This window comes from Saccostrea cucullata, unplaced genomic scaffold (assembly GCF_032062105.1).
Source record: "Saccostrea cucullata isolate Sc308-1 unplaced genomic scaffold, CSIRO_AGI_Scuc_v1 ctg1837, whole genome shotgun sequence".
Taxonomy (NCBI): Eukaryota; Metazoa; Mollusca; class Bivalvia; order Ostreida; family Ostreidae; genus Saccostrea; species Saccostrea cuccullata.
The window spans coordinates 244730-374419 of NW_026930802.1; the positions used below are offsets into that span (position 1 = coordinate 244730).

The 129690-nt window shown below is 32.8% G+C and overlaps 3 protein-coding genes across 5 annotated transcripts; all 3 read left to right on the top strand.

Moving 5' to 3' along the window:
• Nucleotides 1-9003: 9003 nt before the first annotated feature.
• Nucleotides 9004-96506, top strand: LOC134230150 (uncharacterized). Of its 3 annotated transcripts, none has more exons than XM_062711928.1 (3): nt 9004-9926; nt 10532-10689; nt 95721-96506. In XM_062711928.1, the coding sequence occupies exons 1-3, from the start codon at nt 9595-9597 to the stop codon at nt 96377-96379; spliced, it is 1149 nt and encodes a 382-aa protein (XP_062567912.1). In that variant the 5' UTR covers nt 9004-9594; the 3' UTR covers nt 96380-96506. The 3 variants fall into 3 exon arrangements, with proteins under 3 accessions (XP_062567912.1, XP_062567911.1, XP_062567913.1); XM_062711927.1 differs by lacking the exon at nt 95721-96506 and adding an exon at nt 10970-11673; XM_062711929.1 differs by lacking the exons at nt 9004-9926; nt 10532-10689 and adding exons at nt 94155-94931; nt 95278-95435.
• LOC134230131 (uncharacterized) lies at nt 43706-44845 on the top strand. Its single transcript, XM_062711910.1, has 2 exons — nt 43706-43918; nt 44042-44845. Exons 1-2 carry the CDS (start codon nt 43747-43749, stop codon nt 44575-44577), a joined length of 708 nt encoding a protein of 235 aa, XP_062567894.1. The 5' UTR covers nt 43706-43746; the 3' UTR covers nt 44578-44845.
• A 20084-nt stretch (nt 96507-116590) lies between the features above and the next one.
• Nucleotides 116591-118930, top strand: LOC134230149 (uncharacterized). The gene is made up of 4 exons (XM_062711926.1): nt 116591-116740; nt 116861-117401; nt 117746-117903; nt 118176-118930. The coding sequence occupies exons 1-4, from the start codon at nt 116719-116721 to the stop codon at nt 118838-118840; spliced, it is 1386 nt and encodes a 461-aa protein (XP_062567910.1). The 5' UTR covers nt 116591-116718; the 3' UTR covers nt 118841-118930.
• The last annotated feature ends 10760 nt before the right edge of the window (nt 118931-129690 follow it).

The window sequence follows — 129690 nt, forward strand, 5'->3', positions numbered from 1 at the left end:
AAAATGTGAGATCCTCTAACATTCCATCTGTTCTTGGTTGAATGATAGAAGAACATTTGGTACCTCATTTAAATATTGATCTATGCGTGTAAGGCATAGTAAGAAAAATAACTTTGTCCCGACCTTTCAATATACCCAATCAGGTTATAAAATTTATACTTATGAAATTAAACTTATACTTAGTCTAAGTAATCTTGCAGGTTCACAGAACATTTAAAAAGTGTTTTAATAGCCCTGGTTACCCTTCTCGCCGTGTCACTCTCTATTACAGATGCAACACAATCCTGAATCGAGAAGGAAGTAAAAAGGGCGATATATTATAATGTTTGTCGTTCAGCGTCCCTCTCGAGGATTTTTTCAATCATTCTTGCCGGGGGGATGGAGGTTGTACATTTTCACCTCAGTATGCTCGATACCTGGGGCCATTAAGCAGTGAGGGATTTTTCCGTGCCAACACCTACAGGGACACAACAACCTTTTGGGTTTCATCCGAAGGATCGGTCTCTTCGTCGCATTAGATTTGAACCCAAAACGTAAAGATCATCTCTTTACTCCGCTGACGCTCTTACATGTATCACTGAGCCACCAAAGAGACGCGGTATATATACATGTATTACTATATATACTTTGAGAATAAATACACTGTATGTGTCATAATGAGGCTGTAGAGAAATGACGTGATGTCTTTGAGAAAAAATATCCTTTTTTAACAACCGGCAATATTTCGCCATGATCTTTAAAAGTCAAAGTCAGCAAGCATCGAGCATTCAGTTAAAAAATGTGGAAAGTGGCATAGAAACAGATTTGGTTAGATCTCATATATATAAATTTTCAGAACAAAGGGTATGATAGAACGAGAGGCCCATGGTCCTTTTAGGTCACCTGAGCATCATGCAACAACTTTCAAATGATTGGATTTGGTTCATGTTTAAAATTTTAAGCTAGATGCTATGGCATTTACAATTTTGAAAGAGACACCATTGCTAATCATAACTATACACTTAACAATTGCTAAGTTTGGTTACAAAGATTTAATGTTTTTCACTATATACATGTAATTAATGAATAGAGCCCCACCCTAACACCAAAATTTCCTAACCCTGATGCCATAAAATTCATAATCTTGATAGAGGCACTCTTGCTCATCATAACTATGTACTTAGTTAGTTTATTTAATACCCAGAAGCAGAAAGGAAGATTTTTCAAAGAATTAAATGCATTTTCACTATATAATTAATAGATCCCCACCCTAACACCAGAACCCCTGACCCCGGGGCCATAAAATTCACAATTTTGGTAGAGGCACTCAAGATTGCATATCATAACTATGTACTTGCATTGGTTAGCTATTTAATACCCAGAAGCAGAGAAGAAGATTTTCAAAGAATTAATGCATTTCCACTATATACATGCATATATAATCTATTCAATAGAGCCCCACCCTAACACCAGAACCCCTGACCCTGGGGCCATAAAATTTACAATTTTGGTAGAGGTACTCTTGTTCATCATAACTTTGTACTTAGTTAGTTTATGTAATACCCAGGAGCGGAGAAAAAGATTTTCAAAGAAATAATGCATTTTCACTGTAAAATCTATAGAGCCCTGCCCTAGCACTAGAACCCCTGACCATTGGGCCATGAATTTCACAATTTTGTTAGAGGACTCAATGCTCATTACAATCATGCCAGCGGTTTGACCCGTTTGATGTCCAGGAGTAAAGAAGAAGAATTTAAAAGATTGCACTAATTTTAGTGGTTTTGGCCCCACCCCTCAGGCCCCAGTGGGACAGGGACCACGAAATTCACAATTTTGTTCCCCCTTCACCCATAGATGCGTTATGCCAAAATTGTTTGACATTGGACGAGCCGTTGCAGAGAAGAAGCTGAAAATGTTCAAATGTTACCCCACGACGACAGACGAAAACGGATAGCTATAGGTCACCTGAGTTAATTCTTTTTATTACAGTTTTTTTCCAATAAAGAAAATTATATGACAGAAACAATCAATCTAACCCTTAGCCATTATAAATAATTATAAGATATTGATGAAAGGCCCACAAAATTAAAGAGCAGTCAGCTGTTTTTTGTGTTTTGTGTCTATATATTTGAATGTTCAGCCGAAATATCTAGACGTCATCGGAAATGCGGATACAACAATATATTTTTTAATAAACTTTATGAAATAAATGGATTTTAGACAAAATCATTTTTTTTTATGGCCTGTGTTAGAAAACGTCTTAAACAGACAATCACATGGACTTTTAAACGAATCGTATTGCATAATTATTTGTCTAAAAATGCAAACAAGGTTTCAAGGTTTTCAGCTTTAGAAATACAAAGTTTGTTAAATCCCAGTCCATTGCATGTCATTGATACTTTAAAACTTTGCATTATTCGATCGGGCGGACATACAAATATATCTGATAATCTTAACCGGCGTGGTTGCATGTATACTCAGATCGTGACTTATTTTCTGTTGAGGACTAAATTAAACTGAGGTAGGAGTTTGAATTTAATATCTGCTATATTTACGATTCATAATCATAATAAACTGATAAATATTTCAGAGAATTTTTTTTTTTACGTTTTGTTTTATCAGTTCGTATAATCATATTTTTTCTATTCCAGACCATGGAAATCACTTGCAACTCAGGTAGGTTTTTTTTATCCCCTCGCAACGTAGTATGATGGGATATACTAGTAGTAACTCGTTTATGTGAGGTCGGTTGTGGGTGAGTGAGTAAGCAGTGTACAAAACGACAGTGACACAATTTTCATCGGGATCGATGTTGAATGCTGATTTGATTTATTGATGTTCTATATATTGTGGATGCTCCCCTATATACGATTCCCTTATCTTTTTTTCAACAATTTTTTGAAATATTTTCAAATATGAAGAAAGTACGATATGCTTTTGCAAGTATTTGAACAATAATTACTTGACATAGTAACATTCCGACATGGGAAAAAAGCATTTTTAAGTTACTAGTATTACATGTATATATCAAATTAAAGATACTGGATTGCGTTTCAAAATTCCCTATGCAAAATCAATAAGAACATGCATGTTTCTTTTTTCCTTTGTTTTCAGATTCAGTAACATGCAAGAAGGCATCTGGGATGGCATCGTTCGTAGTTGCTGGCATTTTATGTATTATTCTAAAATGTTTTGAAGCAAAACTTAGAGACTGGTTGGAAAGAGATATAGGGGCTAACCGGAAAGAAAGAGTAACTCCCTGTTTCAGCGTAACAGATCACTCGGCCGTATCAAACGAATACGATGACCATGTTGATATGGTCGAGATTTCTGCAAATACAATCGGTCATACTGCAGGGAATGCATGGTCTCCTTTTGCATCAAATGGAGTTCCCAATCCTATGTGTAGCTCTACCACAACCGTGGTTTACAATGCTGGGTCAGTTGCTATGTCATCTCATGCAATAATACACCACAGCGCAGGTTTTCAATATCAAAATCCACCGCCAAGTGCACTTACGAAGCATAATATCCTAACTGTAGAGAATTTGGATGGGATAGAAAACAGAAGGCAAATCCAGAATATTCAACAAGTGACATCAACCGTATCTACAAGTCAAGAACCTCCTCCCAGAGAAAACCAAGAACAAAAGAAATGCTGTGTTACTACATGTATCTGGAGTATCATTTATTTCTTTCTAATGTTGGCATTCCTATATGACTGGTGTATGGACGTAATTTTATCAGTGGAATATTACAAACAAGGGGAAAATCAAAATACCATTTTAACTCTTGCACCGTGTTTGATCTCCGTATTAATTACAACACCATTTCTCCTCTACATAGCGAAAATACATATTGGCCTGACCTGTTTCTCTACACTTCTTCTTCTTGGTATTTCTCCTTTTGCCAAAGTTTTTATGTAAGTTTCCCTTTTTTAAAAATATTCCTCTCTCTCTCTCTCTCTCTCTCTCTCTCTCTCTCTCTCTGAAAAAAGATTTATTTTATTTTATCCATACACTAATTTTTCAGCTGACTTCGTATGGAATGTCAAACGTTGCAATATTTGATCTTTGCCATTTGTATTGAATACTTTTTAAGGAGAACTCTAATTCTTGGCCAAATTATTTGAGTATAACCTGGTTTGGATCAGTTTACGCTAAATATAAACTGACTAAAACCAGGTTATACTCGAATAATTTGGCCAAGAATTTTAGTCTTTCATTATAATTTAATTCTAAATCAACATGTAGGTGTAAAATTGTGTTGCTTTTTTATGAGTTCATATTTACCACTCAATGATACAACCATGGTAACGTAGTGATGGGAAGCGAGGGGAGGTGATTTGATAATAATATAGCAGTCCTGATGTTTGTTTACAAATGGCGAATACAGATGGACAATTATAGAATTCAGTTGGAATAAGAATTCTACAATTCCATATGAAAAATGATACAAAACTAATGGAAAATAATAGAATACAAATGGTATTAAATATTTCAATAAAAAATTAATACAATACAAAATAAGAATACAATACATATGAAAAAGATAGAATATTTCAAACTTTGACATGTCATATTCTCATTTTAATGCTAAATTAAATGTTTCACAAATCAAACTTTGATTTGTAATGGGAGTTGCTTTTGGTCTCAATATGTTTGAAAAATAGACGCTAAACACACTCCGAGTAGACCACCCTAATCATTTGTGCATGTGTAGTAAAAATCTACTGCGATCCTGCTACACTTGCATAGGGAACGATGTAAAATTCGAAAAAAAGATTCAAGACAGTTAATATGAATGGATCAAAGAAAATATATTTCTTTTGCAGATACGGTTGGATGGTTGTCTGTGGAGAGCAGCCGTGGTATCAGAGATGGTATCTCCATGTTCTTACCTTGCTTCAACTAGCCGAGGTGTGTATTGAAGGAATTCCACAGCTTATATTTGAAGGTGACTTATTCCTGACAGAGAAACAAACTTTCTACAAAGGTAACACAATTTTGTTAAAATTTAAAAGTACATCAATCATAAAAAAAAATTTCAAATGTCTGACATTTAAGTAAAAAATGGAAAAGAAAGTAAAAACAATATATTTAAAAATCACATTCATTTGTATTTATTTAGTCATTTATTTAATTTTGAAATAGGTATAGGAAGAACAGAATTTTGGACAATGATTGTTTCTCTTTTTGCCGTGGCTGTATCTATCACTTCCGTTACAACGACGTTAGATAGAGAGGAGGACGTCAGAGAAATATACGATGAGAAATTAAAGGAAAGAAATTCTACTGAAGACGAAGAACAAAACTGGGAAAAGTACAAAACTGAAAACAATTGTCTTTGGTATTTTTATGCTCTTGTAGTGTTTGTTGGAAAACCGTTTGAATATATTCCACGATGCATAATTTATATAATGTTTGCGGAAGAGTTTGGCCTAAAGGCGCTAGGTTATTTTATTGGAGTGTACTTTCTTATTTACTTTTGCTTTTCGATTTTCTGTTTCAATACGATAATTACAAATGATAAAAGTATTAAAGTATTTGCTCTCATAAGTACTATAGTTGGTGCATTTGCCAACCTTTTCTTTTGCTATGAATGGCTATTTCGATTACGGTGGGCGAAAAAATATTTTTATTTTCGGTATTACATATTATTCTACGCTGTGAATCTAGCTCTTGGGATTTCTAATATGTTGTCCTCGGGAAAAAGAGATTTCCATATAGTTTTTGGTTTTGTAACAGTTTTATGCCAACCCTTGTTATTTTTATTGCGAATGTGGTTAAGAGAAAAAATGAGTGAAAATATCAAATAAACATCAATCTTTATGATTTCCCCCTCGGAATATAAATTGTTTCGTGCATACAAGTTAGTTTGATTTGTTTCATGTCAATCCATCAAACCAACTCAGGTCTGAAAGGCGAGAACACAACACAATAATGAAAATCAATATTTCCTAACATATTTTTTTTAATTAACTATAATTTACTTTAGTAATTAACTATAGTAAGTACTTTGATACTTTTATGGACTATAACACTAGAAAGAAGCTGCTCTTTGAAATTTTAATGTTAAACTTTCTACAGTAACATATTTCCAATGATATACTTTTAAAAAACAAAAAACAGAAGTAATACTATATTTAATATACGAAAAGGGGTTCTTTCAATATCAGAAAATTACTAAGGAATTTAAAAAAAAAATAAATCTTCCTGAAAATCATATTAAAAATTGTTTGATTTACTATAGTAAAGCATAGTTAAATATAGTACTTTTTATGATTGTTGTTAATTGATTCCCATCACTGGAAATACTAATTTCATATACGTTCAAATAAAATATTCAGTACATGGATGCAAAAACAATAAAATGAAAACAAACGAACAAATAAAATCATATTTTCCAGTCATAATATTCACGTTAAACCCCCCTACTTTTTATGTTGATTTTTTGTACAGAATAACCGTTTACATGTAGATATTTTTAACAAAATTGAAGTTAAATGATATGCTGTTTCCTGCTAGTGTTTCTTGTTTTCTCTATGGTCAATGCTGGTACGAATATAACACTATTATTTAGTCATTATAACTGTTGCTTTAGAATGCTGTTGTCGTTGCAAGTATATGTTGTTTCCCTTGCATTGTGCTTTAGTACAGAATTTGAGCCAGAGTAATTAAATCTAATAAACCCGTATCGAATTTTGCGTGTGACTTTCTTTTTTAGCGCTTTTTCAATGCGCCTATGGTTTACATTAAATTTGAATCGATCGATCGAGCGTATTGCCTTCTAAAATCAAAATACTACATTCTTTTTGTATGCAAATCTTTACTTTTTTTAACATGACTTGTAAATCTTATACCTCTCCTCGTCTTTAAGATTAGATTTAATTTGTTTTGCAGAAGTATGTTACGTATTACAATGAAACCATCCTTAAATCATGATGATTTCGTAAAATGGCTCAAGATTTTTTTTATTCAGCTTTTTTACGATCTTCCATGTTCGTATTTTGGGGATATCCAACAAAGAAATTGGTGAAGTCTGACTCCCTATTATTACAAGCAATCGTAGTCTACATATTGCAATGAAAAAGTGGTGTTGTGCGGAATGTTATTTTCTTTTTCAAACCCACGTTTTATTGTAAAAAAAGGCTCAATGAATAATATAAAATCAACACCGACGTAATATCCTTTCAATCCTCACTGCTTGGTTATTTTGTCTCCTAAGGTATGTCACTCGTGAAGTTTGTTAAATCAAGGATTTTTTTAAAGGTTTTTTTTTTTTGATAAATACTCAAAAAGTCTAACTCAAAATCGCAGAGAAAATAGGGGGTCAGTGTGCATCTTACTGATCTACGGTACAATTAAGTTGACCTTTTTGCACTGAAATTTTAACTCTTTGGTTCATTCCTTTAACCTTTATTATATTTTATCAGATGTAGCCATGGCATTAAATATAATCTTATTTTACGTAAAATGGTTTGAATGATATTTATCATTGAAAAAATCTTGCAAATTAATGCGCGTAAATTTTTGTTTGACCTTTTTGCACTAAAAAGTAACACGTTTGGGGGTATCAAAAATTAAATGAGCAATAAAACATTTTCTTATGTCAAACTTTTTACGACTTGAGTGCTGATCAGTCACAAGTATTGAGTAGTTTAAAATAATAAAAGAAAAAGTTGGGGTCAGTGATGTTAAATTTGAAATATTGATAAAAATATGTGATTTTCAGGCGAAAAATGGTGTAAATTTTATCTTGACTTATTTGACATATCTTCATTTTTTGGCAAAGTTTATTGAAGGAAGGTGTAAAACTTGTTCTAAAAATATAAATTAAGACCTATATTAAATATTCCTTGCAATATCCTAACAGAAAATATTGTCCGAGTAAAAGTATGTGAGGCTTAAGTTCCACGATGTTGAATTTAACAAATGTGCAAACTTGCAGAATTTTCTACTAATTATCCTTCCACCACGAAAAATAGTCCCCCATAAATCTGGCGTCTTTGTAGATTTTTTTTAGCAGTTTTTTCATTGAATGTTAAAAAATTTACACTGTTGAATTTTAATATGTCATAGAAATTGAATTTTAATAAATAGTTTTGAAGTAAGAGGTTCTGCGCGAACTTTTCTAAAAAGTTGACGAGTGACATACCTTAAAATCACTTAGGAAATTAATTGCCTTTCGAGTCAAGTTTTAAAATAAATGTTATAATGACTGTTAATAATATCAGGACTTACGAATCCATATAAATATTCTGAAAATTATTTAAATAAATAATTTCATTTAAATTTAAAGAAAACTGATTGAAATGACGCTTTATCTGATCTATAAATAAATCTTATCTCAGTTTTTTTTTTTTTTTTTTCATTATGTAATGCTGATTTCACCTATCTATTTATTAGTCAAGTAATCAGTTTCCCTGTTCAGATTTGCATTCAAGATTGTAAGAAAGAATAAAAAAGAAGGAACATATAATGATATCCTTGTTTCATGACTGTTCCTACAGTTATGAGACAGGATATTAATATATGTTTCTTACTTTTTCTTATTTTATTTCTAAATATGTGCTTGTGCCCTCCTCAATAAATAAAAAAAAATCTGATTACCCTTTTATGCATGTCAAGGAATTCTCGGTAGTTAAAAGTGGCCCGAAATGAGAATGTTTTGCTTTGACACCCCCTTCCCAACTGAAGTCGCTACCTATGGACTTGCGTATTATGTGTTTCTCCTAGCAGTATAAAAATGTATCAATACTTCTCTGTACCATAAAATATTGTGTTTTTTGCAACCGCCCTTCAAGCGTTGAGATAGGTAACTTGTAAAAATCAGTCTATTTTTATCGTAATCAGCTGGTTGATAAACACACTTGTATATCCATGTATATCGTTTTTCTGTAAATATATATTGTATGCGGGTATTTCAGAAAATATAAATAGAACGAGATAAAAAGCTATTATTACATTTGGAATTTCCAGTATATAATATCATTTATTAAAATTGAATACTAAAATTGTGGAATAAACACTGGGCTTCACTGTGCGCGTTAGTGTATTCTTGTGTGCCCTTTTTTCCACGACAAAGGGATTTAGACATCGAAAGCTGTTATTATTACAAACAGATTCAAATCAATTTGACGACTTCTATCTTTTAACATAATTTCACTCTCAACCTTCCTTTGTCGTTATAGCTGTAATCTTTAATTAAGCGGTGTGTTGTTTTAGAAATTATTTACCAGTGCCTCAACTTCATAACGTAAAAATGCTCGAAATGAACAGCTCAGGTGAGTAAATTATTTTTTTTTACGATATATAGTTTTGAAACTTATTTCCTATATATAACCTTCACATTTTTGAAGGAAATGTACAACCTTTTAGATTATCTGTTTCATAATTCTTTCAGTTTTCCCTACGAAAAGCCTCGGGTTTTCACAGGAACAGATCACGTGTTTCGAGGTTGCTCTTGGATTATTTGCATTCTTCTTCGTCCTTTTCCTTCTGTTTTGTACCGTCCTAAAGGAAAAGCTGAAGTCTCTTCTCGAATTCGACATTAACATATTAGAAAATAAATCAAATAGGAATCTGCATGCCGTAAAAGTGTCGACTGAACGAAATGACTACACTTCTGGTGAAAAAGAATTGGAAACACATTATATACAAATCAATTTGCAATAACATTGGGAAATGTATTTTAGTGATTGCAACGACATTTCTCATTTTCGTATATATGTTTGATTTCTTCCAAGATTTGTTCATTGTTTACTATTTTTTTGAGATTGGGAAGAGAGAAATCGCTCTTATATATTTGGCTTTAACCATTATTCCGAAATTTTTGTCCTATTTCTTGGTGCTTTATCCTCTGTTTTATCACGTCGATTCATCAAACAAACGCCGGCGATTAGCGCTTGTATTGCTTGCCTGTTTTCCATTTCTAAAAAGCTGCATGTGAGTATTTTCTTTTAATCTTATTTTTATCTTTATGATCCTACCTTCTAGCAAAAAACAAATTATAAAAAAAACTAAATTTATATTTAAACTGGGCATGTTAAAAAATGAAAATATCATAACCTATGTTTGCTGACCTATTCATTTCTTCATTGATTATTGATTGATTGATTGTATACTGTTTAACGTCCGTCTCCAGAATATTTCACTGATATGGAGACGTCACCATTGCCGGTGAAGGGCTGCAAATTTAGGCCTATACTCGGCACTTACGGCCTTTGAGCAGGGAGGTATCTTTATCGTGCCACACCTGCTGTGACACGGGGCCTCGGTTTATACGGTCTCATACGAAGGACCGCAACATTTAGTCGCATTTTACGACAAGCAATGGGTACTGAGGACCTATTCTAACCCGGATCCCCACGGGGTCATTGAATATTGAAGAAAGAATGTATTGAATATATTTAAGATATTTTTTTAAAAAAAGTTTCAAAGCTATATGAACCAAGATTGAACTAGTTGTATTAAAAGATTCCAAAACTGAGATATTTTACTTTGTATTTTCCCTTCTTTACCTTCCTTTCTAAAAGATGTATTGCTTCCAGATTATGCTGGACAATTCGAATGGGTTGGAAACGCTGGAAAACGAGATGGTATTTACAAGCTTTAACGTTTATCTTGCTGATTGATGCTGCTCTTGGGGAAATTCCACAGACGATTATATTGTATTTTATTAAGTATGAAAATAACGATCTGAACATAGGTAAGTACATGTATATGTGGATAAAATTGATAAATTGTCCCATTAATATAAATATGATTGTAAAAGCTGGCAAAAAACCCAAGATTAACTAAAGATTAAAAATTTTTTTTTCTCTCTGAACATATTCGGGTGTTGCTCTTTCTGATATTATAAATTCTTCGAGATAATATGTAAACGGCAATATCAAATCAAACACAATGTACATGAATTATTCTCCATAACTTTTTAATAAGGCGATTATCTGGATTACAATTTGCAGAATTTAATTTTTCTTTTACAGATTTGTACAACACACAGGACATTTCTTTAGTCATTAATTTTGTATCCTCTCTTCTAAGTGTATTTTTTGCCACGAAGTACCTTAATAAAGACGAAGACCGAAGATTAGAACATACCAAAAGAACTCTTGAAACATCCTACAAAAATAAATGTGTATCTTTTTGGCGTAAAATTGCTTATTCACTTGCATTGTTCTTTGAAAGAGGTATTGAAATTTTTATTCGAATCGTTATGTTTGGTACATTTGCATCTGTTGTTGGGTGGAAGCCAGCATTGTATGTTTTTACAGGTCATCTTGTCATTTTTATTGTCTTAACCATACTTTGTTTTCGAAAACTTAAACAAAATCACATTTTCTATGACAACTGTACAAAGAAACCTAGTTTTGTATCAAGTCTATTAATTGGTGTTGTTGCAAATATATTTTTCTGTCATTCATGGTCATTCTGTCATATTTTGTCTAGAAAAGTGGTATATATACTTTACTTTGTTTTGTTTTACGCCACTTCTCTTTCTCTTATTGTATCATCTAATGTTATTGCTGGAGTCGTAGATAATTTTTCAATAGGTCTTTATGCAGCCATTGCTTTTCAGATCATATTTCTTGCTTTGTGTTTTGTTTTCAGAGAATGTAAAAGGAAAAGATTATTGCAAACATAAAAAGCTTATAATAAAGTTACTGTGACACAATCCATAAACAGTTATATAATTTACTTCACATGCATTATTGTGATTTGAAAATAAAATGTTTTGTATTAGTTTGAATTTTTTCTTATTCATTTTTTTATGAAAAAATGTCATCGTATTAAGTGTAAGAAGTCCTAAAAATGAACTCGTCTCATATTGGATATTTTAAAGCATGAGAGAGAGAGAGAGAGAGAGAGAGAGAGAGAGAGAGAGAGAGAGAGAGAGAGAGAGAGAGAGAGAGAGTGAGAGAAAGAGAGAGTGAGAGAGAGAGAGAGATGTATCATGAGAGAATCATGCAATATGGTGAATTAAAAATAAAATACTTTGCGCTAGTTTGCATTTTTTTCTTATTCTTGTTTTTAAGTAAAAAGATGTCATCAATTAAGTGAGAGAAGTCCTGAAAACGAACTGGTGTCATGTGGTATTTTTAGAGCATGATAGAGAGGGAGAGAGAGAAGGGAGATTAAAATGTATCATGAGAGAATCGAGTAATATGGTGCACTAGTCAAGAAGTTATGAACTTCGTTAATCTTATTAATAAATTGCATTGATTATCTACAGCTTACGTGAGACTTACAAATCAAATGATATTCATAATTATTAAATTTATATTTCCATTGTCCCTACAATAAACCTAATGCTTTTTTCTCATATGCCTATGATATGTATGCCTCTAACTTCAGGCAAGAGCATCTAAGAATTATCAATGATTGAACCGAAAAGGTTAATGACAGTTAAATTATGTTACTTGGCTATGTAGAATATTAATTGTAAAATCTTTAGAATGGCTTGTGACCATATTTGTAAATTCAACAATGTTCTGATAGGATTTATTTTGACTGACGTGTTCCATAACAATTGTTAAGATATATTTTGATTTCATTTATAAACTTAGATTAATTCATTTGTTTAATTTATAAAACTAAATATGTAAATGCCAGATAAGTAATGGATGATTATATAAGTTATGTGATGAATTATTTGCTATTATGTTTTTTTTTAATACACTAACGTTTTCATACAGTGTCATTAAAATGTCTTTCGTTTGAAAATAAATCAATGAAAGTTAGATTCCTTTTATGAAAATGATTTATTTTGTTGAAGTAACCATGCGCACCTTTCATTTCAGACGAATGAAATTCCCATAGACCATTTAAATTATTTGCAGTTTACCTGTTACATAAGGAAAAAAGCATTTGATGTAATGCATCTGCAATATTAGCCCCCTATCGGTATGTGTAATCTGGTTCCTTTTAAAATTAAAAAAAGACTATATATTTTCCTTAAAAATATTCTTTGAAGAATGTTATCTGTAACTCATCAAGATACATTCACATAGCTGCAGAAATCAGGTCAATATCTGCAAGCGTTTATAAAAACATTTAAATCATCATCCCGTAAATTATAGCACATGTAGAAGCATTAAAAGTTTGAAGGTTTTTCGAGAAAAAAAATAATTTCAAGCTTACAAACAAATGCATAAAATGTACAAAAAACGTTTAACTTTTAGGTGTTCCTTAGACTCTGTTTTAAACTCAGTATGAATTTATTTCATCTTATTTAAAATGTTTCTTTGTTTTTTTTTTTACTTCCTAGTAATGTGTTGTAGCAAATCACGAGCTATTTGTTCATAACTAATGTTTCCTGCGTAAAGAATATTCATTATTCTTTTTTTCTTGTGTAAACTTTTTCTCGTAAACTGTTTTAGATGCTCCCTGTGATAATTTTATCTTTTTGAATCATTTCAAACATATCCTAGTTATTTTTCGTTTAAATAAAAATTCCTGATTTTACGTGTTAAACTACAACTGTGTATTAAAAGTTTTCTTACTTTTTAAAATTATTTTTTACTGTTTACCATAGACGACTTTCACATTTACATGAGTTATTCCAATCTGCGGGGCCAATCTGGGGTCAACCGGCGTAAGACACTGTTTTCCCTCTATAACCTTATCAACTCTATGGGTCAGTATCTAAGAAATAAAATCTGTATGAAAATGTTCATTACATTTTTCATGTTTCCCCATATTCTGGCAATACAGGTTAAGATCAAAATTGTTCGATAACTTTTGAAGATTAAGAATATTAACAGGTAAATTAGAAAGGACAAAGTGGGAAAAATGAGCGTTACGCCGACAACGGGAGATAACTCTTAGGAATGTGAATTTCGTCTATTGAAAACGTGGGTGTATTTTCAAACCCGATGCTGTGCAGTTTTCAATGACAGAGAGTTCCTATTATACTTGGTTCTTTTCAAATTAATAATAATTGGAGTATCATTGTTATTTTAAAATTTAAAAAAAATCAGTAGTCTTTTTTTTGGCTTTATGATTTTTTTTTTACTTCGAAATTTAATTTTCTTTGTATTAGATATTTTACTTAATCAGAGAGAGAGATCGACCTTGGATTTTCGAAGAATAAATTATATGCCATGATATTAAGAAATCGAAATTAATGTACAATAACATAAGAAAGTTCAATAGTCATTTCCCAAAAGTCTGTTGTTTGTGACTACAGTCACTTTATTCATAGGAAACAAAATTATGCATTAAGCATCAGAGAGGTGAGGAAATTGACCGGTCCTCTTTTCATCATAACTGTATACTATTGAAACAGTTGTCTATTCAGTGAAATGCAAAGTAGATCCCGATTTTGTACATGTAGCATAATTAAAACATTGTAAATTGGAAATGTTAAAGTAAAAGAAGAATCTTCAGAGATGACTTAGTTTATTGATTTACGAGGTGTAGGAAAAACTTATTTTGTAAATTTCTTTTTTCAATACAGTTATTTCATAAATTATTCAAAGAACAAATGAATGTAAATGATTATTCAAAAACATTTAGTTAGTAGTCTATGATGACATATTTCTGCCCCCTGCATGCAAGATAAGTTATTTAGACATGCAACATGATTTTGTAGACTTGTAACATATTTATGTCAACATGCAAGTTAATTATGCTGAATTGCAAGTTACCAATATGATAAGAAAATATATAATTTATATATAGTTAAATATACTTACTAACGCCCGTATCTGTCATTGTAGATGCAAGATGCAACATAATTATGCAGACATGCGACTTAATTATGTCAAGATGCGACTTATTTATGTTTATTTAGGGTAAATATTTCAGTCTATTTCAGGCTTAAGTCTACATCCCACTCAAGAACTATGTTATCATCGGGGCACACATGTATAGTGTTTCACAAACACTAGTCTTGTTTTCATAGTATTTTGTGGCGTATATTTTTTTTAAAATAATTATGTAATAAGCATACTAAAACATACCATTTTTCATATCAGATCCATCATCTGCCCTCTACTAATACCAGGTCTGTACTTTGGTCATATAAAGTTTATATTGTTGTCTCTGCAGGTCAATAAATGGTATGATATGAAAATGGGTATGCGCAAGCATTATTCTGTATGTATAATAATTGGTACACCACTAGATTTATTTATGGGCGAAGATAAGCTTCCTAAATTGAAGTCTTATTATGGTTTATTCAAAATAAGTAATATTCTTTTGTCAACAACTAAAACCGAAAGAGACATTCTCATTTACAGTGCAAACATGTTTGATTTGTCCATCTCTGATTTCAATGTTATGCAACCTTATGAGTGGCACGCAGTTATTTATTTGATTAAGATTATAACGTAAATTCGGTTCTGATCAAGGCATAAACGATTACGTTGTCGATGAGGAAAAACCAAACGTAAGTAAAATAGGACCCCCCTTAAACATTACATGATAGTATTTTGGAATGAAATAAGTTTTTCCTTGAATATAATTTAAGATGACAATTTTTTTTTCTTCAATTAATTTTCTAGCAATTAATTCTGACACCAATTTTCTTTAAATTGAGGAAGAACTCCCTTAGAAAAATACTGATTCACTTTCATTTTAGATTTACATATATTTATGTAAGAAATGAATAAAACATGGATTTGAATATTTGAGCACACAATAAAATCATAATTTCATAATTGTTTTTTGTTATCAGAAAAAAAGTTTAATTAATACTTAAATACATGTACAATGTATTTTAAGAGACTGCTTTTGAAAATAGAGCAAACAAGATCCATTGTGCGAAATAAAATTCATATTCAGCTTCAAATCTTTTAAATTTCTGTTTATTAGATTTTAATTTTTTTTTTTGCCCTATAGTTTTCCTTAATATAGCGCTGTTGGCAGGCTGAAATAACAACGATAAGCTGCTACGTTTTCTCAGCTAAGCGATATTGAAATTGAAAACTTTGTATAATTATAAAAAAAATATGCATTTCCAGAATTTTTAATTTTTGCAGATTTAGTCTGCGTCTGATGGTTAGCTTAGTATTTTTAATTTAACACAGACAATAAAATATTTTTTTACAACCTCTTATTTAATGAAGAACGAAAATCAAAATTTTTGACTTCATGGAGCTCTCACTCTGTGAATGTCAGTTTGACGTCCTTTCACTCTGTGACAAAATATTACGTTTATTAAGGTCTTCCGTTTCCAACGGAAGACCTTCTACTGATTCTGTTGGTAAAGATTATTAGGTCTTTCCACCTTTCTGTGGAAAGACCTATTGATATTCTTCTGTTTATTATTCTTTTTTCTTCTTTTATTATTTTTCCGCCGCATGTTTTTGAGTTTCAAGATTTATCGAAAAGATTTAGAGACCAAAAAGATGTACTTTGTAAATGATTTTTGCAGTTGACCCTGCGTATATGAACTTTGACGTCTCAAGGAGTTATGACCCCTTTCGCAATAAATGTTTGTTATCGCTACTTCTCCGAAACCATAAGACGTAGAGTCACAAAACCTTTATTAATGTCTACGACTAATTTAGTAGATGCTTCAATCTGTCTTTTCAAAAGAATTCATAAACTCCTTTTATGAATTATTGCCCCTTAATGTTTGCGATGTTTATGAATGTCGAGATCTTTTCTTAAACCACAAGTCGTAGAGACATGGGACCAACTGCAAAAGGTTCATTGACCCTTGACCTTGAAATCTATGTCAAGGTCAAAGGTCAAGGTCATTCAAAGTATGAAAAATTAAGCTCTTTTAATAACTCTTTTGTTCTTCACCAAATTCTTAACATCTTTGCATCTTTAATAAGTACTCTTAAAACCATTTTAAAGATTTCAGTCTTGTCCCCTAAGATTGAACCCCCTAAAAGTTAGTGCCTCTTTCAGTGTAAACCCTTGTTATCGCTACTCCTCCGAAACCGTAAACCGTAAATGTACGAAACCTTCAACAATGTCTGCGACTAATTTAGTACACTTTTCGTTCCATAAGTGCGAAAGAATTCGTGAATCATTTTAAGCAGTTTTTGACACTGACAGTTTCTCATGTTTACGAAGAACTGAAAACTTCTTAACGACAAGTCGTAAAGACATGTGGACAATGCATGAGATCTTTCGACCTTTGACCTTGAGGATAAGGTCAAGGTCAAAGGTCAAGGTTATTGGAAAAGTATCCAAATTGCTTATAAACTTTTTTTTTTGGGGGGGGGGTTTAAATGATCTTGACCCTTGATTTTTGATCTTGATCCTAACTCAAATTTATTTCAATTTGATTTAGATTTAATATCAATCGAATAAATCAAAAAAAAAAAAAAAAAACAAAACAAAAGAAACAAAAAACAAAAAAACAAAAATTAAAGCGAATTTTCCTCTCAAATAAATTTCCACGCTCTCAGTGACACAGTTTTCTTCATGAAATGCATGTTTCAAGTTTAATTTATGCTGATAACTATTAATACAATCCAAATACAGATGATTATTTAATCTTACCTATGAGTTCACCATATCTGTCAAAACGAACGCGCCTATATTTTCATAAATAGTAAACACATTGCCGACACGGAAGTTCGAATGTATCATAAGCTCTGTATGATTAACTCAATCTATTCAAAGTATAAACAAACTCAAATGATTTTTTTTAATAGGAATTCGGCATTTCCATTATACACCAATCGTGTTTCTCAGAACTATTCATTATTCTTCTCTATGTTCCATCACAAACAAATAAATACACGTGTTTCTGTACTATTTTAAAACGCACGTGTGTCTATTTTTGTTTAAATCCATGTGCTTTCATTTCGCCTGTCAATCTGAAGGTCCCGAGTTCGAATCCGGCGGGAGGCACATTTTATTTGGATTTTTTTTTTTTTTCAACCCAAAGGACACGGGACCACTTAAAAAGGTGGAAAGACGTCTCATTGTTCTCTGAACAATTAGTTTACTAGTTATTATTAGGTCTTTCCACCTTTCTGTGGAAAGACCTCTTGAAATGCTTCTGTTTATTATTATTTAATTTCTGGAGATGTTTTGAAACCGCAAGACTTATCGAAAATCTTTATAGTTCATGATAATGGGTATTAAAAGTTATTCCGAAAAATGACCCCCCATATTCGATCTTTGACCCCTTTCAAAGTTATTGCCCTTTACGCAAGAAATGCTTGTTATCACTACTCCTCCAAAACCGTAAACCGTAGAGGTATGAAACCTTCACCAATGTCTACAACTACTTGGGAGGACCTTTCAAACTATTCATTGCGAAAGGATTCGTAAACCCCTTCAATGAGTTTTAGCCCCTGAAACTTTTTGAATTTTACAAATAATTAAAAATTTTCAAAACTAGAAGTCATATAGACATGAGACCAACTGCATAAGATTCATTGACCTTTGATCTTAAAATTCAAGCAAAGGTCAAAGGTCAAGGTCATTCCAAAAATGAGATATTAAGCATTTTTTATATCTCTTTCGTCTTTTAACATATACAATATGTCTTTACATTTTTAATATGTACTCTTAAAACTATTTCAAAGATTTCATACTTGTCCCTTAAGATTGACCCCATTAAAAGTTATTGCCCTTTGTGCAAAAAAACCTTGTTATCACTACTTCTCCAAAACCATACATCATAGACACATGAAACCCTCACTAATGTCTTAAGGGTCTTTAGGCATAACTTCATTGTACAAGTGCGAAAGGATCTGATGACCCCTTATATGAGTTATTGCCCTTTAACTTCTTTGTACTTACTATTAAACCTTATAACTTAAAAACTATAAGACATAAAAGCATGGGATCAATTGTATTATGACCCTTGACCTTTGACCTTGAATAATTTTTTCAAGGTCAAAGGTCAAGGTCATTCAATTTATTTTTAATTTTCCTTTTTCCTAAATTTTAAGACAATTTTGGTTTCTTATTCATGGAGTTTAATTTTAAGGAGTCAGATATAAAAAAAAATTGAAATTAAAAGAAGGTGGAAAGACCTCTTATTGTTCTTTGAACAATAAGTCTCCTAGTTCTTTTTTTTCTTCTGCTTCCTAGACCGCAACTTTGAGGCCTCATATCTCGCTCATTTCTCAACGGATTTCGCTCAAATTTTCAGACATTATAGACGTTAATAAACTCTATCAGAATGCTGACTAACATTTCAAAAAGTCACTTCCGGTTTTAAGTTATTTCCCTTTAAACGAAATTTTATAGGCTTTCGTTTCCAGACAAAGGCTCAGAGATGGCTAAAGCTGGAGCAGAAATTCTACTGATTTTAGATAAAAGAAGGATTGAAGTTGTGCACATCGGTTTTTGTTTTTTGATTTCTCTATTCAAAATGGCGCTATATAGGGGTCAAAAATTAGAACGCTTAAAAGAACCAAAAATTACTCATATTTTGCTTTTTATCTTCTAAACTAAAAATATTTTGTTAAATTCATTTTTCGTGCGTCGTTGTCACTTCTGGTCAAACCGGAAATAGCAAAAAATGGGTTAATTTTGCATTATTTATCATAGCTTTAGAGGATTCAAAGCATTTTGGGCGTTATTTCTCATATTTGTTTAAAATGAAAGCTACTTCCGGTCAACCAGTACGGAAGACCTACTTGTTGCTTTGCAACGAGCTAGTTCAAATAAATATTAGTACTTCACTGTAATAGAGTAATGAAAATGGAGTGTAATAAAATCTTGAACTAAACTTACATTAAGTATGCAAAAGATAAGATCGTTTGCGATTTCATTAAAAAAGGAAAGAGAATCGATCATGAAATATTCAGGTTACAAATATTCGGACATATAAAGGATTCGTATTACACTACAACTAACATTAGCCTAAAATCTGCAAACAAAGTTTGAAGGGCTTTCGGTTTCAGTTTTTGACTTTTAAAAAAATAAAGCTAAGTTCTTTTTCAGCTCACCTGAGCTGAAAGCTCAACTGGGTTTTTCTGATCACCCAGCGTACGTTGTCCGTCCGTCCGTCTGTCTAGCTGTCCGTCCGTCTGTAAATCTTTCACATTTACAACTTCATCTCAATTTTAACCAAACTTAATACAAAGCATCAATGGGTGAAAGAGGGTTAAAATTGTTTAAATGAAAGTCCAAGCCTCCTTCTGATTGAAGATTATCAAGACAAGACGAAAATAGGCTGGGGTTATTAAAAATCGTCTTCCCAAGAACCACTAGGCCAAAAAGCTGAAACTTATGTGGAAGCATCCTGGTAGTGCAGAGTTTACTCAAGAATAACAGCGCATAAAAACTGAACCTTATGTGAAAGCATTCTGGTATAGTGCAGATTCTAAATTGTTCAAACCATCAACACCTGGGGTAAAAAAGAACCACAATAGGAAATCCAAGTTTTATTGTTATGTATAGGATAGGACACAGCCGAAAAATCATTCAAAAGTACCACGTGTCCAGGAAAGCTTAATAATATGTGGAAGCATTCTGGGATAGTGTACATTCTAAATTGTTCAAATCCTGGCCCTCGGAGTAGAGCTGGAGGGGGGGGGGGAGGGCACAATAGAAGATCCAATTTTTACATTGATATATATATATATATATATATATATATATATATATATATATATATATATATATATATATATATATATATACACGAATCTTCTCAAGAACCACTGGGTCAAAAAAGTTAAAGCTTAAGTGGAGGTATTCTGGGATATTGAACATTTTAAATTGTTCAAAGCATGACATCCTCAGGGGTAAAGGGGGGGGGGCAATATAGGGAATCCAAGTTTTACATTGAAATATGTACGAAAAAATATTTTCCAGAAATACTGGACCATATAACTTTTTTGGATGAAATCCAAGGTAACTTAGATTCTATTTTTTTTAAATCATGACCCCGGGCATATATAGGGCTTGGCCACACAATGTATTACATTCTGGTCAAATTTACTAAGGTGAGTGTTGTAACCCATGGGTATCTTGTTTTAACTTGGTCCTTTATTTGAACAGTGTAGGAGCATATATACAGAGATATCTGAAAATCTTAACAAGAATGGGTATATTCTGTTCGGGACAATTTAATTGCATAAAGCGTTATGTAATACAAGTACTGTGCTAAAATAATAGACATGGACGATTTAATTGGGAAGTTGAAATCGATTGGTTGTTAGAGTGTGTAATTAACTTGACTGAAATACTAACTCTTACCTAATGACAACTTTCTTATTCATTGTTAACTGTGATCTTGTTTGAAATATTGCAGCAATTGCTCTTAGAATGCATTAAATTGCAGAAATGACAATATGTTGCATGTACATTGCAACAAATATAAACGGATACAGTTAGACTGTCATATTTTCCTCATTAGACACCAATGTTAACATTATTTTACAAGGCAAATCCCGATTCTTCAAATTGAAGCACAACAAGTTCTCTTTCCTTGATTTGAGTGCCAAGTTGCATGTATGATTGGTGTTCCGTCCAAATGTCCCTGACTGCAATACATGTATAACCCTTAAAATGAAAATATGAAATTATATGAAATTTTTCCTGAATTTTAGTCTTGAGTTGTTTAATTATTTTTTTTAGTTTAGAGGCAAAATTAAAATGATATTTTCAAAGAAAGTTGCCTACATCACTCTCTTTTAGGGTGGATCATATGTTTGCTTGATTTTCAAACAAAAAAAGTTTAATTATAAAAAGATTGTTAGATGATGTCCGTTTCTGATGAAGATTTGTTAAGAAAAAAAAAAACTCATCAAGAAACGTCACCAAATACCGGTGTATGGCTTCAGATTTTGACCTTTACTCGGCGCTCAGGGCAATTAACCAGTGAGGAATCTTTATCGTGCCAACTCCTGCCGTGACACGGAACTTCGGTTTGTAAGTTCTCTTTCCGAGGACCCGTAACTTTGACTTTAAGTGCCCACTCAAGACCTCCCAATCACGAAGCGAGCACTCTACACCGACAGAGCTACCATGAACGGGGCATCGTGTTTAAGCGAAGGGAATAATATTGAACGCCATAGCTGCCTTCTATGGTTATTTCGTGAAAAGATGATTTTTTTTTATATTTGGCTGTGGTTATTTCATGTGAAGGTGGTGTTTTATTATGTTATGCTGTGGTTATTTCATATAAAGGTGGTTTTTCATGCGAAGGTGCTTTTTTATTTTAATGTTAATGTGCCATTTTATGTGAATGTTTTCATGAGAAGATGGTTTGAAATTGTCTATTTGTTTTACATGCAAAGCTGTTAATCTCTGTCTTCAAAAAGGAGTTACATGCATGTAGAGTGACCACCTTCACATTAAATATTTAGTTTTAAAAAACAAACACTTTTACATAAAATACTACCATAATATGAAAAACCACCTTCACATTTTGTCAGACGAAATACGACTTAACAACCGGGGCGTAAAAAAAAAAACAGAAAAAGTTCCTTATTTAAAGAGATGTATCCGATTAAAACCCTATGAATCCATATCAGGTCTGTAGAATCTGAGTCGGTGGTCTTGCATACGGCTAATATGTACATATCAAAGTAAAATGTATTACTTATGCCCAAAAAATTAAATAAATTACCGGTAATACAAAAGTATGTGATAAAACATTTATGTTTTATAAACTTAGTAATAAATGCAATTCTTTGGCATTTGTAAATATCACAGCTGTAGTATCAGCGTTTAGGGCCGGGGCAGATCTTGCAGGGATGATATGAATCTCCAGGTCTGGAACGGATTTACAACACATCCCCGGTAGATAAATCCTTAAAAAAAAGCGATAATACACCTTTTTTCTGCCCATCTTCTTTACAAATTCCGCTTGAAAAGTGTGAAGGTATATAGTGATTGGGATAGGGATACACTAGCCCCGGGTTAGATTTCCGGTCCAGTCATACCCCTTCTCTATCGCAGATGGATTGAATAACAACCACAATTACATAATTAGAGTTTTACTTTGTGATAATACCTTGTTTAAGAATTAATTAAAGAGTATTAATTATTATCGGAGTTTTTCAAGTCTATTCATTAATATTATAAAAATACTTTTATATAAATCATAAACATAGATGGGCATTTTTAAATCGCGTAGTTATTATTTTTTTTAGTTTTATTTATATAGGATACAGAGACGTAGTTAGAATAATCTAACTGTGTCTCGGTACAAGCCCTCACCACAGTTAGAATACGTCCCTTATACTTGCAATGTAGCAAATCGGAGCGGATCAGCTCCGAAACGATTTTGAAGAATCTAAAATGATTTACAAATCTATCGTTAAACCGGGTCCGTAGGACAATATCATTTTAAAGATAGAACATTCTATCTAACAGAGACCTTCCACGATGATAAGTCAATTATACAAGACAATCAAGGATTTCGTTTTAAGTCATTATATTAGCAGTTCTTCTGTTGATACATTTACTGTCTTTGAAACTACAGTTTATCCTTCAATCGGGTGAAAAAAATAATGTTAGGCATTTTTACACTGAATTGATTGTCTACCGACTTGACCGTTAACACAATCATGACAAAGAGCAGGTTGACAGGAGATGAACGATTCTACATGGTAAATGGTACCTAATCTCTCCTCTGTTTTAAGATGCCTGTGCCTTGCTTTCTCATAAATTGTATTATTTGTGGGACTTTAAGCATATTTTTGTTAATTATTTTCACATTTAATAACCATATTTTATATTTTATTCCAGGCAATGACAGACATTTGCAACTCCGGTTAGTTTTCTTTTCTGATTGTAAGCATATTTAAAATGTTTTAAAGAATAATCATTCAGCAAAAAATGTCATTTACTTGCTGTGTACCTTCCTGAGATGTAAAGTACAAAATTCATAAGTTTCCATTTATGACTCATGTTTCACTGTTGCTATCGCACACTTATTAAACAATTATTTTTATTTATATCCAGATTTAATTACTTGCAAAGTGGCATCTGGGATCATAGCTCTTTTATTTTCTGCAATAATATGTGGAATTCTAAAATGTTTTCAACAAAGTCTAGAAGTTCTTTTGGAAAAGGATATTGGAGCTAGCCGAAAAAATCGACGAATGCCCTGCTTCAGAGTGAGAGGTCACTCTGCTAAGGGAAAGAATGAAAGAAATGTCGAAATTTCAACAAATATTGTCAGCCATTCTGGATTGCAGATGAATATACCAAATGCATCGTTTCTTGCTGCCGAAATACCCAGTACAAATCATAGCTTTAATGCAATCACGATTTATAATGCTAGAAATTATACAACATCACGCACTGTAATGCAGCAAAACTTAAGTCTCCCTCATCAAGATCTGCCCCAACTGGCACACATTTACCAATACGACACAAGTGCAGAATATTTAGACGGGAGACAGAACAGGTATCAAGCCCAGAGGGTTCAACAAGAGATTCATGAATCCCCAGAAAGTCATGAAACTCTACCAAGTGGGACTCAACAATCAAAAGACTGCTCCTCACATGTCTGTTGTTTAATTAAATTCTTAATAATGTCGATGTTTCTGTATGATTTGTGCATGGACCTGATTTTAACACGGGAATACCCCCCTCTCTCTCTCTCTCTCTCTCTCTCTCTCTCTCTCTCTCTCTTTCTCTCTCTCTCTTCTTCTTCTCTCCTTCTCTCTGAAAGATCCTTATCCTATATTTCTCAATAGTCCCTTAGTATTCTGGACCAGCTTATCCCCATATTGCTGTTATATGGATTACTTACAAATATATTATGATTGTGAAGAATAACTCAAAATCATTGTCAAAAAAACATGTAAATAAGCAGAACAAACTACCTTATGCTATGCCTGTAAGGTAGGATTAAAAAAAATCAAATTCTAAATTTTAGGAAAGTATTTAAAAAGCTCTTTTGCAATTGCAGATATGGTTGGATGGTTGTCTTCGGAGAGCAGTCGTGGTATAAGAGATGGTATCTCCATGCTCTTACTCTGCTACAGCTAGCTGAGGTGTGTATTGAAGGAATTCCACAGCTTATATTTGAAGGTGACCTATTCCTTACAGAGAAACAAACTTTCTACAAAGGTAATACAGTTTTGTTGAAATTTCTTTGTACAATAATCATAAAAAGGAAATGTGTATCTTGTTTTGCCAAAAATGAAATGAATGAATATTACATTAAAAATTGGAAAACAAAGTAAAGATGAAAAAAAAATTCGTTAATTTATTTATCATTTCATGAAATAGGTATTGGAAGAACAGAGATATGGGCAATGATCGTTTCCCTTCTTGCAGTATCATTATCTATCACTTCCGTTACAATGACCTTAGATAGAGAGGAGGACGTCAGAGAAATATACGATGAGAAATTAAAGGAAAGAAATTCCACTGAAGATGAAGAACACTACTGGGAAAAATACGAATCTGAAAACACTTGCTTTTGGTATTTTTATGCTGTTGTCGTGTTTTTCGAGAAATCGTTTGAATATATTCCACGATGCATACTTTATATAATATTTGCAGAAGAGTTTGGTCTGAAAGCGTTGGGTTTTGTTATTGGAGGGTACTTACTAATATCATTTTACTTTTCAGCTAACTGTTTTTATACGATAAATATAAATGATAAAAGTATAAAATCACTTGTGTTGGTAAGTGCCGTATTCGGGGCATTTGCCAACCTTTTCTTCTGCTACGAATGGCTGTTCCGATTAAAAATGGGCAAAGGAATACCTTTATTTCCGGTATTTCATTTTATTCTACGTTGTTAATCTAGCTCTTATTATATCTAATATGCTGTCATCGGGAAAGAGAGATTTTTATATAGCTTTTGGTTTGGCAACATTTTATCCCCAGTTCTATTTATTTTTTTTGCGACTGTGGTTAAGAGGAAAAATGAGAGAAAAAATAGATAATCACAAGTCCACACCTATTTCCGGAGGTCAAAAACGTTTCTAGATTTTAGTATGATTAATGTATGCACCTCTCTAAATATTGAAACTGCTGAACAATGAGAAAAATAAAACTAGAAAGTCTGCTATTCCAAGCAATAGCTTATGTCTCCCCGAACTGGACAACACTTTCATTTTTTTTTCATCACCAAAACAATACCTATTAGCTAAGCTTATAAAACCATCAACTCGTATCAGTCCTTTCAGTACTTTGATTTAAAATCAAAGTAAAAGAATTTTCAAATTTCCCCTGTTTCTATGGAAACTATTGCAATTTCCAATTTTTAAAATGCAACACGCACAATTACAGATACTAATCATTTAATCAGTAAAGTTTCATGACGAAAGTCCAAAGGACCAGAGAGATCACTCGTGGACAAAATTCGTCGCTTTTTGCAAGTTTCCATGGCAACGATAGCCATTTTGAAACTGAATGACCACACAACACAACTACAACCAGTGATCCTCCTTTGATTAAAGTTTCAAGAAGATTGTCTTAGCCATCTCCGAGAAACAGCCTGTATAACAAAAATATGCGTACAATTGCAATATGCCGGCCGACTTCGTTCGGGGCGACATAATAAAAATCGTGACGGATAACCTTTAAACAAAAATTGTTGATTGAAACTCCAACTTGTTTGTATGAAGATAAATTCTTTTACATGCTGAAATTGCTCAAATAGTAACAACAAAAACAGCGACAACAATATTTGACACTTCTGAATGAACAGAAAATTTTTTTTGCTCACTATGTCCGTTGTAGTTTTGAAAAGACTTCCAGTAATTGAAAATTTACTTTTGTCAAAAGTTCAATATAAGGAACCGTGTATATTAATTTCACTGATGATGAAGATTTTTTTCCTTCATTGTGATAATTTTCATAGATAATCATAAATTAACTAAATCTGCGACCGCTAGTTAATATAAACCATAATCTGTGCTTCGATAAATTATTCACATATTCTTATTTTATCCCTCGCATGAAAAGCGAGAGGGTAGATACTTTGTAGGAATGGGGATGTGCGTCCGTTCGATGGTCTGTTACGCTTTGGGGTATATGTACCCATCTCTTATCCGCAACTCCTCTTATACAACATTTTGAAATTTGATGAAACTTTTACAGAATCTCTATTACATATTGTCATTGTGACCTCTTATTTTACTTTTTGATCCGACACATTTTTTGGATTTCCTGTAAAAAAAAAACATGAACTCGTCATAATATTCATACAGTGTATGGGGGTCATTTAGTGAGCTTATTACTCACAGTACCTCTAGTTGAGATTCAGAAACGGGTATCCATAATTATTAATAAAGAATATTTAATGGCCATGTCCATGTTTTGCTCTGGAAAACTAAGAGATTACATCTGATTATTCTCACGCTCTTCTTTTATCTTAAGATTGTCTATGTTTCCATGCTTTTAAATTACAATTTCTGTATTTAATGCCTTAAACAGAAATGGCCGAGAATATCCTTATTTCTATTGCATATTAATTCTTTGTATTGTAAATCTTTTTGGAGTAGAAAGCATATGTTCTCTGAATGTCTTGAAAACTGGAACACAAAATATTATTTATGAAGGTGATAGAATATTATGTAATAAATACGAAATAGTAAAGTGGATTGAAAAAGGTTTTGAATCATCCAATCAGATGATTTTATGTGTAGCCAAACAGAGTTGATATTTTAGCCAACCAAATGAATAGAATTATTAACCAATCAGTTCTAAATGAAAGGATGAAAAATAGTATAAATATAGGGATCAATTGTAGCTTCGTTTACTTTTGGTGTAATTTCTTGTCGTAGTATGTTTGCTTGGGATGGGGTACCTGGGCTGTGTCAGGAAACAACAGAATTGTTAGTTAGACCACTCAGCTCAGAGACCCAGTTCCCTATGTCTTTTTAACTAGCTATGATGTCTCGGTGACTTTAGCTTGTGTCTATCCAAAAGTAGTAGAGTGCTGTTGATAGCTATGGTGTCTTGGTGACTTAAGCTTGTGTTTGTGTGTCTTTATTTAGATGTATCTCTGACTTTGTGATTTTTAGGTGGTTGCAGCAGGTTGGAAACAACAGAATTGTTGGTTATACCACTCAGTCTGCAGCTACAGAGATGGATTAATTTTATCTGATTATTATTGATTCTTTTGTTATAGTTCGTTCTTAACTGTTTTCTAATCATTATCCAGATAGAACTAAGGAAAAATTCATGTAGTGAATATAAGTCAGTTTCTTCCTTTAGTGTGATTTCTATTAAGGTGATTGTTTTGATTTTATATTATAAACGTAATTCTTCGTTACAGTTCGTTGTTATTTAGTTTACTAATTAACATTCAAGTACTAAGGACCAAGGAAAAGATATATATAGTGAATTTCAGTCAGTGGTTTGTCATTGCTACATAATGTATTAAGTTTGTTTTGATTTTATATTATAAACGTGATTCTTAAGAAGGAAACCTAAGCGGATCTAAAAGATATTCATTTGTATATTGGAAGAACGTTACAATTATCAATAATTATATAATTAACCTGTTTTTGCAAAATAAAAATGATAATGATAAAACATTGTTTCAATATTTTGATTGAAATTAAGAAATTAAACAGCAACATTAATTCCAAAAGTTTTACAAACTGAAATATTCTAATATGAAAATCTCCCAAATCCCATCACAAGACATACTGCTTGTATTAATATTCATATACTTAGGACACTTGTATCTGTATGCACAACAATCAAAGTATTAGGATTGCAATTTTCGTTCATCAAAGGAAAACCCGACAGTTTTTGGCGTAAAGCACTGCATTCTCACCTACCTTACTAGAGATTGATTACTTATTAATAGCTGTTTGTTAATTCAAAAACCATAGCTAGCATGACCATGTGAATGTTAGACTTTATTATGCCGATTGATTTCTAACAGTGATAATTATTACCTAACCTACTATATAAAATAAAATTAGGCATTTTGAACTGTGTCACGATTCATTTTATGTTTTTGTGCGATCAGTCATGGAACAGTCGAACTGTTGACCGGGCCACAGAATGTCTCTGAGTTTAAAGCCCGAGATAATACGCACCACCCTCAGATTTACCTTGTCAATGAAATGTTTATTTGTTTATTTTTCATGGCATGTACCGAATTGATTACATTCAGTTTGAAGTACAAATATATTTAGTAGTTGAATATCTAATTGTAATTTTCAATTGGTTATCATTATATTTATTTTAATTAATAACTAGTTTTTTTGCTTTGCTTTGTGTCAAAGAATAAATGATGATCTCTGTTTTTATGTTACGTACCTCATTTATGTAACATTTAAATGATCTTATATTTGTGTGAACCTGGATAAGAAAAAAGCGAGAGGTAAACAGAGCTTTACCTCGTTTTGTGTAGCATAGCAATGTATATTGTTTCTATTGAAAGGAAAAAAAAATCCCCTCTGCCATGCAAAGAATAAGATGGAGAGATTGCTTCATGATTTCTTAAATTCTAAAAAATTCTAAATTCTAAAAAAACTACTGATCCTGTCTATGTTTAGTAGGCGTCTTCAATGCCAAAGGGTGGATACTCGCTGATATTTAGCACTTAACCTTATCTTTCGAGGTCTGCGTCTGCTCTGCTAATAATATGTATTATTTCGGTGAATTAATGAACATGATTACTAAGAAATGTATACACTTCGTTGTCTCCTCCTCATTTATATGCTGAGTTCCTTAACATGTGTAATTTCTAACAATTCATGAAGAAGTAATTAAACTTTATACTGTTAAGACTTTAAGCATATCTTTTCACATTTAAACAACATTTTAAATTTTAAACACATAACATCGTAAGTGTCTGATAACTAAAACCATCATAAGAGTGATATTCGTACCTACTGTAAAACTTAAAACCCTTATAAATTCAGGCGCAAAGGGCATTGTTATTTATTTTTAATGTACATAATTGTCAACATTTTCATAATATGGAATTGATATAAAACAAATATTCATTAATCCTCTGAATATTAGATATATGCTTAATTATGCAGCAAAAATGGACCATGCGTGATGTATCGGGTACTTTATATACACAAATTTTATTTGATCTCAATAAGTTCAATCCGCCCGACATATTTCTAAGCCGTTCAAATTAATGATATTTTCGTCTTATTTTGTACTTAACTCATTCTATCATATTTCTTTTTTTTCTCTTACACGTGGATACATCAAACAAAAGCCGACGATTATATCTTGTATTGCTTGCATGTTTTCCATTTCTAAAAAGCTGCATGTGAGTATTAAGCAATTTGACATTTTTTTTATCATTAGAACCATTATTTTTTTACATTATTTTTGTAAATAGCTACATGTATAAATTTAAATTCGCTGCGTTTTTCTACTAAGTCAACTGTGAAAATGATTTGAAATTCATTTTTGTGTATACTCACGCGTAGGAATTTGAAATACACAGAGAAAAAACGCGCTAAAGTGCATGCATTGCAAGGTGCGTAGGAATACAAATTCCTGGGCACTTCTTTCCAAAGGGGAATTCCATAACATAATTAAAGCTTCAAATGACATTCAATACACAATTTCCTTGCTAATAAAACAAAGTATAATCTTTTCTTTTCTTTTTTTTTTGAATAAAATAATCATTTGCAGAACTATTATGAGCCTTGATCAATAAAACTATACGTCATGATGATCAAAAGAAACGTCTGATTTGATCTATACCGCAGCTATGGATGAAAAGGGTGATTTTGGCATGCCGCCACTTGTTGATCTTTTTCCTGAAATAGGGTAAAATATTGGTTATTTGTGCGATGTAGAATTCGACGAAATTATTGAAAGTTCTCCAATGGGCATGACAATTTCTTCAGTGGCAAACACAGGAGGAGATGGAGCGAAATCTGAAGCTAGATGAAGAAGGAATTGAGAGAAAAAATGACCGATTTAGGAAAGTTTCAGAGGAGGAAATGAGAAAATATTTCGAAAATAACTAGTCAAAATCCACCAAAAAAAAAAAAAAAAAAAACACAAAATGGGCTCTTAATATATTTCATGGTAAGTTCAAACAAATATGTATACAAACTCAAATAATGTTGATTATTGCTTCTTTGCATAAAACAGATTATAACAGTTCAGTCGAAATTACACTGACGTTTAATTTTATCACCAAATGCTTATTTGACTGATATGCAAAGCAACATTTCCATATTGGCCTAGTTCTCATCTGTGTCTCCTTTTTTACATGTAGAATGGTCCCTCGAGGCTCTCGGTAAATCACTGGACCTCACTCTGAGGAGCTAAAAAACTATCTATGCCAAATTTATTGTGGGGCAAAACAAAAGCTCACCAAATCAAGGGAAAAACAACTCCCAGGTCAATTAGCTGAAGAGTACCATAAAAACACATTAAAGAACATCAGAGCGGCACTTAACAGACATCTACAAGACATAGGTCGAGACATTGACATTGTAAAAGACAAACATTTCAAAGTGGCAAATAGAACACTTAATGGCCTGTTGAAGGAGAAAATGAGAACAGGTTTGTCGAGACCTACATGCCACAAAGAAATCATATGTGATGATGACTTGAGGAAAATTGCTGAATATTTCAAGGACGCACCAAACAACCCAATAATTCTCAGACAATGTGTATGATTTTGCATTGCTTTTCACTTTGTAAGCAGAGGTGGTGAGTTTCATCATCAACTAAAGCTCAATTCATTCAACTTTCATTCTGATGCCTCAGGGGAATATGCCATACTGAATCATGAAATAAAGCAAAAAAACTTTCAAGGTGGTTTACAAAATGAAGAGGCCCCCGATGATAAACGCAAGTACAGTACGGATTCTACTACATGTCCAGTTAAAATGCTAAAACTCCTGATAGAAAAAACAGATCCAAACTCTACTCACCTGTTTAACCAGTACAATAAGGATGCCTTGCAATTTCCCAGCGTTCACTTTCCATGGTTCACAAGTAAACCATTTGCTAAAAGAATCTTTGTCAACTTCTTGAATAACATTTGTTCACAAGCGAATACAAGCAGAATTTACACACCACACTCTCTGCGTGCAACAGCTATACAACATCTGAATGATGCAGGACATGAGACCCGTCATATTATGTATATGTCAGGACATAGAAGTGAGGCATCTATTCGATCATACAACCGGCATTGTTCTGTTCATCAAAAGAAAGTTCTCAGTGCCACTCTTTCAAAGATCACAGAGGCTGATATTACAGATGACTCACCTGAAACTTCGTTGACTTATGAGAGTTCGTCAACTTCAAGGATGCCTTTGCCATGTATGCCAATTGCTGTTTCAACGGCTGTTTCAACTGCAGAGGACGACCGGCTTTTAATGTCATCGCAGGACTCAGTTGACAAACTAGCCCCACAGTCAATGCACCAAGCTGGAAATATATTATCCGTGCAAAAATCCTTCAGTGAATTAATGGGATTCATAGCTAATTCCAAATTCGAAAACTGCACATTTCACATTCATGTAAACAACCCGTAGGAGCCGAATTACTTCTGAAATGTGGTGACTCTACGCATAGTTTAGAGATTAAATGGCGTAGTGAGGGCATTTATGCCAAATTTTGTGTTGTTTTGCCGTTTTTCTTCATTGTTTCAATGTTCAATTACAACTTCATTCATTAAAATGTTTAAATGCAATATATGAATTTCTTTGTTGATGAACTACATTTTATACCGGAAATGGGGCTACCGACAGCCGGGAAACAAAATATAGGTCTGCGGGAAATTCAAATCGTAAGTTCATTTTTCGTTGATTTAAATGTTAAAATGTAAATATAAGGAATGTTTTCTTTAGTTTTGTGTGATTTAATTTATTGGTGTGTGAATCACACAGACTTGCACGAAGGAATATTTTTCATGAAGCACTAGCGCGCTTCATGAAATTTGCCTACTTGACAAGTCTGTGTGATTCACACACCAATAAATCACACAAAACTAAAAAAACATTCCTTGGATAAAGAACAAGTCAAGAGAACAGGATATAAAATAATTTTATACCCCCCGCTTGAAAAGCGGGAGGGTATATAGTAATCGTTTATTCCGTCCGTCTGTACGTCCGGGTCCGTCCTTCCGTCCGTCTGTTACGCTTTGGGGTACCCATCTCTTATCCACAACTCCTCTCATACCACTGAATGAAATTTGATGTGTCACAGAATCTTTTTTACATATTACTATTGTGACCTCCTATTTTACTTTTTGATCCAACAAATATTTTGGGTTTTCCGACCACAGCAAAACATGGACTTTGCAATTATAACGATATGGAGGCGGGGGGTATCATTTAGTGAGCTCATCGCTCACAGTACCTCTAATTTATGCAAGAATGACAAAAAAAGTCTTGCATGTATTGAAATAAATAAATACTAGTATGTGAAAATAGGTCGTCATGGAAACGATCAATTCATGGAAAACAGAATAAAGAAAACGGGAATAACTTTTTTCTATTTGAAACAGTATCTACCGTTTATTATATGTAAGTAGACATTTTAATGACATTTTTGACATTTTTAGCAATGGTGTTGAGATCGATTAATTAAATTTAATATCACTAACGATTTATTTATCCTTTTGAGCTTACTGATTTCTTTCAAATCACAAAATAACAAAATTATAATTTATTCTCTCTTTGTAGTCCCCTACTGGTGAAACGGGGGGACTATAAGTTTATGTGTTTCATGTAGTACAGTACCATGCTCTTTTGTGAATATTAACATTAGCTGTGTTTTTCTACTAAGCAAACAGTGAAAATGATTTAAATGCCATTTTTGTGTATACTCACGCGTAGAAATATACACGGAGAAACGTGCGTTAACGTGACGTCACAATGAGACTGCAGCAACGTTAGTAAAAATGCAACGATATAGGGCAGCGAGGAATTCAAATAATAAGTATATTTTAGTTGCTTCAAAACATGTAAAATGTAAATATAAGAAATGTTTTTAAGTTTAGTGTGAATTATTGGTGTGAGAATCACACAGACTTTCACTGAAGGATATTTTTCATGAAGCGCTTGCGCTTCATGAAATATGCCTACGTGACAAGTCTGTGTGATTCATCAATAACTCACACAAAACTTGAAAACATTTCTTAAGTATATCCAAAATTTCCTATTTTAACATACATCATAGTAAGTATTTAGCTTGAAGATTAAAAAGTATCAAAAAATTCCAGAAAAGTTTGCAATCAATTGACCTTTGACCTCCATTTTTACTAATAAGGTCAGTTGTTGAGTATCTGAATAGTCAAAAAATTTCATTTCCTACAAAATGGTATTCATTATACCTAGCTTTCTCCTTGAATAAAAAAGTTAGAAATAATTTAATGATGTCATATCAAAAGGTCTCCAAAATGTGCCGGAAGAGAAAGGGTTAAGCTTATCCTTACAAATTTCTTTAATTTTTTGCTTGAAGATGATTTTGATACTTTTTGTCATTTGAAGGTTTATTTTTAATCTCTTCTAATTCTTTTTTGCTAATTTTGCAAGTTTCTTTAAATTAATATTTATTTTTTCTGACATCTCAATAAATGATGCTGTGGAATTGTGTCATTTAAATTCAAGTTTGTGAATTGAAATGATGTGCATTATTCAGGAATTTTAGATGTGTAAAATCGAACAGATCCGATGCAAACTCTGTGTTCTAGATTAACTTAAATCTCCTTCTTTTTGTTATTCGCATGTACATTAAATCGTGTTGAAAGTATTAACCTGTTTTTGTTTCCCTCTTGTGCAAATGCCAAGGTTTACCTGTAACTCTCCATTCTGTTTGTTTGAACTGTACATTCTTTTTTATTTAACTGTCCATTCTTAAAGAAGAATGGACAGTTTCCAAAAAAGAATGGACACTTGCAGGTGACTTAATGGATTGTTAGGGGAGTTAGCTCAACACTAAGCTATAGAATGGACAACACAAACAAAAGGTTTACCTCACAATCATGTTTTAATTCACGAGTTCTTAAAATATTCGAAGTCAAACGCGGTGGTATCGACTGTTTTAGTTTATATAACATTTTTTCCCACCAAAAGACGACTTGTTGATTGAAAAATATCCACATTTTTCAATCATTATATCTTTTTATATCTTATAAACTTAGAAATATCCCGAAACCAGTTGCAACATGACAGAAATATGTAGACAAAATATCACGCCGTGTGTTTCGGTCGCGCTATGACCTCTTACCCCAAAGTAAGTTCATTCAGAATTGAACATATATTCACTTCAATAGGTACATTTAAGAAAAATATTTGCAAGTGTAAATATTATATAATACAATCAGATACAGTTCAAGTGTGTATGATTTACAGGGGAACAATGTATTAGTACAAAAATAACAGTGAAATAATAAGATGGATAAAATACAATTATTAGATTACATGATAACCTCTTTGCCTACAAAAGCTATAATAAATATACTTATCAAGGTTGCACATATCCTTATAGTTCTCAGTAGTGAACAATTGCAATCATTTTAACATAGATGTTTTTTAAAAGATATATTTTTAAAAATAAATTTGCTTCGATAGTCTGCATAAACAGGATACACTAGTAGAATATGATATCCGCCCTCAACAAAATTACGACATGAAGATATTTCCTCTGGGCTTTGTTGGTTTTAAATATTATATCTCCTAGTTTCGATTGCTAAAAGGTGTCAGGAAAATCAACTTTGATTGCCTGACCTCAGAGCGTCAGGCTGTATAAGGATTGATAATTGCTTGATCCGAAACTAATAGATCATACCCAGAGAGCTAGATTTTGTGCAAGCTGATTTACATTGGAAATCTTTTACCTACATTTTAAAAGAAACATTTTTCAGGGAAACAATGATTTTACTGATGCAAAATAATGCAGTATTTACTTTCTTTACTCTGTTTGCATTACTCTGTTTGCATGAAACAGATTATTCCATGTGATTTACCGTTTCAACGTGTCCGTGTATCTTTTTTTCTGCATTTCTATACTACTGGATCAGTCCATTTATATTCTACGAAAGGGGTGAATCGCTCTTTTCGCGCCAAATGTCACGAGTAAGCGATCTTCGCGTCTTTTCTTGGATTGTTCTATTGTATGAATGGAGGTGCTAACTTCCATGGAATTTAATTAAGTTTGTTATTGTAACCTTCATCTTCTTATGATTCAGAAATTCTGTCTGCAAATTTTATCTTATTTCTTAAAACAACATATGAATCGTATGTATCAGAATATGGACATGCAAAACAAAAGAAATGATTTCTCTAATTTGTTTCCCCTGAGCTGTTGGTTTATTCCATATTTTGATGGACTAGTCCAATCACCACGAACGATCGACGCAGTTCGACCAGATTCCAGACGATTTGACGAAAGGAATTACCTGTGCGAAATCTTGGATTTCTTTTCCACAAATGCCTAAATGTTGGTTTTACCTATAAGTTCTCAAAAATTAATAGTACCCACCTTTCAGAAAAAAATCAATGAACACAAACTACTACTATTTACTTCATTGGAGAAAATGCTTTCCTACAACATATATGTATTTAGTTATATCCATTCTCTAAAATGTTCACAATGAATGATTTGACAACAGATTTCAGAATAGCTTTAAATTTAGATCCAGGGGTAGATCGATCTACTTGCAGAAAAGTCAATCGCATCATCTCGTGTCCTTTCGTCAGAGGTAAAAACAAACTCAAATGTATCGACATCATCGGATGTTAAAAATTTATACATTTCCTGTTCATAGTAAAAACGGAGTTAGAAGTCCCTTCTATAGTATATTTTAGATAATATCATTACACTTAATAAAGTTAACTCCATATTCCACAGATAACAGGTCTATATACATCATCCATGCATTTATTTCAAAGTTTGTGAAAAAAAAAGGGGGGGGTGTCATAGCGTATTTGTGGTCTTCTTCCCTAGGTAAGGCCCAAGGAGTGGGACTGAGGAGTTGCGATTGGCAGAAAACCCACATTCATTAACCATTCTGTTAACAACTCTTCAGAATGCAGCAAAAGCATCGTTCTTCTACAAGTTAAATAATTAAATATTTCTACAAGGTTCTCAAATAAAAAGACATATTTCAAACACAAAAAAGTATTGCTCAAAAGGTTCATCACTTCTCTTACAGCTTTTTGAAAAGCTGTTACTTGTATACATTTTAAACTTAGCCGGAAGATTTATTTTCATAAATTTGAAGGTACATGTAATTTTGACCCATCGGCAATAAATAAACATTAATTACTCTGTTAAATCATAAATATAGCTGTTTTTTAAATTGTCCTTTGACTACATGTATAATTCTACGATCGTCCAACTAGTTTAAATTTAGATATCTATAATTATAACAATTTTTACTTTCGTTTTAAAACGAAGAATTTAGAACAGGCTGTTTACATGGGGGAGTTGATAACATGTCTTGATACAGGTAAGCCAGTAACTATTTCAGCTTATATATATCACGAAATTCACAAAAAATTACCGAACAAATGAAAATTTGTTAACTTACACATGTTTTTTTTTATAAATATCTATTGGGTTTTATTAAAAAAATCCTTTTATAGAATCACGTTTCTTTCTGTTCGTTTCATCCCACCTGAAGTAAAGACTTAGTTAAGTTTTTCAGATGAAATTTATATGTCTATAGCTATATCTCTCCGTACCTTTATTTGTACAAAACCGGGTGTTTACCAAAGTCGCTAACATAGCAGTGACATAGAATCGAATTTGAAAAGGAAGGGGGGGGGGGTAAACGAACTTGAAAAGTATTTGACAAGCAAAATACACAAAAATAAGACAATTGTTTGATTCGGGAGGGGACAAAAAACACAAAAAGAAAACAATTGTTTGATTTGGTAGAGTGGATAAGGTCCAACTCCCAACATCTTTCAGTACTATTTTTTTAGATTAGCACTTATTACATTTAATATTCACAAAAAGGGTGAGAATGTGAACTTGAGCGAACAACGATAGTAAAAAGGTTATGACTGGGGGGGGGCAAATATTTGATATCTAAATGAACCATGGAAAGAGAAAAAAAAATGTTAAAAAACATTATTAAGATTATGTTTAGGGCAAACCTTTACGGCAAGCTCGAATAAACATCTCTTATACACAATGGTTGTTAAAATTTTATTCAAAGTTAGTCTTTTTGTGGATAGACAAGGTTGTGGTAGATATAATGCAGACTGCAGAATCTTTGCATTCATTGAAGTTAAATTTTGTTTGTTTGCGGCACATATGTGTGCATGTTTGGGTGGGGGAGGCGTAGATGAATGACCCCCGTAGTTTTCCCGCTCATCGGAAATGTTTTAGAAGTTGTAATAGGTCTGCCCACCTTTTGTGTCCAAATTGTACATAAGGTTTAATAAATAAGTTTTTAATGTGGCTGTGGGCCCCTACGCAGACCCGAAACTGCCACCCCCCTTTCATGACTCGCGAATTCGACACTACGTGCATAATCTCAATAGCATAACTAGTTATTTTTATCTTTTCAGACATTGACATTGGAAACAAATTGAAAGAGAAAGTTGGGGTCAGAAAAAAATTTCCAACATACAACAAATTTGACAAGCAAAAAGAAAGGGGGATATGTCCTTTGCCCAAACACAAAAATCCTATTTCGTGTGTGTATGGGGGGGGATTTCTTTCAGTAGCATTTTTTCCACGGAGGGTGTGTATGACTCATGAATATATAATAGTTTACAATTAATTCTTATTAGAAATGACTTTTACAACAAGAATATTGGTCTTTTATCTGATTGATATTGAATCTATGTTATTTGTTTGACAATTTTTTTTTTCCGTTTTCCGCTCCGTTCCGCTTTCCGTTCCGTTTTCCGCTCCGCGTTTTAGCAACACCCGTACAAAACCTAAAGGTCATTAACAATGTACTTTAGAAAACGAAAGTGTGAAGAGAATTTTTGAATGCTCAGTGACGGTACACGCCCAGTGCAGTGATAACTCAGATGTTAAGAAAAAATATTGACTTTGAAATTTAAAAAGTTTAATTTAAAGGAACAACTGAACAAATTCAGTTTCAAAGATCCGAATCCTTTTTGATCTTTGTACTTCTTGCCTGTATTTCTTGCTTGTCATGTTCAAATAAAATATGGTTTAAACTAAAGATTCGCAGCATGTACATGAGGGTTGCTCAACACATCAGTGCCCTTAAAAGAACTGTTACCCCTCCCCCCCCCCCCCACCCGGATTTTCGGGAATATTTAGATTACGCTATTTGATACACGGGAGAGAAAGGGACTAAGAAAAATTGCATAAATTGTTACAAAAGTTTGCAAGACTTGTTAGGTTGTGAAGATTTATTTGTTTAAATCATAATTCTCATCGGACTGAATATAGATATGTGAAATATAGAGATATTCATAGAGAATGGTTATCAAAAGTCCATTGAATCATTGAGCAAAATATACGGGGACATCTTTAAGCATCCGAGGTGTGATCGGGTGTCATAGTGGTGTAAGCTTCCTCTATCAGCCGGTCACATTCAGCCTGTACTCCTTTTTATGATTGCAAGGAATGCAAAAATGTTGACAATTCACTACTTTCTACTAAGAAAAGATTATATTGCTGTTTTGTTGACTTTCAAAAAGCATTCGATTCTGTTGATAGGATAAAATTATGGCAAAAATTATTTCATTTAGGCATCCAAGGTAAAATGTTAAAGATAATCAAATCCCTATACAATAATGTTAAAAGTTTTGTTAAATATACAATGGTTTCCTCAGTGATTACTTCCACAATGATATAGGTTTAATGCAATGGGAAACATTATCACCAATATTATTTTCATTATATGTAAATGATTTCGAGGTTGGTTTTATATCAGATAACTGTCCATATATTGATTTACAGATGTTAAATTTATTCATACTTATGTATGCAGACGACATGGTTATTTTTGCTGAATCTCCAGAAGGCTTACAAAAAATGTTAAACACACTGTACAATTATTAGAGAATTCTTTCGACATGAGAATCCACTATGCCAGCCTTCACTTTCTGATGCATGTAACATCCATCTTGGAACCAAGAGTGACCTTCTTAAGTGCTTAGAGGAATTTGACGAGGAGCGGTCTGAGCCTCCTTTGACAAGCTGTGTAATTCTAAATGGTTCAGTTGTTGTTCAAATGCTTAGGTCAGGTACTGCTAAGACCTCAGAAAATTATGCTCATCAGAACCTCATTCCATATAATTCCTCAGTTTCTAAGAGCTTCGCGTATAGACCTGGTATGGGACAAACATGTAGACAATTCATTAAAAGGTACCGCTTGAGCAAAGCGAGGCATGAGAAAACGAATACGTGTGACTGCCGAGTCAGCAGTACCTAGAGATTGGCAAGATTTCCTCGAGTAGATAGAAACAAGACGGAACTTTACAGATTCCTCTAGTAACGACTTTTGATGAAGGTGTCAACCAAATAGTTATCACCGATGGTAAAAATGTTCTTTCAAAGCTCCAAATACAAGATATCCTTTCGATTTCTCCATGTAATCACGAGGAAGCAGATAGCAGAATGCTGTTACACACAGCACATGCATCTCGCCAAGGCCATAACAGAATACTGATCTGTACTGTTGACACCAATGTTGTGGTCTTGGCTGTGTACGTAGTGGAAACTTTGAACCCAGAGACGGAAATTGGATAGCCTTTGGAACTGGAAAAAAATTTCCGTCACGTGGCAGCCAATATAATTGGACGTGGCCTTGGACACAGAAAAGCTTTTACACTTCCAATGTTTCATACGCTGACTGGATGTGACACTGTTTCCAGCTTTGGTGGGCGTGGCAAAAAAACTGCAGGAAAACTTGGAAGGCCCTACCTTAGCTCACTGACGCACTTGTTAAATTAGTTTGTCCACCAACTAATATACCAAGCGATGTTATGCAAACCATTGAAGATTTGTCATCCTTCTCTATGACAGGACCAGTACATGCTTTGACATAAACCAAGCTCGGCAAAAGATCTTCGCAAGTAAACTAGATGTGAAACAAATTCTGCCAACAAAGGCTGCCCTACAGCATGTAAAACGAGCAACTTACCAGGGAGGACATGTATGGGGACAGGTACTGCAACTAAATCCATTATTACCCTCTCCTATCAAGAAGGATTGGATTATGACAGATGGTCTGTATGAGCCCCAATGGACAACACTGCTGGAAGCCTCCAAAGTCTGTTATGAACTAATAAGATGCAACTGTGACTTGAAAAATAAAGGATGTAATTCAAAAAAGTTTTGTTGCAAACTTTCAGATCTCAAGTGCACTAGCATATGTGAATGTGAAGGAGCATAGTGATTACTGAAAGTCAGGACAAACAACAACTTTGTCAAAGCTTTTATTGTGGTCACCAGGACGAGATATATACCTTACATATATAAACATGTTGTCTTTTTAACTGTTTCATTACTTAGTAGTACATGCTTTTAAAATTAACCATAGGGTAAGTCGCGTGGTTAGATCGAGTGTTTTAAAGTCTAAAGTTGCGAATTAAGGAATTAATAACAAAAGTAAGTTCCAACCCAGTGCACGATGAGACAAAATAGATATAAGTTTTGTGTCTAAGAAGGCGCTGTTGTGAAAAAGATCCACCACTTATGAATAGATTGTACAGAGTATAGGTGTAATTTTGCACACACACCCCTCACACCAAGCAGCACCTGATGACATCATAGTACGAATGAAAAAATTCTCAAAGGGACATAATGCTCACAAATGAACATATTTAAATCATAGAGAGTATGCACATCAAAAGCAGATAGTATATGTTCTTTTAATGTTAAATAATGAGGAAAAAGTGGATTTGTTTGTTTTAAAGAAATGTTATAACCATTTTATTTCATTTAAAACTTTTTCTTTTTCTTTTTGAAGACAAAGAGAGTGTTTTTGTTTTCTGTATACCATGATTAATCACTTATATTGAGAGAGATTTAAGTAAATTTCAAATATAACGAAAAATTATGGCGGCCATTTTGTAAAATGGCCGTCATGTCCGCCATGACATGATTCCACGATGGCCCAATATCCAGATTTGTTCAGACAATAAATTTCTATATTTGTACAAAAATTGGTGCTTTTATCACAAAATGCACAATAGGTTGCCTATGCCGCCTGACTAGGAGCCTTTCTGTTAATGTAACAAAAACAAAGATTGTTGTCTTTAGAAACGGTGGTAAATTACGTAATAACGAATCCTGGTTCTATAATAATGCTGAATTAGAAATTGTGAATGAATTTAAATATCTAGGTATTTTATTTAACTTTAATGGGAAATTTTTAAAAACGCAGAAGCATGCTGCTGAACAAGGAAGAAAAGCTATGTTTGCTATTTCAAGTAAATTAAAGAGGTATGAATTTAATGTAGAAACTCTATGTTCAATTTTTGATACATATGTATGTAGCGTATTACTTTATGGAACTGAGATATGGGGTTTTCATAGATGTTCTGACATAGAAAAGGTACATTTAAATTTCTGTAAAAATACTCTAGGTGTGGGGAAGAAAACCTCAAACAGTTTGATTTATTCAGAGCTCGGGCGTTTTCCATTAGCAGTTACAATGAAATTAAGAATTTTCAAATATTGGATCAAACAACTGAAAATTGCATTCTTAAGACCTGTTATGAAAGCATGGTATTACATAATGACAAATGGATTTTACATATTAAAAAAGAATTGTCCCTCTTAGGTCTAGGTCAACTTTGGACAGAAGATAATTTAAATGATACATCTTATCTCATTATAAAACAACGACTGTTAGATGTTTCTAGGCAAGCTATATATATAATATAACATCAAACTCTTCAAAGTGTAATTTATATCAACATTTAATTGACAATTTCTGTTTGCAATGGTATTTAACAAAACCTATTGACAAAAAAATTAAGACAGCTATTAACAAAATTCAGGTTATCTAATCACACGTTGAATATTGAAACAGGTCGACACCATAACGTACCTAAAAATAATAGATTATGTACATGTTGTAATCTCCATGATATAGAAGATGAATTTCATTTATTTTGAAATGTCCATTGTATATTGATATAAGAAAGAAATTTTTGAAAAAGTATTATTATACTAGGCCTAGTGTCTTTAAATTAATTCAGCTATTAAGTTCTCATAATATTAAAGATCTCGTAAATTTGGGCAAATTTTTGAACGCAGCAACAATGTTAAGAAAAAATAAAATTGATGTATAGAATTATTCCCATGTATGTGTTCTTTACGTTCACTCTCTCTGTATGTTTTTTTTCTTTTTGTTATTATCATGTTTGTTGTATAACTCTGATGGGCCAGTTGGCTTAAAGAAATAAAGAAACTGAAACTGAATCACAAAGTAGTGTATAATGACCTAAAAATTAGTCAAGCCGTCAAGCTGCAGACGATAAAATACTGGCTTGCATTTTTTTTTACAAGGTAATTGAATCGACCATAAAACTTTCAAAATAATTTTTGTCCAAATTGATAATATTTTTTGTGTCCTTTTTTATATTAATATGCTTAATTGTCAATAGATTGCTTTGCTTTAGAAATTGCAATTGTACGTTAACTGGGTTACTGAGTATCTAATACATGTAATAAACTTGGAAACTTAAACCCCACATGCAGGTGATAATGGTATACTACTAAATAAAAAAAAAGTGGTAGAGACATACAGGAATTTAAATTTTACAGGATAAAACAATTACATTATGTATTTGTATTAAAATATAAAGAGCAACAGAGCAACACAGAGTATACTGATTTATATTACATTATATATTTACATTTATTAATTTATTATGAAAAGTTAAACGCCTCTATCGATATTAGAGAAAATATTTGTTTTAATGGAATGAATTGATTTTTCTTTTTTTTTTAAATCGTAGCTTATCCCCTCTAACTACTAGCCAAACATCCTGACCTCAACGATAGAATGGACAATTGCCCAATTTGCTTCGAGCGGATCAGAAACCCTTTCTTCTGCAACCCATGCAGACACATCTTTTGTTTTAGCTGTATTTATGCCTGGCGGAATGGTACATGCCCCCTATGTCGAGAACGAATTAAATCATTCCACCCCGCACATCAGGAGTTGTCATCTACAGGTTTAATCAAATATTGTATTGATAATATTTAGTAAATACAAAATATTAATTTATTTGAAACCATATTTAAAACAGATTTAGTCTTTTCTTAAAAAAATAATCTAATTTTTTTTTCATTTTTAGCAGAAAACACATCAAACAAACCAAACTACGCTGAAAGAAGCAAAATGTACTTGTTTATTCTCATCATTGTTTTCCTCCTTGTCGACATCCCGAGTTCAGCAGGATTTGTGAGGTCCGTGGTGTACCCTCCATGCCGTGATATACTTCTTATTATATGGGAAATCTTTTACATTGTGTTGATAACCATCTTGATGCCAGTGAAAAGTATCTACAGGTTGATTGTTGAAATAGTCATCTTTGACCTGTATGACATTTTGCTTGCAATTTGCTATATGCCACTGAGTATCGGTAAAATTTTCATTAACATCCCTTTCAATTTCTACGAGGGTTTGAGGACGTACTTTTTCGATAACAGTTGGTCGTCTTTATTTCATAGAACAATCCATCTTGTACTGGTTGTATTATTAATAGATCCTGCTAAACAAATATTTTGGTTACGGGCATTTGAGAGAATTCAACGAACGTGTAAAAGCAGATTTCGCAGAGTGTACAAGAAAATTCTTGAAGGTATAGAGCGTATAAGAGGAAACACCTGAGATCCTGTTTTCAAGATAGACTGAATAGAAATGTATCAGTAAATATACTTATACATCAGTTTAGTATGATTTATAGTATGTTGTTTTACATCCCTCTCAATATTTTATTCATAAAGAGAAGCCGACACTCGCTGGTAGAGAGCTACAAATTTCAGGGCCATTGAGCAGCGAGGGATCTTTTTCGTGACAGCACCTACTGCGACACGGGACCTCCATCATTTTATACGGTCTCATCCGAAGGACCCAGTGTAGTAAGAAGCTTTGCACACAGAACTAATTTTTGCAAGAGAAAGAGTTGATTATCCTTTAAAAAATGCTTTAGAATTCATTGTGTGTTAATTTACATAATATATAATTTATTTGTTTTTAAATAAAGTGTAGTGTATTTTCATTTAGTTTACGATTTATTGATACAAAAATGCATACAACGTAAGTATAATTGACACATGCTTCTTTTTTTTTAAAAGTAGCTTTCAAAAGTTCTTTCAAATAAATTGAATTCCAAATATATCAGGTTTTTTTTTGTTAAAATGAAATGTATTTTCATTATAGATACGGCTGATTGATACAAAAATGCTTACAAGATGAGTATTCTTGATAATTGCATCTTTTGAAAAAATCCATATTCTCATTGTAATTGAGAGTATATTAAACAATTATGTACAACGCGTACATTTTCATGTGCAGTTTAACTTTATAAAAACTTTTTTAATCTTGTTCTTACAAGTTTTCATTAGTTCATGCCATTAAAAAAACAATAAAATAACACATTAATGGTTGCATTAGTGCGAAGTTATTTTTGTGTCGATTTTGTTGATAAAGAAAGCAAAACATAGATTTACATAACCAAAAGGCCCTCGGCAAATTTGACCGATCAAAAGGGAATACTTTCTCTTTCTAGGCATTTGATTCCCCCTCTGAGAATTTGTTGAATTTTTATGTTAATTTAAACCCTACATGTATATGAATAAAATGAAAACTTCCGCCCTGTATGTTTAATCAATCCATTAATTTGAATTTCACTCGATGGTTTTCACTGATGAAAAAAAAATTGAAAAGGTTCGTTGTGGGATACTGACAGTTTATTTTCTGAGTATCATGTCTGATAAAAATACAAAGATGTGGAATAGCCCTTCTTTTTAATGAAACATAACTTACACATAGAAAACTCATACACGTAATAATGATCTAAGCATATAAAAATATCGATAACATATATAAAATTGATATGGATTTACAAAACAAATATCCTTCAAAGACCCATTCAGTGTATCTATGTCATCTTTCTGTGTTACATGTTAAACTATGTGTAACTACACTGAACATTACTCCTTGCTCGAGCAGTCTCGTTTAAAGTCATCATTTAGTAAGTTCTGTGGTCGATACAATAACCTTGTCAGCAAATACAATTTATAATTGAGTCAAATGCTGACTGACGTTTTTCATACGAATTGTTAGTCTATTTTTTATACACTGAATTGACGACGGATCATTTCCGTTATTTCCTGATCATGACAAGGAGCACACGACGGGTGTGACCGGTCGGCAGGGGATGCTCACTCCTCCATGGCACCTGATCCCACCTCTGATGTTTCGGAGGTCCGTCTGATGGACTTTGAGATTAAATACTCTTCGTTATCTCCATATCCTTATTCCTTTACTTATTACACGAGGAAGTCATATCTTTCTTTTTGAAATAGCCTATGGTTGTATAATTAATACATTGCTTAACAAGGACGTTTCAAGTTAAGTAAACATTGAGATAGCAAACTTAAAAGGTTGTACTTTCGTTTCAAGAGGATGAATTTTAGAATAGGCATTGACATGGGTTAAAATCACATGTGTTTGTGTGTGAGAGAGAGGGAGGGTATGTGTGTGTGTGTGTGTGTGTGTGAGGGTGTGTGTGTGTGTGTGTGTGTGTGTGTGTGTTGATAATAATATCTTTGCGCAGGTAAGTCAACAGATTTTTTTTCTGCGAATAAACCAAATTTCCCAATCAAATGCAAAGATATACTAACAAAAGTACCAATAATATATTCATCATTCAATTTATTATAAACAGGAGCAAAACATAGATTGTTAAAAAAAACCACCTAGTTCTTGACTTGTCACATTAAGTTGCAAGTATCAATAGGATGTGAAGGTTAATTTTTTAAAAGCATGTTCCCGGCGGACTTTGCATAGATATATAGAATATGAAGATTACGAACAGTACAGGAGTTCAAAAAATCCATTGAAATAATATGAATAATGTAAATATAGAGCAAAGAAAAAAATACCTCTATAAACATCTTCTGTGGGATCAGGTACCGTTGAGGGTAAGCATCTTAACAGTCACATATGCTGTCTCCTCCTTGTCATGATCAGAAAACAGACAAAGAATATAGACAATTCAGTTTGTAAATAATTGTCTAAACATATATTAAAATATCGGTCAGCTTTCGAGTTAATGTAAGACTTTATTTGATGACATTTTATTGTATCAAAAATATAGGACTTGCGAAATGACTTTGAAGTGACTGGTGATCCCGTTTCAGCAACTAATGTGTCAATAGCTTTCGTCCTTTAAAAATCGTCTGTACGTTGAGGCTGCTCTTTGATATCGAGCCTATTGGGAGATATAAACCCCATACGCTGGTAAAAAGGCTATATTGCTAAAAATGGGAATTTTACGATAGAAAAAAGTTGGATTCTAAATTATTTAAAAAATATTTCAAATATTCTTAATTTTGCCTAGTTAACAGGTATTTGAGGCATTTTATAATAGGGAGAAGCAGATAGACATTACTCACTTTTAATTTGGAAACATCCTTGATCCTGCAGAATCTGATTCAGTATTGTTAAGTAAAGATTATGGAAAATGCGTCACCGTAATACCAGACATGCATACATTCATCAAGAAAGGAATCACTCATTAAATCAAGTTTTTTGACTACACAATATGTTTTACCCTTGTCATGGGCGCTTTTCAAATAATTTCAGTGATATAAGTATAACATTACAAATGAATTGAATTTATATATTCGAAGCGCATTACCGAATTCGTTGCCAACTTAAGAGTTCTTCAAATTTTACTGGTTTTAGGAAAATAATGCTATACTTTATGGACTTAATGAACTATTTCTATTTAACTGAAAAAAAGTCAGTGTTGTTCTGAGGGTTAATATATATAAAGGATCCTAAAATGCTTATCTAGAACAACAAAACGACATTAGTTACAGTGAATTTCTTTTGTAGCATGGTCTTATGTTTGTTATGTCCTGATCTTTGTCAGCAATTTATAATCAAAATTTCAAAAGACTTTAGAAAAAAGTAAATGGCCAGCGTCCTTCTACAGAACAGTAATATATGCGGAAGACCAATGTTGCGATATTTCACATGAATTATTATACAATTAATTACCCCTTTTGAGGTCAACATGGTGAAATAAGGACCCGAGACCTGGCCCACGAGGTGACCTGACCTGACCGAGGCCGCGTATTTCACCATGTTGAACTCAAAAAGGGGTAATCAATTGTTTTATTATACCGATATATATATTGAAAAGTATGAATCTCTAACAGTTATCAATTCTTTCTTTGATCGGGATCGGGATTCGCTACACTCCGTATAGCGAAGTTGTTTACACTGACGTCTGCAAGTCGTGTAAGTTTTTGCATCATGATTTACTGATTAAAACAATATTTGGTTGATAGCGATATACATTGTTTTAACTAACGATTACTTAATTTTCCTCTACACAGTCAAAATCTAACGCAGAATTCAACTCTTAAAAAAGCCGCTTCTACATTACATTGAACTGCAGACCTATAACAAAACGTTTGTATTTTGAAATGAGTAAACCGTTTAAGTTAACGATAAAATTTTACCGTATTCTGTATGGTATTTCAAAACAGACCATGCACAATTTTAAAAACATGTTCTTTTTCTCGAATTATTATTATTTTATGCATTAACTTTAAATACTCAAAAAGGAATTTTTGATTAAGAGGTCATAATTTACTGTAGCGGTCATCAATTCTAATGACCGGGTTATTATTTCCCACGTGCAATGATTCCTAGGTCATTATTGCCGTAAACAGTACCATTTGGAGTCATTGTTGTGTTGTAAAGCTTTCTTACCAGCCAAATTCGAGTATTATCAATAGAGGTATAATAAATTGAATTATATACGATTATTTTCCCATTCACATTTTACGCCATAAAAGTACATGTATAACATTGTCTATATAATTATTCATTGTTCATACGTACTGTTCTGTAGATACATGTATTTTCCAAAGATCCAACGTCTGGAAAATGGACATTTGCCCAGTTTGCTTTGAGAGAATTAAACACCCCTATTTCTGCAATCCATGTAGGCATATCTATTGCCACAGCTGCATTTCTGCCTGGAGAAATCGTACATGTCCGTTATGTCGAGAGCACATCAAATCATATAACCGTGTCCATCAAGTGCCTTCGACTGCTACAGTTAAATTACTAAATGTGTAATGATTAAAAAAGGGAAATTAAAAGAAAATACCTCCAATTTCGTGCAAACAAATTTCGATTTCCATGTTTATTCACAGCAAATTGACACATTCATCAAAATTCTTTTCTTTTTTGTATTTCCAAGGTTCAAGTCTCTGAACAAACATTAAAATCTACATGCAAAACATATCGATTACTATTTTCTTTCTCTTTTTTGCTTAAATATCTCAATTTGAATGTAATAAGAATACATGTATAATCAACAGTTGAATTTAAGAAATGTCAATTCTTTTCGTGGAAATAAATCAAAATTAAACAAAAGGAAATTCTTTTGACATATATATCTTATTGTTAAATGCCATAAAATATACTTGAAATCTGCAAAAGTATATACATGTATATATATTATTTCTGAATAAAAGTTACAATTTTTACATTTTTAGCAGAAATGACAACAGACGCACCAAACTACGCCGAGAGAAACAAAATGTATATATTTATCCTCATCATTGTTTCCATCCTTGACGGCATTCCAAGTCCAGCAGGATTTGTGCGGTCCGTAGTGTACCCTCCATGCCGTGATATACTTCTTATTATATGGGAAATCTTGTACATTGTGTCGATAACCATCTTGATGCCAGTGAAAAGTATCTACAGGTTTATTGTTGAAATAGTTATTTTTGAACTATACGACATTTTGCTCGCTATTTGTTATATGCCATTGGGTATCGGCATAATCCTCATCAACTTTCCTTTCAATTTTTACGAAGGTCTTAAGGCGTACTTTTTTGATAACAGTTAGTCGGCCTTATTTCATAGAACGTTCCATTTGTTGCTGGTTATTTTGTTGATAAATTCTGCTGAACAAACTCTTTGGTTACGGGCATTTGAAAGAATTCAGCTTAAATCCAGATTGTATAGAGTGTATAAAATAATTCTTGAACGTATAAAACGTATCAAAGGAAACTCGTAACCTCTACTTTCCAAAAAAGAATTAATTTTAGAAACTATATCTTTAACAATACATGTAATTCATTTTAGTATTACAATGCAAATGTCTTTAGTACATGTAACCGACTTTGGAAAGACAATTATTATACTCTTTATTTCATTTAAAGGAAACAAATAATAATACTAAAAAATGCTTTTCAATGTATCTCATCTGCAGTATATTTTGTTGCTGAATACAGTACAGTGTATTTACATATCTAGAGCTTCAAATATACGGATGATTGATTTATAAAATGAGTCCAACATAAGGGTTCTTGATATACTTTATTAATAACATTTCTTTAAAATAAGAAATACGAACAAGTGCTTATTTTTATAATTTAGAGAGAGAGAGAGAGAGTAAACTTAAAGCAAGCATTTGGAACATGTTTAGACGGTCGATCAAGATTTATTTGATCAATACAATACATTTTCAACATATATATATATATCATGGTGTATATGATGTGTGGAGGATGCATAAGTGCAATTTATGTAAGAAAAAAAATGATTTTATGTCGACAACTTTACTCATTTTCTTTTGTTTACCACGCAGCACAGTTAAGGTTACAAAAAGGAGGCGGAGCCTAATTTGTACGGGAAAACTTGACTATGACATCATACACTATATACGTCATACACCATTTCTTTAAAATACCATAAAATGAGTTTATCTGCTAATTTAACCAGTAAGAAATCATCAAACTACATAAAAACTTACTACTGCGTGTTGTTTTGTTGTTAGTTAAATTCCACCTAAGTTATAAACAAGTCACTGATCGCAATACACTTGTCAATGTGACGTCATTTCTTACAACGTGACGTAGTTTGTATGCAGTGGGAGACAGATCAAGCAATATTTTCTCCACAAAATATGTATTCTCTAATTAAATAAAATATTATTTAAAGATATTCTATGGGCCAATAACTTGAATTTAACTTCTTCACTATTTTATTAATATATTTTCTGTTCCTTACGTATTTGTTTTAATTGACACTGCCGTTTATTTGCATGCAACTACATCGGAGGGTAATGTGGGGGTCTTAATAAATCGATCTAGTGCAAGGGCATACACTCTATGGATCAAAGTAAGCTTTTCCATTTCAAGTATAGAACTATTAAGGTATCTGAAAAGTGCTGCGATCCTGCTGAAGTTTTAAACAATTTAATTATATCAATATTTCATGCCGCTGACCAGCAAAAAATATAGCATTCGGCCATACAAGTATAATTCTAACAATGAAATTGCAGAATTTAGACAGGATCGCAGCACTTTTTAGAAACTACAATACGTGTTGAAAATATGTTTATGCTAAAATTGGAAATTTAACTTGGTTATGCCCTTGCACTATTGACATTTATATGTAACATCAATACTTCAAGTCATTGTGTTAAAATCGTGTGACTGCCGCATCACGTGACTAGTCTAAATATAAAATATAATCGTCCTCGATATGCAGTTATTAATTAAAATTACAATTATCCAATATAAATAATGTCTAAAAATAATCGCCATCCCGATTACGAATACATTTTTAAATACAAAATTTAGTCGATATTTCCATTGCGCACCTTAACTGTACTGCGCATGAGGAGCCTTAATAATCTGGACAAAACTAATGCCCGTATGTGTGGAATTTCATATACGACACCCAACTGCTTACTACCAACTGTTCACTGCCAACTGTTCACAGCATATTGCCAAATACCACATATATTTGAATCAATTTTCATTTTCATATTGATATTTATGTGAATTTTCCAAAAAACGGGCGCGGATCAAGGACTTTTTTGCAGTAGGGATCCACCCTAGTAAAATAATCCAACACAGAAATTTCTTGACATAAAAAAAATCAAAAAATGTAAACAGCTTTCCAAACTGGGAAAAATTATTTCAACGGAGATGGAGTGTTTGACTTTCCATGGTTTATATCTTCAAATTTATGACTTTTCATACCAACTAAACACAGGTCCGCGTTTTCTAGAAGAGGGGGGATCTAGGTCACTTTTAGTGTTTTAGTTTATGCAATGAATAACTCCAAAGGGGTGGACCGGACCCCCCTCCCTTTACTCGTAGATCTGTGCATGTAAAACATTAAACGTATTTGTACAAACAAAAAGATATTAATTATTTTGAGTAAATTTTGAGTCAATGTTAAAATTAACGGAAAATAATTGAAGTTTATCTTCAAAACATCTTCCCCTGTGAAACAGCTTGATATCTTTTTGTTTAGTTTTATTCTATCTGAAGTAGTACTCACAACAATAACAAAATTTGTAGAATTTCGGAATTTTTAAAATGTTAAAATCGATGGAAGGAGCATTTCCTTTTTAAAACAAACATTTAATTCCGACATTTCGTTGCAAGCAAATAATTTTGAAGCTTTTCTGGACGCGGGAAAAAAGGGGCGGAGGTTAACATACGACAAAAGAGTAAATTTTAGAATGGTTATTGTATTTGTCGATGTATGTGTTTATGTATCTAGTATTTATACTAGATATATTACGGAAAGATATGTTAATATACATTTAAATTTTGCCAAGTGTGAAATATCTAGTGATATCTTTCGGTGTTTCTTTTTACCCTAGGAAAAGTACTTACATGTATGTGCGGGAATTTTGAGCAGTTGGTAGTAAGCAATTGACTGTCGTACGTATATGGAATTCCAGACGTATGTTACCCCTTAACAAAACTTACTTTTGATTGGTGAAAGATAGTGGATAGATAGAAGCCTAGCATCACAGAAAAAAATGTGAAAGTTTTGTTTTCCCCTCCCCTCCACTAATGGGCCCCACCTTTGCCTTTTTTTTATTATTGTGAGATACACTGTACTAACATTTGAATATTTTTGTCCCATACGTATTGCCTTGTAAAATTATTTTTCTCAACTGGCATGAATAACATTTTTTTTTTATGTATGGCCATTGTATGAAGAAAACTAGTACACTTTTGAATGTTTTTGTTTTGAAGTACTTGATTACCTTTGTCAGTTCTTTGTATTTGTTTATCTCGAACTGAGAACTCTATATTTGTATCACCGTGTTTTTGGTGATATTTTTGTTTGCTGATATAGGCTAATGACCTGAAATTAGGACAGAAGACGATTAAAGTTTACGTCTTTATTTCTGAGTGTCCGAAAAATAAGTGTTAAGATATAATCATTTGCAATCACAAAAATAATGCCAGCAATAACACTTTAAAAATCAAAAATGTGAGGTGGCATATGCAAAGTCCACCTTTAAGACAATTTCACACATTTGATAACAGATTAATACAATAATTGCTTAAGACGCATTATACAACCACTATAACAAATTGCCTGTGTGGTGGCACACTATAGTTTCAAGTGCAATGACACCTAACAACAAAGAACTACGAACTCTAACTCTTGATTCCCGCCTACATTTTGCTCCCATTAAATTCAATTTTAATGGCAATTTAGTCATTAAATCTTTGTTTAATTCAAAGATTAGGTCTATGGTAATTGATTAATCATTTTATTTCCAGCGCTAGATAGTAAATTATCATTAATTCCAGCTCTTGAAAAAAGGGGGGTAGGCGATATTTTCTGGTGAAATCGAACTTTCAAGCATCACCATATTTTGAAATAGTTTTAAATATCATAAAATGTATCTCATATCTTTTCTTATGTTTTATGTAAATAAATTAAACATATATAAATAAATAAAATACAATTATTTAGTTGTTAATAGCTTTAAAATTTGTGAAAAATCAGCATTTTTTTCGTTTTTTGTCTACAAACATATGTTCCCCCCCGTGAAACACAAAAAGCTTTGGCATAAATTTGTTAAATGACAGTCCATATTACCTGTGAAAAGGAATTTTTGTTTCACGGGGGGGAAAGATGTTTTAAAAATAATTTCCGTTTTCCGTTGATTTCTATAGTGAAAAACACAAGTTTAACCAAAATTATAGAGTTATCTCTCTTTGGTATCCCAAATAAGAAACGTTTTATGAAAATCCATATAAATATCTATAAAAATTTAGAAAATCATTCGAATATGTTAACTTTTGAAAATTGACTTAGAGGTAGGCGGGAGAACAATACTATCGTTCGTGGTTCTTTACAAACATTACAGGGTTGAAGTGAAAAATAAATGAAATATCTTATACAACATTATTCAAGAGTTAAAACAAAATTGGGAAATTACTCAAATGATAGAAAAACTAATTTTGCAAAGTGAAGGTTTGTTAAGGACAGATGATAATTCAAAATGATTGACCCAAAACACAAGCACATGGCTTTGTTTACATCATTAATTTAACTTCCAATATAAGTTACTTAACTTCCGGTTAACAATTAAAAGGGGGGGGGTATGTAGTAGACACACAAAGGAATGAACTGACATCAATAATAAAATGATCTGAACTAAACAAAAAATGCTACATATGTTACAATGCTTCTTGTTTACATGAACTATTTGAACCGTGCACATGTACTGAATATTTAAGAAATTCTGCGCTAATGTGTAAGCAGATCATGAATATGACAACAACAAGTTAAACACATAAGAAGAATGATAAAACAAGTAACTTACATGACCAATTTTTGCATAACGGACATCGATTAAAAATTTGTTGACAAAGCCGAAAGTGTGTTGTTTCATTTTTCAAGATTTCAACTTAAAAGAGCCAAAACCAATATAGCAAAAAAGAACTTTTTTCCGGATTGACTTAGGAATCAAATAAAACAGTCTAATAGATAATATTAAGACTTTAGATATGGAAATGAGAAATTCTTATAAAATAAAAATTTTACTTAATATAGATTAACTCAATAAAGTGTAAATACAATTTTAGTAAAATGTCAATGCACATAAACAATAAAAATATCAAAATTCTAAAATGCGTAAAATGAATGTACAACTGCATTGCTATAAAATGCATAAAAAATTAATAAAGTTAACGACTGCAATGATACAAAAAGATTTGTAAAAATTACATTACCTAAAAATAGGACAGGAGACGATTAAAGTGTACGTCTTTATTTCTGAGTGTCCGAAGAATAAGTGATCGGACAAAGCGAGATAACGTCCCCTGACCGGAACCTGAGTTAATCTTGTCACAATGGTAAAACAAAGTGTGAAAAGCAATTTACTAAAAAAAAAAAATGGCATCAAAGAGGGTGATTTACTCTGCGGCTTAACCGGTACATTCGAAGAAAATAGAAAAAGACACAAGTGTGAATTAGGTTTGTTAACAAATGACTCTGATTAATTCGGCTTCATTTCATTTCCTTGACACTAATAGATTTCACAAATGTTAAAATTTGTGTATCACAAATAAGAGGATATGTACCTGTCAAGGTAAATAAACAAGTGCTAGGAAATAGAGAAGAATGCATTTGTTGGAATGTGTAACTTACTTTGGATTAAATTACCGAATGCAAATAAATTATGTTAAATGAAGAAAAAAGGATTTAAAATCAAAAATATATTTAGAGATAAATTTACATATAAACATTTCAAATAAATGTATAAAAATAGAAAACTGTTTGGAGGGTCAATGAGACACTATGGTATTTTGCATGGTCCTCTGAATGTTTTTGGTAGATATTATTACTTGTTCCTAAAGCATATTTAGATGGCTGAAAACTTATTTAATAAATAGAATACATTTTCAACATACATACATACATTAGAAATCGTGTTGAAACAATGTTAATTCAAAGGGACGTCATTTGGAACATCTTGTAAAATGACATATCCTTTTCCGAGGAAAAAATGTTGATGATTAATAAGGAAGCTGGGGCAAATGTATGCTTGATAAAAAATTTCTAACAATTTTTAAAATTACAATGTATTTAAGTAAAATTTCATTATTGTAACTAGAGGCATAAAATTTTTATAACGGTTTAAAAGTGTAACATATGTTTTGGGACACCCTGTATATGGTGTTTATGGTGTATGGAGGTAAAGAAAGGAGGAGGCATAGATTCATGTATTTTTAATAATTCGTCAAAGTAAAAAGCTCTGCATAATATAATTATGGGAATTCATTCTTTTGTATTGTGTTATGATTCTGACGCGAGGAGAAATTTGACACCATGAACATTCTGTGGCAATATTTTCTCAAGCTATTTACATGGCATGTTTTTACCTTTTGAATGCAGTAAAAAAAATCAAAGTGTTTGCATAGATATTAAAGGTTCATTTAGTTAAGGTCAAGATCTAGTAAATGAAAGGTGCCTACAGATTTATCAAACTTGAGAAATAAATTGCTTTACTGATGCTTTACAACTTTAGCTTGGTCAAATGAGGTGTTTCGGGCCAAAATTTGTAGGCAAACAAGATGAAAAACTATATTTCAAACTGTCATTTTCAATGAAAAATTGAGAAAACCAGTCATGAATATGGCAGTATTGTTCATATTCGACAAAGGAAATTAATAATATTATTATTTAACCGCTTGCCCCCTCGTACTTTTTTTCATCAAATGTCCTACGAACAAGAAATTAAATTGGTGTGACCTTATGAGAAAACTCTAACCTTGGCTATAACTTTTGAATAATAGTAAGTGCTTAGGCTTCCATACTTCATTAATATGTAATCCTTGTAAGAAGACACTTTATTGGATACCAAGAACCTTGTTCCTTTGACTTTAACCTTGGAGTTTGGCCTACTTTAAAAATACAACCTTTACCATAGTTTTTAACAGTTAGGACTAGGGCTTTCATACTTCAAACATGTAATCTTTGTGAGAAGACCTTTTATTGCATATCATGTTTGACCCTTTGACCTTGACCTTGGAGTTTGACCTACCTCTTCAGACTTAAACCTTGGCAATAACTTTTGAACAGAAGGGGATAGAGCTTTCATATTATAAATATTTAATTCTTTTGACAATACCTTTCATTGGATAGCACGAACCTTGACCCTTTGACCTTGACCTTGGAATTTGACCTACTTTTTAAAAACTTTAACCTTGGCCATAAATTCTAAACGGTAAGGGCCAGCACTTTCATACTTCCCATATGTAATCTTTGAGACATGGCCTTTCTTTTGAATCCAACAAATTTGACCTTGACCTCGGAGTTTGTCCTTCCTTTAAAAATGTTAACCTTGGTCATAATCTTTAATAGGTGGTGTTAGGATTTTATATTTCACATTTGTATTTCTTCTAAAAAGGGCTTATTGTAGGTACAGCTGTACCGACAAATTTGATCTGCATTTAAGAAAGCTTAACCTTCGCTATGTTGCCATACCGGAGCATCAGTGTTTCACAATTACATCATTCTTGTTTTATTTAAAATATATGTTTTTATGGTTTTGTGCAAGCCAGACGTCATAACTTTTTCATTTCACATGCTGAATATAAGCATCTAGTAAAAAAAGTATTTCAAAAAAAAAAAAGAATCCTATGGGTTTCGAACTCGGGCCTTGTTACATGTGAAGCAAGAGACTTACCACTACACCACGGAGCTGCTTTATTCAGACAACCAGAAGTCTCTTCGAATCCGGGTCATTTCTCCCCAGTACCTGCTCCGCCTAGGTCATTTCCGCCCAAGTCATCTCTCCCCTGGGTCATTTCCCTCTATTACCCAGGTCATTTCTCTCCACAACCTAAGTCATTTCACTCCAACACAAAATTTATAATTTGTAAGTGTAATTTTTATAAGTTTATGAATTACCATCATCATTGAATTTAATGCTAACTTTCTTTTTTTTATTTTATTTCATTTATTCATTTATTAATTCAATTACACATGTATTTTTTATCCATTTATGAGTTCACACATTTGTTGTTCATTTATTTATTTGATTCATAATTAAAACATTTATGAATTAACTTATTAATTTGTAAATTTATTTATTTTTTTTTAAATTCTTTCATGGCTTAATTCATTCCTTTATTTATTAATTTTGAATTAAATAATTAATGTATACAATCTTGAACTAGCTTTTTAAAAGGGTTGAGGCATCTGATTATTTATTTCTATTCATTCATTCTAGACTTGCTTTCCTTCTTTCTAATGGAATTAGCTGCAGAACTGTAGCTCTCCGGAAAAATATGTATTGGCAGTCCGGTCTCTCAGAAAAAAAATCGAAGAGCTACAGTTCTGCAGCTATAATCATAATAATGTAATATAAAATAACTTTAAATGCGCTAATAGAAATATTTTATTATAATCGTCTTTCTTCAACAATTAAATTCATTATCAAGTAGACTTCAATTGAATTCGTTTATTGACCAGTCATCTTTCGTTTATGGTCTTTATCAGGAATAAATATATAATTGTTAGAATTCGTAATTGCTGTCTTGCGGTTTTATGGTACCCTACAAGGTGTATTTTATCATCATGCTGGGTGCATATGTTTATCTGAAGTTGTCGATTTTACTGATGGACAACTCAATATCTCCTCTTGTCTTTAGACAAAAAATGTCAGCTTGAACAAAGATTTGTTCAGCCAGATTATTATAGAAATATGAATTTTTCCCCACTTGTTATTACATTGAAAAAAATCTTATTTACATGTAATGTGATACTTCCTACCGATCACAATATTTAGGCAAGATGACTACTCCTAAATGTATGCAATGTCAAAGTCAATGCAAGTTAGTTTTAACAAACTTTTTAGACTTCAATTTTTTTTTCAAATAACATATGCTTTCTTTGTGCAACAGTTTAACCCCTCCTCCCCCCCACCACCACCACCACTAACACGTTTATTCTTAGAACACAAAATCAATGTACTGTCTGATGCATGAATTTTTAATTTAAAATGTCTACATTGTAACAAATATTTTTTCTGCATTATATTCTCTTGCGTACTTATGTATGTGCATACATGTAATAGACTTCTCATTAATGACTCCTTGGTAATAAAACGGAAGTACATGTATTGAACTGTCGAAAGATCATTCTCGCTAACATGAGAATCATATGTCTTTGCCATTTCAAAAAGCTAGTTCAAGTTTGAGTTATAATTCGATTATTTTTATAAAAAAAAATATTTAAGGTATTCAATCCCTAATAGGAACAAATTCATTGAAATTAAATACATAACAGATATGCAGGCATTGAATACTCAGTTTATTTAGACATGCTTCCCATATATTACTATAAGTATGAATGATAGGATGTGTCGAAATTTATGACCTTGAATTTTGGTAAGAGTTATCTCCCTTTTTTTTAATTAATAAAAAAAATCAATTAAAAAAATTAGCTGGTATAAAAAATTGTTTTAAATTGTCATTCTATTTATAATGTTTCAATGCATCTTTCCACCGCAGGAGTTTTTGATATTCAAATTTTAAGAACTTTAATTAAAAAAAACCGCTTTTCCCCATAGACTTCAATGTAATCTTTGTTGATGAACTACTGCTTAATTAATGACCACTGGGTGAAAAAACCAGTTTCCCATTGTGGGAAACCTTATGGAAACCATATGGAAACTCAAGATTACATTATGTTTCCTTGTGGTTTCAATGCGCGATACTGGGTTATTCCCTCTTGATTCCGTGCAACGGAAACACCCTACGCTATGATTCCATTAGGTATCCCGAGGCTTGGAATCCAGTGGAATCGCGAGGTTTCCCTTGATTCCGTAAGTTTCCCGTACTGGAACCTTAAAGATTCCACTGGTTTCCGTGTCTCGGGATACCTAATGGAATCGGAGTGTAGGGTGTTTCCGTGGATGGGAAACTAGTCGGAAATCTCAAGGATTCCATGTTTTGGAAACCACTTGGATACCATAAGGAAACCTGAAGATTCCACTGGCTTCCGTGGCTCGGGATACCTTATAGAATTGGAGCGTAGTAGTTTCCGTGGATGGGAAACTAGTCGGGAATCTTGAAGATTCCATGAATAGGAAACTGCTTGGATTCATATAGTAAACCTTGAGTTTCCATAGGTTGGAAACCTAAGGGAATTGAAAGGTAGTAGTTTCCGTATCATGGAAACTTATCAGGAATCTTGGGGTTTCCCTTGATGGAATCTAAATGGATTTATTGGAATAATAATTTTTTTCTTGATGAATTATCTTTAAAATTCTCATACTGGAATTAGCTTATGAGAATCTTCCAGTTTCTCAGGTGGGGTACATTTGTTATTGAATACTGATGAGTGAACCTTGAGGATATAGTAAACAGCAAAACAAATTTCAAGTAAGATGACATTTGTATTTTCAGAAATTATATTAATAATACTATCTATTCAAATTCACAACAAAGAAAAATTTAAGTTTCTCAATTCAGTTACTTAAGTATTATGCAAACAAAATAAATCTATGAAAAAGTATAACAAATTTTAAAGATATAACAAAGCATCAACATTGTATATGTACAACATAAAAAAAATCATGGCTTGCTTTTAGGTACTATTATAAACAAGAGGCCCAGGGGCCACATCGCTCACCTGAGCAATTGGCTAGGAAAAAACACAGATCAGATCAGAACTGAAAGTAAACTGGTGGGGGGGGGGCGCTTGAATTTTACACCCCCTGGGGGTCATGATTTGAACAAACTTGAATCTACACTACCTGAGGATGATTCCCTATAAATATAACGAAGACTGGCTTTGAAGTACTTAAAAAGAAGATTTAAAAGGTTTCCCTATATGTTCCTATGTAAAACTTTGATCGGCCATTTTGGCCCCACCCTACCCCCGGGGGTCATGATTTGAACAAACTTGAATCTACACTACCTGAGGATGATTCCACTTGAGTTTAATCTTTCCTGGCCCAGTGGTACTTGAGAAGAAGATTTTTAAAGATTTTTCCTATATATTCCTATGTAAAACTTTGATCGGCCATTTTGGCATTAGTTATGATTATGAATTTATAATGTCACATCAAAACGATGTATATTTTTAAATTGCATGTGAAATTTCCACATGAATTCTAAAAGGCATGAAAATGAGCTACAATTGCGATGATTGAAAAGTTCGGTGTTTAACATATTTAAAAATTAATTGCTAATTAAAAACGCTTTTAGTTTAGTAGAAAGAATCAGCCTGATTGAGGTATGGTAGAATAGGATACACTTCACAAGTGAAAATTAAGACAAAATACCATCATCTAAGTTTTTTTTTCTTGTTTGGATTAAAAAAAGTCATTGAACTCCTTCCTTTTTGGTTTAAGATTTTGAGCCTGCTATCAATATATATTATTACTGGTGGAGGTGATTGCTATTTGCTATATTGTATTTGAAACATATTGGCCTTTAATAGTTAAATAAATTTCCCACATCATTTGAACAAGTAGTATTGTTTAATGTATCAGAATGTCAAAAAACCTTCTTTTTTTTAACGAGAGTTATCACAAGGTGGAACAAAACTAATATCTAATCAAAGACAGGAAAAATTAATTCAGTATTTTAGTCGTGACGGGTATAATTGGGTCATAGGAAAGTTTGTGGCAAAAGTCATATACTGTCGATAGATACTCGTTAATGTGAAGGGCTGTGAGTTTATATGCACACAGCTTTAGCTGGTCCCGCCCTGTATCTCTTATGTACATTTTTTCGTTAAGTAAATTTGCTAAAGTATGCTAGTAAAAAAAAATTCCCGGTAAGTTTACTACCAAAACGGAAATTACTTTCCTACAGGCCTGTAGTTTGAGTCTAGTCAAATTTAAGAACACGCATATTTTATTTTTAAAAGAGTAATTTACAGCATGTAGAAAAGAAATAAAGTTGTGGACAACGTAGATAAAGAAATGTTTGTAGTTGTATTAAAAACCTTCACATCTTTATATAAAGACATCAACAGAAAAAGCACAGTAATACAATTACACACTTAATTCTTTTAATAGATTGCCTTAGCATGCACTATACATCAAAAGCCACTGTTCTTAAGGAAAACAAAATAATGTAAAATTTTATAGATTTTTTCTTTAGTTACATGTAGAGAAATGGCATTTGGAGGGAACAATGGTTTTGTAAAATATACATGTGCATTTAGGACCTTTGTTTCATGCGAAAAGTGCAGACGTTTACTACACAGGGATCTGCGAACATATTTAAATCCAAAAGAAATTTAAAAAAAAGTTTTTATATGAATATTTTTCTTATATTTTAAACATTATTTTATAGATATCTTTGTAGTTGGATTACAAATTTAACACACAACATCAACAAGACTATTAAGTTCCGTTTTAATGTCTTTGATCTATAAAGTGATTATGATTTAATATAATTATACACGACAAGAATTTATATTTATTCTACACCTGTGTGTGTACATGCTTGACAACAGCCCATTGTTCCCTGTAGGTAGAAAACCCTCTTAAATCACATAGAATATACAAAAAATACACAGTGACAGGTGTCTCCTGTCTCCGGGTGTCTTCGCGGCACGTGTCTCCACCTGATATGGCACGTGAGGACAGTTGCCCGTAGTTACACAGGCCGTACCAACGTTTTCAAATATGCTTTTTAGGAGGAGGGGAGGCTTCCCAAGAAAAAAATGACAAGCCAAAAAAAATAATGATAATAAATAAATAAATAAATAAAAAAAACTCACAAAAATAGTATCTTAAACAATATTTACTATAGCAAAATACAAGTATTATAATACTCAGACCCCCATCTCACTCGATGAATTATTTTTTTCTGACCAGTTTACATTGATTTCTATGTAACTATTGTACTAATTCTTACTCTTCTATATTCTGTCTTTTAATCAGTAATCACAACTTCTCTCTGTACTGCACTTACTCTTCTCTATTCCAGTTCACGCATTCTATACGAGTTTACCAAGACTCATGTGATAAATCCAATCTAAAATTAATTTGCGTTCACGGTCATGAAATATTAAATTTTATCACACAGAAATACACTTTGTTATTTTAACTGTTTAAATGGGGAGACCGAGTTAATTCTTTTGATACAGTATGTGTACACGTTTGAAAAATGCTATAATCGGGAAAAATGTGGTAACTTCAGAAAATATTTAACTTTTTGTAAAATAAAAAGTATATGTAGTTGGAAATTAGTATGAGACATAATTTCAAAGTTTCTCTACCTGGGAAACACGGGAGAAACTACAGATTGATGGCTTCCATGTCGGGAATCTATATGGAAACCACTGAGGCATGTTTCCATGGTTTCCTATCTTGGGAAACTTACGGGAAACCACAGGTTGTTTGTTTCTATGTCGGGAATGTACATGGAAATCACAGAGATATGTTTCCACGGTTTCCTATCTTGGGAAACTTACGGGAAACCACAGGTTGATTGTTTCCATGTTGGGAATCTATGTGGAAACCACTATGTGGTTTCCATAAAATGGAAACTATATGGAAACTACTGATGTCACGATTCCCATATGTTTCCATCGGGTTTCCAAATTTGGGAAACCTGGCTTTTCATCCTGTGGACATTTTTGAAACTTTCTCGCGGTCAATCCTTTTCTACTCTAAATTGTTTTAATATAATATCAGAATATTTTGTACTTGAAGGATATTTAAGGGTAGCGAATTTGGTCCCATTAGGGATGGAAATCCTTAAAATATACGATCTCTGGTTAAACAGTGAGAACTGAACGCCACGGGTAAAATGCGTATAAAATTGAGATGAGTTTTTTTTTTTTTAATTTGAATCCAAGAATATGTAAACTTTAAGGGAAAGTAAATTATTTTACATCTACTGAGAGCATCAAGCTCACAAATCCTTAACAACATTTTATACAGTCCTAATAATGTATTCTCTATTTCTTAAAATATTGTGGTTAACACAGCAGATCACGTTATATCAAAAAGGGAGGGGGGGGGGGTATTTAGGTAATTTTTATTACAGAGATTCATATATGTAAGGATCGTTTTAATGGTGTGCATGTAATATACTAGTATTTTAAACATCTTAAAAATTGCAACCCATTTCCGGCGAAGTTGTGGCGGTGTCTATTGCCACACCGAGTAAGTTCCTTTTCGAAATCTTATAATTCATTTTTAAGAGATATTTTTTTCCTTTGTAACATTCCCACTAATTCATGTGATTTGGCTACTTCGTACATATTGTATACCTTATAAATATTGCATTTTAGGTTTTTTAATATTGATAGCATTTTTCCGTCATTGCTTTCTTCGCGTTTGTATTGTCTATAAATTTATAAATGTACAATTATTCAAAATAAATATTGGTAAATATTTACAAACTTTTACTTGTGTATCTGGTTTCATAATATATATTTTGAAGTATCCTTTGTTTTCTAAAAAGTATTTTTAGAAAATTCAAATTTTTAGCTGCAGAACTGAAGGTGTCCAAAAAATAAAATGTATTGACAGACCGGTCTGTCAATATATCTCTTTTCGGAGAGCTACAGTTTTGCAGCTATTATTTTATGTCATGTCTATTTTCTACCTTAATTTTTTCTCCCAAGATCTAAAGTGACATAATATAATTCAAAACTTTTTATATTTCATTCCTACGTATTTGTATCGCCAAACATAATGAAATCAATCAATAAAAGCAAATTTTTTATGTTATATTTTTATAAGTTTCGAGTTTGATCATCACCTACATGTATATAAAATTCAGATATAGACAAAACTTCATCATCAGCTAGGGTAAAAATTAATCATTTTAATAAATTTATAAATTTTAATTGAGTTTAATTTTTTCTTTCAAAATTATTACCCTTAACGAGGAGGCCTCCACGTAGCAAAGGCTGGACAACGGTATTAAATTATTCAGTGTTATTAATATTAAATATTTAAATTTTCCCATATAAATAAAATTCCGACACAATTTCTCTTTTTTCGATTTTTATTGGTAATAAATAATTATATATGGCCAGATTAAAAATGGGGTGAAATGACCCAGGTAGGAGAGAGAAATGACCTACCTTGAAATGACCTACCGTGAAATAGTAGGAGAGAGAAATAACCTGGGAGAGAAAAAGTTTTAGAGAGAAATGACCTGACACCTCTCTGTCGAGACTGAAGCTCTACTGGTTTGTACTTATAGCAAAGGAAGAGAGAAGTACTTAAGCAGTTGGGAATTGAAACTTTACAACAGCAATAAATAGAATAACTAACTATGCACTTGGTTAGTTTATCTAACGCCCATGAGCAGAGAAGAAGAATTTCAAAGAATTTATGCATTTTCACTATATAATCTATATAGCCCCTCCATAGCACCTAAGAACCCCAGACCCCAGGGCCATGAAATTCACAATTTTGGAAAAGGCCGTCTTATTCAACATAACTATGCACTTTGTTCGTTTATTTAGTGCCCTTGAGCAGAGAAAATGAATTTCAAAGAATATACCGTATGCATTTCAATATAAAATCTATAAAGCCCCGTCTTAGAACCCCTCACCCTGGGGCCATGAAATTCATAAGTTTGGAAGAGGCAGCCATTTTTAACTTAACTGTGCCCTTGGTTACGTTATTCAATGCCCAGTAACATAAAAGAAGAACTTCAAAGAAATACTGTATTTTCACAATAATTTATTTAGCTCCGCCCTAGCACTAAAACCCCTGAACCAGGGATCATGAATTACATAATTTTGGCAGAGAACTCAATGCTGATTACAATCAAACCAACAGTTTGTCTGCTTGATGTCCAGGAGTAAAGAAGAAGATTTTTAAACATTGCACTAATTTGAGAGGTTTTGGCCCCAATATACAGGGGGCAGGGACCATGAAATTCAGAATTTTTGTTCTTCTTAAACTATAGATGCTATGTGCCAAAATTGGTTGAAATTGGTTCAGTGTTTGTAGAGAAGAAGCTGAAAATGCTGAAAAGTTTACTCAAGTGACCTTAAATCTTTAACCTTGGCCATAACTGGTGCTTGCATAATTTACATAAATAATCCTTTTGGCAAGACCTTTTATCAGATATCAAGAACTTTGACCTTGACCATGGAGTTTGACATACTTTTCAAAGTTCTTAACTTGGCCATAACTTTTGAAAACTTAGGGCTAGGGCTTTCATACTTCACATATTCATTTTGTGGCAAGACCTTTCATTGGGCTTTCATACTTCACATATGTTATCCTTGTGAGAAGACCCTTTATTGGATATTAAGAACGTTGACCTTGGCGTTTGACTTACTTTAAAAACCAAACCTTGACTATAGCTTTTGAAGGATAAGGGCTAGTGATTTCATACTTTACATATTTAATTCTTTTTGACAAGACCTTATATTTGATATCAAGAACCTTGACCATTTGATCTTGGAGTTTGACCTTTTAAAATTCTTACATGTAACCTTGGCCATCGTTTTTAACGGTTAAGGCTAGGGCTTCAATACTTCACACATGTAATGTTTGTAACATTAGACGTTTCTTAAGAAACCAACAAGTTTTAACCTAAGATATTGACCCTCCTTTCAAAATCTTATCCTTGGCCATAACTTTTGAACAGTTGATGCTAGATCTTTCATAGTTCAGAATTGTGTTTCAATTGAGAAGACCCTACTTCGGGTACCAATATATTAAATTTGCATTTTAAAAAAGTTTAGTGTTCTCTTTGTTGCCATATAAGGGGGCATCAGTGTTTCAAAAACATGATTTGTTTTCCTTGCAGTAATAAGTAATTAAAAGCAAAATTGCGATAAATGGTAGGAAACGGGGGCTAGTGTTATCATTTTATTGCGAATCGTCTGTCCTAGAAAATATCAACAGTTTCAATGTGCGTTTCTTCGTTTCTACTTATCGAGCAAAGTGTTGCCATTTACAATACGTGTTGTATAGATTACATTCCCGCAGTGTTAAGTTTTGTCGTGTTTATATTGATAATCATAGGACAACATATGCTTAAAAGAGGGTTTAACTAGTTCGCCAGAAAAGGAAATAATGCGCGCCATGTTAAGTTTATGAAAAAATAGCATTGATTTTTCAAAATTATCTTGAGCTACCCATGTATACATGTACCTAGACTGTTTAATTTATTTAAAAGTAATACAATATTCCATAATCTTTTAAGATGATTCCAGATTCGACCAGAAAATAGCCATGAAATCGTTATGGATATTTTATCTTGGCATTATTCCATTGTGTAAAGTGATATGCGAATACAAAACATGTGAGTAGCACTTTTAATCCATCTTGATAACCCCCTTTCTAATGTTATTATAATGTTAAATTGAAGACATAAAGTAGGTTGATCAGTTCAAAGTTGATAGGGTAGAACCTGTCTTGCAGAGAAGAATTTCCCCTCTCCCATCCCCCCTCCCGGAAAACTGGTTCTGCATTACCTCTCTCCCTGCCTCACGAAAAATAGACTCTTGAGTAGTGACTCTAGTGTACTAGTGTGACTATAGTGTAGGATTTTTTCGACCAGACTCAATTATGGTGGAAAATCCTATTCTGTGTATTCATAGCGAGCTATTCGGGGGAGGGGTTGCGAGTAGCCAAGATGGATTGGGGTTGAAAGCGATTTTTTTAGATCGACACTGTGTAAATTCGCACTGATGTTGCTTCCTTTCCTCTTTTTGTATACTCAACAAAAAAAGAAAGGCATATTCAGATTAAACACGATAAGCTAAGTTTTCAGTTTAATCCTTATTTTTTTAAAGAGATTTTATAGGGTTTTGATAAATATCAAACATGTCCTGTGTTGCGAGTAGAAAAGTGAAGTTTATGTTATTTTCGACGCTCCAAATTCTAGGGGCATACCGTCTTAACCAATCCATATGTCCTTTGCGACGTCTAAGCGCTGGTGGATTTCCAATGTATGGATGTCTCTTGGGAAAAATTTATGCACTTTTATGCTGATATTTTTAATCCAGCAATTGTAGCAGCAGTTTTACAGCAGTTCTTAATCGCTTGAAGGTTGGGGGGGGGGGGGTCTGACGGTCCTGCCTGGGTGTGGTTACCTGCGGACGGCCAGTTCTTGGTCTTCCGACGTACGTTTAATGGTTGCAAAGCCCATTGGTGTATTCCAAATGCAGTTGCAATTTCCTGTTGCGTAGCTCCGTTTAGTATTATCGTTAGCCTGGTTGTGTTCTTCTTTGTTTCGGCGTGGCATTGCAGCATCAATACTGCAATCAATCTTAAAGAGTGTTTATAGTTTTTCTAAATCCAAAATATCAATGAAAATAGACACCCAATTTAGAAGAAATCATGAAAAACACTTCTTGCATAAACACGTTTAATCAAGGGAGATAATTCAACACTTTGGTTTTAAAACCCCATGTTGTCCTTTAAATAGATCACAGGTATCCAATGATAAAAAAGATTGTGGTCCTATGTACATTTTCAAAATTCCTTTGACGAGTAAAACTATATGTGTTTCTTTTTTTGGTTGAGTATATATATAGTGATTACATAAAATCTAATATAGTATGTTATCTGCCCCTTTGAATTCTGCCTATCGGATTTGGATAAAAATGTCAGAACGGTGTTGATATGGTTATATGGTTACTAAAAATAGATTTTTTGTAATATTAAGTAAGCGTACGGGGTGTTGTTTTTTTTTCTTACAATATATTATACAAATACACAGTGGGTTCTGGCCCGGACTGACTCTCCGCTCCGCCGCTGTTCCAGACTCGTCCTGTCTGCTCGGCATCCACATGTAGAAGAGAGAGCATGCGACTATCCCGCCGTCTGACGTAATACAGACAGTAAGTCGTACCATGGGACAGTCGCAGATGTACTACAAATACATGTATAATTTTCCTCCTACAGTTTCGGTTTGATTTCAATAAACACAAGTAGACTACACCAAGATACATGATGATGTGTATCGGTTTTTGATTTTGATGGACAGTATTGACATGGTAGCTAAAAAAAGAAATTGCTTTGAAATATTTTCATGCAATTAGACTACAATGATCTGAGATACCTAACATCTTTAGTTTATTTTAATGAAAGATTTGCCATGGTTATTAAAATTTCTGTATTTTTAGGTCACCTGAGTAACTCAGGTGACCTATTGCTATCCGTTTTCGTCCGTCGTCGTTCGTCGTCCGTCGTGTGTTAACATTTGAACATTTTCAGCTTCTTCTCTGAAACCACTGAACCAATTTCAACCAAATTTTGTATACAGCATTTATGGGTAAAGGGGAACATAAATTGTGAATTTTATGGTCCCCGCCCCCCTGGGGCCTGAGGGGTGGGGCCAAAACCATTAATATTGTTGCAATCTTAAAAAAAATCTTCTTCTTTACTCCTGGACATCAAGCAGGCAAACTGTTGGCATGAATGTAATGAGCATTGAGTCCTCTACCAAAATTGTGAAATTCATGGCCCCAGGGTCAGGGTTTCTAGTGCTAGGGCGGGACTATATACATGTAGATTATATAGTGAAAATGCATTATTTCTTTGAAAATCTTCTTCTCTGCTCCTGGGTATTAAATAAACTAACTAAGTACATATTTATGATGAGTGCCTCTTCAAAAATTGTGAATTTTATGGCCCTAGGGTCAGGGGTTCTGGTGTTAGGGCGGGGCTCTATTGATTATTCCCCATTTCAAAAAGTTGAGTTATTTCCCCTGAAGGGAACTCTTTTACTACGTTTAATATGCTTGCGCTGAAAATAAAGTCACTTCCGCGGACGTTCTTGATGTAAACATGCTCATGGTGTAATGCCTCTGTCATATGGAAAAATATTATTGTGTTTTTGAATAAAAAAAAAATCTTAACTGATTCGTATTTTTTTAAATTTCCCACTCATAGCCTCTTTCTGGATTTGTATTAATTTGTATAGTAGTATAATAAGGCGCTGTGTGAGCCCCCCCCCCCCCCAAACAAACAAAAAAAAAAAAGAAAACGAAACAAATTAATGATAAAATGCTGATACATAATCGAATAGGCCTATTAAAAAAAGCTAATTTTCGGTATTGGATGTTATCATTATTTACAAAATGTGTAGAACAAATGTAAGAATTTTTAATTATAAAGTTTCTACGAATTAATCTAGCCTGCTGCAGCCATATTTTTTTCTCTACATCTCTAGGAATTTTTTGGACACTGATGATATGTCCATCTACAGTTTTACCTCTGAAATTGCTGCATATACAGCAGTAGTTCGTCTTCCGCGACCGATGCGTTTTTGCTCGATTGTATGTCATAACATAGCACTTTTAATTACAAGAACACAATTGGTGACAATTAAAGGCCTATTTCAATTGAATTAACCGTGTTTCCAGAATTTCTTGTTTGTAAAATAATTGATTCACTGTATAGTTTTAAAACTTTGAATGGAATTTTAAATGAATGATTCGATCTCATGTGCTCATGTAACGAAGAAAGACTAATTAAAATAGCATCGACCTGAATTCGAGTTACATATGTCGTATAAAGTCTGAGCTGCAATTAATCAAAGTTTTAGAGTAGGATCTAAGTATATGTACATGTATATTCCCGAGTAAAATACACATTTTGTTTTAGATCAGAGAATTTACAGCAGAAACACGAAATTGATACAATAATTTCCTAGCGTATTTCTCGTTAATTAACGCAATACATTCTTTTCCTCGTGTGTTATTTATGTTTCTAAAATCCTTTCAGTATAAGTATTTTTTATAAGTTATTCTTTTTTGCAAAGTGTGTAAAAAACAATATCAGAGAGAGAGAGAGAGAGAGAGAGAGAGAGACTTATGAAACCCCGTGTAACTGACATATATGTACATCTGTGAAGAAATATATCTACCGTAGTTATATTGGATTCACAATTAATAATTCTAATAATTTTTCATTTCCACAACCTTGGTTCATATTCAACTGTTCAACCCATTTAGGGGACGACCATTTGATTCTGAGTGGGGCCTGACAGATTTTGGAAATAAATAATCTGTCCCTGAAAATGTTGAAAACAAATAATCTGTCCTCCTTTGCAAAGAAAATAAATAATCTGACCTTGACTTATGATATTTAAATATTGTGAAAATACCTTTTTATTTCCGTGTTAGGCGTGTAATTTAACCTCAGAATCTTCAATCCAGCATTTTTTTGGCTCGCTTTGCTCGCCATTTTAGAACCAAATAGTATTTAAAATCAGATTACCAGACTGGATACTTGTAGTCAGTTGATCAGCATGACAATGTGCACTCAGTAGATGTGATGAATCACTTTAAATACAAGCCAATTCTTAAACACCACAAAGATAAATTTTCTTGTCAAAGAAGTATACTTCCCGATAAATTAATATAAAGTATACAGTGGCGGATTTAAGGAAAGCGTACATGTGAATAACCCCTCCCCTAAAATTTCAAAGTATGATATAAATAATATTAATATTGCCATACTTTACTACAATACCAATATTTTTATGCTTAGTTTTACTCTTAAAATACACAAAAACCCAAGAGCTTCAGGGGGCTTCGCCTTCATTCAAAGTATGATATGACTAGTATTAATTATGTCATACTTTGGAATATAACTAACCAATTCCTACATAATGTGCCTGGTTTTACTCTTAAAATACACAAAACCCCACGAGCTTCAGGGGGCTTCACCCCCTGGACCCCCTTCATTCAAAGTATGACATGACCAATATTAATAATGTCATACATTGGTACATAATAACCAATACCACTACATGTATAATTGTCCTGGTTTTATTCTTAAAATACCCGAAAACCAAAGAGATTCTGGGGAATGTCCCTCCCTTGGCCTCCACCAGTGCTTCGCCCAGGACCCACTGGGGGCCTTAGCTTTAGGTGGCCCCAGACCTCTTGCCTGAACGAAGTTATACACGCTCCCTCCCCCCCCATCCTGAATCCGCCTATGGTATATAAATGATTAGTCTTTTAGAATCAATCGATCAAGGTACGTAAGACAAAAAAGAAAATAAATAATCTGTCCTCGAAAATCTTGAAAATAAATAATCTGTCCTTGACAGGCATGAAAATAAATAATCTGTCTCAAAAAAATTTGCCAGCCCCCCCCCCCCCCTTCAGAATCAAATGGTCGTCCCCTTACACATTCGTTTTCTGTACCTGAACGCAAGAAACCCCCGTGCATCACCTCAGTGTCAATCAAATTCGCATGAAATTAAGTGGATTTGAAACATTCTTATGGTCAGTTCTGAGTTCAAGTGTTTAACACACTCAGCTGACATCCAGCGAAATTCATCTTCCCGGTTTCACCACAACGCTTATTAAAACTTACGTGTATTTTGTAAATTATCCTTTTTAAGACATAATTATATAAGATGTATCCCGTACATTATACATGTAAGATTTTAAGAAAAAATTACAATAATGTAACATAAAATTACAAATTTCTGATGAAGTTGTTTACCAGCTAACAGGCATGTAGCAACAGGGGAGGGGGGGGAGGGGGGTCAGGGGGCCTAGCCCCACCCCCACTTTTTTCCCAACATTACTTTTTCTATTGAAAATGTTCATTGAAAGACAGGTTGCCACCACCCCCCTCCCCACACACACACACAGTTTATACTACGGTAAAGTTATATAAGGGAAATGTAGTATTGTATGCCAAGGAACTGGTACTGAAATAAGTAGCTTTTTCGACTTTGGGCAAGGTTTTTCTTTGCTTGTCAACTTTTCCAGGTAAGAAAAAAAAAGATTTTTTTGTCTGCCCCCCACCCCCACCCCCCGATATTCAACCCCGGGGCTTATTGGACATTTTTTTTTCAAAAATTATATTTATTACACTTAGTCATCATGTGTACAATATAAACAAGAGGCCCACGGGCATTATAGGTCACCTGAGTATTGTGTAACAACTTTCAAACAATTAAATTTGGTTCGTGTTTAAACCGGAGGCCATGAAATTCACAATTTACAATTTTGAAAGAGGCACCATTGCTTATCATAATTATTAACGTAGCATGCTTACTCTATTTACTTAATACCCAAAGGAAAATCAGAGTAACAAAGAAAAAATGCACTTCCACCTTATACCCAGTTGTGCTATCACCCCAAAGGAACCACTGACCCAGGGGCCACATATTTCAAAATTTTGAAAATTTTATCATAAAATGGCTGATTAATACCAAAGAGCAGATTTCAAAGCATTAATTTATTTTCAGGCTATGTAACCACCCCCCTCCCCCCTTTGACCCTGGGGGCATTAAAAACCACTTTGCTAGATGCATCTTTCTTCATCATAAATATATATATATACTTGGTTCATTGGCTTAAAACCCAGAAGCAAAGAAAAATATTTACAAAGAAGAAATGTATTTTTACTATATAATCAATAGAGCCCCGACTTAACACCAGAACCCCTGACCCTGGGGCCATAAAATTCACAAATCTGGAAGAGGCACTCTTGCTCATCATAACTATGTGCTTAGTCAGTGTATTTAATACCCAGGAGCAGAGAAGAAGATTTTTAAGGAAATAATGCATTTTCACTATATAATCTATAGAGCCCCGCCCTAACACCAGAACCCCTGACCCTGGGGCCATAAAATTCACAAATCTGGAAGAGGCACTCTTGTTCATCATAACTATGTGCTTAGTTAGTGTATTTAATACCCAGGAGCAGAGAAGATTTTCAAAGAAAAAATGCATTTCCACTATATAATCTATAGAGCCCCGCCCTAGCACTAGATCTAGAACCCCTGACCCTGGGGCCATGAATTTCACAATTTTGGTAGAGGACTCAATGCTCATTACATTCACGCCAACAGTTTGCCTGCTTGATGTCCAGGAGTAAAGAAGAAGATTTTTAAAGATTTCATTAATTTTAGTTGTTTTTTGCCCCACCCCTCAGGCCCCAGGGGGGCGGGGACCATGAAATTCACAATTTTTGTTCCCCTCCAACCATAGATGCTGTATACTAAATTTGGTTGAAATTGGTTCAGTGGTTTCAGAGAAGAAGCTGAAAATGTTCAAATGTTAACACACGACACATGGCGCACCACGGACGACGGACGACGACGGACGAAAACGGATAGCAATAGGTCACATGAGTTACTCAGGTGACCTAAAAATCGTCAAAACCCCAAAACAATCGTTCTACAAAAAATACCCCACTATACATTATAAGGGAGAAAGGTGTGCCACTCCGGTTTGAAATTTCCCTAAGTAAAAGCAACTGAAGTGCATAGAGAATCTAAGATAAAACGAGAGAGATTATTACGTCAGTCCAAAACTATCTCGGACGTTATCCTAATAAGTGAAACATTCTCTATGCACTTCCGTTGCGATAACCTAGGGAAATTTCAACGTTCTTACCGGAAAACTGTTTAAGGAGATAATCAGATATCGTGGGATTCTTACGATATGCAGAGTTAATCCGATAGCATGCACTAAGACAGAAATATATGTAGAGAACATGTGAATCGACATTTTAGGTTGAAATGAAATAAATACATGTTTTAAACCCAGAAAGACCAGTGGGGGTACAACGTAAACAAACCAGAGTGGCATACCTTTCTCCCTTATAATGTATAGTGGGTTTTTTTTCTGTGGAGCTATTGTTTTGGGGTTTTGACGATTTTTTTCATATTGTAGACATGATGAATAAGTGTAATAAGTATAATTTTTGAAAAAATGTCCAATAACCCACGGGGTTGAATATCAAGGGGGGGGGGGGTCCTGTCCACAAGTACCTGTGGGGAAGACCAGCTAGATTTTCCGCTTGCTGTCAGTATGTAAAGTTGTCGTTCGTATCTCTTTCATTGTATGACGCTACACTAGAAATGAGTTCCATTCCGAAAAACTTTCGACATTCTTTATAATTTAGTTTTGATTTTATCATTACATTTACTTACATTATGAAAATTAGATCAATTCAGGAGAAAATGACATGAACTATTTGTGGCGGATGTTTATGCATTTTTTTTGTTGAATATCATCGGAGTAAATCGGTCGACACAGTAGCCTCGCTTTCGGCTCTATATAATCAATACAAATTACTGCGCATGTTAAATGCGTGATGACCATGGGAGATTGAACATAGTTCAACTCCCAAAAAGAGGAAAATGTAAAATTGAAATCACTTCCCAGCCATCGGGATCAAGATTCCAAATTTCTCGGAAGTTTTCGACAAAATCGTAAATACCGGAGTCGTTTAAGTGACGAAAGTATGACGTCAAATAAAGAGTCCTGTTGACTTAGGACGCAAACGATAGTATTGTGGCATGAAGATTGCATTAAATCATTGTTTGTAAATTTTTCAAGCAAGTTGTTGCTATGTTTTAGGAAATATTGTGCTACATGTATGCACCGCAAAGAATTATTGGGAGTTTGGAATTTTTTCGCTGTTCATATTCTTGCATGTGTATCACTTCCATATTAAAGAAAATACATGGTCAAGTTTGTATCGAAACTGTACTTTGTTCTTTAATATAAAGTGTAAAAGGCGAAGATAACGAAGAGTGATCTATCTAAAAAAAATATAAACAAAAACATAATGACTTGATAAAAGTTAGTTAGAATCAAATATGCCAGAAATATACCAGAAAAAAGGTTGACAATGTACAATTATGAGAATATAAAACAACCAAGAGATTCATAAAATTTCTACTTTTCGTTGTCCGTGGCATGTACAAAGTGATGAAAATCCATACATTTTGATATCTTGTTTATTAATATTGTTTAAGGGGGCTAACTGGGGTTTTATTATGGGAAACTACAATAGCGAAACTCTTCATTTTATACCATATACCTATAACTTTCATTAACTTTTGTGTACATGCAAAATTCCGTCCAGATATTTTTCAGGGACCGTCTAAAATTACAGGTATATTTACTATAGGATTATATAGGAAAATGCCCTATTATAGCAATTTAAAGTAAATTATACAAATACTACTATAGACTTTTTGATCAAACTATTATATTCGATGAGTAATACTATATTATACAATATATGTAAGACACGCAATATTCTACCGTCTTGTTAAATGTACCAGAGGGGGCATATGAAAATGCCACAAATTAACTAATTTTCCTGTTTTATAGAGTACTACAAAATATGACGGGCACAAAGGATTTATATGAAAACATAATAAAAATAATGGAGATATTCTCAAATTTCTATGTTTTGAATTTTAAATGCGTATTACTTTTTCTTTAAAAACATTTTATTACCCCTTTCTTTAAGAGTTTCAGCTTATCATAGGTTGTTGCAACCACTATTGAAACAACGACCACTATTGAAATAATTATTTCAATAGTGGTTGAGAGTGCATTTCAATAACAAATATTTTTAATAATTAATTAAGCGGAAAAAGTTGCTTGAAAACAGTAAATAGGCTTTATTGTACAATGATGCGCGAAATATTGCGCAATGAAAACCGCAGTCCCCCCCCCCCCTTAAATAAATTAAATCTATGAATATTTGCTACTTCTCATATATACTAAAAAATGAAGGTCTGAAATTTCTTTTTTTTTTTACAACGAAGTACCTATTGATAATGGATTGAAATACCACTCTTTCTATCAAAGAAATTAACACCTGTACAGCACATTGTACACATATATCATGCATATGCGATAAACTGCTGACTGCTGGGATAGATGGAACACCAGCCCATTCTAAAAGAAAAGCTGAGATACATGTGTAAAATTTTTATTTCTCATATAGACATTATTAGTGTACGTATATGTATTGGATAAATGCCGATTACAGTTCTGTATTAAAAAATATCAGACAGTTTGAGGCCCGTTAGTACAGAATTGTATGAGGCGTATATCGTACTTAAAACATTGCTTTTTGATTTACCTGAGACAGTCCGATATTAGAACAAAAGACAAAGGTGTTAATGACCACTTAAGCAATTCTTTCAAGAATACAGGCTTAAATGAAAAGTACTCAGTACTTACGGATTCGGCTACACTGTACATGTAGAAGGCATTTGAAATAATTTGAAGGAGAGTTGTTTCAAAATTGTTCTTCCTTAAAACATACATGGAGATTAAATCAGTGCAAAGAATTATCATACAGACAATCTACTGAATGATCAATTTGGAATGGAATGGAAAATGCAGATATGAAAAAGAACCACAGAAAAATTAAGTAGTTGCTGAAGGTACATTAGTCCATTTCATTTTTTTATGTTTAGTGTCTTTATGTACCTTTACTTTTGATGCTCCAATATTACAGAAAAAACAAACAAAATCAATAATCCGGGGAGGGAAACGTTGAAATTCTTAAATTTCTTCCAAAATTTGTTGCGAATCTGACAATCTAAGCATTAATTATCAATTTATCATATAATAAGCCTAGCTACCTTCATTTTGCAAAGGTATTTTTCTTTCTTAAGTACCAGTCCACATAAAAATCAGACAAAACTGTAAAAAAGTGATACATGAAGGTTTTCAGAATTTGATGATTTTCCACTCATAGATTTATTTTGAAGTATGTACAATGTATGTAAAATGAAAAATGTTTTGAGTCATGGTAACCATGGAAACCCGGCCAAAGAAATTTCCTTAGCAACCGTCGGAATTTTCAGTGTTGAAGGACAAAAACTCACCTATCTTTGAGGCTTAAAATAACACGTAAAGAATTATTCTTACTTAGGGGTGTAATAAAGATACACATTTATTGTGTTCTAATAATGTAATAAAAAATATTTAGGTCTTTAGTCAGTTCTGTGGTAGACATTGGAAGGTACACATGTTTTACAAGTTTTGCTGATTCAGCATTTTTCGTGATTTTGGCAATATTCAAGGCCAAATTTTAAAAATGGCCAGATTAATACAGTTGTTGCATGTATCTCACATGAAATCAGAGGTATTTCTCTTTTAGAATTTGAAGTCAAATCCATGGGCTCTTTTGAAAATCGAATCTGTTGCCTAGCAACAAAAATGGGCTTTTTGATGCATAAAATGAGAAACAATGTAAAAAGTTTACGGAAAAATCAAATGAACGGTTATTCATGATAAACGAGATACAAATTTTAAAATAGTATAATTAAATTCGTTCTCCCTAGCACATTATTGAATATATATATTGCATAATTCTTTATCTCCATAGCAACGGCAGGTTCTCCATAGCAACAAGGCTAAGAAAGGTAATTTTGGCGTGCATTCGTGTAATCTTATTAAGACTTATTCAAAATAAGTCAGAAAAATCCAACTGAGCAAAATTGACAATGAAATGTTGGTTTTATTATTGTTGTTTTTTTTTTTGGTACTTAATCAACCCATATGGCAAGGATTCCGTGTACATGACAACCAAAATTTCTATGTCTCCTGTAAAACAGATTTGACTTTGGGATTGTATTGTTTGTCATGGAATTGAATATTCAAGTACAGTGAAAACTGTCTAATCCGACACCTGAATAATCCGACAGACTGTGAATTCCGACGTTAAATTTCTTTTCCATTTTTGTATTTTCCTTGTTTTGAACACTGTGCAATCCGACATCCTGTCTATTCCGATGGAAACATTTCCAATGATATTTCCAATTGAATAGGAAGATCAGGTTCTAATTATTCTATAGATACTTGTCAGAGATTGGAGAGTTTTTTTTTTCCAAATGAAAAGAACCGTTCGCGGTAGCTCAAAGGTAGCACCTACTGCGTCCCACAGTGGGATTCGAACCCGCGATGTAAGGATCAGCTCCTTACTTCGTGACTCTAGAGAAGACGCTCTAACCACTAATCCATGAGCGCGACATGGCACATTAAAATAAATCAAAATAAGAAAAGTCGCATCGCAGTCAGTTACGGTTATTTACGTAAAATTGAAGTTTACACCATTTCAAAGAAATATTGCAAGATGTCCAAAGCTAGATCAAATACAACTGAATTTAAAACATGGCTAGTCACACAAGTAGAAACTTTATTTTTTGTATGTTGTTTGGTGAGTTTGCATTAATGTAGTGCAAACATATTTCAAAAATTATGCAAACGATGTTTAGAGGGTCATCTTCATGTATCCGGTTAGTTCATATCTTAAAATGGAAATATTATGCAACAAAAACAAAACAATTGACATCGAACTCATCCACCTAACACGGGGCCCTCTTGAGCACTGTGGCTAGGAAAAATCAATTCAGTAAATGCCTAAGTGGTCCCGATCCTAAAAGAGGAGGGGGGATGATTTCAACAAACTTGAATCTATGCATACTTGAATCTACACTAACTAAGGGTGCTTACATATTTTTTGACTAACTGTGGCTTTATTCCAAATAAGTTATGTACTTTTGTGGCCCCACCCAATCCTGGGGGTCATGATTTTAACAAATCTTTATCAGATCTAAACGACCTGAAGATGCTAACATTTGAACAAGACCAATCAAGATTTTTATATATTTTTCCTATATATTCCTAAGTAAAACTTTGATCATCCATTGTGGCTGCACCTCCGGGGGTCATGATTTGAACAAACATGAATCTACACTACCTGAGGATGCTTCCATATAAACATGACCAATCATGGCTTTGCTGTTATTTAAGAAGAAGATTTTCCCTATATATTCCTATGTAAAACGTTGGTCGTCCATTGTGGCCCCACCCTACCACGGGGGGTCATGACCTGAATAAACTTGAATGTACACTACCTGAGGATGCTTCTACATAAGTTTCATCTTTCCTGGCCCAAAGTTTTTACATTAATACCAGTAATTTATATTGATATGGTGGCAAGAAGTATAAAATTCAAGTCCATCCCCCTCCATTCCCCAAGTAAACTTTTGAGCTGAGCTGATTTGTTTTTACCTAACCCATGTGCTCAGGTGAGCGATGTTGGAGGTTGCTCCCACTACTTTGATACTCGTTGCTATGGGCCTGAGATAGAGATTCCTTGTGAACTGAATATGTGTCAGCTTCCCAACAACAAATTAAAGATACAAGCTTATAAATATCTTATCTTTTGAAAAATGGAAATTATCTCAAATGAACACAATATATGCTAGATAAACATTACCAGGGTTAAGGGTTTTATTAGGTGTACACAATTTTGTGTGCTTGCTCATTTCATATTTATGTTTTCTTTCACTGCATTTAATTTCCAGTATTTTGCATAGGATTTCCGACATGCTTAAAATTTCAATTCTGACAATTTTATTTCATTTCCGACTATTTAGCTCACCTGAGCCGAAGGCTCAAGTGAGCTTTTCTGATCACATTTTGTCCGGCGTCCGTCTGTCTGTTCGTCTGTCCGTCTGTCTGTCTGTAAACTTTTCACATTTTCGACTTCTTCTCAAGAACGGCTAAGCCAATTTCAACCAAACTTGCCACAAAGTATCCTAGGGTGAAGGGGATTCAATTTTGTTCAAATGAAGGGCCACGCCCTCATTCAAGGGGAGATAATTGGGAATGAATGAAAATTTGGTGGCATATTTTAAAAATCTTCTTCTCAAGAACCACTATGCCAGGAAAGATGAAACTTATGGAGAAACATCCTCAGGTAGTGTAGATTCAAATTTGTTCAAATCATGACCCCCGGGGGTAGGGCGGGGCCAAAATGGCGGACCAAAGTTTTACATAGAAATATATAAGAAATATTCCTTAAAAATCTTCTTCTCAAGAATGACAAAGCCATAATTCATCATATTTATATGGAAGCATGTTCAGGTAGTGTAGATTCAAGTTTGTTCAAATCATGACCCCCGGGGGTAGGGCAGGGCTAAATGGCCGACCAAAGTTTTACATAGAAATATATAGGAAAATTCTTTAAAGATCTTCTTCCCAAGAATGACAAAGCCATAATCCATCATATTTATATGGAAGCATGCTCATTTAGTGTAGATTCAAGTTTGTTCAAATCATGACCCCCGGGGGTAGGGCGGGGCCAAAATGGCCGACCAAAGTTTTACATAGAAATATATAGGAAAATTCTTTAAAAATCTTCTTCTCAAGAATGACAAAGCCATAATTCATCATATTTATATGGGAGCATGCTCAGGCAGCGTAGATTCAAGTTTGTTCAAATCATGACCCCCGGGGGTAGGGCGGGGCCAAAATGGCCGACCAAAGTTTTACATAGAAATATATAGGAAAATTCTTTAAAAATCTTCTTCTCAAGAATGACAAAGCCATAATTCATCATATATATATGGAAGCATGCTCAGGTAGTGTAGTTTTAAGTTTGTTCAAATAATGACCCCCCGGGGTAGGGCGGGGCCACAATGGGCGACCAAAGTTTTATATAGGAATATATAGGAAAATTCTTTAAAAATCTTCTCAAGAATGACAAAGCCATAATTCATCATATTTATATGGAAGCATGCTCAGGTAGTGTAGATTCAAGTTTGTTCAAATCATGACCCCCGGCGGTAGGGCGGGGTCAAAATGGCCGACCAACATTTTACAAAGAAATATATAGGAAAATTCTTTAAAAATCTTCTTCTCAAGAATGACAAAGCCATAATTCATCATATTTATATGGAAGCATGCTCAAGAAGTGTAGATTCATATTTGTTAAAATCATGACCCCCAGGGGTAGGGCGGGGCCAAAATGGCCGACCAAAGTTTTTAAAGATATATATAGGAAAATTCTTTAAAAATCATTTTCTAAAAAATAGCAAATCCATTATTGGTCATGGGACTACTTTTGGATTTAAACTTTACAATAAAAAGCCATTTTCTACCTTTTCCTACCCTTAGTGCTCAGGTGAGCGATGCAGCCCATGGGCCTCTTGTTTTGTATTTCTTGGATATCTGCAGGATCCCTTTCTGACAATTTTTTTGCTTGCCAAACAGCTGGAAATAAAATTTTAAATAAATTTATTTCAAGTTCAAAAAATAAGAACATATTTATAATTCAATACATACTTATACTACGAAAGCCCAATGAGCTCATTTTCGTAGGTAAGAAAAATAAATTTTTCGCGTTATAACGCTTAACTTTCGCGAATAAACGCTTAACATTCGCGTTATAACGCGAAACTTTCGCGTTATAACGCGAAACTTTCGCGAATAAACTTGTAAAGTTTTTCGCGTTATAACGCGAAATTAAACTTTCGCGATGTAACGCATAATTTTCGCAAATAAACGCGTTACTTTCGCGTTATAACGCGAAACTTTCGCGATATAACGCGTAACTTTCGTTTAACCAGACATTTGCTTTAGTGTCAGCGTTCTTTTGATTTTGTCATCAATTTCATTCATTACATTGATAATGAAAAGGCTATTTTGATCTTGGACTATCACAAATTAAATTTTAAGCTTTCTTGCTATTGAATCCATCTTAACCGTCACAATTTGTCTTTCTCAACGCTGTTCAACCAATTCAAAGTTTATACGAGTTCCAAAAGTTAAACTTCAAGCTTATTAATTTCGGGGAAAATCACCCCTTTCCGGTTTTTTTATGCACTCTCTAGAGAATTTTAAATAATTTTATTCTATAGAGATCAAGATCTCTGAAAATTGACAAAATGAGGTAAATTTGTCAATTGTGTCCCACCGCGTTTGTGAAAATTGGATAGCAGATTTTCATTTGTCTCCGATGGATTCACTGTGGAAATTAGATATCCTATTTTGAGGTTGCACCACGTTGTCATTCCATTGCTTACGAAAACATTGACAATTCGTGTACAAACTCTGCTGTATACCTTCATAGTTTTTATTTATGGCTAGTCCACGAACTTCTCTGTAACCCAATATAAAAATATTGGAGACAATGAAATAATGCATTGTTCATTCACTTTTAAGTTATGTTTTTACAGTAGTAAATGTTACTGATTAAACAAGAGGCCCACGGGCCTTATGAGTCACCTGAGTATTGTGTAACAACTTTCAAGCAATTAAATTTGGTTCGTGTTTTAAACCAGAGGCCATGAAATTCACAATTCACAATTTTGAAAGAGGCACCATTGCTTATCATACTTATTAACTTAATATGCTTACTCTATTTACTTAATACCCAGAGGTAGATCAGAGTAACAAAGAGAAAATGCACTTCCACTTTATACCCAGTTGTGCACTTCACCCCAATGGAACCACTGACCCAGGGGCCACATATTTCAAAATTTTGCAAATTTTATCATAAAATGATTGATAAATACCAAAGAGCAGATTTCAAAGCATTAATCTATTTTCAGACTATGTAACACCCCCCCCCCCCCCGACCAAGGAGGCATAAAAAACCACTTTGCTAGATGCAACTTTCTTGATCATAAATATATATATATATATATATACTAGGATCATTGGCATAAAAACCACAAGCGAAGGAAAATATTTTCAAAGAATTGATGTATTTTTACTATATAAACAATAGAGCCCGCCCTAAGACTAGAACCCCTGACCCTGGGGCCATAAAATTCACAATTTTGGAAGAAGCACTCTTGCTCATCATATCTATGTACTTAGTTAGTTTGTGTAAAACCCAGTTTTTTGGATTTCAATTATTTATTCATGATTTATTCTTTAATATTTTTCATGAGTTAAGTCTTAAATCCTAGCTACTTTCATTGCAGAAAAGTACTGCTTGAAAAATGTCAGAGATGAAAACTTTAAGATATCGGAAATAAAAACAGTTCCGGAAATAAAATGCAGCCATTGAAACCATGCACCGTGAGTGTCTTGAATCTAATCCACAATATCATACAAGTTACATTAAAACATTATCGATGGAAAACATCCTTAATTTGGGATCATATGATTATTGCCCGTTCACATATACAAGAAATTTTGCCCCGTTTCAAATTCGCCCAGTCACAGCTCTGTTTAAGAATTTACACTCTGTTTTTTGAACTCGCCCCATTTTAAATTCACTCACATGTAGTTGTTGCCATGACAACAATTGATTGAACATTTCATATATTTTTTCAGCACTCTCCACAAATACAATCATCAACACATTAATTTAATATTCTTTTCCATGACAAACACTGATCCAAAAGTCAAATCTCTTTACAGGAGGCATAGGGTACATTGGTTGCCATGCACTGGGAATCGTTGCCATGTGTTGATTAAAGACCAAAAAAAAAAAAAAAAAAAAAAATTAAGATTGACCAACAGTTCATTGTCAGTTTTGCTCAATCACATTTTTTCTGACTTAATTCGAATAAGCCTTAATAAGATTACATGAATACACGCCAAAATTACCTTTCTTTGCTTTGTTGCTATGGAGAACCTGCCGTTGCTATGGAGATAAAGAATTATGCAATATTCAATAATGTGCTAGGGAGACCAAATTTAATTATACTATTTTAAAATTTGTATCTCGTTTATCATAAATAACCGTTCATTTGATTTTTTCCGTAAACTTTTTACATTGTTTCTCATTTTATGCATCAAAAAGCCCATTTTTGTTGCTAGGCAACAGATTCGATTTTCAAAAGAGCCCATGGATTTGACTTCAAATTCTAAAAGAGAAATACCTCTGATTTCATGTGAGATACATGCAACAACTGTATTAATCTGGCCATTTTTAAAATTTGGCCTTGAATATTGCCAAAATCACGAAAAATGCTGAATCAGCAAAACTTGTAAAACATGTGTACCTTCCAATGTCTACCACAGAACTGACTAAAGACCTAAATATTTTTTATTACATTATTAGAATACAATAAATGTGTATCTTTATTACACCCCTAAGTAAGAATAATTCTCATGGTATTTACGTGTTATTTTAAGCCTCAAAGATAGGTGAGTTTTTGTCCTTCAACACTGAAAATTCCGACGGTTGCTAAGGAAATTTCTTTGGCCGGGTTTCCATGGTTACCATGACTCAAAACATTTTTCAATTTACATACATTGTACATACTTCAAAATAAATCTATGAGTGGAAAATCATCAAGTTCTGAGAACCCTCATATATCACCCTTTGTCTGATTTTTATGTGGACTGGTACTTAAGGAAAATGAAATCAAATTGTTTGAATATTGTTCTTTATAGTGTCTAAAGTTTGTGCTCTATTTTGAATTTATTTTTGGGGTTTTAAGTTTCTGTGCCTATTTGCTGAACACCAGTGCACCTACTCTTTTACAACATTTCTTCAAGTTTAATAATTTTATTAGAAGTTACCCCCCCTTTTTTTTTGCATGTTCTGGTCTACCGCATGTTCCCTTTTCTGCTGCAGTATATTCTGTGTAATTAAAAGGTTTTTTTTTTATTTAATTTGCAATTCTGTAAGATCAGTGTTTCAAAATTATCATTGCGTGTGGGGAATTCAAATTGCTCTTGGTTAAATAATCACATTTTTCATTTCCTTTGTTCAGTAGCAGCCCAGTTTTGAAGGATATCAGTACTGAGAAAGTCTGAAATTACGATTAATATCAGACTGCTCACTGATATCGGACTGCCACAGGTACATTTTTAGACTACAAAGACAAAGGAATGACGTCACAGCAATGTTTTAAGGTGACCAAAAAATATAGGCAGAGTTTATCATTTTGCATGTGGACATACTAACTGCATATAGGTTACATAAATATGCCACCATACAATCAAGTCATGACACGACAAAAGGCATTTATGCCATTTGTAAGTTTTAAAGGAAAGTCTTCGTTTTGGAATATCAAACCGAAAGTAACCTTTTTTTTCAATTATATACTTCATGACTGTAGTAAATGTATCATAATTAAATATTTCAGATGGGTCTGCTACATCTTTCAGGTAGGTGAATGCCTTTTCTTATCACAGCACTAAGAAAGTCATATTCTGTATAAAGTTACTGCACCGTCCTGGCATTCAAACCTCAACACTATTTTGTTTTCAAACTTTACAATTGATCATCTGTAATAATATACAACCATGCAAGCTATTTTTGAGGTCAGTACCATTTTTAGTCCCCTTAGCAGTTCGAATCACTAGGCAAGCTCAATGGTGTACGTTGAGGGTAGATAAATTATCTGTTGATTTTGAACATAACTTCAATTTTGAGAGAGAGAGAGAGAGAGAATTATATGAAAAAAATACGTGGAAAAAATTATGATTAGCCCAAAGAGGAAAATACGTCTCTTCTCCAGATTCAATACTTATTTCAATGGAATGGCGGGTGTTAAGATTAATATATATGCTACAAATTTAAATGAAAAACTTGAATTTTAATTTGTAGATTTAACACCCTTCCCCGCAGTCACGCATTTTAACGCATTACCATTTTCTATTTCTAACGCAAAATCATGCAATACCATTTCCCCGCAATCACGCATTTTCACGCTCTTTTAGTAATTCATTTTATCTTCAATTTATTGCCAAAATGTATTCGCTTCGACAAAAGAATTGACCTATAGGAGAGAACAATTTCCCGGAAAAAGTGACATTTAAATATTTATCTTTATTTGTTGTTTTCTACCGTATATATGTCTAAAGCGTCGATTTTTGCATGAATTTTCGCCTAGAAGTCCTTCAGGGCAGGCCTGCCCCTAAATAAAATTTTGATATTTTGATAGGTTATGATGTAAGGAATGATTTAAGATAGGATTTTTTTAGTGGCACCCCTGCCCTAGGGTCGAAATTCACAAAAAACCTACAAAAAATAAGGAAACCTGATTTTGAAAATCTGCTTCAAATTTATACCTATCATTCTTATAGACAGACTAGCTCAGTTGAAATATAAGTTGGTTTTACACCGTGAAATTCTTTTTAAAGTCGCGGGTTCGAATCCACCTGGCACCACACTTTTAAAAGTGTTAAATTTCGCCTTTTCAAATACTATCTTAATTTTTTTTAATAGACTTGTGTTTTTTCCTTCAGTTATCTATCCTTTATGTATGCCCATTCTTGATACAAGAAAAACTAAAGAGATGTCAAATCGTAAACAATCAAATCTACAGTTGTCAGTCAGGCGGAACAAACCTCAGTATAAGCACACTTTCTCCGAGGACAAGAGTAACTCACTCTGTGTTATTTGATACAGGTATTCTTAACAGCATTGAGCTGCGACGAATTTCAATTGTATATATTCCTTAGAATTTAATCACATTAATTTTGGATACATACATCAGTAACTGTACTCCCTTGGATTTCATTTAGGCCTATATAATTTGCACACATTAATGACATTTATATATCCACGGATTAGTAGCCTAGACATAAAGAATAGAATTTCAGAGACAGTAGACATTACCATTATGCACAATGAGAAGTAAAGACAAATATCAATTATTACATTTGGAGATTAAAAAAACTCAGAAAATCAATGAAAAGGTTTCTTCTACCTCTACTCACTGAAATAAAGATTTAGGAAAAAACAAATTGTTAAATGTATTCGGCCTAATGACATTAATCGGAACGGAAATCGACAAGCTTTTTGTAGCGGAAAAAAAAAACCAAGCCCGGTCCTATAGGTCAGATCCCTATTTATAATGAAGTGATCCTTTCCTCCTATTTTATACTTAATATTTAAATCTCATAAGATAAAATTTATTTTATTATCAAAATGTTACGTCATAATATCATTTACTCAAAACTTTAGAGAAACTTGTACCACGTTATAAAGTGCTTGCGGGAAAATGGTAACGTCATATTTCTATGAAGTGAATATTAAATGTATGTTGCATAGAAAATCAGTAAGTTGTAAAGAGTTAAAATTTGTATGCTTTCAGTGTCATTAGCCTGGAATACAGGATGTGGAATCGGAGCAGTTTTCTTTGCTGTAATAATTTTTGTAGTTCAAAAATGTAACCGAAAGAGTTTAAACAGATGGTTTGAAATCGATATCAGGGAAACAAATGGAACGACACGGGGTAGTAGCGAAGCATCAGCTGCAATTAATCACGGAGATCAAAATAATTCATTAAAAGGGTCCGACCCTCCAGAAAATCAGTCTGATTCCCTGAATCGTTGTCATCCTTCTGAGAATACAGGAATTACTTCAGACAGGAGTCAATTATTGACATCAGCATCTCATATTAATATGGATGCCGAAGACGTTGTGAGGTCCCCCAACAATGAAGAAACTACTAATGAACACAGCAATTTATGTCATAGAATTCTTAAATGCTGTTATTCTGTACTCTTTCGTTTTGTTTCTTTCTGTATTATGTGTCTGTACCTGTTTGATTTTCTTACTGATGTTGTTTTATCATTCAAATATTTAAGTAAAGGAGAATGGACAAAATTTCTCTTGTCGATATCACCAGGTATATTAGCTTGTATATTTTCGATAATAGCTATTTTATACCAAGCATCAACACATCGGAGACTTTCCAGGCTCTCTGTTTTTCTGGTTATTGTGACTTCTCCTTTCGCCAAGGCAATCATGTACGTGTTTTTCATTGTTAAATATTCTCTTTTGAATATTCAAATCACTCTTTCTCTCCGTTAGTTTAGTTTTGTAGAATTTCTTTTGTTTCGTTCTGCATTTTATTTTCCCTTGATTTTCAGGTACGGTTGGATAGTTAATATAGGTGAACAGTCTTGGAAAAAAAGATGGTACCTCCAAGTTCTCACTTTTCTGCAGCTTTTAGAAGTATGCATTGAAGGAATCCCACAGATTATTTTGGAATATTATATAATCTTCACAGAGGGTGATTTACTTAAAAGTAAGATATTTTCCATGGGTTTATATATCGCTGGTAAATTAAACAGTGGGCTTTATTCAAAGAATATGTTTAGTTTTAAATAATCAAATTTATTTTTTACAATAGTTGTTTGACCATTTCCGAATAAGAAACCGATTCGGCGATGCTATAAATATATGAGGCATTATTTCAAAATCAATGTTTTTTGTCAAGGTAGTTCAATGATTTGTGGAATTAAATGTTGTTTCGTAAAAGTTCAACCTTCCCACGATGAAAATTATTTCGCAAGTTAACATATGTACTCATTTTACCAGTTACATGTAAGAATTAGCCGATGAGTTCCAAATACCCAAGCGGTTCTCATTCAATTCAACTTTAAATTTAAAAAAAATATATGTCCCACACATTATCCAATGACATGACTAAGAAAACTTTGATTAACTGCTTACCAATAAGTTATGTGTATTTCCAAAGGATAAAGAGAAACAAGAGGTACTTTTGAGCACTGAGCTCACTTGAATGAAATTCCCACTCTACCTTTATGATTATTATGACAAAGTCAAGGTTTTGCTCTGGGAGACTCGAAATAAGCGTCATATCAGAAAGTAAAATATGAGGTCCCAATAGCGTTAAGTAATAAAAAATCTGTAAAAGTATCACTAAATCTCTTAAATTTATAATTATTCGGAGCTGGTCAAAATCCGGAACTGGCCAAATGACTGTACCAGTATACAAACAAAAACTATTATGTAATATTATACTTTCATGTAAATTAGTTGAATCTGATTGGCCGGGAAACATTTGTCAAAAAACACTACTACCCGCTGAATAATGAACCCACGCCTTCCAGCGTAGCAACAGTCAACATTGCTTGACGACGGGTGGTATTCCAAAAAATAGCGACTGCGCAGAATTTATGCGCGCGGTTCACTGTTATATGTATCTGTATAAAATATTCAGTATGATATAATAAATATAGCATGTAGTTGAGTGTAACATCGAAAATTTTCACCCCTCAAAAACCATTGTCAACCTCGGCTGCGCCTCGGTTGACAATGGTTTTCTTGGGGTGAAAATTTTCAATGTTACACTCAACTACATGCAATATTTATATAATCTCTTAAAAATATATCCATAATAATTATTTAATTTGCAGGTTTTAAAAACACACAGAGGTGGTTTACGCTAGTGTCTCTTGTAGCTGTATCTGTATCGATAACTACTTTTACAACAACCCTGGACAGAGAAGAAGATACAAGAAGAATGTACAAAAAAAATCTGAGCAATAGAACTCAACATAGTGACGAAGAACATTATTGGGATATGTATAAGGAAAAAAATTCTAAGCTATGGTATTCATACTCTTGTACTGTTTTTATAGGTAGAATGTGTGAGTTTGTTCCACGATGTATTATTTACATGATGTTTATTCATAGATTTGGTCCTTTTGTGTTCGTGCTCTTGATTGTTGTTTATTTTGTAATCTTTTTAATCTTATCTGTAGTTTGTTACAAAAAAATAGATCAGGATTATTTTATCAATGATTGTCTGAAACGACTTTCTGCTATAAGCCTTCCTGTTAGTGCTTTTGCAAACCTATTCTTTTGTTTTGAATGGCTCTTTCGATTTCTGTGGAAGAAAAGTGTTATATATACATTGTATTATGTACAGTTCTACATCATTAATCTCATTCTCTGCATTTGTATCGTAGTTTCTACGGGGAAACTGACAGCATTTATTTGTTTTATTCCTGTTTTCCTCCAAATATTACTAGTTGTATTCCGCTTATGTTTAAGGGGAAAACTGATTAAAAGTGTCAGTTAAAAGAACTTGCCCATCTAAGAAACGTTTATGCATATACAAAAACTAAGTTTTTTTCTTCAAAATGGCGATTGAATTGGATAGGTTGTTGGGTTATTCTTCATGTGAAAGTGGAGATAGGCAGGTTACTGGAAAATAGGTTTCTGTAAATGTATTATATTTAGCGTCCACGATATTTGATGGAAATTGATTTTTGCGCACGTTAGTGAGGATTTGATTTTGCGCATTTTCTAATGTTCTTATTTATGTCCACATTTTGAAGACATTTACGTTGTACTTAAATTAGCGGAAGTTGCTCTCCGCGAAAGTCGCTTAAAAGAAAACACATCTAAATGTAATACGTTTACAGTAATATCAAGAATCTCGCTTAAATTAGGCATTCCTAAAAATTTAAGGTTGATATATTAAACTCATTTGCATCTACAATTTATTATTTGAGTGAATGATGACTCACAATTTTCGTACAAATTGTATGGCCATTATTTGCAAACTGAATTGTCTACGGAATTTTTCCTTTTACTGATCATGACAAAAAACACAGAAGTGATCGGTGTCGCATAATTTACGTTCTGGATACTTTGCTTTCTAGTCGAAACCTTAAAATCATAATTCTGTTTTCGGTTACCACAGAGGACACAAACATTTTTTTCTTTGGAGAAGTCTTAATATCATATCAAAATTTTAAAAATGTGGATAATTCTTAGAATTTTTGAAATAGGCATTGAATCTTGCTTGTGACTATCTTTTTAACGCTTTTTCAATGCACTTATGGTTTACATTAAATTTGGATCGATCGAGCTTATTGTCTTCTAAAATCAAATTACAACATTCTTTTTGTATGCAAATCCTTACTCTTTTGAACATCATTTGTAAATATTTTACCTTTCCTCATCTTTAAAAATAACTACTTTTTTTGTTCTGTTTTTTTTTTTTTTTTAGTCGAAGATTTAATGCTTTTTTGCAAAAATATGTTACGTATTTCAATGAAGCCATCCTTAAATCACGATGATTGTGTAAACTGGCTCAATTTTTCCCCATTTACGACCTTTTATATTCATATTTTTCAAGAGATATGAATAAAACAATGAAATTTGTGATGTCTGACTCCCTATTATAACACGCAATCGTAGTTTATATATTGCAATCAAAAAAGAGGTAGTTGTGCAGAGTGATACCGTATTTTCTTTTTCAAGCTCATGCTTTATTGTAAAAAGGCTCAATGAATAATAAAAAAAATCAACACAAACACAACTGTATCCTTTAAATCCCCATTGCTTGGTTATTTGTTGTTTGAGGGTTTCGTCTCTTAAACTCACTGATAAAATTAAGAGCCTTTAGAGTCAATTGTATGCTTATCAAAATAATAATCTAGTTGGTGCAGTATTTATAATAAATTTATTTATGACTGCCAATAATATCAAAAATAACCTAGCCATATAAAATATTCTGGAAATTATATACATAATTGTTTTATTATTATTAAAAGAAAATCGAGTCAAATTAATGACGCTTCATCTGATCTATAAATAAATCTTATATAAGTTTTTTTTTTATTCATTATGTAATGCAGATTTCTCCTATTTATTTATAGATCAAGAAATCAGTTTCTCTGTTCTATATTGACATCCCTGTCTCATGACTGTTCCTACAGTAACGAGACAATGACATAAATATTTTTGTGTTACTTTTTCTAATTTTGTTTCTAAATAAATGCTTGAGCCTCCTGAATAAATAAAAAAAATCTCATTTCTTTTTTTTTTTTTTTTTTTTTGCATGTCAAGGAATTTTCGGTAGATAATAGTTTCCCCAAATGAGAATGTTTTGTTTTGACACCCCCTTCCCAACTGAAATCGCTACCTACGGACTTGCGTATTATGTGTTCCTCGTAGCAGTATAAAGATGTACCAATACTTCTCTGTACAAAAAAATATTACGCTTTTTTTTCAACAGCCCTTCAAGCATTGAGATAGGTAATTTTGTAAAATCAATTTATTTTTATCGCAATCCACTGGTTGATAAACACACTTGTATACACATGTATATCGTTTTCCTTAAATACACAGGTATGCGGGTATTTAAACAAGAGGCCCACGGGCCTTATAGGTCACCTGAGTATTGTGCAACAACTTTCAAACAATTAAATTTGGTTCGTGTTTAAACCGGAGGCCATGAAATTCACAATTTACAATTTTGAAAGAGGCATCATTGCTTATCATAATTATTAACTTAGCATGCTTACTCTATTTACTTAATACCCAGAGGCAGATCAGAGTAACAAAGAGAAAATGCACTTCCACTTTATAACCAGTCGTGCACCTCACCCCAAAGTAACCACTGACCCAGGGCTATATATTTCAAAATTTTGCAAATTTTATCATAAAATGGTTGATTAATACCAAAGAGCAGATTTCAAAGCATTAATTTATTTTCAGGCTATGTAACCACCCCCCCCACCCCTTTTGACCCTGGGGGCATTGAAAACCACTTTGCTAGATGCAACTTTCTTCATCATAAATATATATATACTTGAATCATTGGCTTAAAACCCAGGAGCAAAGAAAAATATTTACAAAGAATAAATGTATTTTTACTATATAATCAATAGAGCCCTGCCCTAACACCAGAACCCCTGACCCTGGGGCCATAAAATTCACAAATCTGGAAGAGGCACTCTTGCTCATCATAACTATGTGCTTATTTAGTGTATTTAATACCCAGGAGCAGAGAAGAAGATTTTTCAAGGAAATAATGCATTTTCACTATATTATCTATAGAGCCCCACCCTAACACCAGAACCCCTGACCCTGGAGCCATAAAATTCAGAAATCTGGAAGAGGCACTCTTGCTCATCATAACTATGTGCTTAGTTAGTTTATCTAATACCCAGGAGCAGAGAAGAAGATTTTCAAAGAAATAATGCATTTTCACTATATAATCTGTAAAGCCCCGCCCTAACACCAGAACCCCTGACCCTGGGGCCATAAAATTCACAATTTTGGAAGAGACACTCTTGCTCATCATAACTATGTGCTTAGTTAGTGTATTTAATACCCAGGAGCAGAGAAGAAGATTTTCAAAGAAATAATGCATTTTCACTATATAATCTATAGAGCCCCGCCCTAACACCAGAACCCCTGACCCTGGGGCCATAAAATTTACAAGTCTGGAAGAGGCACTCTTGCTCATCATAACTATGAGCTTAGTTAGTTTATCTAATACCCAGGAGCAGAGAAGAAGATTTTCAAAGAAATAATGCATTTTCACTATATAATCTATAGAGCCCCGCCCTAACACCAGAACCCCTGACCCTGGGGCCATAAAATTCACAATTTTGGAAGAGGCACTCTTGCTCATCATAACTATGTGCTTAGTTAGTGTATTTAATACCCAGGAGCAGAGAAGAAGATTTTCAAAGAAATAATGCATTTTCACTTTATAATCTATAGAGCCCCACCCTAGCACTAGAACCCCTGACCCTGGGGCCATGAATTTCAAAATTTTGGTAGAGGACTCAATGCTCATCACATTCATGCCAATAGTTTGCCTGCTTGATGTCCAGGAGTAAAGAAGAAGATTTTTAAAGATTTCATTAATTTTAGTGGTTTTTGCCCCACCCCTCAGGCCCCAGGGGGGCGGGGACAATGAAATTTGAAATTTTTGTTCCCCTCTACCCATAGATGCTGTATGCCAAATTTGGTTGAAATTGGTTCAGTGGTTTCAGAGAAGAAGCTGAAAATGTTCAAATGTTAACACACCACGCACGACACACGACGCACGACGCACGACGACGGACGAAAACGGATAGCAATAGGTCACCTGAGTTACTCAGGTGACCTAAAAAATATAAATAGAACGAGGTAACAAATTATTATTACATTTGGAATTTCCATATATATAACCAGTATATAATATCATTAATTAAAATCGAATACTAAAATTGTGGAATAAATATTTGGCTTCAGTGTGCGCGTTAGTGTTTTCTAGTGTGCTCTCTTTTCCTTAACAAAGGAATTTAGACATCGAAAGCTGTTACTATTAAAAAAAACAGATTCAAATCAATTTGACGATTTCTATCTTTTAATTTGACTCTCAACCTTCCTTCGTCATTATAGCTGTTATCTTCGATTAAGCGGTGCGTTGTTTTAGAAATTATTTACCAGTGCCTCAACTTCATAACGTAAAAACGCTCGAAATGAACAGCTCAGGTGAGTAAATTATTTTTTTTTTGTACGATATATAGTTTTGAAACTTATTTCCTATATATGAACTTCACATTTTTGAAGGAAATGTACAACCTTTTAGATTATCTGTTTCATAATTCTTTCAGTTTTCCCTACGAAAAGCCTCGGGTTTTCACAGGAACAGATCACGTGTTTCGAGGTTGCTCTTGGATTATTTGCATTCTTCTTCGTCCTTTTCCTTCTGTTTTGTGCCGTCCTTAAGGAAAAGCTGAAATCTCTTCTTGAATTCGACATTAACATATTAGAAAATAAATCAAATAGGAATCTGCATGCCGTAAAAGTGTCGACTGAACAAAATGACTACACTTCTGGTGAAAAAGAATTGGAAACACATATATCCAAATCAATTTGCAATAACATTGGGAAATGTATTTGTGATTGCAACAACATTTCGCATTTTCGTATATATGTTTGATTTCTTCCAAGATTTGTTCATTGTTTACTATTTTTTTGAGATTGAGAAGAGAGAAATCGCTCCTATATATTTGGCTTTAACAATCATTCCGAAATTTTTGTCCTATTTCTTGGTGCTTTATCCTCTGTTTTATCACGTCGATTCATCAAACAAACGCCGGCGATTAGCGCTTGTATTGCTTGCTTGTTTTCCATTTCTGAAAAGCTGCATGTGAGTATTTTCTTTTAATCTTATTTTTATCTTTATGATCCTACCTTCTAGCAAAAAAAATAAATTATAAAAAAAACAAAATTTATATTTAAACTGGGCATGTTAAAAAATGAAAATATCATAACCTATATTTGCTGACCTATTCATTTCACTGAATATTGAAGAAAGAATGTATTGAATATATTTGACCAAAAATATCTTCTTTTTTTTTAAAGTTTTTTTTAACGATTTCAAAGCTATATGAACCAAGATTGAACTAGTTGTATTAAAAGATTCCAAAACTGAGATATTTCACTTTGTATTTTCCCTTCTTTACCTTCCTTTCTAAAAGATGTATTGCTTCCAGATTATGCTGGACAATTCGAATGGGTTGGAAACGCTGGAAAACTAGATGGTATTTACAAGCTTTAACGTTTATCTGGCTGATTGATGCTGCTCTTGGGGGAATTCCACAGACGATTATATTGTATTTTATTAAATACGAAAATAACGATCTGAACATAGGTAAGTACATGTATATGTTAATAAAATTGATAAATTGTCCCATTAGGATAAATATAATTGTAAAAGCTGGCAAAAACCCAAGATTAACTAAAGATTAAACACTTTTTTTCTCTCTGAACATATTCGGGTGTTGCTCTTTCTGATATTATAAATTTTTCGAGATAATATGTAAACGAAAATCTCAAATCAAACACAATGTACATGAATCATTCTCCATAACTTTTTAATAATGCGATTACATGTATCTGGTTTACAATTTACAGAATTTCATTTTTTCTTTTACAGATTTGTACAACACACGAGATATCTCTTTAGTCATTAATTTCGTGTCCTCCCTAATAAGTGTATTTTTTGCCACGAAGTACCTGAATAAAGACGAAGACCGAAGACTGGAACATTCCAAAAGAACTCTTACTCAATCGCACAAAAATACATGTGTATCTATTTGGCGCAATATTGCTTATTTACTTGCTCTGTTGTTTGAGAGAGGTATTGAAATTTTTATTCGAATCGTCATGTTTGGCACATTTGCATCTGTTGTTGGATGGAATCCAGCCTTGTATGTTTTTATAGGTCATCTTCTTATGTTTATTGTCTTAACCATACTTTGTTTTCGAAAACTAAAACAAAAACACATTTTCTATGAAAACTGTACAAAGAAAGCTAGTTTTGTATCAAGTCTATTAGTTGGTGTTGTTGCAAATATATTTTTCTGCCATTCTTGGTCATTTTGTCATATTTCGTCTAGAAAAGTTGTATATATACTTTACTTTGTGTTGTTTTACGCCACTTCTATTTCTCTTACTGTATCATCAAATGTAATTTCGGGTTCCGTGGATAATTTTTCAATAGGTCTATATGCAGCCATTGCTTTTCAGATCATATTTCTTGCCTTGTGTTTTGTTTTCAGAGAATGTAAAAGGAAAAGATTATTGCAAACATAAAAAGCTTATTATAAAGTTTTGTGACACAATTCATAAACAGTTATATAATTTACTTCATCATGCATTATTGTGATTTGAAAATAAAATGTTTCGTAATAGTTTGAATTTTTTTCTTTATCCATGTTTTTGATAAAAAATGCCATCGATATAATGTAGGAAGTCATGAAAACGAACTCGTCTCATGTGGGATTTTTTAAAGCATGAGAGAGAGAGAGAGAGAGAGAGAGAGAGAGAGAGATTGAAATGTATCATGAGAGAATCATGCAATATGGTGATTTGAAAATAAAATGTTTTGCACTAGTTTGCATCTTTTTCTTATTCTTGTTTTTTAAATAAAAAGATTTCATCAATTAAATAAGAGATCTCCTGAAAACGAACTAGTCTCATGTGGTATTTTTTAGAGCATGAGAGAGAGAGAGAGGAAGAGAGAGAGAGAGAGAGAAGGGAGATTAAAATGTATCATGAGAGAATCATTCAATATGGTGCACTAGTCAAGAAGTAATGAACTTCCTTAATCTTATTAATAAATTGCATTGATTAACTACAGCTTAAGTGAGACTTACAAATCGAATGATATTTATCAAATTTATATTTCCATTGTCATAAGTCCCTACCATAAACCTAATTTTTTTTTCTCATATGCCTATGCTATGTATGCCTCTAACTTCAGGCAAGAACATCTAAGAATTATCAATGATTGAACCGAAAAGGTTAACGACATTTGAATTGATGTTACTGGGCTTTGTAGAATATTAATTCGTAAAATCTTTAGAATGGCTTGTGTCCATTTTTGTAAATTCAATAATGTTCTGATAGGATTCATTTTGACTGACGTGTTCCATAACAATTGTTAAGATATATTTTAATTTCATTTATAAACCTTGATTACTTCATTTGTTTAATATATAGAACTAATAATGTATTTGCCTGCTTAGTTATGGATGATTTTGTGCGTTATGCGATGAATTATTTGGCTTTTTTTTTTACACACTAAAGTTCGGATATTTTCAAACAGAGTTCTTTTAAATTTTCTTTCGTTTGAAAATAAATCAATGGATTTCATTTATGAAAATGAATTATTTTGTTGAAGTAACTTCACCTTCCATTTTAGTTGAATGAAATTCTCATAGACCATTTAAATTCTTCGAAGTTTACCTGTTACATGTGGAAAAATTATTTTGAGTGTAATGCTGGCCCCCTATCGACATGTGTAATCTGGTTCCTTTTAAAATTAAAAAGACTATATTTTCCTAAAAAAAATAATCTTTGCAGAATGTTTTTTATATCATCATCCCGTAAATTATAGCACATGTAGAAGCATTAAAAGTTTGAAGGTTTTTCGAGAAAAAAATAATTTCGACCTTACAAACAAATGCATAAAATGTACAGAAAACGCTTAAATTTGAGGTGTTCCTTAGACTTTGTTTTAAACTCAGTATGAATTTATTTCAACTTATTTAAAATGTTTCCTTGTTTTTTTTGTTTTTTTTTTTTACTTCCTAGTAATGTGTTGTAGCAAATCACGAGCTATTTGTTCATAATCAATGTTTCCTGCGTAAAAAATATTTATTATTCTTTTTCTTTCTTGTGTAAACTTTTTCTCGTAAACTGTTTTAGATGTTCCCTGTGATAATTTTCTTATCTTTTAGAATCATTTTAAACATGTCCTAGTTATTTTTCGTTTAAATAAAAATTCATGATTTTACTTGTTAAACTACAACTGTGTATTAAAAGTTTTCTTACTTTTTAAAATTATTTTTTTACTGTTTACCATAGACGACTTTCACATTTACAAAAGTTATTCCTCTCTGCGGGGCCAATCTGGGGTCAACCGGCATAAGACACTGTTTTCCCTCTATAACCTTATCAACTTTATGGGTCAGTATCTAAATCTTTATGAAAATGTTCATTACATTTTTCATGTTGCCCCATATTCTGGCAATACAGGTGCAGATCGAAATTGTCCGATAACTTTTGAAGATTAAAAATATTAACAGGTAAATTAGAAAGGACAAAGTGGGAAAAATGAGCGTTACGCCGACAATGGGAGATAACTCTTAGGAATGTGAATTTCGTCTATTGAAAACGTGGGTGTGTTTTCAAACCCGATGCTGTACAGTTTTAAATGGCATATAGTTCCTATTATACTTGGTTCTTTTCAAATAAATAATAATTGGAGTATCATTATTATCTTAAAATTTTTTTTTTTCTTCAATTAATTCTCTAGCAATTAATTCTGACACTAATTTTCTTTAAATTGAGGAAGAACTCCCTTAGAAAAACACTGATTCACGCTCATTTTAGATTTACATGTATTCATGTAAGAAAGGAATAAAACATGGATTTGATATTTGAGTACACAACAAAATCATAATTGTTTTTTGCTATCAGAATAAAATTTAATTAATACTTATATACATGTACAATGTATTTTAAGAGACTGCTTTTGAAAATAGAGCAAACAAGATCCACCGTGCGAAATAAAATGCATATTCAGCTTCAAATCTTTTAAATTTCTGTTTATTAAATGTTAATTTTTTTTGCCCTATATTTTTCCTCAATATAGCGCTGTTGGCAGGCTGAAATAACAACGATTAGCTGCTACGTTTTCTTAGCTAAGCGATGTAACACAATGACCGTATAAATTATAAGTTTAATTGATATATTAATTTGTACAGTACAATTATCTATGTTTTAATATTGTGTTATGAATTATAATTGATACTCTCAGTGTGTAGCGCGACGGACAATAATATCTTAATTACTAACTTGTTTACAAACTCTGGGAGATAGAATGCAATAACAGAGCGTCTTCATTTAACGGACAATTAGTTTTTACGATGTGTTGTTCTCGAGCATTGACACTTCCAATCACCCTTTGTGCAGAGCTGCAGCCATCTAATTAACTGAAGAATGTGCAAGATGCATAATGTTAATGTAAACAGAGGACATTGCCGTTTCCTATAAGGAAATGGGAGACAGAGCTTCAGTGAGGGGCGGACAATATTAATATTAATGAAGTGACACTCTAACTAACTATTTGCTATTACCAAATATGTAAACCCTATGATGCAGCTTCTAGTACAAAAGATGCGCGCACTGAGTATCAATAGCTTTTACCATCCTAGCTCCGAGACGGACTAAAAGAGCTTTTAACATCTTAGCTCCGAGACGGACCATGAGAGCTTTTACGAACATAGCTCCAAGATATATGTGACACAATGACTATGTGAGCTTTCACCATCTTGGCTCCGAGAACTTTGTAATTGAACTTTTCATGTACCATTGTTTGCTACCTTTGCTGTGACTTTATAATAAAACTATGAACTTAAAAAAGTCTTCTTCATCCAAACACATTGGCTAATTGTGTTATAGCGATTTTGAAATTGAAAACTTTGTATAATAATAAAAAAAATATGCATTTCCAGAATTTTTAATTTTGCAGATTTAGTCTCTGTCATGATGGTTAGCTTAGTATTTTTAATCTAACAGAGACAATAAAATATTCTTTTACAACCCCTTATTTTATAAAGGACGAAAATCAAAATTTTTGCCATACTTTTGACTTCATGGAACTCTCACCCTGTGAATGTGAGTTTGACGTCCTTTCACTCTGTGACAAAATATTACGTTTATTCAAATAAATATTAGTACTTCACTGTAATAAAGTAATGAAAATAAGTGTAATAAAATTTTGAACCAAACTTACATAATGTATGCAAAAGATAAGATCATCTGCGATTTCATTAAAAAAAGGAAAGAGAATCGATCAATATACGGACATATAAAGGATTCGTATTACACTACAACTAACATTAGCCTAAAATCTGAAAACAAAGTTTGAAGGGCTTTCGGTTTCAGTTTTTTACTTTAAAAAAAATTAAAGTTCTTTTTCAGCTCACCTGAGCTGAAAGCTCAACTGAGTTTTTCTGATCACCCAGCGTACATTTAGGGGTTATTAAAAATCGTCTTCCCTAGAACCACTAGGCCAAAACACTGAAACTTTTGTGGAAGCATCCTGGTAGTGCAGAGTTTACTCAAGATTAACAGCGCATAAAAATTGAACCTTATGTGAAAGCATTCTGGTGTAGTCCAGATTCTAAATTGTTCAAACCATCAACACCTGGGGTAAGATAGAACCACAATAGGAATTCCAAGTTTCATATTGTTATGTATTGGACACAAACGAAAAATCTTCTTCAAAAGTATCCCTTGTCCAAGAAAGCTTAAAAAGATGTGGAAGCATTCTGGGATAGTGTTCATTCTAAATTGTTCAAATCCTGGCCCTCGGAGAAGAGCGGGGGGGGGGGGGGGGGGCACAATAGAAAATCCAATTTTTACATTGATATACGAGTATATAGGAATCTTCTCAAGAACCACTGGGTAAAAAAAGTTGAGACTTATGTGGAGGTATACTGGGATATTGAACATTCTAAATTGTTCAAAGCATGACATCCTCAGGGGTAAAAGGGGAAGGGGGCAAAATAGGGAATCCAAGTTTTACATTGAAATATGTACGAAAAAATATTTTCCAGAAATACTGGACCATATAACTTATTTGGATGAATTCCAGAGTAACTTAGATTCTATTTATATTACATCATGACCCCCGGACATAGGGTTGGGCCACACAATGTATTACATTCTGGTCAAATTTACTAAGGTGAGTGTTGTAACCCATGGGTATCTTGTTTTAACTAGGTCCTTTATCTGAACAGTGTAAGAACAAATATACAGAGATATCTGAAAATCTTAACAAGAATGGGTATATTCTGTTCGTGACAATTTATTTGCATAAAGCGTTTATGTAATACAAGTACTGTGCTAACATAATAGACATGGACGATTTAATTAGGAAGTTAAAAATGTTTGGTTTCGCAATTATGATAAGGCTGTCCGAAGGCTTAAAATGCCTTAAAATTAAACATTCTATCTTGAGCTAGATTTTAATTTCAGTATGTAATCCTTGTTTGAAATTGAAGTCAACTTGACATAATAGTTTAATCAGGTATTAAAATAAAGCATTTTTGTGACGTCACATGACAGTTTGATCACGTGAAGGAGATTTTTGATATTCTTAGATGTTGCACAAAAATAGCTTCGGCACAAGTGCAAAACAAAAATATTGTGCAAAGTTTGTTACATACATGTAGATTAATTCACCGCGATCTCTGGTACATAGAAAGTGCTGGGGGCAGATTTAACTTTTACTCGTTTAGAAAAATTTTTACGAGAAATTTAACTTACCAACATAAGAGAGGGTGTTTTCCACTCTTTATCGCGATTTATACAAAAGTGGTTGAACTACAAACAATCCCCCAGCAAAATTCAGTTAGAGGACATACTTCTCTTGTAGATTCACACAGAATATCTTCAATTTATGTTTGGTTATCACTTGTGCCAGTCCAATGTAAACACGATTGTTAAATTCAAACTCTGTCCACGGACGTGTAAGGGGAGCGTTTCACGCACAAAATTTCTCTATTGTTTGAATATGTGCATATCGGACAAGCAAAAGGAATAGGAATATTGAAATTTCTAATGTTCAACTTCATTACAGCACATTGGAGCTTAAAAACAGTCCTAACACTTGAAATAAACAACAACTCCCCAAAATAAATCTACATGCGGTGTACAAATTATGACACTTTCCCCGTCATGTTAGCTCAAGAATGCAGTGACTTGACCTCATATTCTATTATGACGTCATATGTAGGTAGTTCAGTGAAGTTACTACAGTCTGCACAGCTTGATATTTTACGGACAGCCTATATTTCATATAAAGGTGGTTTTTCATGTGATGGTGTTTTTTTTTTATCTTAATTTTATCATATTTAATGGGAAGGTTGTCATTCGGAATTCCTCATAGTTTTAGAATCAATGTTTGAAACTGAGTTTAACGACTATTATCTCAAAATTACAAAAGTAAAAGAAATAGTTGATTATTTAAATTAAAATCATTTTAACAGACCATTGCTAGTTCCTTATTTCCTTAGGAACTTGGTTTCAAAACGATGTAAAAAAACAAAAAAAAAATCACAAAAAATAGCAATTCTAAAAAGCACAGTATACTGAATCTAATAAGACTGTATCTAGGACAGTTGCCCTCTTCGGAAAATCTTGAGGGGTCATGATCAGAAACTGCACAGAACTTGTTCTATCTTATATACTTGAGAATCGTCATTTTCAGCGCTTTTTTGTCTATTGCATATTTTATACGACAATCAGTTCAAATTGGCGGACGATTGAAGGAAATTAATCAATTTACACGAAACTCTGCCCGAAACTGGTAAGAAAAGTAGATTTTGATTAAAGTCAGGTGTGAACCTAGCCCGTGACCACGTAATCTCGAAGACCTCCACTCTTTTTTTTATATACAGTACCGACCGGACACAACCTAACAGAAAGCGAACCCAGAGCGGACCCCGGGTTCGCTCGGGGTCCGCTAGGGCTGACCCCGAGCGAACCCGGAGCGGACCCAAAGCGAACCCGTAGCGAACCCCGAGTGAACCCGAAGCGGACCCAGAGAGCGAACCCCAAATTTATTAGCGGTCCCAGAGAGCGAACGCGGGTTCGGTATTTCTTTACAGAGCTGTCAATCAGGATAAGCGATTAACCAGTCAGCGTATCAACCAATCAAAATAGCATATTGATCTGTCGATTGGGATATAAGATCGAACATGTTGATTATACCCCCCGCTTGAAAAGCGTGAGGGTATATAGTAATCGTTAATTCCGTCCGTCTGTACGTCTGTCCGTCCGTCCGTCTGTCCGTCCGTCCGTCCGTCTGTCCGTCCGTCCGTCTGTTACGCTTTGGGGTACCTATCTCTTATCCGCAACTCCTCTTATATCACTGAGTGAAATTTAATGAAACTTTCACAGAATCTTTATTACATATTGCCATTGTGCACCTGCTATTTTACTTTAGATCCGACACATATTTTGGGTTTCCCGGCCACTGCAAAACATGGACTTTGCCATTATACATGTTACTAAATGGAGGCGGGGGGTATCATTTAGTGAGCTCATTGCTCACAGTACCTCTAGTTTAATTCGTGATAAATCCAAACACTGTACATACAAGCAAAACGTGTGATTGTGCTGTGTAAATCTATTATGATAATTAAAATATTATTTAATATTTATTTATTTTAATTCCCCGGGTTGTATTTTATATTTATATATTTATTATCTTTTTTATTTAAGCAATTAAATAATTATATGTTTTAATTTTCCAATTTAATAGAATTATACACGAATATTTACGTTTTTATTTTCTTTAGTTTTTTTTATACCAGTATTTAAAGTCAATATGGTAAAAAAAAATTGGGTAAATACATCAGTCAAAGTTTAATAATGGAAATCAATTGGTATTACAATTTTTCCTGACAAAAAGAGGAGAAATACGTCGGGTTTATCGGGGTATACTCAGGTAAAGTGCGATTTACATAATTGAACGAATTAATTACGCTAAATAATCACAACATTTAGTAAATCGTACATTGTTTCATTCTCTCAAAATGGCTTAACTATACTTGACAAAGAATAATCAGAGAAATATGATATATAGAAAAATATTTTAACATATGAATTATTGTCTATTACAAATTTTGAAATGACTAATTATTTTTGAACAAATAATTAATTAAGGCGTAAGCAATACATAGTTATGGGGGTTGTTAGAGAGTTGGTTACGCAAACTAACTGTAGAGTTACACTAAATTGAAAGAATAATCTTGCTAAGTATCATCAGGAATTGGGTCTAATTCACGTTCATTCTAGTGAAGTCATTCAGTTTGATAATACCATTAGGGCGGAATGACTTCAATCTGTGCGTCCAGAAGGAACATTTTCATATACACGCATTTTTTTTCATGCCCAAGAAGATTAAGAAGAACAATAATTTTGATGTAAATTTTGAATAATTTAATGTAACGCGTAAATTGAGAAATCAAAAGTAAAATAATTAAATAATAAGAGTTTTTTTAAAGACAATGTGTGCGTGAAATAGGGAGCATATATTAATATATTTTTATCGGGTAAGGAGACAAATTATTATTTGCCTTTTTTTTTGATAAAAATCATACTCAAATTCTGACCGTGAAAAAGATCTAATATACAGTGTAATTTTTTTTAGAAAATGCCCGGTAAATATTTATTACGAACTTTTAATGTGTAGCTACTATAAATGAAATCTTAATATATCAGATGTACAGAAGGTTACATTTACATGTTTTTTTATATATGCGGTATCATAATTCACGTGTTAAGCAAACATTTAAACTACGATTTAGCAAAACGTAAGGAATCACGAATGTATTTTTAAACTATATAAAGCATGAATTTAAAAGGTATTTAGTTTAGATTTCTTTCGTCAGTTTCACTTGTACACCATTCGATACACTGAAAATCAATTCAACACTCTTTTCTTCCTCTTCCTTTTTGCTTTCTCGTTATAACTTAAGAAAAATAAATGCCTTTAACCCGCTGTTAAATTAGTTCGAATTTCTCGGATCGAGAAAACACGGAAATCATTTATTCATGTACATGTAAATCTACGTCGAATGTACAGTTGAAGTTTAGAAAATTTATCAATGTTCTCCATTATATCCCTTTTTACAAGAACAATGTACATGTCCTCATCGTCGCATAAACAAAAATGATCGTTCCACAATACCATTACTGTATTGAAATATACAAGGGGCGGGGCTTACTGGCGATGAGATTAAAGCGAGGTCCGCTTCACGCAACAGTGCGTAAAGCGGTCCCAGGAAGCGAACGCCGGGTTCGCTCTAGCAGACCCAGAGCTGACCCCGAGCGAACGCGGAGCGAACCCGGAGAGAACCCAAAGCGCACCCGGAGCGGTCCCAAGATTTCTGAAAGCGAACCCGAAGCGGACCCCGAGCGAACCTGGGAGCGAACCCGGGGTCGGCTCCGGGTTCGCTCTGGTGTTAGGTTGTGTCCGGTCGGTACTGTACAGTAATATGATATTTTTAAATCGGGTTAAATTTCAGTGAAAGTCATGACAATGTTATCCATTTATTCAGACACAGCTCACAGCTATAAAACAAGTGCACAAAATGCATCACCCTTCAGCCAGGCGTCTTTGGATAAAAGAGGAACTATCAAAGGGAAATTCAAATGATTTTAAATAAATTGCAATTGTCTATTTGTTTTACTTTTAAAGCTGTTAAGCTCTGTCTTCAAAAATATTAGGAGTTACAGTGACTTCCTTCACATTAAATACTATACATTTATTGACTGAGTTCGAGGGCAACATGCGTTTTGTCGGACTCAAGAACCAAACTGTCTGCCTGAGGCCGTAAGGCCGAAGGCAGACAGTTTGGTTCGAGGGTCCGACAAAACGCATTTTGTCCGAGAACTCTGTCAATAAATGTTTTGTTATACCTTTCATTTTATTCTATATTTTTTGACATACATGTATTTTGTACTATATTCCGTAATAAAAAAAATTAAAAAAGTCTAACCAGACTTTCTTTTCATATTTTATTAGGTATTCATGTGATGCATTCATTTACAGTAAAATTTTTACAAGAAAGCATCTAATTTGGATGAAAATAATTTTTTTCATTTTCTTGGAAAAAATACCAAAAAATTCATATAAAATAATTAAGAGCTAATATCAGCCTTTCAATGCTGAAACCATTGTTTAGAAAGGATGACTCATAGATCCATAAAACAAAAAATTGGTGTAGCATTCTACCTTAAAACTCTCATTTCTATCTATATCCAGATTCAATTACATGCAAAGTCGCAACTGTGATCATAGCTGTTTTAGTTTCGGCAATAACATGTGGAATTCTAAAATGCTTTCAACAAAATCTAGAAGTTGTTTTGGAAAAGGATATTGGAGCTGGCCGAAAAAAATCGACAAAAGCCCTGTTTTACAATGGCAGATCACTCTACCAAGGCAGAAAATAAAAGAAATGTTGAAATGAATGAAGTTTCAACAAAAACTGGCTATTCTGGATTGCAGATCAATATACCAAATGCATCGTTTCTTGCTGTCGAAATACCAAGAACCAATAATAGCTTTAACGCAGTCACGATTTACAATGCCAGAAATTATGCAACAGCACGCACTGTAATGCAGCAAAACTTAAGTCTCCCTCCTGAAGATCTGCCCCAACTGGCACACACTAACCAATACGACACACATCCAGAATATTCAGACTGGAGACAGAACAGGGATCAAGCCCAGAGAGTTCAACAAGAGATTCATTCATTCCCCGATTGTCATGAAACTCTACCAAAAGGGAGCCAACAATCAAAAGACTGTTTCTCAATTGTCTGTCGTATAATCAAATTCTTTATAATGAGGATGTTTCTGTATGATTTGTGCATGGACCTGATTTTAACACGGGAATATTCCAAACTAGGGGAAATCCGAAATTCCATTTTAACTATTGCACCGTATTTGATCTCAGTATTACTTACAATACCTTTTCTTTGGTACATAGCAGAGATACATACGGACATGACTTTCCTATCTAGACTACTGCTTATATTGGTGTCTCCTTTTGCCAAAGTTTTTATGTAAGTATCCCCCCCCTCTCTCTCTCTCTCTCTCTCTCTCTCTCTCTCTCTCTCTCTCTCTGAAAGATCCTTATCCTATATTTTTCAATAGTCCCTTGGTATTCTGGCCCATCTTATCCCCATTTTGCTGTTATTAAGGGTTACTTACGAATATATTATGATTGTGAAGAATAACTCAAAATCATTTTCAAATAAACATGTAATTAAGCAAAACAAACTACTGTGCTGTGCCTGTAAGGTAGGATTAAAATTCAAATTCTAAATTTTAGAGTATTTAAAAAGCTCTTTTGCCATTGCCGATATGGTTGGATGGTTGTCATCAGGGAGCAGTCGTGGTACAAGAGATGGTATTTCCATGCTCTTACTCTGCTACAGCTACTTGAGGTGTGTATTGAAGGTATTCCACAGCTTATATTTGAAGGTGACCTATTCCTCACAGAGAAACAAACTTTCTACAAAGGTAATACAGATTTGTTGAAAGTTCTATGTACAATTGTCATAAAAAGGAAATGATTGTTTAACTTATTTTGACAAAAAATGAAATGAATGAATATTACATTTAAAATTAGAAAACAAAGTAAAGTCGAAAAAAAATATTTTAATTTATTTATCATTCCATAAAATAGATTTTGGAAGAACAGAGATTTGGGCAATGATTGTTTCCCTTTTTGCCGTGGCTGTATCTATCGCTTCCGTTACAACGACCTTAGAGAGAGAGGAGGACGTCAGAGAAATTATACGATGAGAAATTACCCCTGAAGACGAAGAACATTACTGGGAAAAGTACAAAACTGAAAATACTCGTCTTTGGTATTTTTATGCTTTTGTAGTGTTTGTTGGAAAACCGTTTGAATATATTCCACGAAGCATAATTTACATAATGTTTGCCGAAAAATTTGGTCTTAAGGCACTTGGCATTGTTATTGGAGTATATTTATTAGTCTAGTCAAATTATCAAATTTTCCATCAAAATGTGAACTAATTGCAACAGTTTCAAAACTTAGTTTTAATCAATCTATGATATGATCTGAATATATAACAAAAAGTTTAGAAAAATTAATACATGGGAAAATTGAAAAATTGAGGTCATTATTGGGACGTATTGTGTTCACTCTGATTAAGTGTTAAACGAACAATGTAAAGTAGAAATTTGTATACTGGTTTAAAAAAAAACATGTAAGTAGGGAAATAAACTTAATTGAATAAAATGAATGGGAAAAATATTAAAGTTTGGTTACTATATGTGTTGGTTGCCATGGAAACAGTATAAATTTAGAATATAACCTACTTTTAAACAATGAACCTTTACAAACACGAATACAGTCACTACGTTACTCAAAATGTATTCTTGTGCCATAAATGCTTCAAAGAAATTATCTAAAAGATTTATGTAAATAGGTGGTAACCATGGATACATTATAAATGAATTTTACATGAAAAACTTCGGTATTCAGCAATGTTAAGTATAGCACAAATATACTCAATCACCAAAATTTAGAAACAATAAAAATGTTTTAATTAATATGAAAGGTAATATCCGAAAATAATTAGGAGCAGATTTAGAGGGGTCAAGGGACATCCCCCAATAAGAATTTTTTAATGAAAAAGTAGCAGAAAATGCCCCCCCCCCCCCAAAAAAAAAACCTAGCTGAATCCCTCCTGTAACCGAAAGGTTTTCCCCGTATACATGTATGAAGAAAATTGTGGGAAGATCTCATAGAACGCCATTCCTTCCCGAAATAGATTTATATGTTTTTATTCTGGATTAGGTAGGTTGTTAATTTTTTTTGTTGTCAAAAAATATTCTGAAATCTGAATTTTTTAAGCACAGCAAAGCTGTTCCACATAGATTACATTGTTCAAAGTTGTGTTGTCCACCCTTCAGAAAATTTTCTTTCAACATGTGACACCAGTTTTGAGTCCCTGCAATATGATTGGTTGTTAACTTGTATAAAATGCTCAGAAATAAAAAAAAAATTACTCTGTTTACATCAGCATGATAAAATGCTTGTACACTATAATGAGTATGATGGTTCTTGCTTGATCAGACCTTGAACCCACCCCACACCCGAGTACCTTACAGGGTATAATAAAAATGCTATCTTACTCATATCAAGTGGATCAATGTATTTTTTTACCCTCCATAAAATGAAACCACGCCCTCCAGTGTGATAAGAACATAGCAACATTTAATGTTGCTTCATTGATGGTGATATTCCAAGAAATATTTCAGATTTTTTCAGTATAACCCTCAACTACATTCAATAATAAGAAGATAAGACACGTTTTAGGATAAAATCTGAAATTGTTATCCCTTAAAGATGATCATTGTTGACCAAGATGTAGCCGAATCAACAGTAATTAAATTGCACTGAGAACAAAATATCGTGAAATTAGCGCGCAAAGGTTCTGCATAGTAAATAATTATTATATTGTTAGTAACCCTTCTTAAATCTTAATGTATTTCAAACCGTTGCTATGTAATGTTACTTGAAGAGGGTGGGGGCAATTGAAAGCACACAGAAGATTATTTTATTCTTATTGATAAAAAAAATATAAGGTCAAATTAAAGCACTTACATAAATGGAATGGATTAAAAGAGAGCAAGCCAATTACTTGTTTCAAGGAAGAATTAATTGTTAAACTCTTGGTAGATACTGGTTATCAATTTTTACTTGTTCAAATTCATATGTAAAAGTATTCTTAATTTTTGTTATATTTTCCCCAAATATTTTTATCCTAACAGTTATAGAAATTATAAGACTTTGGCTTTAATCTAGGAATTCACCTGCATGGTGCAGTGGTTAGAGCATCTGCTCTAGAGTTGCGAAGTAAGGAGTCGATCCTTACGTCGCGGGTTCAAATTAGGGATGTGGAGACCGGTCTGATAAAACCGTATAAACCGAGGTCCCTTGTCACAGTAGACACTGGCGCGAAAAAGATCCCTCACTGCTTAATGGCCCGAAGTGCTGAGTATAGAACAAAATGTGCAGCTCTCCACCGGCAAGTGGTGGCGTCTCCATATGCATGAAAAATTCTCAAGAAGGACGTTAAACAATATACAATTATAGTAGAAAGATTCACGTCCATCTACTTTTCTTTTTTCAATGTTGCTGTTATTGAGAAGTGACTTTGAAAGTGTTCCAGATTGTTCACATTCTAAAGCATGCTCGATCATGGAAACGCCGTTATCACCAGTCCCCATATAAAATGGAGCTTCAATAAGTGCCGCTGTAACGTTGAATATTGACCCGAGTTGAAAATTGACCCGGGGGTCATTTTTCAACGTTGAATATTGAACCGGGGTCATTTTTCAACGTTGAATATTGAGACCAAAAGTCGTTGTATTTATACCCGGGGTCATTTTTCAACAGCTTGATATTTTTTTTCCCAATCTGACTAAAGCCAGACCTCTATTTACGCTATCGCATATAGCCTCTATGCGATAGCGTAAATAGAGGTCTGGCTTTAGTCAGATTGTTTTTTTTTCTTACACCTGATGACGTCAACAAGTTGAAAATTGACCCTGTTGAATATTGACCCCACCTCAAAGTTTGAACAATTTTTTAGCTGGGAAGTTGTTTCATGGGATTTATCAGTATCACTTTATTTATATTTCGGTTTCAATTTTTTCTCTTTTCAAGAATAATAGAAATAAACATACAGTATCACCACGTATATACATGTACATTTTGAACAGTGCACGATTTTAGTTATCTTCAAGCATGACAACTTTATTTTTGACAATACCTTCCAAAATCCATGGCATCCATAAATAACTACAAAACAACGAATAGGGCATAAAACAAAAATCTTAAAAATCTGCAGTCTAGAAAGTAGCCCTATATATATATTGATCAGGTGGGTGGAACATCCCATCTAGTCAAATTCAGTATAAAAATAACAAAATTTATAGCCTAAAAATTAGAATGAAACACATCGACGAAAATGATTCCAATGATAGGTTATATTTGTGAAAAGAGCAATAAAGCGACCATAGCATGTAAGTAATGCTGACTTTAAATAATTTGTTGAAATCCCTGTAACAATTAACTTATATGTCAGTAGCCTGTCTAGGCTTGAAAATTGATCGCTTTCGGACCATAAACTTGAGAATAAGATTATTCTTATTCTAAAACATTCTTATTCTATGGAATGTGATTCCTATTTGATTACTTGTTATTTCTATTCCATTATTTGTAATTTGTATACGATAAATTGCTATTCCAATTACAGGAAATGTGACAATATGATTCATATATCATAAAATTTACATATTTTTTTCTCGAAAACACGCGTTTCCTATTCGATGTCATTAATATTTAAAACAATCGGTTGCTAGTCGCTAATTTTGTCATTCCTATTCGATAATTTTATTTTTTTTATTCGATAATTTTTTGGTTATATGCAATCAAGTTGTTGTTCGAAAAAATACTATCATCCATTTCTATTCGAAAAAAATACGATTCCTATTCGACAAACTTTTCATCTTATTTACATAATTTTATCTCTATGATCTCTTATCCTATGCGATGTTTTTTTTTTATTCTTTTTCAATAATTGCCATGATTGCATTCTGGGAAATATGACAAATTAAACTAGAATTGGTTGTAAACTCAATTAAATAGGAATGTAAAGTTTCACATTATTATCGAATATAAATCATTTTATCACATAGATTGACAAAACAAAATTTGAAAATTTTGGGAATAAGGCACAAGTTTTCTCTCTTCAAGACTTAGAGACTAGGGATCAGCATACATTAAGCTGTTGCTGTTTAATATTAAATAAATGTGTTTCGTTTTATACATTGATGGAGTAATTATAGAGGATTTAATTATTCAGAATGCTAATTTAATTATTTGATTATGTCTCGTATCAATTTTTGACAAAGATATCCAATATATTTTAATATAAAGCACATGTAGATCCTAATTCAAGACTTCAAGGCATTGTTACGTCTCATCAATTACGGAACATTAAAAAATATTAATACAAGTTGTAGTAATTTTTTTTTCAGAAACATCAAGTCATACTCTGAATTATCTTTAATTGAGAAATCAATACTACATGTATTTCTGTTTTTACAAAAAATTATCTCCATTTTAACACTTGTTCTATGAGAAAACTAGGCAGGGGAGATGTCAATCACTTTAATAAAATTTTCTAAAAGGACTCCTGCAATATAGCATATGATCACAATATGCATTTCAGATTCTATGAATAGTAAAGACTCAAGTCTTTATGCTGTTATATACTTAATCATGTGATAAAGTCAGAGAGCTTAGAATAAAAGGTGATATCACCTATTTGAATAAGTGCTATCACCTATTTGAATAAGTGCTATCACCTATTCATAAAGGTGATATAACCTATTTGAGTTTCTTACAACAGTCAAAAATGAATGCTCCCTGTAATATATAGATTACCACTGGAACCAAGAAAATTCGGACTACCCAGTTTTCAGGCGTTTTCTACGATTTTCATGTTGTTAACATGATATATAAGTGAAACAAATTAATTTGTAAGCAAAAAAAAAAAAAAAAAACTACAGCTGTTCGACGGGAAAAGGTGATATCACCCATTCGAATAGGCGATATCACCTTTTCGAATTGGTGATATCACAAATAAAAATCAAATAGGTGATATCATCTATTGGAACAGATGATATCACTTATTCAAATAGGGGATATTACTTTTTGCAGTAAATACCAAAACGGGGCCGCATACCTATGAATTAAGTCACAGTAGTGAAAACCCAATCATAAATATGTATTTTTATGCTGTTGAATTTTGAACCAGTTTCATGATCGAAATTCCACGACCCGGCTCAGTTTTCAACGGATTAGGGTCTAAATTCAACACCTTTGGTCTCCGTATTCAACGTTGAAAAATGACCCCCGGGTCAATTTTCAACCAAGGTCAAAATTCAACGTTACACCGCATCAGGCATTTTACTGTTGCAAAATGACCATATAATCTACAAGGAGAAGTTAAGTTTTTAAAAATGGGTTTAAAATATTTTGTTAAAAAGTTACATTAAGAATTTTAAAAAAGAGCATTTAAGCATTTAATTCTGTCTAAACCATTCCATTTGAATTATTTCCATTACTATTAACATTATGCAGCTTTTGTACATGTATAGATGCATGGTGCAGTCTTTATAGAGAAAAAGGTCAATATCAATTGGCTTTTTATATCAGGTTCGCTACTCTTTACAAAAGCAATAAGCAGTAAATCTGGAGAGCAAAAAAAAAAAAATGTTTGAATCACACAGTTCAAATTTAAGTTCCGGAGATGCCTGCATGGAATTAAATATTTGATTTTTATTAACTTGGAGACCTTCAAATCAAATCCTGTTCATGTGATTCCATAAATTCTGTACGCTTTATTTCAAAATGATAAATTTCTATATATATTCTAGATATTTAATCAAAATATATTCTGTGATGATGCAATTGTAACAACTCGGATATACATTGTACATGTACTTGTCTGATAAGCTTCCTTGCAGAATTCTTTAGAAAAGGCTGTTTTTACTTATTTTGTATACAAACTGTGTTCCATACATTTTTTTGTTTCTTGTGTATAAATTCCAAAATTACTGGGGTATAAATGTCCATCAGGTGTTAACAAATAAAATGAAAATAAACACATTCACATTTAGGAATTTCACATACATGTATATTGTGAATACAAACAGCGTTCCATACTTTTATTGCAACCATTAGGGCCTATATATATGTGTAGATGATATTTGGCTAGGGTGGAAGTCAAAACTTCTTTGGAGAGGGCTCATATAGGCTATGCCTGCTGCCCAATCCAATTATGTATTTTACATAAAAAAATATGTTCAAATCAAATCAAAAACTTCACTTCTTTGAAAATCAAAATATATAAATTTTTTTATTTAGTTTTTTAAAATTGCATAACAAACTACAGGTTAAAACAACAACTTTTAATGCTAATTGGCTATTGTTTACAGACTGTCTGTCATAGAAAGATCATATAGAAAAAGTACGGTGTGCAAATGGGTAATTCTAAATTCATATTGATCCCTAATTTTAATCTTTCGATTTCCCAACTTTCCCCTGAGTGAATTTTTCTAAACTTTTTATATGTGAGTTACTAATAACTTATCTACAAATCTGCATTAAAATATATTCTGTTGCAATTAGTTCTCATTTTTCAGTAGAATGACTAGACTATATGTATATACTTTTGCTTTTCGGGCTTCTGTGTCTATACGATAACTACAGATGATAAGAGTATTAAAGTATTTGCTCTATTAAGTATTGTAGTTGGTTCATTTGCCAACCTTTTCTTTTGCTATGAATGGCTATTTCGATGACGGTGGGCGAAAAAAACTTTTATTTTTGGTATTACATATTTTTCTACGCTGTAAATCTTGCTCTTGGTATTTCTAATATGCTGTCCTCGGAAAAAAAGAGATTTCCATATAGTTTTTGGTTTTGTAACAGTTGTATGCCAACCCTTGTTATTTTTACTGCGAATGTGGATAAGAGAAAAAATGAGTGAAAATATCAAATAAACTTTAATCTTTATGATTTCCCCCTGGAAATTTAAATTGTTTTATGCATAGAAGTTAGGTTGATTTGTTTATGTCAATCTTTCAAACCAACTCAAGTCTGAAAGACGAGAACAAGACAAATTTTAAAATCAATATTTTCTAACAGAATTGTTTTTTAATTAACTATAATATACTATAGAAATTGATTATAGTAGGTACTTTGATACTTTGATTTACTATAAATTTTTACCCCAAAAGCTGCTTTTTTGAAGATTAAAAATTTTAATGTTTCTAAAATAACATACCAATGATATAATTTTTTTTAAAAAAGTATGCTAATATAGAAAAAAATAGTTATTTCATTATCAGAAAATTTTTAAGGAATTAAAAAATAAAATAAATCTACATGCAAATCGTACTAAAATACTTTGATTTACTACGGTAATGTATATATAACTAAAATACTTTTTGTAAGTCTTGTTAACTGATACCCATCATTGGAAATACATATATTATAATTATATGTTCAAATTAAATATTTAGTGCCTGACTGTGTACAAATACAACATAATAGAAACAAATATGCAAACAAAAACTATTAATATTTTTGGTTCATGATATTCACGTTAAATCTCCAGACTTTATATGTAGATGTTTTTTTACAGAGTAACCATTTTCATGTAGCTATTTTTTACAATACTGTTGTCTTTGCAAGTATATGTTATGTTGCCCCCCTTGCATTGTGCTGTAGTACAGTCTTTGAGCCAGAGTAATTAAACATTATAAACTCATATAATGCATTGAATATTGCGTGTGACTCTCCTTTTTACAATTTAGAGCTTTTGTGATTAATTACATACTTTGTTGTTTTTGTTGAATATTTAATGCCCTTTTGCAAATTTTAAAAAAGTTATGTATTTCAATGAATCCTTCCTTAAATAATGATGATTGTGTAAACTTGCTCTAGATTTTACACCCTTTTTTTACAACATTTTATGTTCATATTTTTAGGGATATCTAACAAAGAAATTAGTGATCTCTGTTTATAACAATCAATCGTAGTCTACATATTGCAAAAAAGCGGTGTTGTGCAGAAAGTTATTGTATTTTCTTTTTGTATTTTATTGTACAGACACAGAATCCTTGAAATCCGCAATTTTTAAAATAAATGTTATTATGATTGTTAATAATATCAGAACTAACAAAGCCATATAAAATTTTCTGAAAATTATTTAAACAAATAATTTTCTTTTTTAATTTAAAATTAAGAAAATCGATTGAAATTAATGACGCTTTATCTGATCTATAAATAAATCGTATGTCAGTTTTACTTTTTAAAAGTTTTATTTTTTATTCATTATGTAATTCAGATTTCTCCTATCTATTTATAGATCAAGTAATCATTTTCCCTGTTCAAATTTGCATTCAAGATTGTAACAAAAAAAGAGAGAATAAACATATAATGATATTCTTGTCTCATGACTGTTCCTACAGTCAGTAGACAAGGACTTGAATATATGTTTCTTACTTATTTTGTTTCTTTATATATATGCTTGTGCCCCTAAAATAAATTTAAAAAAATCTGATTACCCTCCTTTGCATGTCAAGGAATTGTCGGTAGTTAAAAGTGGCCCCAAATGAAAATGTTTTGCTTAGACATTACCCTTCCAAACTTAAGTCGCTACCTATGGACTTGCGTATTAGGTGTTTCTCCTAGCAATATAAAGATGTATCAATACTTCTCTATACAATAAAATATTATATTTTTTTAACCGCCCTTCAAGCGTTGAGATAGGTAACTTGTAAAAATCAATCTATTTTTATCGCAATCAACTGGTAGATAAACACATTTGTATGTCCATGTATATCGTTTTCTGTAAATACACATGCATGCGGGTATTTCAGAAAATATAAATAGAACGAGGTAAAAAGTTATTATTACATTTGGAATTTCCATATATATACCCAGTATATAAATATCATTATTTAAGATTGAATACTAAATTGTGGAATAAATACTGGCCTTCAGTGTGCGCTTTAGTGTACTCTTGTGTGCTCTTCTTCCCTTAACAAAGGAATTTAGACATCGACAGCTGTTATAATTAAAACAGATTCAAATGAATTTGACGACTTTTATCTTTTAACATAATTTGACTCTCAAACATACTGCGTCGTTATAGCTGTAATCTTCAATTGAGCGGTGTGTTGTTTTAAAAAAAATTTTCCAGTGCCTCAACTTCACAACGTAGAAATGGTTGAAATGAACAGTTCAGGTGAGTTTTTTTTTTAATATACAACATGAATATAGGTTTTAAACTTCTTTATGATATAAAATTCACGTTTTTGAAGGAAATGTTGAACCTTTTAGATTATCTGTTTCACAATTCTTTCAGATTTCCCTGCAGAAAGCCTCGGGTTTTCACAGGAACAGATTACGTGTTTCGCAGTTGCTCTTGGATCATTCACCATCCTCATCTTCATTTTCCTTCTGTTTTGTGCCCTCGTAAAGGAAAAGTTGAAGGCTCTTCTTGAATTCGACATTAACTTACTAGAAACTAAATCAAACACGAACCTGCATGCCGTAAAAGTGTCTACTAAACAGAAGGACTACACTTCTAGTGAAAAAGAATTGGAAACATCTATATGCAAATCAATTTGCAAAAACATTGGAAAATGTATAATAGTGATCGCAACGGCAATTCTCAGTTTCATATATATGTTTGATTTCTTCCAAGATTCGTTCATGGTTTACTTTTATTTGGAGCATGAGCAGAGAGTTACCGCTCTTATATATTTGGCTTTAACCATTATTCCAATAATTCTGTCATATTTTCTGGTGCTTTATCCTCTTTTTTACCATGTGGATCCCTCAAATAAACGCCGTCGATTAATGCTTGTACTGCTTGCATGTTTTCCATTTCTAAAAAGCTGCATGTGAGTATTTTCTTTTTACCTATATTTTTATCTTATAATCCTACCTTCAAGCCAAAAAAAAGCAAATTATAAAAAACCAAATCAAAATATATACTGAACATATTAAAAAAATATAACCTGTGTTTAATCGTTTCCTCATTCAATATTGAAGGAAGAAAGTCTTGAATATATTTAACAAATAATGTTTTTAGCATTGTCTTTATTTTAAAGAGTTCAATTATTAAAGCTAATATAAACCAATATCTAATTGTATTTAAAAGTCAGATTGAAACACTGAGATACAGTGCTTAGTTTTTTTTCTTCTTTGATACCTTATTTGAAAGATATTTAACAATTGCTTCTAGATTATTCTGGACAATTCGAATGGGTTGGAAACGCTGGAGAGCGAGATGGTATTTACAAGCTTTGACGTTCCTTTGGTTGACTGAAGCCGCTCTGGAGGGAATTCCGCAGACGATTCTATTGTATTTTATTAAATATGAAAATAAAGATCTTAACATCGGTAAGTGCATTTGAATATCATTGATAATTTGTCCCATTAAGATTAATTATGTAAAAGCTGGCACACATCCAAGATAAACTTCAGATAAAGAATTTTTTCTCTATATACAGTAGTCGGGTATTGCTCTTTTTGATATTATGAATTCTGCCAGATAATACTAAAGAGACAATATTAAATTAAAACACAATGCACATGTATTATTCTCTATAATATTTTAATCTGGCGATTTTTTTTATTTCTGATAACAGAATTTGATTTTTTTTCTTTTACAGATTTGTACAACGCACAGGATATTTCTTTAGTCATTAATTTTGTGTCCTCCCTTCTTAGTGTATATTTTGCCACGAAGTACCTTAATAAAGACGAGGACCGAAGACTGGAACATTCCAAAAGAACTCTTACAAAATCGCACAAAAATAATTGTGTATCTTTTTGGCGTAAAATTGCTTATTCACTTGCTCTGTTGTTTGAAAGAGGTATTCAAATTTTCATTCGAATAATTATGTTTGGCACATTTGCATCTATTGTTGGGTTGAAGCCGGCTTTATATGTTTTCATAGGTCATCTTGTTATTCTTATAATCTTAACTTTACTTTGTTTTCGAAAACTCAAACAAAACCACATTATCTATGAAAACTGTACACAGAAACCTAGTTTTGTATCGAGTCTTTTAGTTGGTGTTGTTGCAAATATATTTTTCAGTCATTCTTGGTCATTCTGCCATATTTTGTCGAGAAAAGTGGTCTATATACTTTACTTTGTTTTGTTTAACGCCACTTCTGTTTCTCTTATTGTATCTTACAATGTTATTTCGGAAGTCGCGCTCGTAGATTTTTTTTCAATAATTATATATGTAGCCTTTGGTCTTCAGCTCATATTTATTCCCCTGTGTTTTCTTTTAAGAGAATGTAAAAGAAAAAAATTGTTACAAACATAAATAGTTCTGACATATTGAAAAGCATAACAAATAAATATATGTTGCTTCGCAATATAATGATTATTGAAAGATTTTTTAAAGTGAAATGTTTTGAACCATATAGCATTATTTGTTTAAATAACATGACCAATAAAGATTTTGAAATATTTTTTTTAATTATTTCGGAAAAATATAACCTTTATAGGATACAAAGGTAGCTTTTGAAATGATCTTATCTTTTAAAACATATGATGGAATAAAAAAAAAAGAGAGTGAAAGAGACAGACAAACAGAAAGAGAGATGAAATTTCTTAGAAATAAACTATAGGGTCAAAATTCAAAATCTGACCTTCTTCCTTTAGCTTAAATAAATTGTCTTAGTTTTGATAAGCTTACATGTAAGTAGGTCCAAAAAATCTAAAGGACACATTGTTACTCATGAACTACACAACGATTTTTTTTTTATTGCCATAGGCCCCTTCCCATAAAGTAATATTCTATTATATTATGTTTACTTTATGTTTCTCATCGGCTTCGGTATGAAATTGAAATGTACTGAGTACAATGAATTTTTTAAACCGAAAAAGGCTTATGACTTCTGATTCGATATCAGTGCTGACTCAACAATCTTTGTACGCAAAACCTAGGTTTGGGCACGCCCGTATGCCCTTATATATAAATACAACACATGCATTGGTTTTATGTTGATTGTAATGATTTGCTTCATTTATCTGATTATAAAAAGGGTTTCTGTTGTGCGTGACCGTTCGATAACGCCTGCATTAAGGTTTCGTCAAAGGTCAAAATGTTGAAAATTTTTTTTATTGCAATGGCCCCAAAACTACATGAGGTATAAAGTTAAAACTATTACAGTTTATCAATAATTTCTCATTGATTAACAGATAGAAAGTATCACTTGATAAAAAAAAAATCTTGGAAAAAATATCAATTGAGAAAAATTCTTCTTAAAAATGCATATATATTTTCAAACAATACACCTTATTAATGTCGTGCTCTTAGTGAAAACCATCATTGCAGAAACAAAATATGTTTATCAATGAAGGACAAGTTGGACTTGAATAGTCTCTGGAAAATTGTTTTAGTTGTTTAAGACTTGAAAGTGAAAGTACATTGCAAATGGCGGATTCTATGAGGGTCTTGTATTTATACATGTCATGGTTTTAATAACAGCCTTTGAGAGACCATATACGTCCAACTTGCCCTTCAATGATAAACATATATTATTTCTGCGATGATGGTTTTCACAAAAAGGACAGAATATAGCAGGTGCATTTTTTAAAAAATATGCACGTTTTCCGATACAATTTTCCTCCATTTTTTTTTTATATTTGTAATCAAGTGATACTTTCTATCTATTAATCAATGATATATTTATAAACTGTAAACGTTTTGACTTTATACCACACATAGTTTTGGAGCTATTGTAAAAATAATGTTTTTTTTTTCATTTTCTCAAAATTTACTTCCGGTCGGGAGATATTTCCGATTTCCATTTTTTAAAAATGTTTTGTTTGATTCATATCTCAGAAACGGTAAGATATTAAGACAAAAAACTTATATGAGTAATAGATCTTGATGAGTAGGCAAGCCCAACGAGTTAAGCTTGTCCGCCGTCGCCTCCGGTCGTCACAGGAAGTGATCAAATGAATCGAAAATTTCAAGTTTTCTTTTATGACACTTTATTGTATCACATTATAGTATCTAATTTGTAGTTTCGAAATATGTCAGTCCCACTGGAAACAAAAAACGACAACTTCCGGTTATATGGGAAAAACTGCATATTTTTGTATTTTTCTTTCCCTTGAATATTTTTTATACATAAAGTATTTGTAATGGTTTTTAGATATGTTATTCAGATTGCAAATATCTACAGTAATGTCAAATATCTTTTTAAAAAATTACTTTCGGTCACGTGATTTCTTGTCCTCAAAATGAGAAGTTAACATTACGAGATATCTAAAACTGTAATAGATCAAGACAATAAACTTATATAAATAATTAACCAGGAATATAGGGCAACAGATGTAGGGTAAAATGCATCCACCGTCACTTCCGGTCGTTACAGGAGGTGATAATAAATTTGAAAATGATTTTATTGTAAATATTATTAAGACTACAATTGTCTAAAGTAACGTCGAGAATCTTGGAAAGTTACATCTCCGGTCGTTTGTTTTCCTGTAATCATTTTAAATATTATATGCCTTTTTTAAAATAGATAAAAGCCCATTCATACAGATAAATAGAGGAGAGCGGTAGACCGTTTTTGTTGCTGTAGTAACAAGAGTTTCTAGCCTCTTTTATAAATTGTTTTGTGTAGGCAAAAAGTATATTTAAAAAAATATTTTCAAAACTTCATGTTTGCAGCTTCTCAAAGCAGAATAGGATTCAGAACATCTGATTCAAATGATTGAAAGGTTATAAATGAGGATACCAATACATGTATTGTTTCTCAGAAAAAAATCAAATTGATATAAATAAAATGTTTTTTTTAAATGGAAACAAAATATAATGACAGCTGAAAATTGAGATCATATTAATCAATGCTTTAGGGATTTTTAAAGCTCAGCCTTCACATACACCAGTGATTTAACTTAACAATCTGATAATCGCGGTTTTTTTTTTGGAAATGCTAGGTGTGATTAGGTATGTATTTATAGATCAAGAGATAAAGGATATAAATATACATTTGATATTTCCAGAATTGATAAGATATCTTCTAATTATAGAGCCTACGTTTACAAATATATTTTCCTTCCAATATTTATTATGCCCTCGTAATCGAATATTGGTGGATATAGATCTGTCGTGTCCGTCAGTTTGTCTGTCTAGCTGTCTCTATGGTTGTCTGTTTCTCCGCAAAATCTTTAACCTTGCCCATAACTATTGATTTAGTGGAGCTAAATCAATATTTCACATGTGTATTCCTTTTGATAAGAGCTTTCTTTGGAAACCATAAAATTTGACTCTTTTACATTGGAGTTTGACCCATTTTTACACAAAAGTGCGAACTTCTACTTTTTGACCTATATTTTGAACAAATAATACCAGGACATTTTAACTTCATATCTCTAATTTTTATGGCAAGACCTTTCACTGAGTACCTACATCTTTGACCCTTTTACCTTGGATATGTCCTTACTTATGAAAAAAACGTTAACCTTGACAATAACTTTTAAACGGTAAAGGCTTTCTTACATGTGTACTTCACATTATGTAATCCTTTTAAGAAAAGGCTTTGTTGGATACCAAAAACCTTTGATCTTTTGACCTTGGATTTTGACCTACTTTTAAAAAACAACATCTTCCATAATTTTTGTGGGGTAAGAACACGGGCTTTTGTACTTCACATTTGTAATTCTTATAACAATATCTTTCATTTAATATCAAGAACCTTGGCCATTTGACCTTGACCTTGAAATATTTGACTTTCGTAATGATTTTTTTACGATAGATACTAGGAATTTTATATTTCAAATATCATTTTTGTGGCAAGATCTTTCCTTTGAAACCAACAATTTTAATCTTGTGACCTTGACCCCGAGGAGATTTCCGTACTTACGAAAAAACTTTAAACTTGGCCATAGCTTTTGAACGGTAAAAGCTAGGGCTTTCATACTTCACGCATGTAATCCATGTGAGAAGACCTTTTATTGGATATTTAACTTGTCCCCTTGACCTAGGAGTTTTACCTACTTTTTACAAAGTCAAATCTTGGCCATATTTTTTAAACAGTAGGGGTTAGAGCTGTAACACCCCCCCCCTACCCAGGGAACATGAAATGTATTATTTTGCTTGGTGCACCTTTCTCCCTCATATCTATATTTCAGTATCATTGGCATAATACCTCGGAGCAATGGAAAAAAATTTCAAAGAAAACATGCATTTTCAGTAGAATTATATAATCATTAGATCACCGCCGTAACACCACAACCCCTGAACAAGGGGCCATGAAATTCACAATTTTGAAAGAGGCATTCTTCTGCATCATAACTATGTACATAGTTCATTGGTATAATACCCAGTAACAGGGAAGAAGATATTTGAAGAATCAATGTATTTAAACGATATAATCAATAAATTCCCGCCCTAAAATTTAAACCTCGAACCCAGGGGCGACAAAATCATAAATCAATACTTAGTTACTTTGAAATCATATCTAGTCAGCCTCTTTCCCAACAAAGAGTTACGGACTAAGCAACCTGCTACATGTAATATAATGTTGAAAAAGATTCAAATCGGTAGATTAATTATTATTATTATTAACAGACTACAAAGACTCATGGTGTCTAATTTCTTACCTACGATGAAACAGTGTTTTGTTTTAGAAGCTATTTGTCAGAAATGCATATTCATTTCGAAAAAAAAAATGGCTGAAATAAAGAAATAAACAAATCTTTTATGGAGATTCCTGAAGTAATTTATTCAGAAAACAATAAGTAACCATAATATATGAATATTACAAAAAGTAATACTTTTCGGAGAAACTAACTATGCTAGGTAAAAATTAATCCAGTGATGCTTGAGAAGAAGTGGAAAATGTGAAAAGTGTACAGACGGACAATGGCCAAAATCTGATCAGAAAAGCTCGCTTGAGCCTTTGGCTTAGGTGAGTTAAAAAGTAATTTCTACTGACATTAATTTGTATGGATAATATTGCATCTATCTCGCCCATATGCGAATAAGATGCTTTTAACTTGGCAGCGCAATATTTTTTGGCGCAGTTATCTCTCCTTGTTTCGGCATGAGTTATCTAACTTTCAATTATATAAAGAAGGATGCTCGTGCTGCAAACTCTCTCTTTGCCGGTTACACGCTAGTTGCAAGGTTGGTGTTAATCAAATTTGAGAAAACAATGGCTAAATGTAGATTTTAGAAATCCCCCAATTGTACATTGTTGAATAGATACTGCTGGTTTCTGTTTTTTCCTTTCAGTGGAAAATTTTACAAAGCAATTGGTCATCTCTACCTACATATTCGGCATGGCTGTCACTTCTGAAGACGGAATGCGAACTAATATTTCCAAGTTTTACAAAGCAAGTGGCCATTTATACCTACGTATATATATATATAGCATGGCTGTTACTCCTGAAGATGGACTGCGAACTGAATTTTACAAAGCAAGTGGTCATTTGTACATGTACCTACATATTCGGAACGACTCTCACTTCTGAAGATGGACTGCGAACCGAGTTTTACGAAGCAACTGGTAACATGTATCTACATATTCGGCACGGCTGTCATTTCTAAAGATGGACTACGAACTGAGCGGCATACATCATTTGAACTATGATGTAACATGGGTTCATTATTGGACCACTGCACCACACAGGGTCAAAGTTGAATACCATGTAAATATTGTGACACTGTACACAAAACTATTTTATTTTTATTTTCTTCCTTGCCTTCTGCACCTCCCAGAGTCATGGATGTGTGATTATTATTCTAAATATTTTATTTTTCTTTCTGGACTTCTGCACCTCCCAGAGTCGTGGATGTGTCAATATTATTGTTGCACTGCAAGTTTTTATTATTTGACCTTGACCTCTGCATCTCCAGGGGTCAGGGTCACCTGATATGTTGATGTTGAACTGAAATTTTGTTGACCTTGACCTCTGCATCTCCCAGGGTCAAGGTCACCTGATATATTGATGTTGTACTGAAATGTTGTTGTTGAACTGAAATGTTGTTGTTGCTGGGCCTACCCGTTGCTTGGAGGCCCGAAATAATATGTTGTTATATTATTCAGCCGTGCCCAAAAGCGCCAAATAAATAGAAAATCCATAAAAAATTTGTCTTTGATTTATTGCGTCTGTCCAAGATAAAACTCTATTAATTTTTTGTAGTTATATAGTATATACATTTTCTCAAAAATGGTTGATACATGTAGTACTATATAATTATATCAACGTAAAGAATGACTGCACTTAAGCTTTGAGAATTTGATCCCATGTTTTGCGCAAAATAAATTTCCAAAATTCATTAAATTTATGTTTTATAGATATTAAACACTGTATAAAGAGCAGCTTTTGGTATATTGTATTACATGAAATAATGCTGAGCGACACTAGCTGTTGAGACGGGGGTCTAACAGTTTTGTCATATTTCTATTGTTATTCATATGCATACTAGTTTTCAACGACATTGTTTACATCTAGCCGCATCTTGGCCATTCGTCTCATTTGCACAGAATGTGTTTTTTTTTATTTTAAGGACAGATGATACAAACCAAAAAAATGGATGCCTGGATTGGTGTATATTTTTGGGCCTAATTTCATTGAAAATAATGCAAATATTATCTTTCTAGAATGTAAAGAAATTGTAAACCTTCTATGATGTTCAAAAGTCTGCTTCTCTGAAACCATCTTTATTAATCTATACAAACATTTTTCACTTCAAATTCCATTTTTGTGAACATTTCACTAAAAGTTAAAAACAAATATGCTGTGAAACTTGTTCATTTTATTTATGAAAGAATGTCTCAAGTCGTTATTTTCAAATTTTTGGACAAAAGTTTATTTGTATCGTCTGTCCTTAAACTTATACATATCCAAAGGACAATGTTTGCCAAGTTGCGGCTCATTTCTAATATTAAAAATGTCCCCAAACTAGGGTCGAAATAGCTACTTAATTAACCCGTAACTGAGCATCATAATTATAATCACCTTACTCACGTGACATTATGCTGTTCGATACACTAACGCTTTCATTGATATTTTAATGTGTTTAAATTTCTGTTATGACAGTATCTATCGTACTTCAAACTATTGGAGATTTTTGCGTAAATTTTAATAGGGTTTGATGGTAATATGTCTATTATTTCACTTTATGCTTTTCAATATAGGGGTGTTTCGAAAGAATTCTGATTTTGACAGTGTAACTAGTAAGCACATGTATAGGCTTATGTCACTCTGTATTATGGTCTGCAGGGCAAGATATATACCCCATCCCTAAATATTCGAATAATTTATTAATTGTGCATCTTAAAATCAACACGAACTCTCTCTCTCTTCTCGATTTAAATTCGTAGTGCAAAAAATCGGATGTGCTAATGTTAACATTCCAAAACCATGCGATTCAAATGTCTCGCCTCTTTACAGATACCTTAGATTCAAAAGTAATCCCGTCCAAATTTCCGTAATTTAAGGCTTTAACATGTTCTTTTCAATCACATTGTCTGTAATTATAGAAACATGTACAGGTAAATATCAGTATCTCGAACAGTCCCAAGCCCTACTTTTACCTGGATTATCTCGAAGTGCAGTGAATTTTTCGGTCTACTGGACACACCTGGCGTCGTGACTTCACACTATCTCGCCAGTGGCTATTAATTAACACCTTCAAACCGGGAGAATCTTAATTAATCCCAAGCTCATGCTGGGTATCTGTGACACGGTAACTGGTATGACAGCTTGGGTGTTGGTGTAATCTACGACCGATAAAACCATTCGCAGCAATTTTGAAATTAAATACAGACAGTATTACCTATATTGCATTTAATATTTTTTCTGTATTATTAAAATTGTCATAAAACAAAAGATTTTTCAATATAAACTTAAACAGTTAAGTTGCAGTGCATAATGCAAAGTGCAGTGATAAATCTGCGTATAAATAAATAACCTTGACCGCCATTTGCATTGTTAGTTTCGTAAACTGTTCCTTAGTAGTACTTCGTAATGTAATACATGTAAGCCATTAATAGTATTCAAGTATTCAAGTTCACAGTTTAAATACTGATTATTTTTTCAGTGCTCTAAATAAAATTTTGCACTAATTTTCATCAAAAAAAGTTTTTTAAAAATTCGTCTTTTTCTTTTTCTTTTCTTGCGGAGAAGGTTCAACTATAACGCTGATGATACATCCCGTTTGACCACGTAAGCATGGCCTGGAAAATGTAAAATCGCTGTGTATGCAGCAAGGCATGTATATCAAATTGTTTTACAATTATACACGATAAAGAAAACACCAACATTGTTTTTCTTAATATTTATTGCGAATATGCTTGAATCTTTACCGTAATGACTAGGCCTATATGTTTGGCAATATAGGATAGTGTTATGCATGAAGATGGATAAGAAAAAACGGGAAATCAATGAATCGACTTTGGAAGATAACTTCGGATATCTCGAACCCCCGGATATCTCGAAGTCGTGTCCAGGTCCCCTCAACTACGAGATACTGATATTTAACTGTATGACAAAAAATCTAGACATAAATATCACATGCATATGCTTGCACCTTAATCACAGATTAATTTAGCGATATATAGTAATGTTCAGCTTAAAATGGGTAGCCAAAAAGGTTCCAAATGACGCACTTCAGTGCATTCTTTGGATTGATCGATCGAACTTTTTGCCTTCTAAAATCAAAATACAAAATTGTTTTTATGCAAAATATTTAAAATCTTTACTTTTTTGAACATGATTTGACAATTTTTTACCTTTCCTGATCTTTAAGATTAACTAATTTTTTTTTCTGACAGAAAGACGTTACGCATTTCAGTGAAGTAATTCTTAAATTATGATGATTTTGTAAACTGACTCAAGATTTTTTTCTCCTTTTTACCACCTTTTATGTTCTTAGTTTTAGGGATATGTAAAAAAGAAATAAGTGATGCTTGGCTCCCTATTATAACAAGCAATAGTAGTCTACATATTGCAATAAAAAGTGCTGTTGTGTATAATGTTATTTTCTTTTTCAAGCTCACGTTTTATTGTAAAAAGGCTCAATGAATAATAAAAATCAGCACCTACACAATATCCTTTAAATCCTCATTGCTTGGATATTTGTTTTTTGAGGGTTTTGTCTCTTAAAATCACTGATAAAATTAAGAGCCTTTCAACTCAATTATATGCTTTTCAAGATGGTAATATACTTCGTGCAGTTTTTAAAATAAATATAAATATGATTGTTAAAAATATAAGAACTAACGAAGCCATAAAATATTTTCTGAAAATTGTTAAAGTAAGTAGTTTCTTTTTACATGTTTTAATTTAAAAGGAAATCGGTTCAAATCAATAGCGCTTCATCTGATCTTTGAATAAATCTAATATCAGTTTAATTTTTTATTCATTATGTAATGTAGATTTCTATTTATAGTTCAAGTAAGCAGTTTCCCTCTTCAAATTTGCAGTCCTTGTAACAAGGAATAAATAAAAAAGAAACATAAAACGCTATCCTTGTCCCATGACTGTGCCTACAGTCTTGAGACAAGGACATAAATATATGTTTCGTACTTTTATTATATTTCTAAATATATGCTTGTGTCCCCTCAATAAAACAAAATCTGATAAGTAAACCCTTTTTGCATGCCAATGAATTTTCGGTAGTTAATAGTGGCCCCAAATGAGAATGTTTTGCTTTGACACCCCCTTCCCATTTTAAATCGCTACCTAAGGACATGCGTATTATGTATTTCTCCTAGCAGTATAAAGATGTACCAGTACTTTTCTGTACAATAAAATATTATGCTTTTTTGCAACCGCCATTCAAGTGTTCAGATAGGTAACGTTGTAAAAATCAATCTATTTTCTCGCAATCAACTGGTTGATAAATACACTTGTATATCCATGTTAATCGTTTTCTGTAAATGCACTTGTATGCTGGTATTTCAGAAAATATAAATAGAACAAGATAAAAGTTATAATAACATTTAGAATTTCCATATAACCAGTATATTATATCATTTATTAAGATTGAATCTTAAAATTTTGGAATAAATACTGGGCTTCAGCGTGCGCGTTCGTGTATTCTTGTGTGCTCTTTTTTCTTCAAGGGAATTTAAAACATCGAAAGCTGTTATTATTAAGAAACAGATTCAAATCAATTTGACGATTAATATCTTTTAACATAATTTGACTTTCAAACATCCTTCGTCGTTATAGCCGTAATCTTCAATTAAGCGGTGTGTTGTTTTAGAAATTATTTACCATTGCTTCAATTTCATAACGTAAAAATGGTCCAAATCAATAGCTCAGGTGAGTTAAATTATATTTTTTGTACTATTTATAGTTCTGAATTTTTTTTAAATCCATAAACTTCACATTTCTGGAAGGAAATGTACAACCATTTAGATTATGTGTTTTTTCAATTCTTTCAGTTTTCCCTACAGAAAGCTTCGGTTTTTTTTCACGGGAACAGATCACGTGCTTCGAGGTTGCTCTGGTCATTTGATTTCCTCTTCTTCATTTCCATTTTGTGCCACCCTAAAGGAAAAGCTGAAGCTCTCCTTGAATTCGACATTAACATATTAGAAACTAAATCAAATAGGAACTTACATGACATAAAAGTGTCTACTGAACAGAATGACTACACTTCTGGTGAAAAGGAATTGGAAACACCTTTATGCAAATCAATAATCAATAACATTCTAAAATGTGTTGTAGTGATTGCAACGGCAATTCTAATCTTTATATATATATATGTTCAATCTCTTCCAAGATTTGTTCATGGTACACTATTTTTTGGACCGTGAGGAGAGATTAACCGCTCTTATATATCTGGCTCTAACCATAATTCCGATAATTCTGTCATGTTTCCTGATGCTGTACCCTCTTTTTTACCATGTGGATCCCTCAAATAAACGCCGGCGATTAATACTTGTATTGCTTGCCTGTTTTCCATTTCTAAAAAGCTATATGTGAGTGTTTTGCTTTTCACCTTTATTTTTATCTAATAATCCTGCCTTCCAGCAAAAAAAAAAAAAATGATTTTTGAAAGAGGTATTGAAATTTGCATTCGAATAGTAATGTTTGGTACATTTGCATATGTTGTTGGGTGGAAGCCGGCTTTATATGTTTTCATAGGCCATTTTATCATTTTTATAATCTTACATGTAACCATACTTTGTTTTC

Bases quoted from the DNA above. Each gene is read 5' to 3' on its own strand.
- LOC134230150 (XM_062711928.1), top strand. From the start codon at position 9,595: ATGACTACACTTCTGGTGAAAAAGAATTGGAAACACATTATATACAAA. The intron at 9,927-10,531 runs GTGAGTATTTTC...TATTGCTTCCAG, and splicing joins CCATTTCTAAAAAGCTGCAT to ATTATGCTGGACAATTCGAA. The intron at 10,690-95,720 runs GTAAGTACATGT...TTTCTTTTACAG, and splicing joins AAATAACGATCTGAACATAG to ATTTGTACAACACACGAGAT.
- LOC134230131 (XM_062711910.1), top strand. From the start codon at position 43,747: ATGGACAATTGCCCAATTTGCTTCGAGCGGATCAGAAACCCTTTCTTC. The intron at 43,919-44,041 runs GTTTAATCAAAT...TTTCATTTTTAG, and splicing joins TCAGGAGTTGTCATCTACAG to CAGAAAACACATCAAACAAA.
- LOC134230149 (XM_062711926.1), top strand. From the start codon at position 116,719: ATGGTTGAAATGAACAGTTCAG. The intron at 116,741-116,860 runs GTGAGTTTTTTT...CAATTCTTTCAG, and splicing joins GGTTGAAATGAACAGTTCAG to ATTTCCCTGCAGAAAGCCTC. The intron at 117,904-118,175 runs GTAAGTGCATTT...TTTCTTTTACAG, and splicing joins AAATAAAGATCTTAACATCG to ATTTGTACAACGCACAGGAT.